At 47.7% G+C, this 144,179-nt stretch overlaps 1 pseudogene; it reads right to left on the bottom strand.

The window, feature by feature from the left end:
• Window positions 1–961: 961 nt before the first annotated feature.
• LOC138464262 (extracellular calcium-sensing receptor-like) lies at window positions 962–74,164 on the bottom strand (annotated as a pseudogene).
• Between the last annotated feature and the right edge of the window lie 70,015 nt (window positions 74,165–144,179).

The raw sequence follows: 144,179 nt of genomic DNA on the forward strand, positions 1-144,179 counted from the left end.
TAGGCCAACACGCTCCTTAGAGATAGCAAACACACGCACAGGCATTTTAATTGCTATTAGAGATAATCATTGTACAACTATTTCTGGACCACTTATAACTTAATGAAAAGTGTAAGCAGGATGAATTTCAGAGACTATAGTAAAACAAGTTTACGTAGCATACCTGCATTCAAAAAGATGAGTTCAATGGTGCAGTGTCATGTGTTTAAAATATATTGCTCTTAACCTTATGGGGAGGAAGGGAAATGGGAAGAAGGCTTGATAATAGGTGCTGTGTAGGTAGCTTGTTTAATATAGCCAAACGTTTAAGATGTCACTACTGGCTCGTTCGAGTCTATGGAAAAAACACAATCTATTCCGCAATGTATCTATATACAAAATGAGTTTGAATGTCTTTCCAATAACTGGGAATAGTTTTGATTGTCTTTCCCAGCCTCGTGTTCAATATCCAGGATCTAATTACAGGCAGCGATCCTGGATCTAATTACAGGCAGCGTATATGTCCTGAGCCCACAGGTTCTTATCAAGGTCCATGTTTGCAGTGGATTTCCCCATAAGAATGTCAGTCTTTTGTACATTTCACATTTCTCTTCTCACAGTCACGTGGTCTATAATAGACACTGGGGTGGCTGCAAGGAATGCAGCATGCATTGATGCAAAGTGAAGAATTACATCTGCACATGCTGCAACGTTTGTCCCAGTGACACTCAAAGAGATTCCCCTAATGGCCTTGGGCTATGATAATAAAGACCTTAACGAGGCAGACATGTCCCTTGGGCAAAGTGGCACTACCAGTTGTAGGTAGTTTATGGGCAAATAAGGACAGCATGTAATTCAAGCCGCAAAGGATTTGAAACTATGGTAATGTGGGAATTGACCATTTGACTACATGTCAAGCATATGACAGATGATAAAGGAAACATTAAAGAACAACCACTAAACGTTTAGGATGGGAGATTGGTCAAAGCTTTCTTGTAAGAGCATCACCCCTTCCCATTAAATATTCTTTGGAGTTTCTTTGAGGTTTCAATAGGATGATGTAACATTTTGGAAGGAAAATGCAGAAAACCAGGGATAAAGCAGAAGACAAGATGGCAAAGATCTCCATGGCCACCATGTACTTTCCTTTGGTGCTGAGGTAGGCAGGTATGAATGAGATCCAGACGCTGAGGAAGGCGAGCATGCTGAAGGTGATGAACTTGGCCTCATTGAAGCAGTCAGGTAGTTTCCTGGCTAGGAAGGCCACTATGAAACTGATGGTGGCCAGAAGCCCAAGATATCCCAGCATGCACCAGAAAGCAAACGGTGAGCCCTCATTACATTCCACTAAGATAATTCCAGGTCGGGTGTAGGTGTTATATTCTGAGTAAGGAGTTGCGAGAACCAACCAGAAAACACAGAGAATGACCTGGATGAGAGTACTGACGGTGATGATTGTATAAGACACTCGAGGGCCAACCCACCTCTTTAAGTCACTGTTGGGTTTCGTGGCATTGAAGGCGAGGACCACCATGATTGTTTTGGCCAAAATGCAAGACACACAAAGGGTAAAAGTGATGCCAAAAGCCGGCTGGCGGAGGAGGCATTTGTCTGCTGTCGGGTATCCAATGAAAGAGAGTGAACAGAGAAAGCACAAGGTAAGAGAAAGAAGCAGCACATAGCTGAGGTTTGAATTACTCGCTTTGACAATGGGAGTGTTGTTGAAATGAGCAAATATTGCCAGGATGGCTGCAGGTATCACGGATGAGAAAATGCTGCTTGCCGCCAACGTGGCTCCAAATGTCTCCTTATATGATAAAAACTCTGTGATCTTTGGGGTGCATTTGTCTTGTTCCTTGTTGGGCCATTGGTCCCAGGGGCATTTAATGCATTCCCTAGAATCTAAGATATTAAAATAAGAGAAGTGCAGTATGGCTATTTTTCTAAACATTGTAATCATTGCCAAGTTCCCCATTGCGCCCATTCACTTACCTGTTTGGTTGGAAATATCCCCCATTAGACATGGGACACACTGGAAGCAGCACATGGGCTTTCCTGGCAAGGTAGCTTTTCTGAATCCAACCGGGCAGCTGGGACTGCAGACAGAGACAGGAACCTAGCGACAGAAGAACATTATACATGAGAGTTTGTGGTATTCATGAATTGGCAATCATTTCAATGTATCACAGCTAATATGGGCAAGACTGTGGAACCCACGTTTGTAAAAGGAATGCACAAAGGGAAATAGTATGGGCAAACAAGGCATATTAGCCGTGTGTTATGTATTTAGTGGCTACTGCAATGGTTTGGTTACTGTCGAACCACTGGAGTTCTATTTTTAGGGGTGCATAGGTCTTTATCGTTCTGGTGTCCTGTGTTCAGCTCAAAGACCAGTACATATCTTTAAATTGAATACCTCACGCAAACAGAAGCATATCCCAGCACGTTGGCTTCCATAAATGTGATTAAAATGTTCCCTATGACCCAATTAGGCAATTCCACTGTCTTTATTGATCAGGAAGTGTAGAGAAAATCAATCTCTAATATGCAAAGTCATGGGTTTTGACTCATGTATAGGTTCTACTCAAATGATTAAGACTGGTCTCGTTGACTGAAGGAATGGTAATACCCAGATTTTATATGCACAATGAATATACATGTTCCGGAGGTCCAGTAGCCCTGATCAAACCGGAGTGGGTCCCGGCCTCTGTCATCCCTGTGCAGGCCTACTCCTCCTTTTAATGCCTGGTCTGCAGGCTCTCTAGCTCTCCTGGTCTCTTTCTAACTGTGGCCACCATCCATAGGCCACCTGGCCAGGTCGCCCACTTCCTCTCTGAATTGGCCGACCTCTCCTCTTCTCTCCTTGCCTCTTCTTCTCAACTTCTCCTCCTCAGAGATCTCAACATCCACATGGATGCTTCTAATCCCTCCGCTGGGGTTTTCCGCTACCTCTGCAACAATCTCTCTCTTTCCATTCTGCTCTCTGGCCCGACACACTCTGCCGGACATACTTTGGATGTTCTCATCACCTCAGATATCCGCCCTTCTAATCCTCTCACCACTCCTCACTCTTGGACTGACCACTTTCTACTCTCCTCTCATCTGAAACTCTCTATCCTTCAGGCAAAGCACTGGCACCTACCTTCTTGTTCATTTCAGCCCATGAAGCATGTGTCAGTGGATGCCTTTTCCTCTACTTTCTCTGTTCCTCTTACTCCTGTCGCTGACTCACACCCTGACACATCCCTTTCTAATCTGCATCTTTCTATTTCCAAAACCCTGGTCATCCTTGCCCCTGTCATGAGAATTCAGCTGAAACCTACCTCCAAGTGCAACTCTTGGTATGATTTCAACCTCGCCATCCTGAAATGCAAGTGTAGGGTGGCTGAGAGGAAGTGGAGGGCTTTGGGCGCATCCTCTGACAAACTGGCCTGCTGCCTGCTCCAAAGGCAATACAGACTCTCTGTCCTGTCCAAGAAGAGAGCATACATTCAAGCCTGCATCTCTGCGGCCTCTAACAACACACCCAAACTCTTTAAAATCTGCAAGGATCTGCCAATCTTGATGCAGTCTCTACTTCGCCTGCTCCCTCCAGCCCATCTGTATGGCTCTGGCCTCTCACCTCTCTGCTAAAACTCAGGACACCCTGTCCTCTATTTCCCCTTCCTTCTCCTCTTCCTCTCTTGCCCCGCCTTTGGCCATCTCTCCCTCTCCTCCTCCTTTCTCCTCTTTCTCTCTGACAACACCTGAAAAGGTTTCTAGAGAGGTCTGATCAATGAAAGTGTCCAAACAGTTGCTCCCCTGCTCCTCCAGAACCATCAAGGACCATATTGACACCCTTGCTCCAGCCTTGGCCGAATTCTGTAATCACTCTTTTGCCACTGGAACTTTCCCCTCTTCACTTAAGCCCTCCCATGTGCACCCCCCCTCAAGAAGCTGCCTGCGGATCCTACCTGCCCGGCAAACTATCGGCCAATCTCCATCACCCCTTTACTGGGCAAACTCTTAGAAAAGCTGGCCATATCCCAGCTTATTCTCCACACTGAATCTGTTGGTTGTCTCCATGACCATTAGTCTGGCTTCAGAGCTGCCAGTGGCATGGAAATTGTTCTCCTGAACACCTGTGAAGATCTGCTCTCTAACCTTGATTCCAGCATTCTTTCTGTCCTCAGCCTCCTTGATCTTTTGTCTGCTTTCTACATGGTGAACCATTCCATCCTGATCAATCAATGCCTTTAGAACCTTTGCATCATGGATCAGGCCCTGGAGTGACTGACCTCCATCATCTTGGACCGCCCCTCCCAGGTCCAACTTGGTCCCTTTCTCTCTGCCACTTCTCTCTCTACCTGTGGTGTTCCCCAGGGCTCTATCCTCTCACCCTGGTTTTTCAACTTCTACTTGGTCCTTATGGTCTACCTGATCTCTAACATCTCCTCTAACTTTCAGTGTTATTCGGGTGACACTCTGATTTCCTTTAGGCTCCCCTCAGCCTCCTCTCCTCTCTCGCTCATTCTGGACTGTCTATCCGCGATTCAGAATTGGTGCACCTCCAACAATCTCTGCCTTAATGCCAGTAAGACAGAGAGCTTTCTCATTGCTACCCCTGCCCCTGCTTTCCCTTTCTCATTATGGCCGCCCGCCTTCGGCCCTCTTCCTTTGCCTTCCTGCAAGTTAAAAAACCTTGGTCTCTTCTTCAAATCCATTCCCTCTTTCTCTCCTCACATCATGGACGTCGCCAATGATATGATATGATATGGCATTTATAACGTGCCTATACACAAGTGTTTCAAGGCGCGATGCGGCAAGGGAGGGGGAACAGAGGGAAGACAGACAACGATCCTACTAGGCCAGGTGTCATTCAGATCATGCAAGTGCATGGGAAGGGGTAGGGGGAAACTGCAGTACATGGGATAAAGAATAGCAATAAATAATGTACAGCCAGCTGGTGGCAAGTGCAAGGGTAAGTGCAGACATCAGGTTTCAAGTGCTGGTAGTGGAACTGCAGGGATACAAAAACAGTCACTAAGTGCAGCAGTTGCCAGGAAGGCAATGCAGGTGCACTTCTGGGTGGGCGGGGGGACCTGGGCGAGATCAGGGGGTGGCCAGGTAACCAGTGCAGTTTCAATAACAGCCAGGAAGTCAGCAGGGGAGCGGAGGAGAAAACACAGAAGCAAAGAGAAAGGTTTTGAGGTGTTACGGAACGAGAGACGGTTCTCCTCATGTTTCAGGGAGACAGGGAGGCTGTTCCAGAGGGAGGCCCCAGCCGAGGAAAGAGATCTACCACCAACTCATTGCTTGGAGAAGCGACTGACCCTGAGGGAGTTGGAAGCGGAGGAGAGAAGACCTCAGGAAGGAAGATATTTAGGAAGAGAGAGCTGAAGGTAATGAGGCCCCAGACCCCAGAAGGCCTTGTGGACAATGCAGAGGGTTTTGAACTTAATCCTCGCAGCCACTGGGAGTCAGTACAGAAATTTTATTCCTGGAGAGATACGATCCCTGGGCTTGAGTCCAAGGACAAGTCTTGCAGTCCTGTTCTGGATGAGTTATAGAGGGCGGAGGGTAAAAGCAGGCAAATTTAGAAAGAGGCTGTTTCAATAGTCCAGCCTAGAGAGAACCAGAGCTCTGGAGACAGTGAGCTTTTGGGGGAAGGAGAGGAAAGGAACAATACCTCTGAGGAGGTGCAGCTGGTAGTGTGACTTCTTAGAGATGTCAGAGATGCGAGGAGAGAAGGAGAGTGTGGAGTTGAAGATGACCCTGAGGTTTTTATTCTCACAGGTGGGAGCATGAGGAGTTCCAAGGGAGGCCGGCCAGAGAGTGACAGGAAAGGGGGTGCTACTACAAGCTGCACCTCCTCAAAGGGACTGTTCCCTTTCTCACTTTCCCCCAGAAACACACTGTCTCCAGAGTCCTGCTTCTGTCTAGGGTGGACTACTGCAACAGCCTCTTTCTCAATCTTCCTCCCTCTACTCTCCGCCCTCTACAACTAATCCAGAAAAGGACTGCAAGTCTTATCCTTGGCCTCAAGCCCAGGGATTGTATCTCTCCAGCTCTGAAATCTCTCCACTGGCTCCCGGTGGCTGCAAGGAACAAGTTCTAGAGCCTTTGCATTGTCCACAGGCTTTCTGGTCAGGGGACACACTAAAACCAACGCTCTCTTCCAAAATACTTTCCAACTTGAGCCATTCGCTCAGCTACCTCCAACTCTTTAAGGATTCGACGCTTCTCCAGGCAAAGAGTGGGGGGTAGATCCTTCTTCTCTACAGGGGCCTCTCTCTTGAATGGCCTCCCTGATCCTTGGGGATTTGGGAATCTCAAAACTGAATTTGTTGTATATATTGCATTTGGAAATTATAGAGTTTGACAATGTTGACTGGATACATCGTTGACTAGAGAGGTGTAAAAAGATTGACCTCAGAACTCAGCCATATCAAAATAGTAACTTTTGTATCTTTTTGGAACATATTCTCAGATAATCAATAAGGGATGCAATGTCTGTCAGTTAAGATTACAGACTAACTTGCCTTAGACATTCCCACAAACAAACCTCCCTTTTAAGGTTGCATGATAACATGTCGTGTGGGTATTACAGACACTGTAGATTCACCTGTTGGTGCACACCTAAATACATATACAAAATTAAGCATAGGTTTTAAATATGTGAGGTGCAGCGGAGGAATAATGACCCTGACACGAGGTCAAAAAACAAACAGTGAGTAAAGAAAGTTCATGCTATGAACCCTCCCGTCCCCTGCACACTATATGCCTATTATCAGCTATAGAGTATATTAAAACTCTAGTTCACAGAATTACAAAAACTGTAAGGATACAAAGGCTCACTGAACCAAAAATGCTTTAATACACCAAATTAGTAAAGCAAGGATCTTTGTATGCATGTATTTTTTGTAATTCTGTGAATTAGAGCTTTAATTATTTATTCAATAGCTAATAATCAGCATATAGTGTGCAGGGGACGGGAGGGTTCATAGTATGAACTTTCTTTAGTCACTATTAGCCTGTAGCCATTCCCAGAGGTAAGTACCTCTGCACTGGCCCTCTTTGGTGTCAAAAAGCATGGCGTGTCAGACGGTAGTGCATGCACCAGTGGGGTGTAATCTGGCCCTATAACAATGCACCTTTTTCACTGTACCAGTGACACAAAACACCATCTGCTGACCTGATGAGGAAGGGCTACACAGATGTCTGCTTGTCTTTGTGATGGCCAGAAAGATCTCTGGTCAGCAGACCTCATGCTGGAGTCGCCAACCCCATAGTGTTATTTTACTAAGACCATGTCATATTGTTCTGAAGCTAGACAAATGGCAGACAGGAGGAGTTGCTGTCTGTCAGGGCTCCTAGTTCAATGGCTCCTATGTTCTTTCTTGAAAAGGGCATAGTGTCAAACACAGACAGTCATACAATCCTGCATTTCTAGGTGGTATCTATATTATTCCCATCAACTGTATTGTTTACTTTTGACTATCACCACTTCTGCTTGCTGCTCCTGTGGTACATGGGCAAGACCAGGACCAAACATTCAGGTGAAAGATTGCTTCCTCCTTCACTCCATTCATGTTAATGGCCGATTGCCACCTGCTTTCCTGCATTCATGATGAGCTGAACAGGGAAGCTTTGGAAAGTTATTGCCGGTTAAGCGATGGTCCAGAGTCATCCAGCTCTCTGATTACTGCCCTTTATCATGTAAAGTCTGTGCCTCAGTGGACTAATGCATCCACTACAGGGGACTGTGTTTGACCTTATGGTCGAGGTCGGAAGATCCACTCAGCTCCCTTCATCTTCTAGAGGTCGATAAAATGAGTACCATTAGGTTGGGTAACAATAAACATCTGTTATTAGCGCCAAGATGCCCCTTCGGGGGTGAACGTGTGCTTTACAAATACGCCTGTTATGTTATGGAAAGTGGGAGCATACTGAGTGCCCAAATGAACTGCACACTGGAGTTGTACGCGACTAAGTGTAGTCCATGTAGCACAGCATGGGACACTCAACAGCAGTTACCGTAGCAAACCATTGAGTATTGAGCATAGTAGAGACAGCAATGATCTGCCCAGAACTATGAGTCACTCCCTGGATCAGAGAAGGTCAGAGAAAAGCAGTGGAAGCACTGGGTGACAGAATCTGCTGAGAGAAAAAGGGGATGTTATACTGCAATACACTGCCATATTGTTAATGCACAGCAAACATAGCACAATGCACACTCCCCCTACTGATGTTCTCCATGCTAATAAAGAGATATCAGGAAGCACAAGATGAGCACAGGGGTAATTTAGGGCCACAATTTGATAATAAAACTCCCAACTCCACAGACATGGGAAGAATGCAAAGCCAGTTGCCCTGTGAAGCCCGGGCAAGGTCCTATAGTAATATAACATATGTTAGCCAGTTGCCCTCTTGGATGTTGTAGCTAAGATTTTCTGCAAATGGCTTGCTTCAAGGCTACATGAGCATGTAACAACCCTATCCACAAGGATCAGACAGGGTTTATTTCTAGAGATACAACCAGATGATGAAACAGACATTCCAAATGGTGCAATTGGCTTATTTTAGGCTGGGAACCAGCTGTTGCTGACCATCACAGTGGACACAGAAAAAGTAGCAGGTGAAGTTATCAATGCAAATGCAGATTTAAAACATGTAAGTGATTCAGACGCTATACTGCAGAGTGACTTGGAATTTGTTAGTTAAGGATCTAGAGACAAACCTTTATGAAATAATGAGAGGTACCCAACAATCCCGCGCACCATCACCAAGTCTTTTTAACACACACAAGAACCTCTTATTGCCTTGTTATATTATAACTGAAAAGTGAAAATTCCACTAAAAGCCAATCATTTGCTCATATATAAACCTGATATGGACTCTGTCAACCCAGCATCTATGGACGATATAAACAGATATGGGTTTCTTCCAGCAATAAAGGCCAAAACTGAAATAATGAGGGGCTATGAATCAACAGCTCAAAAAAACAAGACCCCAAATTAGATGTTCAATAGTCCAGGTTTTGACAATTGTAGTAATGTGTTCAAGGAACACAACAACTTTAATGGAGAAAGTTATAAATGTACCCATCACTGTCTTTTGGAAGATACAGATATTAAAAATGATCATTCAGCCAAAATTCAGCTTTCCCTTTAAAACTGCACCAATGTCATTAAGGGTAGATTTTTTTGCACTGAAATAAACTTGATGTAAAGCAGTTTAGTTTGTCCTTCACTGACCTACATCTATTTATCTGGACTTCTCATGTAGAACAATTCTGCTGCTCGATATTTTATTCAACACTAGAAACTCTAAATCTGCTGGTAGTGTAGGCAATTAAGGAGGTGATATCTTTTCACTTGGCCCCTCTAAGTTTCTATGTTAAACAACTATCTACCAATTTGGAATTGTTTGGAGACCTATTTAAGGATATTCTATCAAAACCACTGAATACTTTGAGACATATTTGACATTATAAATCAAGACCAAATAGAAACATACAAACACCTGATAAACAAATAGAAAATGTTTTGTGTCAATTTAACTGCATATAAACAAAGTGTTGATACAAAGATTATTGCTCAATTCATCAATTCAACTGAGAACAAGAGACTTACCTGGAAAGTCTAAAGAATTATCTGGCTCTCATAAAGTAATAATAAAATAAATTGTGTATACGATTCAATTTGTCTTCATCAATAAATAAACTCTCTGGCCAAAAAAATGGACGATTTGGATTTAATATTGTTTGATTGTTACTCCATACCACCAGTCTAAAAACCTCACTTCATCATACTGTACTTAAAGACTAGGTTCTCATCATGAGTTGGACGGAGCGGGAAAATGCGGTGGTAATGCTAATAGCGCCACATTTACTGTTCCACCCAATCCTGACTATGGCCCTTCATTGATGCGTTCACCTCCAGCTATATGTTGGCAGTGAATGTGCCGGCGGTATGGACATTTTCAGCGCTATTACCATTGGCGGTATTTGCACCTGTGGTAATTGCGCCATACATCCACATTGGGTCCAATGAACCTAATGGGAAATGGGGATTTACTGCCTTACCACTACTCATTATCCAGCGCAAATCGTGATAACACTAACTGCGTTGGGCGGTATCCTGGCACAATTATCGCTGAGATACCTCCCAACTCGTGATGAGGCCCATGTATACTGAAAGTACCAGAAATGCACAACATGTGCACAGCCCTCTGGCACTACTAGTTTCAAGAATTATTTTAGTGGTGGGAGTAACATATCTGCCTGTCAACTGAAGCATTTCAAGGTGTGTCCTTTTATTATTACGTTTTTGGTTTCAAGAACATCATAAGTTTGGTGTTGCGGAAAGAAATGTGGTGGTAACAGAATTACTGCGACTTTTCCCACTCCGTCATGCTACAAATTTGGCCATGAAGTGGGGGATTTACCTCCAGCATCCTGTTGGAGGTAAATCCTCACACTTTCTGCCGGAAAATCAGCAAAATCAGCGCAATTACTGCAGCAGTAATTTCCATGAAATCCCCCATGGAGTCCCATGGACTCCAAATGAATGGGGATAATACCACCACCACTTGTAATCCAGCGGTAAATCTCCCAGACCAAGTGGCAGTAACGGTAATTCCATTGGGCAGTATTCCAGCAGATTTACCACCAGAATATTGCTCAACTCATACTGAGCCCCTTTATCTAAAATTACTTGATTATAAATTCTTTGAAATTGGATTCATGAGCCGTGTCAACAGCAAACTTTTAGTTGACTGAACTACACTAGCAATGGAATGTACTATAATTAATAGTAGGCACAGTGGATCAGAGTTTTTGTCTTTTTACTATCATTCAAAAATATACCAATCTGCGGAAAATGAGATTATGTGCCACTTTCGTGAACCTCATGACAGCATTTTTATTGTGTCCCGAGGGATCTCCTCTGGCTTATCCTGGCAAAAATCAGAGTGCCCCATGGTCTGATCACTGTTATTCAATCATTATATAAGGAAAACAAAGCAGTCATCAGATTGGGGTCGGGAGGAGAGGTTACTGCCCAACTTAATGTCACAAAAGTTGTAAGGACGGTGTGTGTCTTGCCCCCAATGTTATTTTGTACATGTGTATAGAAGAGGTCATAGAACTGCTGCTTGCTCATGGCATAGACCCTCCAGAGTTGGGCTAGAGGAGATATCTAGGTGTCCTCTTTGCGGATGAGGCCATGCCCCTTTCCACAACCCTTCAGGGATTGAGATTGTCACTGTTGTCCTTCATGAGAAAATGGGAGGAACGAAAGTTGACCTTGAACACTGAGAAATCAAAGACACTTGTCTTCAAGCCCAACTTTGGTAAACACCTGAAAGTAGACATTGGGGGTAGGGCGTGATCCTTGAATAGGTAAAGACATACGACTATCTTGGAACACGATTTCATGAGAACGGGCATTGGACAAGTCAGGTGGCAAAGTCTACAGTTACTTTGGAAAAATACAGTGGTGGTACACATGATTTTTTGAATAGACATGGGAGAGTAGCCACATCCCCGACCTTGAATTTGTATAAGAAACAGGCTACAGCGGTGGCCCTCTATTGGGCGGAGCTTTGGGGGTCAGCCGACTTAAAATCGTTGATTGGTGTCAAAAATACATTTCTAAAAAGACTGTCATGGCCAACCCTTTGTCACTTCTTGAAATTGATTTGTGCCCCATTAACATGATAGCCACATCAAAGCCTATTGTGTATTGGCTGCAGCTATGGCAGACCCCGGACCTTCTGAACTTCACGGACGAGGTGACACACTTGTTGAGTCTGGAGGGAGCCGTGAGCTGGCGATGCGTGGCACACGCAAGGAGAGGTCTTTTTGACCGTAATGAACAGGACTCGTGTCTAAGACCCACGTTGATTAACAAAGCAAAGTCCACGCGCATAAGGGACAAACTATGAGAAACATTATTTGGAGAGAGATTGGTGGCCGCATGCAAAAATCTAAAGATGGCACCCGATTATGTATGAATAAAATCTGAGGTTGGGTTTGAAAAATATTTAGATCTGGTAAACCCCTAGGCTCATGCACTGTATGTCAACTTTAGACTGGGTACACTCAAGGAGATTGGGGAATTTGGACATGTGCCCGCTTTATAATATCCGTATAGAGACAGTTACTCACTCTATGTTTCTCTGCCCTAAAACTAAAGGATTGAGAGTCCTATACCTTAAGGTATCCGCGCAGCTGCCGAGGCCTTGGAGTTATGTAAGAGATCCGATGACCCAGCAAAGGTCTATAGAGTGGCGAAATGTATACCTCGGTCTTGGCTCCTGATGCCCAAAGTCTAGTATGGTGCACACTAGTCTACCTTATCAAAGCTGTAGCCTGTTGTCACACGGCTATCACTTAATGGCAAGCTCATTTTGGGGGCTGCAAACTTGTTTCTTCCTCTCCCCCAACAAGTTGATGATTAATTAGTGTTAAACGTGTTTTTAGATGAAATTGAGGCATTGTACTCTATTTAACTCTTGGTTTTGTTTGCCTTTACTTGTTTTTATTTACTGTATGTATTTCATGCAATTAACTTTCAGTGTTTAATGGTGTTCATTTTATGAAGTGTGCTTTTTCTTTGGGTATTTACTTTCATGACTCTGAGCCGAATAAGGGATATATTGATTGATTGATTGTAATAGGAGCAATTGTTTAGATCTCTTTTGAAAGAAGCACAGACATTTTATGACAAATAGATTATTCAACAACTCAAAAGTAGGGTGCTTTTTCATGTACATTTGTCAAGCATGAGTGTGCAGCGCAAGGGCCATCATGGAGCTTAATCTAAATGACCTATGCGTGAAAGCTGCGAGATGCATATACAGGTTGAGTTAGGATTTAAACTCTCATTGGAAACTCAGATGCTCAGACGGTATGTGTAACTGGCCAGGCAGAGTGCTTTACAGAGTTCTACCTTCTACTGAAAATGATTTGCCACCTCAGTGCTTAAAACAAAATGTGCGGTAAATTGGTTGAGGATAGCAGAGTCCTAGTAGTTCTATAAAGAATACATATATTTCTTAGAAAAGCTGGTTCAAGTGAATGGATGGATTTATAGACGACAGTGAGACCTTTGAATTTGACCCTTTCCCTGACTACTAGCCACTGGAGCAAGACACGCACTGTTATGATAATGGCTCTGTGATTTAACGTTATCACTAATTGGTCCGCCATATTTTGAATAATCTGAAGGCTATGTATTGAAGACTTGGGTAGCCTTGAATAGAAACAAACTCCTCTCCTGCTCGCAGTGACATCATTTCTTAGTCATCCATGTTAAATCCCCTCTGCAGTGTGTCTTTAGTGTTACTTGTGGCAATACTTGTAATTTTAACTTTGTATTATCTGCCTTACTATGGTGAAACTGTCAAATTAAATTCTGCTACTAGGACGCCGGCGGTCGGCTAGTCCTGTTTCTTTTTCGTAAGGGGGCGTTACTTTGCCTCACTTTGAACCCGCTCAGTAACATATGTGCCAGACATTTGCGTGTCAGCGCATCGAAGGCACGCTTAAGGCAAGCCCGTCTGTGCCCGTCCATGCTAAGGCCGGGCTGGAGGGGTTTTTGAGTATTTGTTGGCGTGAAATCCTGGATTTGGGACTTCCTGGTACTCAGCTCCCTGCTGGCTGGTATAACTCTTTGGCACCTTGTCTGTCAATTCTATGACAAGACTGGAGTGCTCGCCTCCTTAGTCTTTAATAGAATTAATACTCCCTGCGCAGATAGCAGGGGTAATCTACATTAATACTCAATTATCATTAATGCAATCTTTTGAAGACATCTGACCTAACTCTATTGCTACATAATATATGCTCGTTGCCGGCCCATGTGGCTTATATTAACCAGCTGTTATCTATCTGGCAACCTGATCTGTTATTTTGAACTGAAATATGGTTACAGGAGTCCTCAGCCCCGGCCCTGGTCCAAGCCATAACGGCTGACAATGGAATTATCCATGTTGACCGTCCCACTCTGCAAATGGGAGGCGGGATAGCAGTGATCTTTAAAACCTATTTAAATGTCTCTAGACTGGAGATTACTCACTCCCTGTCAATGGAAGTTCTGTTACCACTCTGTGTTTTCTCCCCCTCTTTTATAGGTCATTTCCTGGTTATCTATCGCCCATCTGGTTCTCATGCTGGGTTCCTTGAGCCCTTTTTGGATATGGTGGCTGATTAACACACCCAATTCACTCATCTTGTGGTGTTGGGAGATCTTAATTTGAAATTTAATAACCACCAAGTTCTGGCTAACGAAGTTCTTTTGACCACTCTGCCGCCATAGCAGTTTTATGGTGCGATAACTATTTAGTAACCTGTCTGCTTAATGTTGTCCAAGTGCAGCAAAAGGCTGTGCCTTTGAAGGGATGGCAACGTTGTTGGCACTCGGTTGACTTTTTGGACCTTGTTTCATTAGTGAAAGGTAAATGTAGTGAGGCTCCAACAACTACCTTACCCGAGTATCAAGCACTGTTTGAAGCTGCAGATAGGGTGGCACCCCCATGGCTCATCCAGCCACAGAGGTTGCCCTCGGAACCCCGGTTATCAGAGAATCTTGGGTCACTACTTCTTGTTCTGAGGCAGGCGGAACGTAAATGGTGGAGAGCATACGATCCTAGCCTCAGACAGTATAATAAATCTTGTGCTGCAGCATATTCGTCAGCGATTGTGGTAGCTAAGAAAACCTTTTTTTCTCAGTAAATTGAGTCATCGCTCTGTCAACCCAAGACTCTCTTCTTTGTGGTAATATCCCTCTCCTCTGCAGCTAAACTGACCCCTTCTGCTAGCCCCACGGAAGATCTTTGTGATTCATTGGCACACTTCTTTGTGACAAAAATTGAAACAATACGTGCCAATATTCCGTTGGCTATGGCTTCGCCCTCCTCTGTGATGGCAACTCAAGCTCCTATGAGCCTGGCAGTACCAGATGGCTGGTCCTCCTTCCCTGTTTTTTCTGAGACTGATGTATTCAGTGCTATCCAGCATATTAAGTCGGGAGCCCATCTGATGCTATCCTCCTGGTTGTGATGAAAGATAGTTCCTCTCAGCTGTTGTGTGAGATAACGGGGGCAGTCAATGCTTCCTGCCAGACAGGCAGTATTCCAACAGAGTTTAAGGCTGCCACCGTGATTACCCTTCTTAAGAAGCCTTTGCTTGATTCTCTGCAGCCTTCTAACTATCGCCCGATTTCACTTCTGCCATTTCTTATGAAACTTCGTGAATCACTGGTTTCTCCTTTGCTTTCCTCATTTATGGAATCCATTGGGCTCTATGTCCCAGCCTAATCCGGCTTTAGACCAGGTCAGGATACGGAGAGCGTCCTGGTTTCAGTTCAGCACAACGTGGCCAAGCTGGTAGATACAGGAGGCGTTGGCACCCAGATTTAACTAGATCTCTTGGCAGCATTTGACACCATTGACCACCCCATCCTGCTTCCCCGCCTGGCGCAGGTTGGAATCTTGGGCCAGGTACTTGCCTGGCTCACTGCGTTCCTCACCGATAGAACGCAAACCCTTTCACTCGCTCCTTTTCTTTTGGGTTCTTCTGTTCTCTGCTGTGGTGTTCCGCATGGCTCCGCTTTGTCTCCCATTCTCTTCAATATTTACATCTGGCCTCTTGTGTGTCTCATCCTCTCCTTCGGCATCAGGTGCTTTTCATATGCCGACGACACCCAGATCTTTATCCAGTTAGATCATGATCAGGCTGAGTTGTTGTCGTGCCTGCATCAATGCCTGACTGCCGTGGTAGCATGGATGAATCACAATTGGCTGAAGTTGAATGGAGACAAGACGGAGGTGTTGGTGGTGGATTCTCCCCCCGATCTTTCACTCTGTGTGTCCTCCTTTTGGCCATCTTCCCTTGGTCCACTTCCAGTCCTGGCGGCTAAGGTGAAGAATCTGGGTGCGGTTGTCTCCACTTCACTCTCTATGGAGGCACAAGTGGCTGCAGTTGGCCACGCGGGACATTTTCATTTCAAAATACTAAAGAAGGTGCTTCCACTTATTCCATCACACCTATGCCCCCTGTTGTTGCAGCCTTGATACTTAGTCGCTTAGACTACTGCAAATCTTTATATCTGGCCCAGCCAAAAGCTGTAGTCCAGCAGCATCAGCGCCTACAGAACATAGCTGCTAGGGTGACCAAGGGCTCACATCTTGCCGGTGTTGCGGTCTTTACATTGGCTGCCAGTTGCCCAGCACATTGTTTTTAAGTCCCTTTGCCTGGTACACCATGCTCTGCATGATCAAGGGGCTGAATACCTTTGCAGCAAGTTTACTCGCTATTTTCCTACGCTGCATTTATGATCTGCCACCGCAGGTTTACTTGTTGTTGCCCTTTTCCGCCGCTCCCGCATTGGAGGCAGAGCTTTCTCAGTTGCCTCAGCTTGGCTTTGGAATAGTTTTCCGTCAATTCTGAAAAACTCTTCAAATCATTTGGTCTTTAGGAAATCGCTAAAAACATACTTGTTCCAGTAAACTGCTATGTAGCTGATTTTCTCCCCTCCACTTTCTCTCCTCCAGCGCCATTATACCTTTTGGTGACCGTGCGCTTAACAAGTTCCAATAACATAACATAACATAACATAACATAACATAACATAACATAACATAACATAACATAACATAACATAACATAACATAACATAACATAAGATAACATCCCCCAGCAGAAAGGATGACTTGTGTATCATCAGCATACATATAGAAGGAGAATTTGTAGGAAAGTGTTAGGTCAGCCAGAGATTTCAGACCCAGATTGAAGACGTCTGGACTTAAGGAGGACCCTTGTGGCACCTCCCTGGAAATTGTACTATGCGCAGATTCATAGGGTTGAAGAGGAATTGACACAGTTCTGTCTGAAAGAAAGGACTTGCACCAATCCCAGACTATTCCTCTGATACAAAACATATGGGCTATGGAGCTGAACCAAAAGTATTGAGTGGTATACCCTGTTGAATGCTGCTGACAGATCTAGTAGAATCAGAGCTCAGACACTGGTGCCATCAGCGATCATCCGTAGGTCATTCGTGGCTGAGGTGACTAAAATCTTGATGACTCAGCGGGGCAAACAAGCGACTTGAAAATCATCAAGAGGATGCGTATCCTTTACAAATCTTTGCAGTTTTGTAGAGACAACAACTTCTATGAGTCTACTGAGGAAGGGGATGTGAGAATTTGGGCAATAAAAAACAGCATTTTTGGTATACAAAGAGTTATTTTTAAACAGTGAAGACTTACAACTCAAGAGACTAGAGGGTAGTGAAAAATAGTTTTTGTCTTGGACCACCTTGCAGCAGCCCTCTTTAAAACACAGTCAACACCTTTATATCATATGTGCAAGGGATCCCTTGTTTTCTCATCCTAATCCGGTTTTGAGCCTAAATGTATCTCATTACTTATTAAATGTAAACATACAACATCTCGTTATTGTATTAAAAATAATCACTATTTTATTTTCATATATTAGAAAAATATAACATCTTGTTCTTTCCTTTAAAAACACACTTCATCAACAATCAATATTATTTGTCTGATTTTCTCAAATTATTTTACAATACCACTTATGATACAGCAACTTCTTATTCTGACAAGCTATCTCTTGGGCAATTTGTCGTGCAATAATTCTTATTGATTTTATTATGCCAATGTTTTTAATCACAAGAACAACTTTTCTGTCAGTCTTTTATAGCTTGCGGTACCGACTGATAGTCTTCAATTTACTTTATCATTGATGATTTTCACTTAGCCATCCATTCTTTCATCATTCATAATACACCCGACATGTTTCATTCCTCAACTCAACTCTCATACTATTAGCCAGTAAATTCTTCAGGGGGAAACACAACACAAAAGAAATTGTTTCCAATTGATGCTTGTCCTCTATATTCGCCTGGAATCTAGGCTTCTTTTTCTGTCTCTTCTAATTCGACTCTGAGTCAGACTCCGGATGATGGTCTGTGAAAAACAAGTTAGAAAGACAGTTCATTTAGTAACCAGTCTTTAAATGTAGTTCAACGTCTACATACTTAGTACACCTTAATTGTTTTTCAGATGGGTTGATTACTCCCTATCACATTCCTATTTCCTATCTTGCATCATTCTCATCATGTTTATGAACCTGTCTCACTATGATATTATCGTGACTCTCTCTTCTGATGCCCCTTATAACTCTGGGGAATCTATTTAATAGCAATCTCTTGCTTATCATATTTACCCCTGGGGCATTTTAGGGTGGATCTCCCCTTCCCACGCTTGTTCGTACCAGTTCTTAGTATTGGGTATGACTTCTATTATTTCAGATCTCTTTTTATTGTCACCTTTATATTCGCCTGTGCAATTGTATGGAGAAACAGGATATCACATGCCATTCTATTCCAATATTTAGAGAATAAGTCAGCTTCCTTTTCTTTTCTGTTATTTTCCCCTTACTTTATTATGCTCTATTCATTAACTCAGCGCTTGGTACGGTTGTTATATTGTAGCTCTTGTTTTTCTCATCCGTTTTGTTATTCTTTTTCTATTGTAGGCCCTTTAATAATTCTTTGATTTTTCTGCAGATTATTTTTTTACTCCCTGTTAAGGTGAGATATTTCAATTTTAGTTCTTCACTCTTATCTTCACTGGGTATGTTCGTCGTTCTCATCCACCTCCTGGTCAGTCTCTTGTAATCAGGAGTTTCTGCTCCTATGTTCTTTTCTCCCTTGTTTTATCTTCAGCGTCCTCAGCGTTTCACTTCTGTGTTATTGCCTTTCGTGAGGGTCCGCATTGGAAAAGCAAGTCTTCACGTCCGTGGCATTCTACTTCCGCATTCGTCGCCTCTGACTACTGCAATCCATCTTTCAGGCCTTCGTCTACACTTCTCGTATTCTCGTGTAACTTCTACCTTTAGTGACGTCATCCCATGATCGTTACAGCTTCCTGGGTCCTTTTCTCTAATGTTATTCACGTTCATCATGTTACCTTGGTTACTTGTTAATACTTACAGTTACTTACTTGTTTTTCTTTTTCGTTTGTTTTGGGTCATCATACATTTTCCAATGTTATAACTGTTTTCAGTATATTTATCCTTTTACAGTCTTAAGTTTTCTTAAGTCTCGGTAGTTTCCTCGAGTTGTCATTCAGGTGATTTTAGACGTAGAAGTTTAAACTGCCACATTCTTTCAATTGCCATTGTTCTTCGTCCTTCGCAAATCCTATTCATTTTAGTTGTTTTAGTTTTTTGTTGTTCTGGTCTTTTTTAATTCCACCCGACAAAGTAGGTCACTCAAACAGAGAAGACACCACCACATTTTTTAGAGATGTATGGACGAGGTTCATTATCAATGAATTTCAGAATCTACCACTGCACTAACATTCTTAAGGATGCTTGGAAGGTAGGGATCAAGCAGCGTGCATGTGGGACAAGTCATCATAATGTAAATCAAATGAGGACATAGATGGGACTGAAGGAATACAGTATCGGAAGATCTATACATATTACTTAATTCTGAATTACATCATTGTCGTCCTTTAAAAGGGACATTTAGACCACGTTTGCATGAATTCAAGATGTTATTTTCCCAAGAATTATTGTGATTACTGATCACAAAAAGATTGTGAGGGAGCCATCTGGCTTGATTGTGTCTCTAGGTTGCAAAGTTCATGCCAAGTTGTTTTCCAATAATAGGCAATTAAACATTCTTAGAGAGTAAAGATGTTTTTCTCTACCAGTAATAGTTTGGATAGGCTCATAGTTTCAGAGGAAATCATGTTCTTCTAATATCGTCCTAACTTCACTTCAGCTGTCTCTTAGATGATTTATTGCTTTCCAATAATGTATTGGTCATCCTATTACTAAGTGGAGCTACAGTATCTACCACCTTTGTCATTTTGGTGTAGAAGGTAGCCACCAGTTTGTCGGTAGAAGACATACCTTCAAAGGAAAACATCTCCAGAAAGCCTTATACTTCCACAGTAAATAGAAGGGACAGCCATTATGGAGTAATGTTACCCTATTTCCTAGCTTCTCTGGAATGAATCAATGCTGTTGGATGTAGTTTACTCACGCACTGAATATAAAAAGGAATTTCTACATTTTCTGACCAAGGGAGGAACTGATGAGGTTCAATGCAGTGGGCTGAAAGCCAGCTAGAAAGTGTCTATAAGACCTTGGGTTGAGGGTATGTGTAATTCAACAAACCAGAAATTAAGGTCTCTCAAAATAACTAGTTTAGAAGAATTAGGTAAAGGACATGCAATATACCCAAAAAATCCAGGTAATAAGTCTTAGGTTCACAGTGTAGGGCTGCATATTAAACAAGGCCTGCTGTCATTTCACATGTAAGTGGTTGATATCTCTAAGGAATAATGGAAATGTAACAGAGTCTTGTACTGATTTATTAGATATGAGGGAATCAGTAAATACATCATTTTTTCTATGTATAGTCAAGATCATGATGATGATGAGAGACTAAACCACAGCAAGATGGGACACCATTTGGTCTGTTGATATAAAATACTGTAATTCTGTGTGAGGTAAAAAATGAAAATAGGAATTACAGCCAACTGTGCAGTCCTTAGACAATGGTCAATCCCTTAGTGCAATGGTCATTGGCCATAGCTATATGCTGGTGTATAATCAGTGGCCTGTTGGCACTGCAAACAGAGACAATACACCTAAGTCTGTTTCACAGGGTATGTTGTGCAGACACCATAGGCAGGGTCAGTGCATAAGGAGAATGAGCATGACCTTGTGAAGTTCTGGCAGGTAATGTTCACCAGCCCCTACAGCCAGCTGTTCTGTATTTGGGAATGGTTGACATGCACTCTGGTTATGGATGCTGCATACCATGAAGCTTGACCACATATCATGGCCTGATATGCCTTTTGACCTTTTGGCTCAATGCATGCAGTAAATTGTAACAGGGCCAGTAAACTGACCATTTTAAGAATGGATGGGGGCCCTCTCAGTCTAGTGTGGAAGGTTCAACAGGATGGAAACCAGAGCTATTCCTACCCCAGATGGGAAGGTGGCAGTTGGGAGGGCCCCAATCCCTGCCCTTCCCTTTCTGCCTGTTAAATGCTAATAGTTCAATTCCTGATCACGCATTCCTCTCTATGAAAATGTTGTCCAGTCTCTTTCTTGTATGTACAGAAGGCCACCTTCATTTCTGGTGGATCGCCCATGACAAGGCATCTGACTGGAGCCACCAGGGACAGGCCTCTTGCCAGTCAATGTCCACAGCACTGGTGACAGAGTGAACCACTAGTGAAGTGGCATCAACCAATGTTATAAGTGCAGCATCAATTGCTTTATGCTGCCACCAGCTATTGACTTGCTTACAAGCAGGGCAGATGTGGGACAGCCCCATGTATAATGATGGCACAACGACACAAACTTGGACATTGTTCAGAGTGGTTTGCTTTCTTGTAGGCTTTGGAGGCTCTCCATGACATAGACTAGGACATTGTGCAGTGGGGGGCACTATTGACAATAGTCGGAGGACCTACAAAGAGAAAAGGAGTGGGTTTATCCCCCTCTTTTTGTATTGAGCAGTCTTTGAACCCTCTTTGGTGGGAAAGCTAGGAACCAATAGCCTCTGGGAACTAGTGGGGCAAGACCAATGGGAGAAGGAGAGGAGGATAAAGCCAAGGACAGGAAACAGGAAGGTTTGGGTTGTTCGGATGATATACTTTATCACCTTTCTGTCCCTCTTACCACTCCCCTCTCTTGGAGTGATCACTTTCTCCTTTTTTCCCATCATACCCTCTCTACCTCACAAGCCAACCCACTTCCATCACTGCCACCCACCTTCTCGGTCATCCGACCCATGAAGCGCGTATCAGTTGAGGCTTTTGCTGCCACTTTCTCACCCTCCCACCTCCTTTGGTGAACTCTCACCCTGACACAGCCCTCTCCAAGCTCCACTCTGCTATATCTGATACTCTTGATATCCTTGCCTCTGTCATGAGGATCCGCCAAGCCCAAAGCCAAGTGCAACTCCTGGTACGACTCAGACCTCTTCACCCTTAAACGCAAGTGCAGGGTGGCCAAGAGGAAATGGCGTGCTTCTTGTAAATCCTCTGACAAACTGGCCTGCCGTCTGCTCCAAAGGCAATACCGGCTCTCTGTCCTCACCAAGAAGAGAGCTCATATCCAAGCCTGCATCTCTGCGGCATCTAACAACTCGGCTAAACCCTTTAAAATCTGCAAGGAACTGGCCAATCCTGCCGCAGTCTCTACCTCTCCTGTCCCTTCTCAGGCCCTCTGCACAGCACTGGTGTCTCACTTCATCTCTAAAACTCAGGACATCCTGTCCTCACTCTCCTCCTCTCCCCTCGCTCCCTATACTCCCTGCTCTTCCTCTGGCCCTTCTGCAGCCACTTCTCCTCTCTCCTTCTCTGCCTTTCCCCTGTTCTCCGCAGATGAGGTTTCTAGACAAGTCCGATCTATGAAAGTCTCGTCAAAACAGGTTCACCCCGTTCCTCCAAAACCATCAAGGACCACATTGACACCCTTGCCCCTGCCCTGGCTGATTTCTGCAACCACTCCTTCGCCACCGGAGTCTTCCCATCCCCCCTGCTTCACTCCCTTGTGCACCCTCTTCTTAAGAAACCCTCTGCCGATCCCTCCTGCCCAGCTAACTATCACCCAATCTCCATTACTCCCTTCCTGGGCAAGCTCCTGGAGAAACTGGCCATCTCACAGTTAAATCTCCACACTGAATCTGTTGGTTGTCTTCATGACCATCAGTCTGGCTTCAGAAGGTAATAGGGGGAGAAGCACAGAAACTGCTCTCTGAACATCCGTGAAGACCTTGTCTCCAACCTTGACTCTCTAACACCCCCATGTCCTCATCTTGCTTGATCTCTCTTCTGCCTTTGACACCGTCAACCATACCATCCTGTTTAATTGTCTCTGTGATAACCTAGGTATCACCGGTCAGGCACAGGCGTGGCTGACTTCCTTCTTCTCTGACCGACCCTCCCAGGTCCAACTTGGATCCTTCCTCTCTGCTATCTTCTTCTCTGCCTGTGGTGTCCCCCAGGTGTCTAACCTCTCTCCCTGGCTTTTCAACCAATACCTGGCACTCCTTGCCCACCGCACTGCCGTTCTCTTCCCCAACTTTCAGTGTTATGCGGATGACACTGAGCTCATTTTCAGGCTACCTTCGACCACCTCTTCTCCATCCCTCATCTCTGACTGTCTGTCTTCTATCCAGGAGTGGTGAGCCATCAATGACCTCTGCCTTAATGCTAGTAAAACGGAGATTCTCCTCATCGGCACACCCACTCCCTCCTTTCCTGTAGTTCTCTGGCCGGCCTCTCTTGGCCTCTTCCTGCTCCCACCTGCAAGGCTAAAAATCTTGGGGTTATCTTCGACTCCACACTCTCTTTCTAGCCTCACATATCTGACATCTCTAAGAAATTACACTACCAGCTGCACCTCTTCAGAGGTATTCTTCCTTTCCTCTCCTTCCCCCAGAAGCTCACTGTCTCCAGAGCTCCGTTTCTCTCTAGGCTGGACTATTGCAAAAGCCTCTTTCTAAATCTGCCTGCTTCTACTCTCGCCCTCTGCAATTCATCCAGGACAGGACTGCAAGACTTGTCCTTGGCCTCAAGCCCAGGGATCGTATCTCTCCAGTACTGAAATCTCTGCACCAGTGGCTGCGAGGATTAAGTTTAAAACCCTCTGCATCGTCCACAAGGCCTTCTGGGGTCTGGGGCCTCAATACCTTCAACTCTCTCTTCCTAGATATCTTCCCTCTCAAGCTCTTCGCTCATCCGCCTCCAACTCCCTCAGGGTCAGTTGCTTCTCCAAGCAACAAGTTGGTGGTAGAGCTCTCTCTTTGGCTGGGGCCTTCCTCTGGAACAGCCTCCCTGCCTCCCTGAAAATTGGGGAGAACCATCTTCGGTTCCGGAAGCACCTGAAAACCCTCCTCTTTGCTTCTGCTTTCTCTCCCCCTCTCCCCTGCTAAAGTCCTGGCTGTTACTGAGACTGATCTAGTTACCTGGCCACCCATCTGATCTCTGGCCCTAGCCCTACCAGATGCACGCCTGCACTTCCTCCGTGGCAACCCCTGCACCTGGGGACTGTTGTCTGTATCCCTACAGTCACCCCACCAGCACTTATGTCTGCACTCAAATAAATTCAATAAACAAACAAACACTCACCCTGCACTTGCCACCTGCTGGCCATTCTTTTATTTATCTTGTTATTCTATTATCCCACACATTGCACTTTCGCTTCCCCCCCTGCACTGTTCCTCTTCTCTCTTCCTTTGCACTTGCACAATCTGAATGACACTTGGCCTAGTACGATCATTGTCTGTCTTCCCTCTGTTCCCCCTCCCTTGCCTCGTCATGCCTTCAAACACTTGTGTATAGGCGCGTTATAAATGCCACATCATATCATATCATATCAGAGGTGGCAGAGAAATTGATAGGAAGGAAGACAGAGTGTGTGGAGGAATGTAAAGGTACATTCGAGAACGGGTGAGAGTTTGGTTGGTGAGAGAAAGTGGTACTCTGTGGTGAATATATGTGCATGTAGTGTGGGTAAGAGTAATAGTGAGAATGTAGGGAGTGGATGAAAAGGTGACTGAGAGAGTTAAAGAAGAGTGACTGGAGTTGTGGGGGCAGGGAATTAGTAGTGGAGCTGAGCGCGTACAGTAGTAGTCTAGTATTAGAGAGAGTAGTAGTAAGGTGAGAGTGCAGATTAATAATGGTGGGTGGTAGGAGAGAGGAAAGAGGAGAGGGTAAGATCAACGGGTAGAAAGAGAACGTTTTGAGAAAATTAAGAGGTATGATCAGGGAGTGAGAGATGTGAGACAGTGGGTGGCAGAGAGGGGTTGAAATTAGGTGGTGAAAGGGAGAGTACAGAGGCAGATTGAGAAGAGGAAAGGAAGAACAAAGAAGGAACAGAGAGAGTACAAATTATGGTGTCTTAACCATCTCTTGGAGAAATCCTGGATAGGAACCCTAGATTGTTCCCAGATAAGCATTTGCCTTTAGGTCATCACACATAGCCAGATAGATTTTTAATGGAAGGGGCTACCGATCACTGGAACCAACCAAGGGGTTCAGGGAAGCCTGGGTTAGGGTGCACTCAGTCACCCCTATGGTAGTCATAGAGGGGAGTCCATTAGATACAATGGAGCCTATGATTGTACTATGTGCACCCAGGAACAGTGCCTGAAAGCATAGCTGCAGTCAATTTTAAAAAGGTAATAGGGGGAGTAGTACTGCATTCAAAGATTGTTAAATTCCATTCTGAGGATGTAGTTTATATGGGTTCCTATCATGTAAGGGGCTATAGAACTTATCCTATGGCTACAACTCATGCTTACAAACATTGCAGACAGGGACACTGTAGTGCCCATACCATGATCAGTGTGACCACAAAGTATGACCACATGGCAGGGTCTTCAAGTACTGCCAGGAATACTGCTGCATCCATGGCACAGCCACAGTCCTAGCCGAGGTACAGGATCTAGAGGACATGGCTCTAGTCAGTGCCCTGTAGGAACTGTTTGTAGCGGTGCATGGATCGCTGGTCTAATATAGATAGTGCTCCCGGTGCATGCCATAGGCACCTAGTACAATCAGAGCATAAATTGCATGCTGTCACATATGCCCTGTGGTTACTATGTTGTGGCATGTCCAAACATTCCTCTTTCATTAATACCTCTGTATCTAATCCCAGATGTTTTTTCAGGCTTGTTTTTTATTGATAACCTTTATTCAGCCTGCCGTAAAAACATGCAGTATAACCATTTGGTCCTGCAGGGAGCTTTGACTAATTATCTGTTATTTAGATAGTTTCTGGTCTGTGCGCTTCAAAGAACTGTCTATCATGACTTTCTGTCAGGTTTGTTTATGATTATCTGCTCTTGGGATGTTAATAATTGGCTACACTGTTTTTATACCACCTTGCAAGAGAATATTTATTTAATTTATTTTTATTTGGGAATGTATTGAGCTTGTGACTAGCTTTAAGAAGAAGCAAAAGTGCAGTACAATAATGGGTTAATAAGAACACAGGTAAGGGGACACAAGTTACAACAGGTCTATGTTACACTGCAGTTTAGCAGCGGGCAGTTATTATTGGTGAGGTGTCATCAGCTGGCAGTTTAGATTGGGGTATCGCTGGTAAATGAAGAAAGTACTCTTTGAAGAGGAGTGTCTTTTGCTTCTTGCATGACAGTGAGTGCAACTCTAGGTTTAATGGGTCTTAGGTTCCACAGCCTGGGGGTGTAGATCAAAAAGGCCTGCTTCTTTTTTTGTTGCGTTGAGAGATGGTTGTCTCTGTGAATAATAATAATAATCCTAATAATAACAGTAACTGGGATGCCGCACATTCGAGATACTGGTATTTGCTTTCAAATGATGACAGAAGCTGAGGGACGCGGTACAGATGAGGATTCCAGCCTCACACTTTAACAGCAAGCACTACTCCAAGCAAGTCCAGGAACAGAGAGGACCCAACCGCTACGATCTTATTGTCCCGATCTCCTAACTGGGGCACTACGAGGATATCAGAAGCTATAACTGTTAGTTATCCCAACTGAAGTAACAAAAGTTTTAACAATCTCACCTTGACAGATCGAATGGTCCGCTAGGGAACAATCAAATGCTGCAGTGAAAGCTCCCCTGTAACTGCCCTGCCCTCTCCGACCCGGAATGGGAGTAACCAGGGGACAGAACAAGGCTGCCAGGGAAACCCTCGAGAGGGAAGAAAACCCTGGTCGAGTCCGGGAGCTGCGTGGATCGGGATGGATGCAGAACTGTCCTCGATTTGTGGCAGTGGATGGCAGGCGGGAAGGGTTCTTCTGGATGCACAAAAGAATATGGATGGAATCTGAATAGTATAGCGGAAGGTTGAATAAAGAGTTCTCTCACCAGAGACGGCGGGACTCGAAAGTTGGATGATGGGTCTTTGGTCTCAGGAGAGAGACGACTCGAAGGCGGGAGCTCTACAATACACAATCAGGTAAGTGCTAAAGTCGAGAGAAGGGAAAGACCCTGATATAAAAGCACTTACTCCTAGCGGGTGCCAAAGAAATGACAAAGCCGGGGCTAGAACATTTGCATAGCCGACGGAGACAAGGGCTTGGCGGGTAGATCCGAACGCTAGAAAAGCCAGATTCGAAGGGGAGAGCTGGTGATGAGATCTGGGAAGTAAGAAAGTACAGAGTTAGTAAAGCAGAGAAGTTTGAAGAACTAGTGGGTAGTAGAAAGTCTAGTAACAAACTCACGGAGCATCAGTAGAAACAGAAGCGACGCAAGGAGCTGCCGGCTCTCGTTCTGGATAAAGGGTAATGAGTAATGAGTGTCTCAGGGAGACGTGAAAAGACTAGACTGCTACCCTCCGCTCGGAGATCACCTTGAGCATTACTCCTGGAAGTCGTAGTACCGCACAAGCGGTTACGAGCCCACAGAGACCACCTCCCACAATGTGTAACAATATCACACAGGGTCCAAGCCAAAGGACTACATGGCCAGAGTCTAAACATGACTTTGTCACGATATACAGTGCAACAAAATTGAAGCATGAGTCAAATCACAGAAAAGGTTGTCAAGAACATGGAAAACAATTCCTAGTCCTGATGAAGGCCGTTGTTAGCAATGGGTTGCTGAACTGCTAGAGGCCGAAACACAGACTTGTCGACTGTTTATGGATGTTTGTGTCTGCTACAGACACCAGATACAACAGATTTACTGATTAGTTCCACACCAATTTTCAAAACCCTTCACAATACACAAGGGGATGTATATTGTCAGTTATTTAACAGTGATGTTCGCCTGCCACTGGCCACTCTGCAGATGCTCTGTCCATTCTTCATCTCCACATTTCCCCTTCTTGTCTGCCGAGCCTGCTCCAGGGTGTGCCTACTCTGCCATCTGTCACTCATTCAGTTCTGCAACTTTTGTCTGGTTTGCTAAGCTTCTTAATTTCACACCCCCATGGCCTGTCTCCTCCACGAATCACTTTAATTTCCATGAGTGTTTTCATACTTTGTGCCTAGATCATGGTGTTTATGTCTAGGCAAAAAGGAAGCTGATGGAACGAAAGACGCTAAACATCACCAACAACCATACACTGCACATACATTGAAATTTATGAGGATGTTTGGTCAGCTCACAATGAGCTAGTAACACTTAATCTTAAGGCACTATAAAAGTTATAAGAGAATGTTACCTTACCCTTAAATTACTAGACACACTACTCTGAACAATGTTTTCCCATCAACAAGCTACCTTGTCCATATCCGTTATATGTCTGTCTTGGATGTTGCCGGATTATGCCTTAAACACTAAAACATAGAATTCTACCTGATCATTAGGTATTTTATATACTTTAAAAATAATTTGTCACATGATTTTAAGAATATACTCTGTTTTGTCATTTTTCCTGAAATAAATAAACAAAATATAGATGGTGTAAGGCTTGAATTACTACATGATTTCCAATGGCATTTTCCCATTGTGAAGTGCTTTTGTAAAGGTATTACCCAAATTGACCTTTTGCACAATTGACCTAATTATAGTGGTCCTAATTGACCTTCTGCACAATTGACCTTTATATTATTTTAGTGATTTTATATATGTATTGGGTTGGTTTTGGATTATAAATAATTTAAGGGGATCGGGTGGGGGGTGTCAGAGGGTTTTGGATTGGACAGGGGTTTGCGGGGGTTTCCCCCCGCCTATATGTCCTAATTGACCTTCTAAATTTTGTCAATTCTCCCGAGGTCAATTCTCCCGATGTCAATTGTGAAAAGGTCAATTAGTAAACAACCTTTGTAAATCAGGTCCTAAGACTCAAAGACTAGAAAAAGAAAGCTGCACCCATGCAACCCTTTGTTTTTATATTTCCTTTGTGGCCATTTATATCTAAATTTACAAAAGGGCACACGGATCATAAGGAACAGTTGATGGAAGAAACCATTGACAAAATGTCACACTCAACACAGGGAGTGTACACTATGACTAAGTGAATGCAGAAGATAACCTGAAAGCACATTGTGCCAAGGAACTGTTACCATACACACATGTGCAGCCTTCTTGGAAAGTGATATTTTATTACAATTCTAACAGTCATATTACACAATCAAGGTAATGAATTTCTCAAATATCAAAGTTGACAATGGTGCCGACACAGCCTTGTTAAAGGTGCCCTCATCTACCTGTGTGCTCCCAGCATCCCACCTCAATGCGCTGGTATTGATGACCAGGGTCTTTCCTGGGGTGGCACTGGAGTCATAGCTGCCCACCTTCAATTGCCGGATCGTGCCATCTGGACTCCGCTGCCAGTTTATAATGTCGTACCGGGCCGGGGGGTTGCCATTTTTATCAAAAAACACGTTTGTGTGTTCTTTTTCCAAGCGCACCTTCTTGACGTAGTGAAGAAGCTGGACAAAAAGGGATGGAAAGGGAGGTTGCCGTGAGATCACAATATCATTTATTTTTTTACTTTTAAGGTAAACATTTTGTATTGCACATTTTTCATTCTTAGCATCACATTAGTGAACACAACGTCACTGTGGCCAGGATGAGTACAACTTTTTGGCTAATGAATATGTGCTTAAACTATGCATTCATTTATGTTAATTGGTTTACTGGTGGTAGAAAGTCCTGTTTGAATGACTTAATTTAAAGTCTTCTGTGTCTCTCACTCTTGATGGAGTTCTTTTTACTAGATATTTGAGGATTCTCGACAGTGCTACAAGTGCAGGATGCTCAAGAAAGACATAGTGTGGCAAGTTCAAACCCTGCAAAATGTGTGCCTTGAGCAGTGGCGTGGAATTCCTATAGAATTATGTTCAGAACAGGGGCACTTCTCACTTCTTGCCATTCAACTATTCTATCGGACAACATTTTGCAGGTAATGCGCTACAACCAGCATTCTACATAGCTCATTTGCCTCCAAAGTTATTCCCAACAGAAACCCATGTTTGCAACTCACCTAGACTTTACGGTGCACTCTGCCACACCTTCCACATGACTCATGTGTTTATAAGAATGTTTGCATTTATGAAGCTACGGCATGCTGTAGAAAGAAGGGTGAACAGACCGAGCGAGATGGAGACGAATACCATGGTGAGGGGAAGAGTGGATGAATGGGAGACCTGCTGTCAGGCAGTGGTGTAGCACAAAATGTGGGCCCCCTGTGAGCCATGCTGAGGTGGCCCACCCCAAGGTCAGCAACAAAGCCCTGGCTGTGCCACACTCCAGGCGGCCTGGACCACCATACATGCGCAATATGCATGATGTTGATGCCCTGCAGGGGAACACCTTGCAATGCCCAAGGAGCTAGATATAAATATGTGTTTTAATGAAACATTAAATATGTCACCTAGAGTAGAAACAAAGGGGCTGTGCCTGGTTCCAGGCACTCAAAGGTACCAGCCAACTCTGTTTGTGGCTAGTAATATTACGCACAGTAATGATATTATATGAAAACATGTTCATGATGGCTCTGGAAGTATATGCCAATATCCCCATGTGCGAACCTTATCTTGTTGGCGTTGTCCTTAATGCCAGTAAACATCTCCTGCCACAGGAAGAGAACATGATATTGCTGGTTGCACAAACGCATGCCCAATTCCACCACCACCATGCAATAATACTCTTCAAGATGACTTTGCCCTTAATGCTAGTAAAGCATGCAATGCTACAGTAAGGAAACATTTCCTTGTTTGGCTGCACAAATGCCTCCTCCTACCATGTAAGAACACAAATCAATGTACTTTTGCCCCTTATGTGAGTAAAAAATTCCATGCCACAGAAAATGTGCAGCCTGCCTGCTTTCGTGCACTACATCCCCCAACCCTTAACACCCATCCATCTAATGACATTCATCAAGTTGACTTTGCCCAACAATGCCAGTAAAACATGTAAGAAACATAATGTTCCAATAGCTCTTGCTTGGGCCCCAACCTTACATCCACACATTCATACCCATTCACCCACTAGTCACTCAAACAGTGAAATAAATACCCCAGGAAATCCTTGCAAAGCAGCTTAATACAAATCCATTTGTCAGGCCAGTAGATTATAGGCAACCGTGTGGCTCATTGTTTCAGGAGGCATATAAAGATAACACACGTGACTTTAAATAATGCATTTGGAATGCCTTAAGTGGACTACAATCAAACATGGGATATCCAGCACAACATGAGAGTTTACAAGCATTCCTCCCTTCTCCCATCAAGAATAGTTGAAACCGTATTACTGCTGAGCTCTGCTAGCAGAGTCCCGGTGTGAGATCGTACGTAGTATTTCTGCATCTGCTTTCACCTCCTAACAAGGAAAGCATTCTTGTGTGCCTCTGGACATGTATGTGCTTGAAATGATGGTATGACCTATTAGTGTGACAGACAAACATGTGTCACAGTATCCGTGATGCTCAATGGCAACCCCAAGTCATATAGTGCAGACAACATGAGTGAATAACCAGAGGCTAGTGACTGTATCCAAACAAGCAGTTCACACAGAAAAAGATGCAGATAAAATACTTGGTTTAACGTTGTTGAATGATTGTATCATTGTATCATTGTAATAGTGGCAGATACCTACTCGCCAGTCGAATGGCAAACCTAGTGTCTCTAAGGTTTGCAAAACAATTATAGATCTACTGTGAATGACGCTCAAAATGAGCTGTTGGAGTGAAATTCCACTGGATGATAAGTCCCGTCAATTTTTCTGAAAAATTATGCAAATAATCTCTAGTTAAATCTATTACTTGTAAATTCTCCTCAACTTTGAATGCGATGACAACATAGTTTTTTAATACTCAATTGGTCAAGAATCCAAACAATAATTAATATGCTGATGCAGTTCTGGAGAACTCACAATGTTACCTCCATCAGAGACATTCTTACTTTTCAAAAGAAGGGATTGGCCAAGCAGAGGAATGCCACTCCACATGTACAAGTTTTAAACCATGTCTTCTCTAAATGGGGAGCATAGCAAACGGGGGGTTTTGAAGTCAACAGGTGGAACTTGCACACAGAAACATGGGCTTGATTGATGAGTTTGAATACATACTTGTCAATGCCAACTACTTGGAAACAGGTGCCATGTCCTGGGCTGCCAATGTCATATTTCAGTTCTACAAAAGCAGCTGTTTTTTACAGTATACCAGCACATTAACATTTAAATTGTGGTGGAGGTATGTTCACAGCGAGTTTGAAGTCTTCTGAATGCAAACTACCATGAAAAGTCAATAGGATGAATGGCACATAGGAGCAAACCAAATGTATCATTAAAATGTTTTTTAGACAAGTGTGTGCATGTGAATGAGTGTAATCACTTTTTCATGCACATTCAAAATGTAACATAACATGCACATTGCACATATTAGCAGCTGACTAACGAGCGCACAAGCTCAAGAGTATTATTTCTGAACCAGTGTTCTGTTGAAAAATCAGATTCCAACAAAAACGTGGCTGTAAGAAGAGTTCACTCAGACCTTTAAGAACTATTGATATTCAATTTGATCAGAGGCTGAAGATTGACCTTTTTTTATACTTATCAAATTCCTGGAGCAAAGTACATGTGCCTTGTCCTTTTGCCTTCCTCTTGCACTGATATGTTTTGTGACTGACAGCTGCACTGATCCGGTTTAGCCTAATATATATGCCCCCTTACTGGGCATAATTTGCAATGCGTGTTTTTCGATTGCATTTGATAGCCCGATGACGCCAGGGGGCCGATTCATGGAACAAACGTGCGCCGAAAATCTACGCGCAAGTAGGCGCAAGCAGGCGCAAGCGGAAAAAAACAGGCGCACGCGCACGCGTGCGATTCATGGAAGTCCCTGCGCGTGTTCACCGTGCGATGTGCGCCAAACCCGTGCATGGCGCACAAGTCACTGCAACATCGCGAAAGGCGTGCGCGACGGTGCGCGACGCGCACAGTGAAAGCGCACAACCTCAGCGCACACAGCAGAAAGTGGGCGGGACATGGGGCGTAACGCGCGGAATGTGGAACAACACGCGAAAATAAGGGCGTAACTGGGGATGGACTGCACGGAAGCAGAGGTAACGCCCACACGCACACGAACCACACGTATTCATGGAATGGAATAGGGCAAACCCACGCACAGCCAAAGCCGCGCACAAGCTGAAACACGTCCGCCACACGAAGGCAGGCGGTAGAGTCCCAGCGCATCAAAAAAGTGGCGCCGCGGGAAGTAAAATACGCGATTGAGCGGGGTACTTGTATTCCGGGGGTGCGCGGGAAGTTACACACGCGAATGAGCGGGCTACGTGTATTCCGGGGGTGCGCGGGAAGTGACACACGCGATTGAGCGGGGTACGTGCATTCCGGGGGTGCGCGGGAAGTTACACACGCGAATGAGCGGGGTACGTGTATTCCGGGGGTGCGCGGGAAGTTACACACGCGAATGAGCGGGGTACGTGTATTCCGGGGGTGCGCGGGACGTTCCACACGCGATTTGGCCGGGTACGTGGATATCAGGGGTGCGCGGGAAGTTCCACACGCGATTGAGCGGGGTACGTGTATTTCGGGGGTGCGCGGGAAGTTCCACACGCGATTCGGCCTGGTACGTGGATATCAGGGGTGCGCGGGAAGTTCCACACGCGATTGAGCGGGGTACGTGTATTTCGGGGGTGCGCGGGAAGTTCCACACGCGATTCGGCCTGGTACGTGGATATCAGGGGTGCGCGGGAAGTTCCACACGCGATTGAGCGGGGTACGTGTATTTCGGGGGTGCGCGGGAAGTGACACACGCGATTGAGCGGGGTACGTGTATTTCGGGGGTGCGCGGGAAGTTCCACACGCGATTCGGCCTGGTACGTGGATATCAGGGGTGCGCGGGAAGTTCCACACGCGATTTGGCCGGGTACGTGGATTTCAGGGGTGCGCGGGAAGTTCCACACGCGATAGAGCGGGGTACGTGTATTTCGGGGGTGTGCGGGAAGTTCCACACGCGATTCGGCCTGGTACGTGGATATCAGGGGTGCGCGGGAAGTTCCACACGCGATTGAGCGGGGTACGTGTATTTCGGGGGTGCGCGGGAAGTTCCACACGCGATTCGGCCTGGTACGTGGATATCAGGGGTGCGCGGGAAGTTCCACACGCGATTGAGCGGGGTACGTGTATTTCGGGGGTGCGCGGGAAGTTCCACACGCGATTCGGCCTGGTACGTGGATATCAGGGGTGCGCGGGAAGTTCCACACGCGATTGAGCGGGGTACGTGTATTTCGGGGGTGCGCGGGAAGTTCCACACGCGATTCGGCCTGGTACGTGGATATCAGGGGTGCGCGGGAAGTTCCACACGCGATCGAGCGGGGTACGTGTATTTCGGGGGTGCGCGGGGAGCAGCACACGTGAATTGCACGTGTGGGTCCTCCCAGGTGTACCCTCTACACCCTCCACGGCCCCTGCAGGTGGCTCACACCACAGGGGCCTACCCAGCACATGTCCTGCAGGCACCCCATCCACCATGGCCATGCCCACCAGCCAACCCACATATCAACTAGCACTACTGCCCACCAACGCATGTCCCCCTGCACCCCCACCCCCCAGCAGTGCAGGGGCAGCCTCAAACAGGCCCCCACTCATGTCCCCCTGCACCCCCACCCCCTAGCATCCAGGGGCAACCTCCACCAGGCCCCCACTCATGTCTCCCACCCCCCAGCACTGTGGGGCACCTGCCAGCAGGCCCCCACCCATGTCTCCCACCACCCCCACCCCCCCAGCATCCAGGGGCACCCTCCACCAGGCCCCCACACATGTCTCCCAGCACCCCCACCCCCTAGCATCCAGGGGCACCCTCCACCAGGCCCCCACTCATGTCTCCCACCACCCCCACCCCCCAGCCACCAGGGGCACCCTCCACCAGGCCCCCACTCATGTCTCCCACCACCCCCACCCCCCCAGCATCCAGGGGCACCCTCCACCAGGCCCCCACACATGTCTCCCAGCACCCCCACCCCCTAGCATCCAGGGGCACCCTCCACCAGGCCCCCACTCATGTCCCCCTGCACCCCCACCCCCTAGCATCCAGGGGCACCCTCCACCAGGCCCCCACTCATGTCTCCCACCCCCCAGCACTGTGGGGCACCTGCCAGCAGGCCCCCACTCATGTCTCCCACCACCCCCACCCCCCAGCAGTGCAGGGCACCCTCCACCAGGCCCCCACTCATGTCTCCCACCCCCCAGCACTGTGGGGCACCTGCCAGCAGGCCCCCACCCATGTCTCCCACCACCCCCACCCCCCCAGCATCCAGGGGCACCCTCCACCAGGCCCCCACACATGTCTCCCAGCACCCCCACCCCCCAGCATCCAGGGGCACCCTCCACCAGGCCCCCACTCATGTCTCCCATCCCCCCCACTCCCCAGCAGTGCAGGGCACCCTCCACCAGGCCCCCCACTCATGTCTCCCACCACCCCCACCCCCCCAGCAGTGCAGGGCACCCTCCACCAGGCCCCCACTCATGTCTCCCACCCCCCAGCACTGTGGGGCACCTGCCAGCAGGCCCCCACCCATGTCTCCCACCACCCCCACCCCCCCAGCATCCAGGGGCACCCTCCACCAGGCCCCCACACATGTCTCCCAGCACCCCCACCCCCCAGCATCCAGGGGCACCCTCCACCAGGCCCCCACTCATGTCTCCCATCCCCCCCACTCCCCAGCAGTGCACGGCACCCTCCACCAGGCCCCCACTCATGTCTCCCACCACCCCCACCCCCCCAGCATCCAGGGGCACCCTCCACCAGGCCCCCACACATGTCTCCCAGCACCCCCACCCCCCAGCATCCAGGGGCACCCTCCACCAGGCCCCCACTCATGTCTCCCATCCCCCCCACTCCCCAGCAGTGCAGGGCACCCTCCACCAGGCCCCCACTCATGTCTCCCACCACCCCCACCCCCCCAGCAGTGCAGGGCACCCTCCACCAGGCCCCCACTCATGTCTCCCACCCCCCAGCACTGTGGGGCACCTGCCAGCAGGCCCCCACCCATGTCCAACTCATGTTCCCCACCCAACATGTCATCACAGTCCAGATCCCTGGTCTCTATGGTCAGCCCCCAAATGCAAAACACCCACCCGAGTATTGCATCCACCCACTCATATTCTGCAATTACATCACAGAACACCAATTGCAAGTTCCAAAACAAACACATGTCCCTCACATACACCCAATGGGTGTCAGTGAATCTCAAAACACATTACATGAAATGCATGAAAACAATGAGACACCACACATTGAAGTGCAAAAAATAAATAATGTATTAAAGGAAAGATGAATAGAAACAAAAATGAAGAAACTGAAATGTGAATGCAAAAAAATGATAAGAAGCATGTCCGTCCAAAAAAAAGAAAAAATCAAAGAATATAGAAATCCAAAGTAATGTACTACAAAGTCAATGTCCACCAAACAAAATCCAATGTGAAAAAAAACATAAGCCATTGATCCATGGATAATTTTTAAAAAAAAGGTATGTACAAGTCCACAACTATGTACAAAGCAAGAAGCCAGGGTCCATCATCCCAACAAAATAAAGGAAACCTAACTAACTACACTAACTAATAAAAAAAACTATATACAAAAATGTGGCCAATGTCCAAAAGGTCCAAATGAAATAAAAACAAAAATGAAACTTAACACTACCTACATAACTATGTACAAGGGCAGCGGGCTAGTTCCACGGCTCACTTCTGGATGTGCCGGGCCAGGGCATCATCGAACTCCTCCTCTATGTCCCGGAGGCGGTCCTCCTCCATGGCCCCGAGGGTCCGCAGGGCCGTCGACGTGTCCACCTCCAAAGCCCTGCGGATTGCCTCGAGGCACTCGACCCGCCTCAGGGCCCTCTGCATGGAGTTCTCCGCCCTGACCATTGAGAGCCGTGCCTCTTCCGCCCGCTGCCGCTCCGCATCTATGGCGTGGCCCAACCGCTGCCACACGGAAGACACTTTTTGTCCTGGGTCCTCCTGCCCTCCGGCCGATGCCTGCCCCTCCGATGTCGAAGGCCCCGAGCCTTCATGGCTCCCACCATGGATCTGCTGCTGCTGTGCCTCTGCCCCTGCACTGCCTCCTGCTGCCTGCACATCCTCCGCCGGCTGGGGTGCAGTCGTTGACGTGGCCACCCCTGCTGGACGTCCGACTCCCGACTGTGGCAGGGATGCCTCCTCCACCAGCCTGGCCGCACCGTCAGAGGCAGCTCCACAGGGCACCCAGGTGACTGATGGGTGGGAAGATGGCACAGAGGACGACTGGCGCTTAGGGGGTCCAGCTGAGGAGGGGGTTGTGGCAAGCCCCATCAGACGGAGGAATCCGGCCTGGGTGACCTGTCCCAGCAGGCTGACGTGGTCAACGAGCCATTCGAGATGACCTGCAGTCTCTTCATGAAAAGACTGCAGGTCGCCTCGCATGGCCCGTTGACGCAACGCCACTCCAGCCAGGACAGGCTCAACCCGGGCCTGGATAGCCACGTCCGCAGGCAGGGGAAGGCCAGTTGACGTCAGCTCATCCCCTGCCTGAAAACTGGTCTGGACATGGGCATCCCTGCTGGTGCAAGATGATGCAGGGACAGGATCAGGGACAGGATTGCACACAGGCACCTCCGCGGCGGCCTGTGCTGCCTCCTGTCCCTGGTCCTGCACTGCACCACTAGCACCAGTGGGATCCCCACCCCCAGACCCCGTCTCCGGTGCTTGCACGGCCTCCTCCTCCACCAAACCCCCCACCAACCTGGATGACTCTGTGCCATCTTCCCCCGTTGGGCCCTGTGGGGTCCCAGCTGCCCCTTCTGCTGCCGAGGAGTCCAACTGCAACCTCCGCCTCTTGGACCTCCCCCCGGCAGCTGCGGCCTGGGACGCGGCACCGGACTCCTCACTCCCCGACGAGATCACAACCTGGGAGGGGAGCCGGGCCTTGCGTCTCCGGCTGGCGGTGGGATCCCCGCCGATGTGCTCCACAGCACCTTCTCCGCCCTCTTCATCAGTTGACGCTGCAGACAGGGAGAAACAAAACACAGGCATCAGGGCACTGTACAATGTACACATACACACATGACAGTTGTACATGAGTGGCATTGGCAAACCTCTGACATGTCATCACAATCCCCAACACACATGTCATTACAACTTGCACACACGAGCCATACCACAGCCATGTTGCAACTGCCAACACCATCCATACACATACAACAGCATCAGCAGGCAAAGGTGAGCCAGACATCACATGCAACACAGGAAGTGCACCACACATGTACACACACCACCACACTTGCATGCATGTGTACACCTCTGCTAAGTGTCGCAGTGTTCAGACGGGCATCCATGTCACATCTGCCAATCAGGCTTCCACATACCGCTGTCACATGCATCCATGTTGCATCACTGTTGCACCCTTGTCAAATACACACACATGCACATGTACACAGCGCTGATACAATCAGCTGAAAACAACATACATGCGTGACATCACGGACATGTCTACTCACATACACATTCATACAGACTTGTGTGCCCACACAACTGCATTTGGCATGCAAGCCCACACACACAGGCACCATCCATGTCTCACACATTACAGCCCTCGCATGTGTCAGCCCCACGGCCCTGTACACCCGCACCCATACTCGACCCCATACAAACAGATGTGCAACCTGCACACTACTGAACAATCACCACACGCACTGCTCACAATCAGGATGCATGTACACTCACCGCTCGACTCCAGACGGGTCTGCCTCTCAAGGACCTGGACGTGGAGCGCTGGGGATATGTGTTCCAGGACCCTCATCTGTTCTTCCGACAAGTGGCCCCGGCGCCCCTTGGCATCCGCTGCGTTCAAGAGGCGCCGGGCCTTGGTCAGGGTCCTGGACCTGAAGTCCACCCAGCGCTTCTTGACATGTTGGAAGTCGCGGACTGCCACCCCCTCCGCATTGATGGCAGTCACGATGTCAGTCCAGATCCGAGTCCGTCCTTCCTTGTCGGCGCGGCAACCTCCGAAGAGGGCATCATACTGGCCCAGGACTTGCTCCACCAGGACACCAACTTCGGTGGCACTGAAGCTGGTGCCCCTCTGCCTCTCTGGCCGGGGGTTGTCAGTGGTCACAGATGGAGTTGGCCCCGACATGACAACCCCAGAGGCAGGAGTGGGTGGGCAACTGGGTCCTGGGGCTGGGCTGTGGAGCGATGGAATCCCAGTCGGGAGTCTTTGGTTCCAGCAGGGGTGGTCACACCAACAGCACCCCTGGCTGATGTGCAGGCAGCAAATGGCAGGGCACGTGGGCAGCAGGCAGTCAGGCAGCAGCAGATGGCAGGTGGGAGCGTGCTCGGGGCTCTGGGGGGCAGTAGTTCGGCCTTCTGGGCAGGAGCGTGGTCTTCCGTGTGCTTACGCGTGGCCAGCTTGATACGGAGTGATTAGGCACGTGAAAATTCTGCACGTCAGCGTGTAATTCGAGGAAAGGCCCTTAGCGCGTAAGCGCGTCTGCACGCATACGCATTTTCATTGGACCAAAGGCCCTCAGCGCGTGAGCGCGTCTGTGACGTGACGTGCGAGGGAGTATCCCTCATTGCACGTGATGACAGTACACACGTGGATCCCAACCAATCGCGTGTGAAAGTTCACGGGACCCCGAAACACACGTACCCCGGCCAATCGCGTGTGGAACTTCCCGCGCACCCCGAAACACACGTACCCAGGCCAATCGCGTGTGGAACTACCCGCGCACCCCGAAACACACGTACCCAGGCCAATCGCGTGTGGAACTTCCCGCGCACCCCGAAACACACGTACCCAGGCCAATCGCGTGTGGAACTACCCGCGCACCCCGAAACACACGTACCCAGGCCAATCGCGTGTGGAACTTCCCGCGCACCCCGAAACACACGTACCCAGGCCAATCGCATGTACGCTCGCTGCCCTCCGATCACACGCGATGACACCAGAATACGGGAAACCAACGAGTCCGCCCACACGGAGGCGTCCCGCGCCCGCGCACAGCATAAAAGTGCGCGCAAACAACAAACGCGTATATACAGCGACGATGAATGCCCCATTTGTTGCTGCAGTGATTGTGGGACACCGCAGGAGGAGGAGAATAGCCAGGGCACGCATTTTTGCACCACGGACAGGCCTTTTTGGGATGCCTGACGACCAGGTCTACGGCAGGTATAGGTTTCCACCCCATATCATCCTAGACCTGGTCAGGGAGTGGGAAGATGACCTCACATCCCCCACCCTTTGCTCCCAAGCATTGAGCCCCTTGGAGAAGCTGCTCAATGTCTTGCATTTCTTGGCCACTGGGTCGTTTCAGCGGACCACTGCCATAGTGGGGGGGGTCTCACAGGCCACGCAGTCACGCTGCCTACACCAGGTACTGGCAATCATGACAGCGTGCCCCTCAGTCCGCAGGCACATATACATGCCCAGAACACCCGCAGAAAGGCAGGCCGTTGTCCTGGATTTTTTCAGGGTGGCACACTTCCCCAAAGTGCTCGGTGCCATAGATTGCACCCATGTGGCCCTACGTCCACCTAGGGCCACTGAGCACATCTACCGAAACCGCAAGCACTGGCATTCCATCAATGTACAGGTGGTATGCGATGCAAAGGGAATCATCACCTCTGTGTATGCAAACTACCCTGGCTCCACCCATGACAGTTTCATATACAGAATGTCCGCCCTGAGCCGGGCCCTGGAAGCTGGGCAGCATGGCGACACATGGCTCCTAGGTGAGTACAAATGCCCTTGCACATGCATGCAAGTCACACACAGACAAATATACCAACCCCAATAATCTGAACAATTATCACCTCCCCAGGGGACAGTGCCTACCCTCTGAGCAACCACATGATGACGCCAATCCGGAACCCCACCACACCACCCCAGGTAAGATACAACGCTGCCCATATTGCAACCAGGGGCATAGTGGAGCGCACATTCGGAGTGCTCAAGTCACGTTTCCGCTCCCTTGACCGCTCTGGTGGGCAACTACTCTATGCACCAGCAGTTGTGTGCAGGATCATTGTGGCAGCATGTGTCCTGCAACACGGCAGGGCGTCCCGGTGGACATGGTGGTGCCCCCACATCCCCAACCACAGGCACAGGCGCTGCCCATGGGAGGGGACAGGGCACGTGGCGAGGTAGCCCGGACCCAGCTTGTGGCCACATTTTTCACCTAAACTCCCACCCCTGCGGAGTGCACACAGGCCTGGCACATACCAGGTGACAATCGATGATGACAAAGTGACAGTCAACTGTCACAACCCTACCACCCTGAGATAGTTGCCATGGAAGTGCCACATTGTCTGCATCCCTAGCTACTTAAACACAAGCTATCCTGTGCAACCAAAATGCACACATATGACATGTGACATGACATGAGCCATACACAAGTATTACAAGGCACAATGAGGCAGGGGGGGGAACAAGGGAACACAGAGAATGGTACTACTAGGCCAGGTGTCATTGTGATTGTGCAAGTGCAGGGGTAGGGGGAAGGGAAAAGTGCAAGGGGGGGGGGGTCCAGTACAGGGGAAGTAGGCCAAACAATTATACATAGGTCGCCTGGTGGCAACTGCTAAGGTAAGTGCAGACGAGTGCTGGGAAGGGAGGGCTGTAGGGATAGAGAGACAGTACTGCAGTGCAGGGGTTGCCAGGGTGGCAGTGCAAGTGGACAGTGGCTGGGCCAGGGACCGAGGTTGGTGAGAGTGGCCCAGTTGCAGCTCCTGTGCAGTTCCAGTGAAGAATTCTGCAAGGGAGAGGCAGAGAGTAAGCAGAAGCAAAGAGGAAGGTCTTGAGGTGCTTCCTGAACTGGAGATGGTTCCCCTCAAGGTCAAGTCAGGAAGTCGGTTTGAGGGGGAGGGCCCTGCTGCGGAGAGAAACCTACCCCCAGCTAGTTGCTCTGAGAAGCGGATGACCTGGACATGCAAGGTGTGCATCACACACACCTGCAAAACAGGCCATGGCCATCACTGTCATGACAGTCAAACCCTCCCAAACATCAACATGACATGGCAAGCAATACCCATACACCGACCCAGTAACGATAAGGTACACATTTCCATGTCCTAAATGTACAGTGGCATCGGACAATGATGCCTGACCCGGAATCCGATGAAATGACAGACCAACAAAATGTCCCACCAAAAATAAGTCGATTCCTAATGCATTACAACAGTCGTAGACGTAACATCACAATGAATGCCTGGCTATATGCACATGATGCATTGCAAAATGAACACTGCAGCTCATGTGTGCAATGTCCTACTCCTGCATCACACTGCTCAGCGCACAGCACAGTGAACAGCCATTGCGTGTGATGCACACCCTGAGCATCACATCTAAGTGACAGACTACATCAAACATCAAATTAGGCATGTACTCGAACCATAATCGGTCACAGAACATGTGCTGGCGGGACACAGTGGCCACCAGAAGGCAAACAGTGTACACGTGGATATGCAAGGGTGGGAGTACATGGAGTGCATCCGAGTGCAAGTGTGTGGTTCTGCAAGGACATGCACTCCACATATGCATGTGCACTCAAGTGACCATCAGTGTTCCCTACACATCACATGTGAACATCCACCATGTGTACACCCCAGCATGTCAAACCACTACTATCCCCTTGCACCTGAAAGGAAAACACAACACATCAACAGGCATTGATCAGCAGAACACAACATGTACATAGGACAACAACATTACAATGTCAGAGTTCCCATCACACTGCAGGGCAACGCAACTATCAACAACAACCCCCCCCCCCTCGCAAATGACCATGACCCACTGAACAACTGCACCTGGGTCATGGAGCCTCCAACCCTCATTCCCACCTGGCCACAGGATCACCTTTACCCTTCGTGTCCATCTCCCACCTTGTGTGTAAAGAGATGCCTGAACCCTCAGAATCCACACTCATTTCCAAAATCACATAATCCAAGGCATGAAAAGGAACCCAAACACCCTCCAGTAGATGACTTGACATAGCAGTACGTCTCAAAGGCCAAGTACTACCACAATGATGCAACAACCAAGGTAGCACAGCAAAACAATGTCACGACTGGATGTGAGACATGTGTGGTACATGACATAGGATGATGCACCATGAATGGATGTGTACTGTCACAGATCCCCTGTACAGGCGCTGGAGTCTCATGAAACAACCACCCACACCATGTCCCGGGTGCCTGCAGGGTCAAACTCACACAGGCCCCTGAGATCCTGGTGGGGAAAGAGGTTCAGGGATATGCAGTCTGGACAGGTGTAGACACACTGGATGACTGGAATGCGTGGCAGGTGAGGGGAGCAGGAATGACACATGAAACCAGGGAATGCACGAAAATGTACAACCTGCATGAACACATGCACAATCCTAACAAACTTGGACATCATTGTCATGGCCTTCTGTAGTCCAGGCTCAGGAGTGGTACGAACCAACCACCCCCTCTAGGGTTTTGGCGCCTGCAAGTTCGGGGCTTACACAGGCATCCGCAACCCCAGTGGGGAAAGAGGGTCAGGGAACATTGCTTGGATAGGCATGGGAAGCAGGAACACCGGGTAGAGGGTACATGTTTCGAAATTGCATAGGATCAAGGGTGATTAGGGTAAAAAACATACCAAATAGGACCACACATACATCCATGCATCAGTACACTCCCCAGCAAGCCTATGCAGGGCAGTTTGTAAGAAAATACAACAAGACACTTAGCTCTGGTTTTGAGTGCTGGCCTCCTGCCTGCGCACTCTCAGGTCCGGTTACAGGAGCACTGCAATGCTGCAAAGAGAGACACAGTCAGCAACCAGTACATGCCAATTACACAAAAACACAACACAAAACATGCCCCATAACAACATACACCTCTACAAACAGAAAATCTGTGCTCCATGCTTCGTACCCATATATAACATCAACCCTGTGACGGGTCATTCACAGTCAATGCAGTAAGTCAGCCGCTGGTGGGTGCGTGGCAAATGGAACACCAATGTGTCACAATTCACACAACATGCAATGTTCCCTGGGTAAGCAGACAGACCCATATGGCAAGCCATGACTACAGATCAAGTTGCGTACCACCATGACCAAAACAAAGTTGCCAGTGCATTTATCATGAAGTACGTGGAATAGACATGCACTGCACCCGAGTATGTCCCTTGCTGTATGTCCCTGTGAGCTGCCCCTTTCCATGTCTTGGAAGGCTACATGGTTGATACAAGTGCCTCAATGAACCTTGGTGTACCGCAGGGTATGTGCCACTGCCCCCGCATGTGTCCCAGACAACCCTACTATCAACAGCCATCAGTCCACAAACACATCTGAGCTGCATTCTGTGCTTCAACACCAATATTTGTCTAAGCTCACCCTCAGTGCTGTGACTAAGCCTGCACGTGCAACTCGCCTGGTGCAAGCTTTGCTGCCTCGTGGCCCCCCTGTGATGCTCACCTTGCCTGGAGTTGCTTGGAACATGTCAGCAGTTCTAGGATGTGGGTCTGCAATCACTGTGGCTCTGCTTGTGCACACATGTGCATGTGGGCACCAACAAACGGGTCAGGAATTAGGTCGTCCAATGGGCCATGTCTGCTTGCAAAGGTGCTCTGATGCCTCATCCCCCTGCAGAAAGTGCATGAAACACATGATTAATGCATCAAAGTGATCTGTGTGTGTCTCATCAGGCATCTCATTACTTGACCATGTCAGAGAGTCACATCACAAATCACACCATCAGTCCGTCTTTCACCTCCAAAGTGTGGAACACTATCTACTGCATGATTTGCAACAAGCACGTGTACAGGAAAGATATGAAACATAATACACAATGCATAGCAATCAATGTCCACATTAATCATGACACGCCCCATCTAGCAAAAGCTGAACAGTGGACAATTACACCTAAATCATCCCCACTAGGGGTGTCAACACAAGTCAAAAAGCACCAGACATGCCACAGATATGACAGTCCAAAGCCCTTGTGTAAAAATCTGTTACACCGAACCATCCTTGCGAGCCCATGGATAAGGGAGGCAGGAGTGGCATATGTGAGTCAAGGAACCCAAGCAGCAAACACATACACAAGACAACCATGAAGGGCCCAGCTGGAACAGACAGTGGATGCCTTCAAAAACCACAAGACACCGCACTGTCACATGTAAGCACAATAGACTACAAATTTTAAACTAACTCAACTATTAACTAATTACACTAACTAAGGAAAACCTACATTACCTATTTAAACTAACTATCAAACAGAAACTTAACTAACTAAACTAAAAGAAAAATCAAAAATGGCCACATACGACCCGGGGGGGAGGGGAGGCACCCAGGAGGGGGGAGGTACAGGGTGCTGCTCAACATCCACATGCGATGATGCTGAGCCAAAAAAAAAATACCTCCATGGGCTCAACGCCTTCACAGCACGACCTATGTGGGAGATAGATGGTCGTCCGAGTCTGGCTCATCCTGGAAAGGAGGACGTGGCACAGTAGCCTGGCCACGCCTAGCCGCAGCTTGCCCCTCGTCGGCAGCAAGTCTGCCGGACAGGTGAGCCTGGTTCTGTGTGGCGATGTTACATAGGTCTGCATGCAGGACCTCACGTGATACACGTGCTTCCTCTTGCAAGGTAGCACGTGTAACACAGAGTTCCTCCTGCAAGGCCTGGCTGGACAACCGCTGCACCTCCCGGCAAGCCTGTAGCTCAGCCGAGATGGTGCGCTCAAGCTGTGCAAACCTCTCCTCTGCCTGCTGCCTCTGGGACATCATAAGGACACCCAGAGTGGATCTGAGGGAGGCATACTCCTCCCTCAGGGCATCCATGTGCGCCTCTGCGTGAGCAGCAATTGCTTGACGCAGAGACGACATTTCAGCCTGGCGTGCCCTGTCTGAGGCCGCCATGCCCAGCCTGAGTGAGCGGGCCGTGGACCGTGCCGCCTGCTGCTGGAGTAGCACCTGCCTAGCAGGGGGGAGCACAGATCGGGCCACACGCTCCATGCTGTCAGCGATGTTCTCCATTGCTGCCCCCTGCCGTTCTGAATTGGCAGTCATGTCTTGCTCCCACTCAGTATACAGCGGTTGCGCGCGGCGACCGCGTTGCCGGGCTTGACCCCTGCGGGACCCAAGGACCGGGGGTCCTCGCTGTGTTGGCACCGCCTGCGGCTGCACGACTACATGCCCCCGTCGACGTGATGTCCCAGGCACATCAGTGACTGGTGTGGAGGGTGACCCTGCGTCCCGATCCACCACGGGCGGAGGAACCAAGACTGTCTGATCCCTCAGTGCAGGGGTCGCAGACAGAGGAGTGTCCACATCAGAATCACTCACCCCTGACACATGGACTTGATGGTCATCCAACTCAACATGGACGTCAGAGTCGTCATCAAGGCTGGACTCATAGACAGCCAGAGACAGGATGGACTGCAGCACTTGGGGGTTTTCGTGGCCTACCACCCCACGACCCCCACTAGTGCCGGGTTGATGTGGTCTTACCAACCCTGTGTCTGGCATGACAACACCATCCTCTGCATCCATTGCGTCATCACCTGAAAAATAGAGAGGAAAGGGTCAGTACACATGTCAGAAGCACACAACACACACACACACACCGACAGCAAAGGCATCTGGCAGACATGTGACACACAACATATGACCTTGCATGCATGCTGGGTCTACTTAGAATAGCTTCTGTGATCAGACCTGTTGAAAGGTGGCAGTTTGCATGGAAGTGGGTCTATGCAGTGCAGAAAATGTGTACGCCACTCACTACCTACATGTACAAGCACTCCATGGTGTGTGCCAGGAAATGTGAAGGCAGTGCAATGTCAAAATCAGACATCACGTGCATTGTGTATTCAATGTGTACCATGTCTAGAAGGCAAGCACCCCTCCACCCCAGTACCAAAGCAGGGATGCCTAGCATGGTATCAAAAGGCTGACCATACACCTGTGTATTGACAAGCAGTGTTGACTGGCATCAACAGCTTAATGTGATTTCAATTACAACACTGCAAATGATGCTGGGACAGTGGGCAGGACACATGATGGAAGATCCGGAGGCCGGCCACGTGTGTAGAAGACACGACAGGAGTTGGACAGAGTCATTGGCCATTGAACAGGCTGAGGCCTGTGAGCCACACAGATTGTCAGAGCCTAAACATGTGTGCAACGCAGGACTGAGCCACAGTTGACATGGGGAGGCCGATAATATGGCAGGCAATGTATGTAACCAAGGACTCATATTACAGTGATCATCCAGTCAAGGACACATTGGGACATGTGTGCAATGCACATGGAGCATGAATGGGCACTCATGTCCCTGCGGGACATCTGACCCATGCACAGTACAAGTGGGATGCCCTGCATCGAGTACTAAGGCTGTACCACACGGCATATGTCTGGCAGTTTCTAAGCTGGAAGTTAGCATCTACACAGGACACATGAACATGAAACTACACATTGGCAAGAATGTAGCAGACCAGTGCAAAGGTGGAACTGGGGTGCAGAGTGGCGGAGGAGGGGCAAGGGAGCATGGCCACATGGAGTCCCGCATGCAGGCAGAGGAGACATGCATGACGGTGGCATTGCATTACTTACACATCAGAACCATGTACAGGTCACATGTAGCAGCAATCATGCACAACACATCCCACATGTGAAACACACACGTCCTCAACAACTACGCATCAACACTCACTGGACTGGGCATCAAAGTCCAGCATCTCTCCCACACCTTCGACCAATTCTGGTGGTATGAACTCCGCAACGAGAGCCTCATGCGGAGTGAGTTCTTCCTCCTCTGGTGCAGGCCCACCGCCAGTCACCAGAGTCAAGTTGTAATTTGAGGCACGCTTGGCCTTAGTGCTGCGCTTGATGTCATTCCAGCGCTTTTTGCACTCCTGCGCCGTGCGCACCTCATGGCCGAATGAACTGACATGTTCCGCCACATGCTTCCAGTGGGTGTCACGTTGGGCAGCCGTAGTCTGACTATTGGCACCCACTAGCATGTCACGGCTGTGTCCCCGCACGTAGTCCACGAGGAAGTCCAGTTCCTGCTTACAGAAAGGCTTCTTCCTCGACGTGCAGGAGGTCGTGGCTGTGTGTGGGGTCCCAGCCTGTGCTGCAGATGCAACCTTCCTCCTCTTGGACTGTGGCGCAGACCCTGGCTGGCTAATGCCGCCCTGACCAGTATGGCCAGTGGGTTGGGTGGATTGAGCCGAGGGAGTGGCAGGTGGAGGGATGACCAAAGGCCTGACTTGTGTCAGTGGCAGCTGGGTGCCCACTAATGGACCCTGCGCAGCAACATCAGCTGTGGCAGGGTCATTGACCGCAACGGTCCTGGTTGGCAGACTCACAACCGGGGTGCTGTTGGGTGCATCTGCCCCTGCACTTGCCAACACCCGGCTGTTCGGGGCAGCAGATGACATGACTGCCCCAGGGACACGTGTCTTGGTCTGAGCAGCCCGGCCTGCCCCAATGGTTTCCCCCCTGGCCTGTTGGAGATCTACCAAGGGCTCTTCAAGTGCCAACGCAGCCTGCGCTGGCAGACCCTGAGCCTGGGTGGCGGTGTCCACAACTGCACCTGCAGCTACCGCTACCCTTGGGCCCGTGGCAGTCGATGGAACGGACTGCCGGGTCATACGGGTGCCAGTGCCAGATGCAGGAGCTGCATCCCCCTGAACCACAGGGGGTGGTGGCATGGCTGCACCGACACATGGCACAACATTGTGCTCAAGTGGCGCACCCCTGCCTCTTCCCCCTCTGTGGCTGCCCTGGACACCCTGGAGTCCCCCTACTCCCTGGTCACCACGGCCACGTCCCCGACCACGCCCGCCACGAGGAGGACGCCCAGCTGAGGCGCCCCTCACCTTTGGTAGCCTCCCTACCATGGCACAGATGTTATAGTGCTGGCACAGATGGAGTGGTGCCAATGGGAGGTGTACAGCACAATTGACCTGGGCAATTGGGGTGAAGGGGGTGGGAAGCAAGATGTTAACAGCCCCCCTGCACCTGCAAGGCTGTATGTGACCCCGGTGATGTGTTGACGGGTCACGCAACGCTCAGGCACCCCAAAACTGCAGTAAAACCGTGCACGCAACCCTGCAGCCTACGTGCGTGGATTAAACCTCCCGCAGTACGCGGTGGCACCCAGTAACACGTATAACGCGTACGCGTGGGACACGCAGGCTACGATGACATCGAAAATGGGTGCGATACACAGGGGCACCCGCAGTGGGAAAAGGAGCGTTTGCGACTCACCGTCTGACTAGCGCGATGCAGAAAAACACGCGTAGCCAATACCCCCGCCAAAAGAAGAGATACGTCCTTGAGAGCTGTGAAGTAGATGGCGCGCGAAACAACTGGAAGCAGCAACACACGTCGGTCTCCACGAAAGGCACGTACAGCGAACTGCTGGGCCCGCTCACCTTTAACCCGTGCTGAGGGAAAACGCACGCGCGCGTCAAGTCACATGCGGACGTGCACTTTTTCACGTTTGATTACGCGCATTACACGCGGACGTGCAGTTTTTCACGCGCGCACGCTTATGCATGGGCCCTTTCCTCCTATTACACGCGGACGTGCAGTTTTTCACGCGCGCTTACGCGCATTACACGCAGCGTGCAGATTTTTCACGTGCCTAATCACTCCGTATGAAGCTGGCCACGCGAAAACGCACGGAAGACCACGCTCCTGCCCAGAAGGACACTTCACTGGCCCCCAGTGCCCCAAGCAGCCTCCCACATGCCATCTGCTGCTGCCTGCCTGCCTGCCTGCTGCCACCGTGCCCTGCCATTTGGTGCCTGCACATCAGCCATCTGCAGGGGTCCAGTTGCTGTGTCCACCCCTGCTGGTACAGAAGAGTCCCGACTCAAATGACATCGCTCCACAGCCCAGCCCCAGGACCCAGTTGGTCACCCACTCCTGCCCCTGGGGTTGCCATGTGGAGCACATCCACATCTGACACCAGTTGCAACCCCCGGCCAGAGGGGCAGAGGGGCAGAGGGGCACCAGCTTCACTGCCACCGAAGTTGGTGTCCTGGTGGAGCAAGTCCTGGGGCAGTATGATGCCCTCTTCGGATCGTCCCGCGCCAAGAGGGAAGGACGGGAGAGGACGCGGAGGGGGTGGCAACCCGCACCATCCAGAAGGTCAAGAAGCGCTGGGAGGACTTGAGGTCAAGGACCCTCATGAAGGCCCGGCGCCTTGTGGAGGGGGGCCGGGGCCGCATGAGTTCCATCCAGTTGAGGGTCCTGGAAAGCATACACCCAGCGCTCCACGCCCAGGTCCTTGAGAGGGAGACCCGTCTGGAGTTGAGCGGTAAGTGGCCAAGCATTGCTGTGTGAGACAGGGCATGTTGCAGTGTGCTGGTTGTCTGATACCTGCCTGTATGTGTGACATAGGCCATGTACGCATGTATGTGTGCAGGGACATCATGGTAATGCATGTGCGACCTGTAATGTGTGAACCGCATGGTTGTTGCATGTGTTTGAATGTGACATGGGGAGCCCTGTGCAGATTGCACACATGACAGCATGGAAGTCTCTGTTCCTGGACATGGGTGGGGGCCTGGTGGAGGCTGCCCCTGGTGGCTGGGGGGTGGGGGTGGTGGGAGACATGTGTGGGTGCCAGGTGGAGGGTGCCCCTGGATGCTAGGGGGTGGGGGTGCAGGGGGACATATTTGTGGGGGCCTGGTGGAGGGTGCCCCTGGTGGCTGGGGGGGTGGGGGTGCTTGGAGACATGGGTGGGGGCCTGGTGGAGGCTGCCCCTGGTGGCTGGGGGGTGGGGGTGGTGGGAGACATGGGTGGGGGCCTGGTGGAGGCTGCCCCTGGTGGCTGGGGGGCTGGGGGTGCTGGGAGACATGAGTCGGACATGTGTGGGGGCCTGGTGGAGGCTGCCCCTGGTGGCTGGGGGGTGGTGGTGCTGGGAGACATGGGTGGGGGCCTGGTGGAGGCTGCCCCTGGTGGCTGGGGGGTGGGGGTGGTGGGAGACATGGGTGGGGGCCTGGTGGAGGCTGCCCCTGGTGGCTGGGGGGGTGGGGGTGCTGGGAGACATGAGTCGGACATGGGTGGGGGCCTGGTGGAGGCTGCCCCTGGTGGCTGGGGGGTGGGGGTGGTGGGAGACATGGGTGGGGGCCTGGTGGAGGCTGCCCCTGGTGGCTGGGGGGGTGGGGGTGCTGGGAGACATGAGTCGGACATGTGTGGGGGCCTGGTGGAGGCTGCCCCTGGTGGCTGGGGGGGTGGTGCTGGGAGACATGTGTGGGGGCCTGGTGGAGGCTGCCCCTGGTGGCTGGGGGGTGGTGGTGCTGGGAGACATGGGTGGGGGCCTGGTGGAGGCTGCCCCTGGTGGCTGGGGGGGTGGGGGTGCTGGGAGACATGAGTCGGACATGTGTGGGGGCCTGGTGGAGGCTGCCCCTGGTGGCTGGGGGGTGGGGGTGCTGGGAGACATGGGTGGGGGCCTGGTGGAGGCTGCCCCTGGTGGCTGGGGGGTGGGGGTGCTGGGAGACATGAGTCGGACATGGGTGGGGGCCTGGTGGAGGCTGCCCCTGGTGGCTGGGGGGTGGTGGTGCTGGGAGACATGGGTGGGGGCCTGGTGGAGGATGCCCCTGGTGGCTGGGGGGTGGTGGTGCTGGGAGACATGGGTGGGGGCCTGGTGGAGGCTGCCCCTGGTGGCTGGGGGGTGGGGGTGCTGGGAGACATGGGTGGGGGCCTGGTGGAGGCTGCCCCTGGTGGCTGGGGGGGTGGGGGTGCTGGGAGACATGAGTCGGACATGGGTGGGGGCCTGGTGGAGGCTGCCCCTGGTGGCTGGGGGGTGGGTGTGCTGGGAGACATGGGTGGGGGCCTGGTGGAGGCTGCCCCTGGTGGCTGGGGGGGTGGGGGTGCTGGGAGACATGAGTCGGACATGGGTGGGGGCCTGGTGGAGGCTGCCCCTGGTGGCTGGGGGGTGGGTGTGCTGGGAGACATGGGTGGGGGCCTGGTGGAGGGTGCCCCTGGTGGCTGGGGGGGTGGGGGTGCTGGGAGACATGAGTCGGACATGGGTGGGGGCCTGGTGGAGGCTGCCCCTGGTGGCTGGGGGGTGGTGGTGCTGGGAGACATGGGTGGGGGCCTGGTGGAGGATGCCCCTGGTGGCTGGGGGGTGGTGGTGCTGGGAGACATGGGTGGGGGCCTGGTGGAGGCTGCCCCTGGTGGCTGGGGGGTGGGGGTGGTGGGAGACATGGGTGGGGGCCTGGTGGAGGCTGCCCCTGGTGGCTGGGGGGGTGGGGGTGCTGGGAGACATGAGTCGGACATGGGTGGGGGCCTGGTGGAGGCTGCCCCTGGTGGCTGGGGGGTGGGTGTGCTGGGAGACATGGGTGGGGGCCTGGTGGAGGGTGCCCCTGGTGGCTAGGGGGGTGGGGGTGCTGGGAGACATGAGTCAGACATGGGTGGGGGCCTGGTGGAGGCTGCCCCTGGTGGCTGGGGGGTGGTGGTGCTGTGAGATGTGTGGGGGCCTGGTGGAGGCTGGCCCTGGTGGCTGGGGGGTGGGGGTGCTGGGAGACATGAGTCGGACATGGGTGGGGGCCTGGTGGAGGCTGCCCCTGGTGACTGGAGGGGTGGGGGTGGTGGGAGACATGGTTGGGGGCCTGCTGGGGGGTGGGGGTGCAAGGGGACATGGTTGGGGGCCTGCTGGCAGGTGCCCCACAGTGCTGGGGGGTGGGGGTGGTGGGAGACATGGGTGGGGGCCTGGTGGAGGCTGCCCCTGCACTGCTGGGGGGTGGGGGTGCTGGGAGACATGGGTGGGGGCCTGGTGGAGGCTGCCCCTGGTGACTGGGGGTGGTGGGAGACATGGGTGGGGGCCTGGTGGAGGCTGCCCCTGGTGGCTGGGGGGTGGGGGTGGTGGGAGACATGGGTGGGGGCCTGGTGTAGGCTGCCCCTGCACTGCTGGGGGGTGGGGGTGCTGGGAGACATGGGTTGGACATGGGTGGGAGCCTGCTGGCAGGTGCCCCACAGTGCTGGGGGGTGGGGGTGGTGGGAGACATGGGTGGGGGCCTGGTGGAGGCTGCCCCTGCACTGCTGGGGGGTGGGGGTGCAGGGGGACATGAGTGGGGGCCTGCTGGGGGGTGGGGGTGCAAGGGGACATGTGGCTTGGCTGGGGGGCATGCCCATGGTGGATGGGCTGCCTGCGGGACATGACCAGGGGTGCAGGGTAGTCCCCTGTGGTGTGGGCTGCCTGCAGAGGTCGTGGAGGGGGTAGAGGGGAGACCTGGGAGGACCCACACTGGCAATTCACCTCTTCAACTTCCCGCACACCTACGTAATACACTGCCCCACTCGCACAGGCCCAATCGCGTGTAGGATTTCTCGCGCACCCCTGAAATCCACGTACCCAGGCCAATCGCGTGTAGAATTTCTCGCACACCCCTGAAATCCACGTACCCAGCCCAATCGCGTGTAGATTTTCTCGCGCACCCCTGAAATCCACGTACCCAGGCCAATCGCGTGTAGAATTTCTCGTGCACCCCTGAAATCCACGTACCCAGGCCAATCGCGTGTAGAATTTCTCGCGCACCCCTGAAATCCACGTACCCAGGCCAATCGCGTGTAGATTTTCTCGCGCACCCCTGAAATCCACGTACCCAGGCCACTCGCGTGTAGAATTTCTCGCGCACCCCTGAAATCCACGTACCCAGCCCAATCGCGTGTAGATTTTCTCGCGCACCCCTGAAATCCACGTACCCAGGCCAATCGCGTGTAGAATTTCTCGCGCACCCCTGAAATCCACGTACCCAGGCCAATCGCGTGTAGAATTTCTCGCGCACCCCTGAAATCCACGTACCCAGGCCAATCGCGTGTAGATTTTCTCGCGCACCCCTGAAATCCACGTACCCAGGCCAATCGCGTGTAGAATTTCTCGCGCACCCCTGAAATCCACGTACCCAGCCCAATCGCGTGTAGATTTTCTCGCGCACCCCTGAAATCCACGTACCCAGGCCAATCGCGTGTAGAATTTCTCGCGCACCCCTGAAATCCACGTACCCAGGCCAATCGCGTGTAGATTTTCTCGCGCACCCCTGTAATACACGTACCCAGGCCTATCGCGTGTGGGGACACCCGCACACCCCTGAAATACACGCTCCCCGCACTGCGTTTGCTGCTGCCCTTTGCGCTGGATTGGGGATTTTGATGGCTTTTCCCTGCGCAAGGGGCGTTCTTGGGGGCGTAACTGACGCTGCTGCAGGGTCGCTGCGCCACTCTGCGCCACGGCTGGTTGTGGATGTTGGAATCCATGAATACGCTGTGCACCTGAATGTGTTTCGGCGCACGCGGCTGGCGCAGACTACCGCACGCGCACACTGTGCGCCAGCCGCGTGCGCCACTTGTGCGCCGAATTCTATGAATTGGCCCCCAGGTGTTTTGAAACCGTCTGGTCATTACTTAATCAACTCGTGAAAGTGAATGCTGCACGTGGATGGATGGACCCTATAATTGTGCAGGTGATGTATTGGCTCATCCCCACCCTCTCTTTCCTACCAGGAGCACCCCATAATGCAATGCTTTGGTATATGTCCCATTCTCTCTTGTCTTACGTTCCCACTAAAATCCTGTAGGTAGTACTTACTTGCCATGGCTGGAAGTCTAAAATATTTGCACAGTTCTCTTGAGGAATACGCCCTCCTTCTTGAGTGCAAGCCCTCAAGTCCTTTAATGCCAAGGCGGTTGCATAAACTGCATTGTAGATATTGTAAGTGAGTCTAAATTCCATCATATCGTCACTGAAAAAGTTTGGTGCTGTTATCCTTAATCTTGAGGAGGTCACCTTGATCTGACCATTGGCACCCAAAAGCTTCTTCCCAGAACCTTCTCACAAAAGTATCTCCTGGAGATGTTGACGGGCGGATGCTGAGGATATGCTTCCGGAAGCCTTCCATCTCTCCACTGTGGATTGCAAAGCCGATGGTGCCGTCAAGGATATCCGAGTATTTCTTGATGGAAAGGAGAGAATAGGTGGACCAGGCCTCACTTGCAATCCAGATCTTTCCTGTGACATTCTGCCTCGCCGCCTCATCCAGCAGCGGCACCAGGTAAACATTCGACGAGAAGACGACAATGGCTTTGGCCGTTGAGCTTTTTATCACTTTGACGACATGAAAGGAGTTCTTGTCGGCGTGGTTTTGGAGAATGTTCTCCGCAAAGGCCACGCAAGCGCCAGCCTTGATCAGCTCATGCTTTACTATGTGGCTGGCCTGTTGTCCATAGTCATCATCTGTGGCCAGAATTCCCACCCAGGTCCATCCAAAGTGCATCACTAACTGGGCCAGACCACGTGACTGGACGTCATCGCTGGGGATGGTGCGGAAAAAGGAAGGAAACTGATTTCGGTCACTCAGGAGTGGACTTGTAGAAAAGTAGCTGATCTTTTGCAAGAAAAAAGAAAGGGTTGTTAATATTAGACATTTTCAAATGAAACTATATACTGTGATGCGCATTGCCTGTAGGGTCTGACTCTGCAGGCACCTTTTCTATAGGGTCGGAATCCCCATTCTTTGATGTTGTCTTGTAAAATGGCATAAGATGTTTACTCAGGGGTCAAGTCCTAAAAATTGGGGGGACTCCTCAACAAACGCAATGGGATGTGACGTCACCAGAAATTAGGATATCAAGGTGAAATATGAACATTTCATTCAATTAGATTTGCATAACCACTCAAATTGAACAGGACACATGGCATTTGCCTTTCATAAAATCAGCACCCACACAAAAACTGGGTCTTCATGTTTTATACTCCAACAACCGATACAAATGGTTTCCCTGGGACTTGCAGTACCAAAATGGAACATTTCACCTTTAGTTGTTGGTTATTTTTCATCAGGTTATATAGTGTAGTGGTGAGGTGTTCGCTTACAAATCTGCTACTGCAGTTTGATCCCTGAGGTCAGCTTTAATTCATAAATTCAAAGAGGACATTCAATATTTCTTATTTTAGCTGGTGGGGACTGAGTCCACCCTCTGAATAAAGTGGGTGGACTCCATCCCCCTACGTGTAGCCTCGATTTGAGCCCTGGTTTACCTACTTCTTACAGTAGCGGGTGTTTGTGATTTCGAAAGAGAGTTTTCTAAATGGTAACACAGCAGTGGCAGACATGATTAAAATGAGCAATCAGAATTTCGGAGGTAAACAGCAATGGGTGAATAGAGGTGACTATTTAAAAAAAAACAGGGAAAAGGGCCATGAATCAAGCAGACAACCAGGTACACCATCAGTCAATGGAGGAAATGTAATCTGGTGTTTGGGAGACCACCATCAATTTCTTTATTTGCATGTGTTTAGGTCAGTAGTTAAATGTCAATAGGGAACAATGTTGTCACATCGCCAGGCTTTTTTTCACAGAAAACTTTGGGCCGAAAATAAAAACTCATCAATATGGGGGGGGGGCCATGGGGGTTGGGTAAGGGGAAGTTAGGGGTAGGGGGGTGTGGGGAATAGGGACTCGATACTAGCGAAGGGGCAGTTGGGGAGATGAGCCCCCCTAAATAGTAAAAAACAAAAAATCTTAAATTTTTTTTAGGTGAAAATATTCGACCAAAAACGCTGTGAAAAAATACCTGTAGATGTAAGAACATAGAACCGCCAAAAGATAACCCGTTATATGGTGTTTCCTATGGTGTTTGCTTTGGGAGATCTTTGTAATGAGAAAGAATAAAGAATAAAGATAACCCCTGCTATCTGCGCAGAGAGTATTAATTCTTTTGCAGACTAGTAGGTGAGCATTATGCTTCAACTTCTTTTATTACCACCCTTCAGCAGTTTCAACAAACTATAACACATCAACAACTTTTGAAATGTCCAAAATGACTTTACAGTGACTTTTCTCTTTAAGAACTACAACTCCCATAGTCTCTGTAGTCCTCCACTCTCTAGCTCAGCTATGAATACATCCTGTCCCTGAGATCCTCCTCTCTTTTACGTGCTCTGACTGTCACTTAGAATCCATAACTTTGACTCACTAACAGTGCAAAATCTTCATCCACTCAAACTGGCTGCCGATAACTTCTCCGGCTGCTTGCTCGCGTCCTAGCTACTGGCCACCTCACTCAACTATTCTCCTGCTCTTCTCTTAGGAAGGATACAAATCAGAACATAAGGGTGGCATCTATGCATTGTTATCATATGATTATGTATTACATTCTACAGTAGATATGATCATGCATTGTTTGCTTGGGAGAGAAATTAATGCTTGCCTCCTAGTCTTTAATAGAATTAATACTCCCTGCGCAGTTAGCAGGGGTAATCTTTATTCTATGGCAAGACTCAAGGCGAGCATTATGCTTGTTCAAAGCTTTCCCAATACTGTAACTGCTATATTCTCAGATGGCTTAAAGTAAAATTCCTTGAAGGTGCGATCATTAGCCCAATCTGCTGATAACATCATCTCTTGTAATGGTGCTCCGCCATAAACGCTTTGGTGGTCATAGCTCCTCTTACTGAGTGAGCTCTAAACTTTTTCAAGTCAATCCCTCCTACTTGCAGTATTTCTCTGACCCATCTGGCAATGGTCGCTGTCTTTACTGCGTGAAAAGGTTTCCTACGCGCTATTAGCAATTGGTTGTTACTCGCTGCTCTGTTCTCCGCTGTCCTACCCTTGTCCTCCTTGATGCAGCTTGCTAGGCACCATTTAATATTATTTGGGAAGTATGGGTAGTGGACTGAAGAAGTTCCTGTCTTAGTCCTCCTTACTATGGAGACATTTACTCCATCAGGTCCAAAGGTCTTCCTATTAATCTGCAACACTCTGATATGTGATACCCTCTTACAGGATATGAGACAAAGCTTCCTTGACAGCTGCTTAAGGGATAAATATGTGTCCGTTGGCCAGCTCTCCACTAATGGATGAACTGCGGTAACGTTCCATAGAGTATTGTACTTAGGCTCTGGTGGTCCTTTAAACATAGCTCCTCTAATGAGCCTGACTACCGCCAGGTTTTCCCCTGCTGGGGACCCTTCGATCGGTACGTGTCCTGCGGAGATCGCTGACCTGTACACTCCTATGGTGCGGAAAGCTTTTCCGTCGTGTAGGAGTTGTGCTAGAAAGTTCAGCATATGTAATATACGCAAAGTGTGGCAGTGGAATCAAAACTCAAGTTATATTGGAGGCCGGCAAAGGGTCAGGGAGAAGGGCCCCCAAAAAAAACACATAAAAAAGAAAATAATTGAAAAACATGAATATTTTATTTAAATATCATTATTTGTTTAAAACATACATATTGCATCATTTCTCTATTTCTGGTCAGCAGCCTAAGACTATGCAGTATTGTATAGGGTCTTTTACCGAACACAAGTTGGCGACTCTCTGCGCTCGGTTACGGCTTGTTCCGTGCTAGTAAGCCTGCAATTTTGCAAAAAACGTATGACGTAGGACGTCAGGATCCGCCCACTTGGATATTGAAATTCCTCCCGCAGATGTTTCACAGGAGATCCGTTGAGGTGCCATGGCAGAGTTTGTATGCAGGTCTACGGGTCAATACATTCAAGGTGAGTTGGGCTGTTAGGGATGTTTATTTAGCGCTTGTAAGGTGCTTAGTTACACGCCGTGAGCTGGGGCACCGGTTTTCCAGCGCCTTTTTCAGCTATATGCCGAGTCTTAAGTGCGGCTGCAGCGGCAATAGTAAACCTGAGCTTGCTGGTAGCCACTTTCGGCTTGGACCAGCATGGGCCGCTTTAGCCTTAGCTACACGCTGAGGCTTTTGACATTATTTCTGATAGTGCTTCAGAGCCAGCGTATTAGCTCTTTAAATAATCGGGAAACCGCTGCTGTTTTTCCATTCCATGCTTCTTAATGCCGCCATTCTCGTGGTTGCTGCAGTATTTTCACTGCTTCAGCCATTTGTTGAAATGCTTTGAAACACTAGGGATTACAACTCAATTATAATCGGGTTGACCGTTATAACACAAGTATGACTTGCTATGCAATCCCAAACATCGGCGGCTGACACTGTTAATTTATCTATTGTGTTACAGCTATTTGCGTGTTAACTACATCATGCTGAACACCTCTCCGCCCTGGTAGGACACTCTTTTGCAGATGCTGAATTGTTAATTGTCGTTTGTGACACAATATCAAGAGTGAATTCTATTGTTTTCTGTCTGCTTTCATTCAGGTGAGCACTATTCCATGATTTAATTGTTATATTGGGAAGGACTGTAGTTCGTGGTTTCACCCCTGTTTTTTGGTGTGGTTTCTAGTCATTGACTACCCCTCGTGTACTATAAGATGTGCCTGTTTTTGTTTTCTGCAGTTCTACTTGGTAGAGAACTTGCCCCGTTGGTCCATATTTACTTCCCAGGGTCTACATTCGGGAAAAGGTGACCAGCCTACAGGTTGATATAATGGTAATGCGATAATTTAATTTTCAAACCTTTCTCCCTTCCACAAGTATGGAGGGCTTTTTTGCCGGACAGTTTCAGATGGAGGCGGGCATCCCGTTCGTTATTCGTAAATTTTTTCATTTATTGAATTAGTGTCTTAATTTAGTTTTAGTTTTGTTGTATAATTATTTATGGTTTTGCTTGACTGTGTTTTTTTGTCTCTTTTTTTGTTTCCTTTTGTCTGATGTTCTAGGCAAAACTATGGACTTAGCTTGCACAAATCTTTACAGCAGAATGCATTATTGCCCTATATATGCATTGTATATATTAAAATTCCTAGTGGCAAATATCCGGATGGGAGTGCGCCGTCCTGAAGAAGATGGGCATCAACCGTGAAGCAGCTTAGATGCTCTGTACCATCGAAACTACTTCCTGTATTCATGTCAGACCTAGTGTATATAGTAGGTCATGACAGCTTAGTAGTTGACGTACGGCACCCCTTTTAGTTCCAACGTTAAAAGAAACCATCATTGCCTTGTCTATGTATTTGTGGTTGTACTTACATTGATAAATGTGGCCGTAGCCTCTGACCATGAGTCGGTTGAACCGGCTTGATGTTCAGACAGCTTGGCTACATTAAGCCAGTACTGACTGAATTATCAGTCTCGTTTTTATATAAGCACTTTGTCTGATTATGCACTTTATTCTTTAACAAAATGCTGCTATTTAGATATGAGCTCAAAATATGATGTAATGTGTATGTGTTAAATATAATATTCATGTTTTTCAATTATTTTCTTTTTTATGTGGTTTGATCTGTGATTCTGAATTTGGGGGCTCTTCTCCCTGACCCTTTGCCGGCCTCCTCCATAACTTGAGTTTTGATTCCGCTGACACACTTTGAGTATATATTACATTTGTTACTTCCTCTTTGTCAACGAAGTAGAGGTTTACCCATCCCCATGTGGCAAAGTTCAGTATAGCCACTACAGGCGCTGAAATGGGATGAAGACTTCTCCCTTTACACCAATTGGTCCACTTGGCCCAAGCCGTGTCATAGCTCCTCCTAGTGGATGGAGCCCAGGATTCTGCGATGAGCTCCGCAGCTTGCATCAAAATGCCTGGCAGTTCCCAGCATCTCCTGACATCCTGCACACGATGAGTGGGAGTGTCCCCCTCCCTCTCAGAGGATGATACAACCCAGCTGGGTTCGGGAGTAGTTGTTCCCCTTCGGGGAGGACTCTCGGTAGGTCTATTGTAAGCTCCATCAGCGCTGGGAACCATACTTGTGGCCTCCACAACGGTGCTACCAAAATTAGCTCCGCTCTCTCCCTCCGACATTTCGCTAGAACTCTGCTCAACATCGTGAAGGGGGGAAACGCATAATGGATTCCGTTCAACCAGTCTTGTAGGAAGGCGTCTGGGTCTAATCTCCAGTTGAAGTAATTGGCTGTCTGTGCATTGAGGCGAGATGCAAACAAATCCGTGCAAACTAGACCCCTTCTCCGATCTAGCATATGAAAAATGGTCGGATCTAGTGTCCAGTCGCTGGAGTCCGTGAGGTAACGAGAGTTCCAGTCGGCTATCACTTTCAATGATCCGGGCCGGTACTCCGCTGTCACTGACGTCCCTGTTTGAAGGTAAAAATGCCAAAAATTCTTCGCTAATTCGCCCAGCATCCTGGATCTTGTTCCTCCTAGGTGATTTATGTATCATACTGCTGATATGTTGTCCATATTCAACAGAACGCATGACTTCACCTTGTCCTTCGTGAACGCTTTGATTCTGAAGGAGCCTGCTAGCAACTCGAGGCAGTTTATGTGCAGGCATAGCTCTTCCTCACTACTTGTCCCCTGTCTGCAACTCTCCACATCTTGCTACCCAGCCTAGATGGCTGGCATCTGATTCTATGATCAGATCTGGTCAGTCCCCGAAAACGGCACACCCATTCCAGCATCCATATTCTGCAACCACCATTCCAGTTCTGTGATGAACTCTGGATCTAGTGGTATCAGCTGATGATACTTTAATCCCTGTTGCAAATGTCTAATTTTAAATCTCTGTAATGCTCGATAGTGCAAGGGGCCTGGAAATATGGCTTGAATGGAAGCTGCAAGCAGCCCTACAATCCTTTCAATGCCTTTCTCTCGTATTGCTGCTGCCACTGGTTTCATCAGTTTGGTGAAAGCCCAGGGTGCTGATGCAAGCCTGAAGGGCATCATCCTGAATTGCCAAAGCTGTTTGTTCCAGCGAAAAGCTAGGAATGTTCTGTATTGCTTCTGCACTGGAATCGTCAGATAAGCATCCTTCAGATCCAATCTCGTCAACCAGTCTCCCTCTCTCAGGCAATCTCTGAGCTGATGGATTCCTCCCATCTTTTAGTGATGGTATACAATCCATACGTTCAATTCTTTCAAATTTATCAGAGGTCAGACTTTTTCCTTTCTGTGAACAGCAAACATGTTACTTATAAAGCTGGGTGTCTCTGAGCATCTCTCTATGGCTCTTTTCTGTGCTAGTTGGGACTGCTCGTAGTCTAGGCATCCCTGCTCTGAGGCTGCTAGGCGCTGCTGGTGGGGAGTGCACGTTTGCACTGGTGGCTGTATAAATTCTATCTGCAGACCTCTTATGGTTTGCAAGATCCAGGGATCGCTGAAAAGCACGCGCCAGTTTTCCCAGAACATACTGGTTCTCCTTCAACTGGAGGGTAGGCCATTGATCTTACCTGGTGTAAATCCTTGTCCTTGCCAAAGCCTCTCCCTCTGTGTCCCCTGGGGGTACGGCCTCTGGCTGGGAAGAACGCATCTTGCTGCATGTTCTTCCAGTATTGTGCTCTGTGATTGGGGGGTCTTCTCCCTCCTTGTTGCCGACCTGTCGTATGGCCCCTGAACCGGTCCCAGCAAAAACTCTATTCGGGAATATTTTCCTGATGGAGGCCTGTGCTTTCTCCAAGGATGTGTAGGTGCCGACAAACCGCCCCATCTCCTTCCTGAAAGTTTCTCTGAAAAGTAGGCCCTGAGTTGCTTCTCCGACTTCCTAGGATGCTAGATCGCTAAGCTTTGAGCAAGAGACCTCTTCTTCTCTCCGCGCCCTTTGCGCCCCTCCTGCTAAGGCCTCTGGATCTACTTCCTCTCCTGTATCTCTCGCTCTCTCAGCAAGGTCCATGATCTTTGCGAGAGGGCCAGCCAAGTCTGCAATTTCTCTTGGCAACTCTTCCAAGATCTGTCGATACCTTTATGGGGGTCCTTGCTGGTTTTGGATACAAAGGTCAACATTTTAGGGTCCAATTCGGGGGTCTCTGCCACTTTTCTGGGAAGATCCGGTCGTGGGCATTATGCTCGAAGGCACTGTCTCACTTCCTTGTCTAAGGCTTTTCTCAGCCTCAACATCATGTATTGTATTGCTCTGGGTGAGGGCTGCCAGTCTGAGGACCTTGGGTTTCGGATGCTAACCGAATCGAACATGTCCTCCTGTTCCTCCTTGAGGTGTTTCTCCTTGCAGGCTCTCTAACCCCCGCTGGGATTAGCCCACTCTTCGTTAACTGGCTCGTCTGTCTCTTGTGGGGAGAGGTCTCCCTCTGTTGGCTCCTCTTCCGAGCCTAGGTATTCTTCTCCCTCATTGTCTTCCCCGGGAGTGGGGGCCGTGAGGTCTGGCACCGCTTGATGCTGCAAATAGGCTTTTTTCTGTTTTTGGGCTGGTTCAACATAGCTTCCAGTGTTTCCAGCCTTTCTTGTAGGGGTCGCACCCCTTGAGCCACTGCATCTACTAGAACTCCCCAGCACCTCTTTGAAGCTGGCAGCTAGGTCTAATGGCTACTCCTCTTCGCTCCATTCCAATTCTGACATTATTTGGAGTGTGCTGTGTGCCTGTTTACCTGAATCAGGTGTCTTTGCACGGCCACTTCGCTAGGCAGATGATCCTTATGCAAATGTTTTATAGTTCAATCTATAGTATCTCTTTATTAATATTCATTTTTTTTTCTTGTGGCTGCACCAGAGTTGTGTTGTATTCTTGTGCCTGTGGTGGCTTCTAGATCAAATTTGCCTCCTGATGAGGCTCGTGCTAAGTGTCTTGTGAAGACACCTTAAAGAGCCTTGCACCGTCGCTGAGGCTTAGAATCTCGTGAGAAGCAGAACTCTTGCTCTCTGCATCCACCGTTCAGCGCGGTGCGTAAATCAATCAAACTCCCATGCCAACGCTATTATTCTTAGCGAGGGAGTGAAACACTGATGGGCCGAATTCTTTCTTCCTCCTCGACGCAGCTGAAATGCGACACGGAGGACGCGCAGTGAGCTCCGGCCATGCCTCCCCAAAGGTGGGGGCCGGAGCACTGCGACATTCTCTGACTCTTACAGTTGGCTCCGGCCACGCCTCACCAAAGGTGGGGGCTAGAGTACTGCAATGTTTCCTCCTTTCCTAGGAGAGCTCCAGCAGCTCGGTGGGGAACCCGGGACCCCTGAGGTGTTGGTCATGCGACACAGGGTCAACTGCTCCGCGGGCTGTGTGGGATACCCAATTCGGTCCGGGAATATGCTGCGCTGTGCCAAATAAATAAATACTGCACCCGAAATGTTCGGTATGCTACCGTTAGTTACGACAAATATATACTATAGTACTTAGATAGAGCATGTCAGACGTACTACGCTGGCTATATACAATATACTATATTATTCCGCTAAAGCTCTTCACAGTCATACGTTGGCTATATACCATGCATAGCTCCCCTCTGTGAGCCCCATACCCCTCTTCCCCTTCTTTTCCTCTTTCTTCTACCCTTCTCTTTGTTCTTTATCTTCCCCTTCTATTCTAAATCTCCCTTCTTCCTATTATTCACCTTACTCACTACTCTCTCTCTCCCTTCTTTCTCCACCCCCCTCTCCTCTTCTTTCTCATATGTAAATTGTTCTACATGCTGATTTTCTGGTTTGATTCATGTTTACCGTAATAGCTTCTACTGTTGCATGTTTAATGTATATTTTGTTGTTCATTATAAAGCGCCTTGGATTAAGCCGCTATATAAAACAATAAATACAAATACCAATTAACTAACCTGCTTTAAAACATGTTAGAACTATCCTACTCCAAGTATACAGAAAGGTAAACTAAACGTGACTTATCTGCTTGAAGAGCAGTAAAAGAAGAGTAGGAGCTCAGGGACAGGATTTATTCATAGCTTAGCTAGAGAGCGGAGGACTACAGAGACTATGGGAGTTGTAGTTCTTAAAGAGAAAAGTCACTGTAAAGTCACTTTGGACATTTTAAAAGTTGCTGATTTGTTACAGTTTGTTGAGTGGTAATACAATAAGTTGAAGCATAATGCTTGCCTCCAGTCTTGTCATAGAATTGCTGTCCCTGCCATTCTACGAATAGGCCTTTTGAGCAGGTTATTGTGCAGCGTGTGGATTGTGGACTACAAAAGGGCTCTCGTAGAGAACCGTTTGACTCTATGGATCTCTCATTATACTACCAGATGATGGGCATTAGCTAGAAGACGGAATAACGGCACCTCCTTTTTTAACCCTCTGTAAAAGGCGGCGCATTGGATTCTTAGTGTCTTACCTGCGGGTATCTGTACAGACCCAGGATACGTGCAAGAAGAATTGACCTTGTGGATAATGAATCTCCTATAATAGCGGCTGGCGGCAGGCGTCGCTGGCACCGGTAGTTTGGAATCGGCTCTGCTTGTCCTGAAAGGATCCATAGAGTCCCCTTGATCGACCGCTGGAGCATCGTACAGGAATCATAGATCTGGAACCCCAGGGTGATATTGGGTAAAAGGCTGGGGTTGTTATTAATCTCCTCAATCCCGAACACCATGGCCTGGACCCACTGGTAATTGGGGAACGCAAACCTGAAATGTGAAAAGAGGCCTCATAATCAGACACATCCAGCACTAACACAAAATATTTACCAGCATTTCATCTTTGTTTAAGAGTTAGGCGATTTATCAGAAGAAGGTTAATTGTTGTCATCGTTCTTAACTACACTAGTTTATCCTCATTTCCAGAAACATAGTTATCTTTTTCTCACTATATAGAATATGGAACAGTTCATTTCTGCTCAGGCAGGAACGTCATTTGGGTTTCACCAGGGGTCAAACCTGCAACCCCTCAGGTCTCCCATGGTACCTCTGTGGTCTCACTTGCTACCCTTAAAGAAATCAATTTAAAAACATGTATTTTTAAATGGAAGCTCCTGGGCTGAGGCCAGCGCCCTGTGGCTCTTTGTTTCTGGGGTGGCTGGCTTTCTTGTTCAGGCCTGTTAAAAAGACCAGGAGGTTCCACAAGTGTAATACTTTGATCAGTGACCCTAAATAAGAAAGAATAGGGATAACATATCATGTGTCTTTCTGGAATTCTATACAATAAATTGCTAGACTCATTAAAGGTTTATTTCAGGCACACTTCGGGAGTGAGTCACTGATTTAGTCTGTTCTTAAAACACCTCAAATTGACAATGCTGACAAAAACCTCCAAAAGGTATCCATTTTGTTTTTCGCAAGTTGCAGTTATAGCATGTTTCTTTTCTGCCATTGTCTCTGTTACGAGAATCACAAGTCATTCCATCTCGATGTCCTCGGTCACCTGACAAAATCCATGTGCCTAAAAGCTTGGTATACAGTGTAGAAATGTTTGACCATATGGCCCTTGATTTCATTGTACAGTAATCGATGCTTTGTTGTAATGTGTCTATCTTTCCCCCTAGACTTCTATTCAGGATGGTTGTTTGCATGTATGAGGTAACAAGTACCCATAGTACCTGATGCTGTGTGAGTGCACTGCGTTACTCTAAATTCTTTAATACAGTTATGAACCCTCCCAATAATATGTATTTTTCCAACCTCTGAATCCTGCAAAGTAGATCCACTCAGGATTGACATGTGGCCAACTTTGTAACAGACATGCAGATGTACTGGCTTGCTGATAAATCTCGGTTACCAGTTTAATGGTGTCTACTATTTGCTTTCTGACTCTGAAAACATTCAGACATGTAATTGCTCATTTTACTATAGCCGGTAGGATAGCTATAGCTGGTAAGATAGCTCAGTGGGTTGAACACTTGCTGATGTGACGTGTGTGTGTGATCTGCAGGTTGCAGTTTCGAATCCCAGCAATGCTAACTCAGCCTTTCATCCTTCTGAGGTTGATAAATGAGTACCAACACATGTTGGGTGATATTGTATGTATGTTTGTTTGATATGAAACGTTTAAGCGTAAGTGCTATATAATAACAAATCATTATCGCTTGGCGTTGGACGTCTGCTTGCATTCACAGTAATTTGGTAAATGGGCCTATACGCGCTGATATCAATGATACATATAGTGATCCATTCTTCTATGAAATGTATATCACTTTACGGTGATATCGTAACCATATTTCTAGTAGTGTACTTAGAAACAATTCTATGTGATACCACTTTCTGTTTTGTCAAGGGGTGAAAGGTCGTGTTCCATCGCTTCCTGTGATGTCACTTCGGGGTGGGGCCAAATTACATCACTTCCTGTGAGGTCATCGGAGGTCAGGGGTCGTGGGATGTCACTTCTACTCCTTGGCATTTTGGTGAAATGTCGTTGCTGATTTCTAACGCATGAGCAAAGTTCCACTGTTTCACGTGTGCTGTGAGACAGATATGATAAAATACACTCTATCAACATAGTATATCCATGAACATTGCCCGAATACACTGCACAGGTTTCAGATTGCATAAAGGATCTTCATGTGGGTCATGCGTTTGCTTAGTCTAGCGAAGACAGAGGGCTTTGCCTCTCTGTTATGCCACTTTGTTTTCAAGTGCCCTGTTGAATGAATACCCTTCATATTATAGCCATACAGCCTTCGCATTGCTACAGTTCATCAGATATTAAGAGTACTCTGAGTACAGTTCATAGTGTTTACCTGAAAGTTAACGTTTTATCAAATAAATATGATTCTCAGCTGCGAGATTCGACTGAACTCAAAGGGCCATCCTGGTTGGAGTTGCGTTTCAAGGATGGGCCTTTTTTTAAACTATTTTTGATTAAAATGAAAGCATACAAATTCTGTTAAATCACCCTTCCTAACTTCTGAGACCTCCCATTTTAAGATCATCCGCCAATAAAGCATTGTGCACTGGTAGCAAATGCTTTACAAAAAAATAAAATAAGAGCCAATCTCTCACAACTGAGTCCTTCTCTTTATATTTCTCACTTTACTCTACTCTACTCTATCCTACTCTACTCTGCTCTACTCTACTCTACTCAAAGCTTCTAAATGATTGTACTTCTTTTTAGATCTGATTCACAAGATCATAATATATATGGATTCTTGCTCATGTCCCAGTAACCTCCTCAACGGCCTCTATTTCTTCGACTCCACTCCTCTGTGGTCATGTATTTCCTGCGTTCCCTACCTCAGTGGTCTATCATCCTACTTCATTTCTGTGCATCAGTGGTCCCCTATGTCCCCCATTTCTTAGGTCGGGGGTCTCTTCTCGCTCTTAGATATCTCAATAGCGTCGTATTTGCCGTGCTCCAGATATCAACAGTTCTGTATTCTCATTTTGCATAGCTGAATAAAATTTAAAGGCACACCACATTTAAAGGTATGCCAGAGAAGGAGGCAGATAGTGGTGCCCCCCACACCTTGGCAGCTGAAAGCATCCCTCTTCCATCTGCCCTCAAGGGGGACATTTTGTTTAAATGCGTTTTTAAATAATTTCTAATTCATGCATCAAGTAGATTTTTTGATATGTTTTATTGTATGCGGGAACCTGCCACCTCTTGCAAGATCTTCGATATCATTTTAATGGTATTGATTTACTTTATAAAAGAATTAATACTCAGGCCACCAAAAACGTGGCCAGGTCTGAAACCTGACTGGAAGTTGTCGAGAATTACATTTTCTTCCAGATATCTCTGCAGCTGCGTGGTGATGATGTTTTCCAAAATGTTTGTGGGCCAATGCAGCCCAGCCATTAGATCACATGCTGTATGGCAGGAGATCACCCTGTGTTACCACCAACCCGGTGGAATTCTCTCAACTAGTTACAAACCCAATATTACTGAACAGGGCAAAGGTAATTACTTGAAAGAGGTAAGCACTGATCAAACTCTACAGAACTTATAATGATGCCTTGTATGGGACCACTTGTTTATATCATTTTAATGTGTTAGGAAGAATCTTTCATCTTTTTCCAAATCTTCACACGCCAACCATGGTGACAGTTCAGGTATTTTACTGCCTGTACTATGACAAAGCCGTTTTTCAAGGAATCTCATCTTGGCTACCCCTGGGCTATGCTACAGCACGTAACAAACTCCTGTTGTGAGCAGACCAAAGTTCCCTCTGAGAGCTACACTGGGTCACAGCTGTTGCCAAGATCAAGATGAAAGACCCGTGCCTGGTACCTCAGGCCTCCAGAGACAAGGTCCATTAGTCAAAGTGGACACACGTGTTTATGCATGCCCCATTGTGAGATTCCTGTTCTTCCCCAGCAAAAGATTTTGATTGTGTCTTGTGCCGCTTTTGGGGCAGCTCCTTAACTGCAGATGCAGACAAACTCCATAATTTCCATCTACGTGCCATGCCATGCAGCAGATAGATACTGAGAGTGAGAGTCCCCCAAAAAGACACTTAAACTCTGCAATGAGAGGCAATAATGGACACACCCCAGCAGGGAATGAGACCAAGACCAAGTGCGGGTGAGATATAAAAGCCTTTATCTAAATCAATATAGGGCATGCAAAGGACTCTGCAAACTCCGCGAGTGCTCTGTCTGACAATAGCAAAGACAGTCATATTTATTACAAAAATACGTCATGAATTAGATAAGCTATAGGGGGCACATAATCGTGGGGATTGTGTGATGGAGACTAGCTACTATGTACAATGTAGGTGCGGTGGTCCATGATTGGTGGAGATCCACATGGTGGCATCGCTGGGTGCTTGGGTCAGCTGGGCTCATCGGGGTGGAGTATAAGATCACGAGCTGTCCATGGGGATACATTGGTGCTGCACTAACATTTTGCCCTTGCGGCCACGCATACACATTCATCACTAATTTCTGTGTCAATTTAACCTATAAATCCTACAACTCATTAATCTAATACCATAAAAGAAACAGAGAGAAACAGTATATAACTCTGGGAATTCTTAATACGTCATCATAGAATCGCTGGTACACAGGGCCCAGTGTCATGAGTCCAGGTTTGTTATCAGGGGGCACAGGTTAGGGTACCTTTATCATTCTACCTTGTTAGATGTAGTAAGAGGCAGCTTTACGGTATGTTAGTACAAAGGTGAAGAACTGCCTCCGTGGTCTGGCGAGGGTGGGGTGAACTGGGGTACCAGTGGGTCAGAAGGGCACATAGCTGTCACCTTAACAGGCGGCGGGCTGTGGGGCCGTGTTGCTCATAATTCTTTGTGACCGGAGCGTGGCGGTACATGGTGATTTTATAGTGGCATCAGGTGTCAGGAGGCCTGGGGGGAGGTAAATACTTGATACAGACTCAGCAGGAATGCGGGAGGTGTAGCTGTATTTGTCAGTAAACCAGGGCCCTTCAAGCTGCAGCCGGGCCTTGGAGGGAGGAGGGTGGGAGTTGAAGTCGTGGCTCGCTAGGAGGAGGGGGAGATGGCCTTGTAGTTTCTCGCGGGTCTACATTTATCAAGTAGCATGCACATCATTATAGAGACGGAAAAATGAGGTATGTCAGTACACTTACAGGTTTACATATATCCATTCATCTATGGGTATATCGTACAAGCTTATACACACTATTTAGTTTACACTTCTTCGTGGTTCATGAATACTGTATTTACAGAATCAAATAAAAAGCTTTTTTTTAACATCACCTCATTCGCAGTTCTTCATTTTGCTGCGGGGACACATGGAGAAAGCTAGCATACAACGTGAGGTAAAATGTGGTTGGTGTATACGTACAAATTACAATGTTACCCTTAGAATTGGACTGAGGTACATTCTTAAGGGTGAAAACACTTGCTTCAAACGACATCTCATATGCCAACAGGTGGGATGTGTTACTTTAAATGGCTGGTATATGATACACTTAAAATTGTATCATGTATATGGGTTTTGTATATTGCCTTTTAAATATTGCGTAGTAGTGATGATCTTTGGTCGGTGACAATAGGGCCGAATACACATATGTTGGACAACTTTACATGTGAATATCTGGGATAGGCAAGGGTCGTTCCCTTTTGATATGGACAATCAACATTATGAGTTTTGAGCTTCCTTGACAGCATGGATAAGACTGGGTGGCACACGGGTTCAACATTCAGATCTTACACTTCAAACGGGGAACAGGGTAGGTGATTAGGCACAACATATATCATGAGTGTGGGGGTCTACAGGGGGTCAAGACATGTTTATAGAGACAGCTTTGTTCTTTCCCAGGCCTCAACTTAAACTCTGGTCACCGTCAGGGCAATGATGTACTGCGGAAGGTAAATGATACAATGTTTGTTCGGTTACTTGATCGCGCCTAGTTGCTCGTGAGAACAGGCCTTCAGTGGAGCCGCCATGGGGAGGAGGCTGGGGGGAGTGCGGGCTTGCTGTGCGCGATCAAGTGGGGGAGAGCTGTTGCTCTGCAGGCTGCTTGTTCCTCGGAGGCCTGAATTAGTGTACTCAAAATGGAGCCAAAGTGTATTACAAAATGGAGTTTGTACCATGCTACAATGTGAGCCATGCAGTCTCACGCATCGGCCCGCAGCCACCCTGCATCCCGGGTCCAGGCGCATGGGTGGCTGTGGACGAGTCATAAGCCTCACGTAGGAGAGGAGTGCAGGGGAGGGGGGTCCTAAAGACCTTTCCTCCCATACATTTCAATTGGGGTCATGTTCGTGATGAAGCAGATCTGCAAAAATGGCGATAAATGTGTTTACTGCATTTTTTCTGATCTGCTTCAACTTTGCTAATTTGTATAGCGGAATAGGAGAGGGAGAAAGACATTAAGTGAGTTTCTTCATTAAAAGCTCCACCATACAATTAATTACTTTTGTGACATAGTTTGAGCCAGGCATGGTAGACTTTATTTCTACCCCTCCTTGGTCCCTCTCCTTGCGCCTTCCTAGGAGGCAAACAACCTCGGTGTCATCTTCAACTTCACTCTCTCCTACTCTCCTGACATAACAGACCTCCCTAAGAAGTCCCACTACCAACTGCACCTCCTCAGAGGTATTCATCCTTTTCTAACTTTCCCCCAGAAGCGCGCCATCTCCAGAGGCCTGGTTCTCTCTAGGCTGGACTACTGCAACAGTCTCTTTCTCAATCTACCTGCCTCTACTCTTCACCTTCTGCAACTAATCCAGAACAAGACTGCAAGACTTGTCCTTACCCTCTAGGCCAGGGATCGTATCTAGCCAGTCCTGAAATCATTCCACTGGCTCCCGGTGGCGGCAAGGATCAAGTTCAAGACCTTCTGCATTGCCTACAAAGCTTTCTGGGGCAAGGGACCACATTACATTTAACTCTCTCTTCCTAAGCACTTTCCTTCTCAAGCCCTTCACTCATCCACCTCCGACTCTCTGCGGGTCAGGCGCTTCTCCAGGCAGAGAGTGGGGGGTAGATCTCTCTCCTCAGCAGGACCCCCCCTCTGGAACATCCTCCCAGCCTCTCTCAAACTTGAGCAGGACCACCTAAGGTTCCAGAAGCAACTCAAAACCTTCTGTTTTGATTCTGCTTTCTCTCTCTCTCCCCTGCTGATGTACCTGTCTGTGGCGCTAACTGGTTATCTGGCCACCCTCTGAACCTTTATGGGCACCACGCTCCTACCCGACCGGTAACCCATTGCACTGACTCCGGGGATTACTGTACACTTAGGGACTGTATCTTCAACCCTACGGTCCCCTGCCTTCTTGCACTTACACAGAGCCGCCCACCCCGGCAGCACTTACTTGAGCTTTGCCTATTGCACTTATCCCCTCCCTCCACATGAACCTCTTCTCTCCCTTCCCCTTGCACTTGCATGATCTGAATGACACAAGGCCTAGTAAGATTGTTTGTTTTGTCCTCTCGCTTTGTCCTCCCTTCCTTGTCTTGTCGTGGTGTTGGAGAAGAGTTGGCATCATCGCCAGCCCCTCACCATTCCTGCAATGAAGAGAGCACGTGTAAACTAAGGGGGTACACATCCCCACCCCTCCATGACAGATCTGCACGACCTAACATTAGTTACCATGCGAATAACTCAGCAAATGTCGATGCCAAGAAACTCCACTTTGAATTACACTAGATGGCAACTTTTTGTGGGCCCAAAAAATCATCCCTCCGTGACCATAGCTCTCCCTTCCCCAGCACCTCGTACGAATACCTGAGCCACCGCCACCCACTGCCAGCTCCGTGCGAGCCTTGTTCTCACAGAAGTCTAGTAATTTACTGTTGGTTGCAATTGTTTAGTAACGCTTTTTTGCAGAATGTGCTCGCTGTCGAGCGTGAGACCAGAGCAGGCCCCAGTGCCGGTGCCCATCCATCTCCACTGATTGGCCCATGCCTTCTCGACCCCCACCTCTCCAGGTCACGGTCCATTGGTCCCCCGCCCTTCATTCCCTTTGATACAGACACACTCCTGACCCCCTCTTGCAGACCATCCCCGAACACCCACCATATACCTAATCCTGTACAGCAGGATGTCTCCCCAAACCTAATACACGTCTGTATGTCTATTCATATCATGAGGCATCAGCGATCATAAAGAATAGATCAAACCACAACGGGAAAGACACCATGGAAAGGGCCCTGTTACCAATGAAAGCCACAGTATTTAGAGGTTGGAACGCCAATATATCTGCTTATGTTCTCTAAGTGCCCCAATTCATGTAATGGTGTGCCAGTTCCTGTTGTTTAGTTTAGATTAGTTAATAATGTATCTCATCTGAACTGACCTTCACCACAGAGATGAGTCCAGCTGACCCACGTGCCATCAGATTGACTGAGAAGCAGCAGCCAATCGCAGCCTGGCATCACCTATAGAGCAGGCTGTGCCACACATGCATGCCAATCCACTTTGTCCTTTTGTGCTGTATAGTATTGCATCACTAGTGATGACATTTCACCTTATAACGTGCTGCCTGTGTATTGTTTGGCTGAGCGCTCTCGGGCAGCAGAGTTCTTTGCTTGCTAATTTGATCTTATATAAAATGTGTTATCCTTGCAATATATCTCCTGTTCTCATTCCCCGACGGGGTGTGTCTATTACTTTGGACTAATGGATATGACGTGTATTAGGGCGCCCGCCTTCAGTGGCTAGAAACACTTGTTTACAGGCGCATTATAAATGACTTATCATATATCATACCACTGCTTGCATCTACAGGAAGAATGAGAAGCTTCTCAGGTTAGCATGATAGGGGATATGAAAATGTAGATGTACTTCACATCATCTAAAGCGATTCCTTAACTTTGAACTCTGAGTTTTACTCAATTGAAAAAAACGTGGATGTTTTGTTATTGCACACACCGTTTAACAAATTATTTTTTGTTAGTGTACAACTGCAATCTGGTTTGTTTAAACAGTACATTGGCCCCAAGATGAACTATTAAATGTTATAAAAAAAATCCTAATGTAAGATACCATGACACATAAAATTAAAAATACAAGACTACTTCTAGCTACAAATATTAACTTACTTACGTCTGGCATGTGGCCGGCACTGGTTGCTCCCTGAAGGTGATTTCTTGTTGCACCGCAGCAAAGTGGACCCAGAAGATGCCACCAATCAGGATATCCCCATCTCTAGAGAAGCCGCTTGCCTTGATTTTCTGGAGTTGGCACCCGGGCATCAATCCCTGGGCAACAGTATCGGGCAATAAACAGCAGAAGAGCAGGTACTGGACAGCTATCGCGCAGTAGAAGGGTTTGATATAATTCTGTAAAGCCATCATTTGGATGGATGTGGGAATTATTTGAAGATCAGTAATGATCCATATGCCTGTCACTAAAAGAGGGTTTCCTAAATGGCTATGCTTCTGGGTTCAGCAAAGAAATGACCCTGGTTAAGTATGGCTAGTTGTTTTTTATTTTTGTTGTAAAAATTGTATTACAATTAAATCAAATTAAAAAAGAAAAAAGTATGGCTATGCCCCTGCCCCTTGTGCCTCCCAAAGATAGCACTTTACTCTATCCTCATCAACATTATCACACTGTATTTGTAATAGCGCAGCTTTCCTACTATGCAGAAATGACAAAGAAATGTGATAACGATGTATGCAAAATAAATACAAAAAATAAACACATGAGCCCCCTGAATTTTGCCAATACTTAATCGAATGTTCCATGTCATTGTCCTAATGTGTTGGGGTTTTATTTTGATTGGAATGAAGCCCGCCAAGTCCTGTGTCTACATTTATGGAACAGTGGGAATGATACAACAGCTGACCGGAACCCACTTTTCTCTAGATCCGGTGGGTCTGCATTTGGTCTACTTTCATGAGGCCTTGATTGGTCTAGGAAAGATTCGAAGGCTAAGCGCCTGACTCGGGGACATTGACATGCGCCGATCTCACAGGAGTCTGTGTGGAGAGCTTCCCCGTCCAGTCATAGCCCAGAAACACATCATTGTGAGTCTGAGAAATAAGTAGTCGAAGCAGACATACAAGTGCTGGAGTGACCAGGCTAGATTGATTGTGCATATAAGTCAAACTGGCATATTCCTTAGCTGAGGTGCTGTATACTGGGAGCGCCATCCATGTACATCTCAGACAACCTCTTCCTTAACATATCTCATGTTTTGCCATGGAATCCTGCGGTTCACGTGCCTCGGACCTTTTTATAGAAGCGCAAGTCCCCAGGAGGAGTAGAGGATCGGGCCTTGGAGATAATGTGACTGATTCGGGAAGGAGTGCTCAATGCAAAGAGGAGAATCTTGGCAGCTCAGGGAATAAAGGAGCAGAGTGGCAGCATCAGGTGCTGGTGCCTGAGTGGCCGCCCTGTGGACTTTGAGTTGTGCTCGCATGGTGGCATGGTTCTGGGTCCACATGGTTAGTACACTGTTTGAACACCGGTTATTTCCCTCAATCGGAAACCTTTGGTGTTGCCAGCTACAGTCTGAATTCCTTGCATTTTACATTTGAGGTGCTTTCCATATCCCTGTTACCCCATTCACTTTCCCTAGGGTTGTGATTGGCGCTGTGATATGATATGATATTTTATACATATCGCGCTCGTACACAAGTGTTTCAGAGCGCGACAAGGCAAGGGAGGGCAACAGGGGATAACAAAACACCGATCTTACTAGGCCCAGTGACATTGAGAATGCGCACGTGCAAGTGAGCAGTATCAATAGTTACACAAAGGACAGCAATTACTATGATTCAAACAAACACTGAATCAAGGTTTCTGAGTAAAAGAATATATATTTATTTACACATCAGTCATTAAACATTTCACTATTATCAAGTAGTAGAAAAATCATGTTACCATGGGAGTTGCTAGGTCTGGAAAAGACCCGGGGATAAGCTGATGTCGGAACGGTTGGGGTTGGGGGCTAGCTAGTCTTTTGGCTGTAGCTCCTGAGATTCTATCCGGGGCTACAACCAAAAGACCAGGGCCTATAGCCCCCTTAGCCCCCCCCCCTAGCAACGCTCCCGCATGTTACCAATACACTACACCGCACCCAATAGATTCTGGACAAGTTAGGCTCAAAATGAAGTGTGAGCAAAATGGTCATTCCAGCAATTTAAAAGGGAGGAGAAGACAAGGTTATTTTAAATCAACACTAACAAGTGATAGGCAGGGCAACCTAGAAAAGGCTTACTACAACTAGGATTCAAATCAATAGGCCTGGGCCAATGTTAATGGTACAGATTCTATGCAGAGGATCACACAGTTCAGAGTAGTTTGCGGTTAAGTCTTTGCCAAGAGTTCAAAACGAAGTTGGTCGGAGGAAAGATTATTTAAAGGAGAAGAAAAGGACAAGCCTTCAGAGAGGCGAAAGATTTCAAACACTTTCACCACGGTCGGACGGAACGAACGATCGGATTTGCACAGTACCTTAAATGAAGAAGAATCCTGTAGCTGAGGCGATTGTTCCTGGCAGTTCCTGCAGGCTCACGGTTCCTGAAGCAACTGTCGTGGTGACAAGAAGGAGGAAGACTGGAGGGTCCCTGCACTGCCCAGGGAAGAAACCAGCAGCAGAGCATAGCGTCGAATAAAAGGTGTGCTCCTTAAAAGCACAAATGGACCATTTCTCTCACTGGCTATCCGGTTTCCTGTATCACAGCAAATTCAACCAGGCTGAAGAGGAGGTCCAGGGGCTTTGTGAGATGGTTGGTCCCACCAGACTCAAGGGGAGAAGACTCCTTGCGGATCTCCTCTGTCGTCGAAGTTGCAGGCGATTCGGACCTGCAGCAGGGCTTCACTGTGTGTCAGTAGTTGCAGCAGTCATCTTCCTTCAGCTTCTCGTTGGCTCTCTCGATCCAGTGGCAACGTTGCCTTCCAAGTCCCAGAGACCTGCTTTTAAGCAGTTTTCCCCCATTCACACAACCTGGCTGTCAATCACACAGCACGGTGGCTGTCCTGGCAGAATAGTCACCTAATCAATCAAACTAGATTGTGACTTGGGTCTCCAAGGAGACCCTGTGCAGGGGGCCTCAAACCCCTCCCTCACATCCTGTCCACCCAGACATTCAGGCGCCTAAGGAGGGCTTCTGTGTAGAAGCCGGCTAAAGGATGGCGTACAAAGGAACCACACCTGGTTTGGGACGCAGAGTAAAACACGAGAAAGACCTTTACAAAAAGAAATGGTGAATAAACCCAACCGGAACCAAATAAAAATAAAAGGGGTCCAGTGGGTTAGAGTTTGAGGCTACCACCATAGCCTCTAACGTTACCGAGGCTATTTTCATAGCTTGCGGTAAAATAAAAATGATAGATACCACTGCCACCAGCCAAATCTTAGAGAAAGGGGAACGAAATAATGTTCCATGAGAATCAGAGAAAAAAAGGGATAACTGTTAACCCTTCCAGTACTCTATTGGAAGATAGGTTATACTTGGTCTGTAAATTTAAAAAGACTAATAAAAGTCAATGGGCCTCATTACGAGTCCGGCGTTAACCGAGGCGGTAAAACCGCCTGGTTAACGCCGGACTCGTATTACCATTCCGCCTCCGTGATTCCCGGAATTACCGGGGCATCACAACCCCGGCTTTCCGGGAATCACGGAGGCGGAATGGTGTAAATCCCCATTCCCATTGAGTCCTATGGGACTCAATGGGAATCGGGATCATGGAAACACCGGCAGCATCTTGTAATGCTGCCGGTGTTTCCTCGTCCGCCTGCAGGCGGGCGGTGTTAAACCCGCCAGGACAGACCTGGCGGGAACATCACCTCCCGCCTGCAGGGGTCGTGATCAGGCGGTCCGGAAACAACGGTGGCGGCGGGTTTACCGCCACCGCTATTTCCGGACCGCCACGGTCGTAATGAGGCAACTTTATAGGTTCTGGGAGACAATAGTCAGTCACAGAAAATGGAGTTTAAAGTGGGAAGTCTAAAAAGACAACCCTGTGTCACTGCACTAAAGGTGCTGTGTGACCCATAGTAAAAAGATGATGCCAATGGAGTGGGTGAGAATCCATAGTCCATGAGCGCAAAAAAATGTACGACACATAGCAAAAACACATGTAAGAGTGGGGAAAAAAGGCTCACACTCTTACCAGGTGAAAAAGTGAAACCCTGAAAAACCAGCAAAGCTGCTGAGGGACTCAATAGGTAAGGGAAATTAGCCATTCTGGAGAATTCTCCCTAACACATAGATAATAAGTAAGTAAATAAATAAATGAATACATAAATAAATAAATAATAAGGCAAAAAAATAAAATAAAAATAAAAACACAGTGGTAGTGCAGCCAGCAAGTGGCAAGTTCTGGGTTTAAGGCAGCAAGAGCAGAAAGAAAAGAAAGGGGGTGGGGGACTGTATGGGTACAGATACAGACCCCAGTGCAGGGGGTGGCCTGGAGGCAGTGTGGGTGGGTGGCAGGGTGAGCATGTACCTGGGCCCGGAAGACAGAGGATAGGCCAGGTGCACGGTGCCGAGAGAGAATAAGATTAGCATGGGAGAGGGGCGGGGGGCGAAGGCAGAAGCAAAGAGGAAGGTCTTGAGGTGCCTCCGGAACCAGAGATGGTTCTCCTCTAGAGAGGGATATAAACATGGTAAGCAATGATTTGGCTGCTGGTGATTTTCACCCTCACTTTCTGCTGTGTGTGGTCAGGCAAACCTTTTCATAAATTTTTAGTAAACTTCCGTTCATTTCGAAGTGAGATCATTTCCTGTAATCTGAGATTCAAGATGGTTGTCACCAGTGGCTTTTTGTGGAGAAATTGCACACCGTTCCAAAATGTTCAAACATGTAGTATGAACAGCAGGTACAGCATAGAAAGTCCTTGGTGGTTGTTTTCTCTGGACATCCCTCATGCCCCCACCTCATGAAGTGTGTTTTTAAAAAAAATCAATGTGCCCTTTTGGAGGCGTATGTGAACGTTTTCATCACAGACGGGTACATTCTTAAAAAAGAAAATTACAGTCCCTCTACTTTTGGGAAACCTAATGAAGCATTCACAGTTCTTGATACGTACTAATGCTCTTGACCCTCTCGAAACACTTTATCAAAGTCACAAAGATACCCTGCTCTTGCTGTCGACTACAACATAAAGATCCGTCTTCCTGGGTATGTGCCACTGCTATTCCAGTGGGCCAGAATTCACCAGACCACAGTTGTTTTCACCACCCGACCAAAATAAAAACACCATTGTTGATGTGTGGGCCATATTCATTACCACTGGTGGACTCGTGTCTTAAGTCAGAGGATACAGCCACATCACAACCTCCCATCATACTTTGAGAATTCTTCCGTGGGGGACACAGGTAATAGAGAAAATAAATACCAAATCCCACATCAACCACCGTCCAAGTATGTTCAACCTCATAGGTTAACCAAGATTCCATCAGCCACCATAGGACCCTATTTTGTAAGCTTTGTCTGAGGTCAAGGTGTACATTTGCAGAAGGTGCACATTTTGGGGAAGTGCTTTTGGAAAGTGCTGTTGGCTGAAGGTGTTTGGTGTGGACCGCCGCTCATTTTCCTAAAGAAAATACCTTCTTGATATAATTACCTGCAAGCTCCACCCCCTTCCCAACATTTCATAACTCCAGCCGGCACACACATTTGCACACGCGCGTTTTGGGGAAGTGCTTTTGGAAAGTGCTGTTGGCTGAAGGTGTTTGGTGTGGACCGCCGCTCATTTTCCTAAAGAAAATACCTCCTTGATATAATTACCTGCAAGCTCTGCCCCCCTTCCCAACATTTCATAAATCCAGCAGGCACGCACATTTTGCACGCGCGCGTTTTGGGGAAGTGCTTTTGGAAAGTCCTGTCGCCTGAAGGTGTTTTTTGTGGACCGCTGCTCATTTTCCTAAAGAAAATACCTTCTTTATATAATTACCTGCAAGCTCCACCCCCTCCCTCCCAGAATCCCATAAAACCAGCAGGCACGCACATTTTGCGCGCACGCATTTTGGGGAAGTGCTTTTGGAAAGTGCTGTCGGCTGAAGGTGTTTGGTGTGGACCGCTGCTCATTCTTCTAAAGAAAATATCTTCTTGGTATGGACATTCAACATGCACTCTAATAGACTCTTTTTATAATCTTCCACCTTTTTAACACTCTGAAGTACCATATACTTATGTATTTTTATTTTTTTTCCCTGTTTTAGATATAATTACCTTCAAGCTCTGCCCCCTTCCCAGAATCCCATAAATCCAGCAGGCGTGCACATTTTGGTGAAGTGCTTTTGGAAATAATCCAGCAGGCGTGCACATTTTGGGGAAGTGCTTTTGGAAAGTGTTGGCAGTGGGCCGCAGAAGCGTGAGCCTATTTATTTACCTACCTTATATTTGTCCCAGAGCATTTTCGTGTCTATATTATTTTGTAACTTTTGCTGTTGGACCTTTGTGAGCGAGACGTAGTGGAAACCTGTGTGTAATTTGGCTTTCACTTTAAATACACTGTTGCATGCTGAGGCCGTACTCTCTCACAACTGATATGCCTACTGTAGACTCTGCAGAGACCCTCAAGCCACAGAATCTATCAAACATCTTTTGATGGTTTGTCCTGCTATTGACCAAGAAAGAAAGGCTTCCTCGGTCCTGTGTACAAAATATCTTACGTCGTTGACGAAAACATCTGGTGGAACCGCCTCATTACAGGAGCCCAAACAAGATGGTTAATAGCAGCTACCAAACTTATAACCATCGCTCTGGAGAAGACTTTGCAAACAACATAAAAGAGAACCTTTGAAAAAGTACATCTCCGAGAAACTTACAAATACACAGAAATGTCACTTTTCTCTCTTCTAGACCCAAAAAGTTTTTGTAAAAATCTAAATTGATTAAATACAAAAAACAAAAAAGATATGCCTACAACAAAAGAAATCGCTGCTCACACTGCTGACTCGCTGTTATCTCCAAAAACTACGACTCACACTATCCATCTTTCACGCAGCAGTAATACTGCCTTGAATACTCATTCACTCGCCCTCACATCTGACATACGGAAATTTGGTGCTCTCGATCATAAATCTAGCGAAGCAACGAGTGTGCAATGGCCGCCTTTGCTTTCAAACGTGGCCCTGGATAAGCCCCAGGAAAATGGCTTGGACGACGGGAGAATTGATCTGACTTACACGCCGTCCGACTCACTAGTTCAAGAGGGGGTTTTATTACTTTCTCCCTTGCACTCAGAGGTCTCATCTTCTCCGAATCTGGAGAAATCTGCAATTCATATTCAAGGCCCAATTGTGGTGCCTCTCCCTAATAATAACAACTCTAATTGGGTGTCAGGAGCTATGAATGAAGATATTCCCACGTCAAAGGAACCTGACTGCGCTATTGTAAAAACACCCTGGGCCGCATTTCAATATCGGCGGTAGCCTTGCCACTAAAACTGGCAGGCTGCCGCCAAACTTGTGAATTTTTCCCGTGCCCAGGAATGGGGAAATATTCTTCCCCATTCCCATTGAGGCCTATAGGGCTCAATGGGAGCGGGGATTGCGGATGCAACAGCACCATTCGTGAATGGTGCAGGTGCATTCAACTTGCTCTGCTCGCGGGTGCCAGTCCGCCCGCCTGGTAAGACTTTGTGGGCTGAAATGCACCCACGAACAGAACTCGTAGTTTGCCGGTCCATTAAAAGCGGTTGCGGCAGCTTACCGGAACTGTTGTTACCGGACCGGCAAACTTGTAATGAGGCCCCATGTAAAATGGCCGATGAAACACACGAGGCGTCACAATCCATCGTTTTACATAACCCTCTTTCAAATATGCAGACAAGAGCTTTATCTCAATCCCTGGTTCTGTTTTCGCCATCAGCGCAGAGTTCATCTGTATTGTCTGTTTCCTTTACCCAGCCAATGCCTAGGCGCAAATTAGCGTCTCCTGCCGTTATGCCCATAACGACTGCCATGTGTTACTCAGTAGGGCTGGATACGTCCTTATGATCTATGAGTATGGCCCTTTTCTCTCTTACGAAGCTCTAGGAAACAATGGATAATAATCTTAATGTACAACATAAGCTATTATCGCAACTAATGCATGAAAAAAATAATGGTGATATTATTTGCACTAGCTGTCATAGACCTGTCCAGCTGGAGGAGGTACGGTCAAAGGAAGTATGCTCTAATTTACCTGCTGACATCCGAGTTGGGGAAGTGTCATTAACAACTTTCTCCCCTCCTCAACAATCTAACTCTTTAAAACTGAATAGAGGAAGTAAAATAATAAAGTCAAAAAGTGCCACTGGAAAAAACGTCAAAACTTTCATCACACACGATTAATAACACCAGGGCTTTAGTCTGCCGATTAGTCTGTTTAAAGAAAAGAAAGGAAAAAGTTAAAAACACCCAAGAAGCTGTTCCAAGAAAAAACTGTATTGTAATCAAAATTGAAGTCAAGTCCTCTCAGGTGCAGGGATCCACTGATCCGCCACCAATATTAAACTATAATATATTTAAAAATAAAGTGAAAGCATCTGCTGTTAATCATGCAATTAAAAAAACTAAACATATGGAAATGTGTGCTGGAGAGAACACTACTGGCTCGCACCAATTTATCCAAAACCTTACTCTAACAAAAACAGTAGGCCTCATTCCGCTACTAGCGCCATGACTAGCACCATTACAGGTACCGTGTCAGCCCTGGTTCAATGGGGACTTACCGGTCTAGTCCGAACTTTGCGGGACCGGTAAGTCCCCATTGAAAATGTCAATCCCTATTCCCATTCGAGCCCCCATAGGGCTCAATGGGAATGGGGAGGGTGCTAATAACGGTACCGTAAATTACGGTACCGTTATTAGCTCCGAAGTCCCTTTGTGGGCCCCGTCCTTAACACCTGCTAAAACCAGGCATTAAGGAAGGACCCGCAAAGGGACCTCGGAATAGGGCACAAAGGGATTACCGGCACCGGTGTCATTACCGGTGCCCGGTATCCCTTTGCGCCCGGGTCGTAATGAGGCCCAGTGACATGATTAGCCCGTTTAGCTATCACCAAGAAATATCGTAAGGCGGCCCAGCAGAAGATCTCACAGCCTCTCCGGGGGCGTCAACAGGCTAATTCCTTGATATATGATCCGCTGGACGCTCTAGTCCAACTAATCAAACTGCAACTTGAGACACAATCTTTGCAACCACTAAATGTGGTTTAAAGAGGAAATATGTCTGATATTACTACACTATCTTCGCCTCATATGGTGGCATATTTACTTGCACAACAGGAAAAGAAAATAGAACGTGTTAGTGGCATTGGTCCTAAATCTGACAAATTCATGATGCTTGAAGATAGGCGGGGGCAGATGCGCAACCCCTCCAACTCTTTTTCTCACAACTAAAACATCATGAGACGTCTCTTAGTAGAGACAGTCAAATAATAGCGCAGGAACCAATTGCATTAAATAACAAAACACAGCAGTCTTTGTCCTTGCAACTGTTAAGCAAGGATTTAAAACACAAACTCAGGCTGACACACACAAACTCTAATTTGTTTCATCTCATTTTGCAATGCCGCTAGCATCCATTCCCAATGTATGATCTCCACAGGCAATCTATTATGAACACACTCGGTGATATACCTGCTTTAGAAGAACTTTGTTCCAATGACAGTGACCAAATCGAATTTTTACACGATCACAATTTATCAGTCGTCAAATTATGGATGAAATCAGGCATGTTAAGAAATGCATTGTGGCAAGCTCATGGGGAGCTTTATAATTTGGGCTTTCTTTTGATTAACCAATCGTCATTTGATCACCAACACATACCCAATTTTGGCAAACAAAATATCCCCACACAGGACTACCATCAAAACATAAACCAGATAGCTGTTAAGGATAACCAAAGAAAATGCTAACACTGGTCCACTCTTAATCTTAAGCAAAAGAACCATCCAGAATCCATATTAACAACCCATGACATCTTTCCCTGCTCTTTGGCCTCTTGGAATACAAGAGGATTTAAACAATTTACCAACATTACATCTAACTCTTTACAAGATCATGATATTATAGCTCTACAAGAGATTTGGCTCTCTACTCCCCCTGTGTGGGATCAACATGTTGTCTCTCTGATCCCTGCCACTGTCCCGATTCGAGACCGACCAATGGCAAGCCTTATGGTCACCACAAAAACATCCTCGAATCTCAAATTAGAAGCTTGGGCATCCCCCAACCGTTTTTTACAGTTGGTGAAAACTAAATCTAGTGGGCAATCCACCGCTCTAATAAATGCTTATTGTAATCATGCTGGCATTATGGACGATGACTTTATCAGGGACCTGGAGTCTTTGTTAGATTTAGTAGCTGCTGACCGTGACTGTGAAGATACCATCCTGGCTGGTGATCTCAACATCACGTGCATTAAACAAACTTCAAAGCCACTTTCTTCTGTTGCCACATATTGTAACACATTCATGAAAGAGTGCCAGCTTTACATGTTAAATGTGTGTGTTCGTGGTGACATCCCACCGGCTGATACCTGGAATAGAGGATGCCAAGTGGCGCTAATTGATTTTGTCTATAAACACAGTACACAGTTCCATCTCATATCCCACTTTCAGGTGAACCTCCAAACCGCTAGTGATCATGAAATCCTTTCACTATCATGGACGCGGTCTAATCGGAGAAGAATTCCATTACCCTCTGTCGCTTCTTGCATGACACTAAATAATGGCAAGAACAGATTTCATTGGACATCTGACTCATTGGATGATTTCAACAGGAGACTGAAACAATCATCTAATACTCGGCATCCTCTCTCCAACTCAGATGCTCACTCATATGTTAGTGTTATGCAGATTTTTAAAACCAGAAAGCAGACGACCTCTAAAATCAATTAAATTAATTTACATAACTATGATCCTCAGGTGGCTGAGAAGAAAGCTGCGTTTCCAGTAGAGAATATAACAATTCTCTCGCTCTCTAGACCCCGTAAAATGGTTGCCTAAGATCCCTCAAATGTAAATTTAAAAATTGGATAAAAGCAAGGCAAGCACTAATCTACCAACGAGATGCTGAACATATTTCAGAGACACTAGCCTCTAAAAGCTCTGCCAGGATATGGGGCTTGCTGAATAAAGCGCATGGTGCCTCACAGCCAATGTCACAAATAAATGCGGTTCCCGATGAAGTGCAGCATACATTTTATAAGACACTTTACGCCACAACCCCATTATCAGGTAATATCATAGATCACTCTGGTATCAGTCAACACCAGTTACAGTTTGGTATTGAAGATGTATATCATATCTCCCCTGGCCCCGATGGCCTGTCTAACCAAATGCTTAAACAACATCCTATCGCATGGGCCAACATTCTTATGGTGATTTTCATGCAGGCCATTAGAACCCACCAGCTTCCATCTTCATGGAGAAAGTCCATTGTGATAACAATTTATAAGAAAGGTGACCGGTCCAATCCCAGCAACTATAGGCCGATCACCTTACTGGATGTTCCTGGCACAGTGAGTAGGAGCACAAATATTTTGCTAGAGGACTTTTCAGTACCACACCACATGTATGACCAGTCCCCTGGAGACTGTGGGCTGCCCTGGGAAGGTGGGGAAAGGGAGGCCACCCCAGCGGAGGTTCCCCTGGCAGGGTGAACATTGAGAGACATCAGAGATGAGCAGAGAGAAGGACAATGTTGAGTGGCATATGCTCACAGCCCATCAGACATCATGGATTTGATCAGGAAGAGGGCCAAGTGGTCCCGGACAGAGGGTGTAACTGGAGGGTTGAGTAGGTGTGCAGATGTCCATTGTCAGTGAGTGTAGAACATAGTGCATGTGTAGGCTGCAGGATTACAAGTATGTGTCAGACCACCATGACATGGTACACCCATGGTAGTCATGCGAATGCATGCAGAACTGCCAGACAATCAACACATGGCCACGACGCAACATACACATGTCCTTGACCACACCCATCACCACTCACCAGACATTGCCTCATAATTTGGGAGGTCCCCCATGCCCTGGATCAGCTCTGCATCAATCCTCTGACTAGTGATGTCCTCATGTGGAGTGAATACTTCTTCCTCCACTGCTGCTCCACCTCCAGTCACCAGAGTGGAGGAGTGGTTGGCACCCAGCTTATCTTTGGCCTGGTGCCAGAGGTCATTCCAGTGTTTCACTGCCTCTGAAGTTGGCGTCTCTCACTGCCCAAGGCGTTGATGCGATCAGTGACAAACTGCCAGTGGGCTGGGCATGCGTATAAGTGCTACCTGCCCGAACAAGCATGTCAGCCTCGTGTTCACAAATGTAGTGCAAGAGGATCTGGATCTCTGCATCACTGAAGCTCCTCTTCCTCACTGTATGAGTCCCCTGTGCTGTGCATCGGGACTGAGCCTGTTTGCCTACTGCCCGCTTACCCTTCCTGCAGGGTTATGCAGCCCCTGTGTGGCTGGGACCACATGGGTCAATAGGGGCTGGAGCACTGGTGGCCGGGGCTGAGGCCTCAGCCACTGATGCTGTGAGTGGAGGTGGCCCTGCAGGCATGTGTGCCTGTGTGCTGGTGGCAGGTCCCTACAGCACATGCTTCTTGGCCTTTGTAACATGGACATGTGCCCCTTTGTCTCCCTGGGTCGGGCCCGGGACCACTACAGGCAGGGCAGGAGGATCCTGACTGCAGCTGCCCCAGCAGCTACCGGACCCTGGCTTGTCAGGCTAGCAAATGGAATTGCTGGCCCTGGTTCGCTGGCGCTTGTGGTAGGTCCCTGCAGCACACGCCTCTTGGCCTTGGTAACATGGACATTTGCCCCTTGGTCTCCCTGGGCCGGGCTGGGACCACTACAGGCATGGCAGGAGGACCATGAGCCTGGGTGGCTGGCGCTGCAGCTGCCCCTGCAGCTACCAGACCCAGTTGAGAGGGTGGCATGTCCCTCCCTGCATGGACCTGGGAACCCCCGGATTCCTCGTTCACCTCTGCCAGCTCCAGCACCTCGGGCCCTTGGCTACCTCTGCCTGTGCCAGCACCTTGGCCCCCTCGGCTACCTCTGCCAGCTCCAGCAACTCGGCCCCCTCGGCTACCTTTGCCTCCCTTCCCACTTTTTCCCCTCCCAGTCATGGCACAGATGGAATGGTGCAATGGGCGGTGCAGCAGACAATTGACCTGGGCAATTGGAGTGAGTGGGCAGGGTATGTGATGTTAAATGTACATGCGTGCCACAACAAGACTCATTGTGACCCCTGGTGGAAAATGGACGGGTTGCCAAATGCTCAGGCACGCCAAAAACAAAAACCAACATGTACGTGACCCCTTGGTAGCCCACGTGTGATAAAAAACATCCTGCAGTACGCTGTGGCACCCGGCAACACAATAAATGCATATGCGAGGAACACATAGGCTACTATGAGCCCAAAAATGGGATATGCGACACACAGGGGAAACCAAAGAATGGAAAATGAGTGTGCGACTCACTATCTGCCTCATAGAAAGAAGAAATACACATGCACGAGTGTGCGTAGGCAACTTCCCTGACCAAACAAGAAGTACACACTGCCACAGTAGTGATCTATTTGCGTGCGGACCCACAAAGAAGTAAAGATTGAGTGTCCGTCCCCACAAAAAGCACATACAGTGCACTGCTGTCCTATGCAGACCTTTAACCTGATACTGAACGGCAACGCCCAACGTCCAGCGCGTGTCACGTAACTCATGCGCTTAGGGCCTTTCCTCCAATTACACGCTAACATGCTGTTTCCACACGTGTCACTCTGTTTCCGGCTGGCCACACGAATGAACACAGAATACCCACGCTCCTGCCTACAAGGCCATTTACCTGCCTCCAACTGCACCACGCTGCCTCCTAGAGCCATCTGCTGCTGCCAGCCCACTCTGTGTGCCTGCTACCCACGTGTCCTGCATTTTGGTGCCTGCTCTGAAGCCATTGCCAGTGATCCTGTTGTTTTGGCCACCTCTGCTGATCCTGAAGACTCCTGACTGCCGTACCACTGCTCCACGGCCCAGGCCCAGGACCACCTTGCCCACCCACACCTGCCTCGGGGGTTGCCATGTCTGACACCACACCATCTGAGATAAGTGGCAACCTCCCTGCAGCGAGGCAGAGGGCTGTCAGCCTCAGTGCCAAAGAAGTTGACATCCTGGTGGAGCAGTCCTGGGGCATTATGATGCCCTATTCCATGGACCATCGAAAGTTGGCAAGGAAGGACAGAGGAAGATCTGGGTGGACATTGTGGGTGCCATCAACACGGAGGGGGGCTCAGTGCCTCCTAAAGCCTAGGGCTGTACGAGAGGGGCGCCGGGGCCGGTTGACCACCAATGAGAAGAGGGTCCTGGAGCGCATCGACCCAGCGCTGCACACCCAGGTCTTGGAGTTGGAGCTCCGTTTGCAGTCAACTGGTAAGTGTCCATTTGTTCTTGTGCACCATAGTGCATGTGCATGTAGACGTGTAGTTGGTGGGTGCACCCTGCTCTTATGTTTGGCATGCCTACTATACAGTTGTCCATGTGCATGTCTCAGGCACAGCTGCATGTGAGTTCATTGATGCATGTGCAACATCAATGGTGTCTGTGTGGAAATGGCTGATGCACGCATGTATGTCACAATGTGCACATGTATGCATCCCTGTGTGTGGATTGTGTCATGCCAGAGGTGTGACACATGTGCATTTGGCAACATCATGGACATGCATGGTGTACATGTGTATGAGAAGTGAGTCTGTGAGTGGCGAACACTCCAGGATGTCTGTGACTATTCGCTTTTGCATGTGTGATTGCCTCATGCTGCCAATTTCACTGCAAGTGCTCTCTTATGTGATGGATCCATGGCCTGCTTCATGACTGTCAGGTGTTGTGTGTGAGTGAGATATGTATGTGCCATGATGCGTGTGAGGTGCATGTATAATAGGGAGGTGCTGGCAGTGCCTCGTCCAAGGATGTGAATGTCTGGTGTGAATGAAGGACATGATTTTGCATGTGTGTGAATGGCACTTCCCTGTATGTAGTGGACAGTGATGATGGTTGTGACATTTGACAGTGGCAATTATGTACTTTTGCATTGTGCCAAACTCACACATGTCCAGTACCCTGATGTATGTGTTCTATGTTTCAATATCCACAGTAACAATGGAAGAAGAGGGCGGAGAAGGCGCTGTAGAGCCCGGCAGCAGGGATGCCTCCACCGGGCGTAGACGCATTGCACAGTCATCCTCCCAGGCACTGTCATCTTCTGGGAATGAGGATACTGGTGCCACGTCTGGGTCAACGACCATAGCTGAACAGGGTAGGCCCAAGAGGGTGAAGTTGGTCGTGGGCTCCTCAGCAGTGGGAGGGACGGATGAGGCCACCGAGGGAAACGGATGAGGCCACCGAGGGAAAATCCGATGCGGAAGACAGTGGGGAGTCATCCGGGTTGCTGGTGGTGGAGGAGGAGGAGACCACATCAGACCAGCCTATGGGGCACAGCGGGGTGATGACGTAGGCGTGACTGCTGCAGTCCAGGGTCAGGGGCTGGAGGCAGTGCAGGTTGCCATGGATGGGCCTATGCCTAATCCTGTCCCTGGTACTGCGACTGCAGCAGTATGCACCAGCGGGCATGCCCCAAGCTGTACCCATCCGTAGGTGGCGGATGTACCCACGGAAACAGATCTTCCTCTACCTGCGGATGAGGCAATTCCTGACAGGGTGGAACCATTGCTAGCTGGTATTGTGAGGCGTACAGCCAGCATTGGTGATGATGTGCAGGCTTCCAATCGGTGGCTTGCGCATCATCACAATGAGGTATGTCGCCTCACTAACTGGCCAGCTCTGTTCCTGGTCACAAATTTCCAACGTGTGCTGACCACTGCTGCGACCCCCTCCTCCTCTTCCTCCTCTGTGCGCCAGTCGTCCTCCCTGCCGTCTTCCGGCCCAGATACCACCAGGGCCCCCTGTGAACCTGTCCCAACCCCGGCAGCCAGTCTGGTGGAGATCACATCCCTGCCACAGTCGGGAGTCGAAGGAGGATCAGCAGAGGTGGTCACTGCAGCAACAGGCAATGGAGGAAGTGCAGGCACCTGCACGACAGGGCAGGGCACGTGCACGACAGCCCCGGGGTTTGTCATCATCCCAGAGGCTGTACCGGAGGCGCAGGCACCAGGCTTTTCGGCGTCAGCAGGCTCGACGTAGGAGGCGACAGGACTCAGAGCCTTCAACATCCGAGTGGCAGGTATCGACCATCAGGCAGGAGAGAAATGTGGACCTTACCACAAGGATGTCTTCCGTGTTGCAGCGAATATGCCAGCAGATCGGAGCAGAACGGCAGTAGGCACAGGAGGCACGACGCACCATCGCCAGGGCAGAGAACACCCTGTATCAAGCAGAGAGGCAGGCAAAATTCCTCGAGGAGTCTCGCAGGAGTTTGAGAGGAGCATAATGGAGTCCCTGCAGGCCCTCGAGGGGCGAGCACAGGCCCGCCTCAGGGAGATTAACACAGAGTTCGATGATGCCCTGGCCGAATCTCTTGGGGGAAATGTGAGTTGTAGGACTAGCATGCTGCCTTTGTATATAGTTTTTAGAAGTAGGTTTCATTTGTTTATTCCATTTTTTTTGGAGTTCATGGACTTTGGTCCACATCTTGTATATAGTAATTTCTTCATAGAGTTCTTTGGATGTTCGTTGGTGTTTTGGGATCATGGACCCTGGATCTTTGTATATAGTTGGATTTTTGTTATTTTTTACTTATTTTTTCACCATGGAGGAATGGTTTTCATTTGATTTATGTTAGCATTTTGAGAGACGTCAATGGATATGGACCACATTTTTGAGTTTTTCTTTTTTACATCCAATTGTTTTTTGTTTTCACTTTCATTTTAATTTGAATTTGATTCATGTTGATTTTACTGGTTGTATTTTACTTTTATACATGTTCATTAACATATTTTCATATGTTGAAATCCAAGTGGTGCCTGCTCTCAATGGTTTGGTGCATGTTTCACTCTTCCTTGACTCTGTTACGTGTCCCTGCTTTTGAGCGCTGTTGTTCCTGTGTGTGCAAACATGCATGCATGTGTGATTTGGTGATTCCCATGCCATGGGGCATGTACTGGGGAGCAGGACCAATGGATACCTATCCACATGCTGCACCCCCACGGTTGGGGAGCACCGTGGGGGTGCAGCATGAGGCGGCATTTAAGTGGACATATGCTACATGATTGCATATTAGGCCAATTTGTTGGAGGGGTAGGGGACATGAGTCGGGGCCTGCCTGCAGGTTGCCGTCACTGGTGGGGATGGGGGACATGAGTCGGGCCCTGCCTGCAGGTTGCCATCACTGGTGGGGGTCGAGGGACATGAGTCGGGACCTGCTTGCAGGTTGCGGTCACTGGTGGGGGTTAGGGGACATGAGTCTGGGCCTGCCTGTAGGTTTCCGTCACTGGTGGGGGTGGGGGACATGAGTCGGGCCCTGCCTGCAGGTTGCCGTCACTGGTGGGAGTCAGGAGAAATGAGTCGGAGCCTGCCTGCAGGTTGCCATCACTGGTGGAGATGGGGGACATGAGTCGCGCCCTGCCTGCAGGTTGCCGTCACTGGTGGGGGTAGGAGGACATGAGTTAGGGCCTGCCTGCAGGTTGCCATCACTGGTGGGGGTCGGGGGTCATAAGTCAGGGCCTGCCTGCAGCATGCCGTCACTGGTGGGGGTCATGATTCGGGCCCTGCCTGCGGGGTATGGTCACGGGTGTTGGGGGGCCCTTGTGGTGTGGGCTGCTTGCAGGGTTTGGTCACAGGTGTTGGGGGGGCCCTTGTGGTGTGGGTTGCGTATGGGGTATGGTCAAGGGTGTTGGGGGGCCCTTGTAGTGTGGGCTGCCTGCGGGGTATGGTCATGGGTGTTGGGGGCCCTTGTGGTGTGGGCTGCCTGCGGCATATGGTCACGGGTGTTGGGGGCCCTTGTGGTGTGGGCTGCATGCGTGGTGTGTTCACGGCTGATGGCTGCATGTGCGGGCCTTTCCACGAGATTTGTCTGGTGCGAACGAGGTATGCGATTACGCTGGGGTGCGGACAGGGAATGCGCTGGATTCTATGAATCAGGCCCTAAGTATAGCCAAATTGGCCAGGTGTTTTCTTGTGGAATTACCAGATCTACTTTTATTAGTTGGATACATGGATTTGGATTTTCCCACGGTGTTAGTCTTGCTTTTAGATCTTGTTTAGCTGCAATTAGTAACTTGCTTGATAGCTAGTTGAGATTTGATAACTAAGTTTGCATTGTTCATATTTCGTGCCTGATATAAAAGCACACCAGGTGCAGGTCAATGTAATATCGTGGAATGCCACAGGTTTTGCATCCTTTTCTGAGGAACCCTAACGATCAGACATTTTTAAAACATTTGACTTAATTCTCTTCCAAGAAACTTGGTTAACCTGTGTAGTGGGTATGGATGGGTTTTCGATTTATCAACAGTTGGCTTTGGGGTCAGGAGTAGGCAGACCAATGGGGGGCCTTTTGATGGCCTCAGTCAATGAAGTGTTTAATACCTCCTCTATTTTTTCAAGCGGTAGTCAGGGCATCCTTATGGTGAGACTGTCAAGAAGAAGTGCTAAAGAGTGCTCGAGTTGGATAGTCTATCTGTTAGGAATTCTCGAAATTTCTAGTCATCAGTGGGAATGAATGGGGTATCTCATCACCAGAAACAGGATTCTGTTATCCAGGAGTGGCTCTGGACCGATAATTTTTCCAAGGTCTATGACCCTGAGGTTGCATTATGTTCAGCTGTGGATACAATGCCCAGCTGGTCTCTTGAATTCAGTATCCTGGACCTTGAATTGCTGATTAAGAAATCTTCAGCATCAAGAGCATCTGGCCGGAGTGGCTTGAGTAATTCAATTCTTAAATTGGATCCACTCACCTGGGCGAAGGTTTTAAAACCGCTTTTTGATAACATCATTTTTCAGAAGAGAATCCCAAACTCTTGGAAACAATCCATAGTTATACCTATCTACAAAAAGGGCGATAGGTTATTGGCTTCAAACTACCGCCCAATTTCCCTGCTAGATGGGCATCATTTTAGGGGAATTAGAAGCCTGGGCTAAAACTTAAGGGAATTATCCCAAAGCAGCAATCAGGCTTTAGAAAAGGCCTATCTACTTCACTGAGTGGGCTAGTTTTGAACTGCCTTGCTGCAAAGTCGTTAATGAAGGGAGGTCTGGTCCTTTTTGGAGCGTGGATTGATTTATCCCAGGCATTTGATACAGTTGATAGGAACCTACTATGGAAAAAACTTGATGCCTGGGGAATCCCCCCAGTTTACTTTCTATCCTGAGAGAGTTGCTTTCCAACAATTCTATATGGGTCAGATTTGGTAGATCGGGCTTTCTTTCAAACTCAATCAGGATAGCTAGAGGGGTACGACAAGGATGTCTTTTAGCCCCTCTGCTTTTCATTCTCTTTATGGCGGATCTAGCTATTTGGCTGCAGGATATTGGCTTAATATCTCCATCTATTGGCAATGCGAAAGTAAATTGGTTAGCCTATGCGGATGAGGTAGTAGTCCTGGATTACTCTCAAGTTGGGCTGCAACGTCTGTTGTATGCATTAGAATCCTATGCGAGGGCTAAGAACTTAACCATTAATCCCACAAAGTCCAGGATCTTATTATTGAAGAGACCAAATAAAATAGTGACGACCTATGCCTGGAACTTGGATCATTCATTAGTAGAGGTTGCCTCAGAATTAACTTATTTGGGAGCCACATTAAAATCTTTTCCAACAAAGAATAGCTTGCTGTTATCCATTGATCTGAAGCTAGTGAAATTAGGTGCACAGATGAAGAAAATTCAGATGAAGTAAAATGAGGGGATATTTACCCGTGGGTGGCTCTTCAGCAAGGTTACAGCGATCCTAGGTATGGCGGTTTCTCGTAGACTGGCTGGTCTTAATTGACAAAAGTTATGTCTATCGTGATCGATTTGGGTGTTTGCCTTTCACCAATGGTGTTTTGTTAGCTTTGGTTGACAGCTTCCCTGCTGCTTTCTTTCCCACAGTCATTTGATGCTTTTCTGCCTTCACTGTTAACGAGGCGGCATCGGCGGGCAAAGCCATATTCAGCGTGTACGTGGATATGCTGTGTGTATGGAAATCAAGCGTTTCTCGCTCACTGTTGGAAAAAAACTGTCTAGGGAGTGATGACGAGCTGGTCGGCTGATCAGCTGATCAGCTGCTCAGCTGAACAGCCGAACAGCACTCGCTCATGCACTCCCTCCTTGCGTGCACTTTGCGTGAAGGTGGCAATTTAAACTTTCAAAGAAAGTGGGCATGGCTTAGATGCCGCTAGAAGGAAAAGTGAAAATATATGGTTGATATTGTGTATTTGTCCAAGCGTGTGTAGTCTCCTACCAGTAAATCCCCAAAGTAACATTCAGGAAACGTGTATATCCACGGTAGCTGACACGTGGAATCACCGTAGATAGTAGAGCACAGAGGGGATCCAGCATGAACAGCACTCGTTCATGCACTCCCTTGTTGCATGTGCGCGTTGCGCGCAAAATTGGCAATTTAAAATTTCAATCAAAGTGGGCATGGCTTAGATGCCGCAGTAAATCTCCAAAGTAGTGTTCAGGAAATGTGTTTATCCCAGGTAGCTGTCACATGGAATCCCTGCAGATAATAGAGCACAGAGGGGTCCCAGCAGGAACAGCACTTGCTCGTACACTCCCTTGTCTCTTATTACAAACTCGTCTGCTGTATTTCCCAATAAGAAGTCCCCTTACAATATTGATCCAATCGGCAGCTTTATGTCAGGCTCCAATGCTTCCTCCCTCCTTTCCTCCTCACCTTGGTCTTCTGTTGAGCTGTCTGGCGTTTCTGTCTTCTTTCTCCTTCTATCCTTCTTCTTTTCTTCTCCTTTCTTGACTTTCTTTTTCTCATGCAGAAAAGGGCGCTCTCCTCTGGAGGCCACATTGCCAGGGTCTGGGAAACACCTGGCAGCGAGGATTCCCTGGAAGCGTGCCCCTCAACTAAAAGGGAAAAATCCTCCTGGCTGAAAAAACCCTGTGTGGATCCTGGAGGTTGATGGAGGTGGAATCCGGTGAACAGATGAGAACTCAATTGGAGAAGAAGAGTAGGATTTACAAGTGTTCTAGCAGCAAGTAGGATCTGTGGTAAGTAGAAAGCAGTGGGGATACGTTGGAAGCCTAAGGACTTCATAGCATGGAAATGTCCGGGAAGGATCCGGAGCAGTTGAAACGGATCGGTTCATGCAGAAGGAAATAACGGAATGGAGAGTTCCAAACCCAAGCGTGCAGGGGAATTGACTGACAGGGATTCCGGTACGAGACCCGGAAGGGAAGAGCAAAAGGAAAGAGAGAGATAGGAAAGGTGAAGGTGCTGGGGCAAGACCTGGAATGGAGAGCCCAGCAACAGGGAAAGAGCTAACAGGAGAGAGACGGAAATAGAGAGAGAGAGAGAGAGAGAGGAGAGAGAGAGAGAGAGAAAGAGAGAGAGAGCCCGAAGGAATGGGCAAAAACAAGCAGAAGGCAGGAAGGGAGCAAAAGGAGGATTGCACAGCGATTGGGTAAGCCTTGTAAGCGGAACCACAGAACATACAAAGAGAAACCTGGAAAAGGGAGTGCTGGCTCCAAGGATGAAAGCGTACTAGCGTCTCACTGTCGAAGGTTGCAAGACGCCGGTTGCAACAAACCTACACAGGATATAGCAGCAGCGGCCATCTTAGAATAAACTAGACCGCTAACTCAAGGACGTGATGAGAGCGTGCCCGCCCTCTAATGGAATCTCCAGTGGTTCCATACTTTAAATGGGGAAGGCATGACAGTATGCCCCCTCTTTCTTAAGGGCCCCCCTGGTTTACCCATGTGCAGTCTGTGGAACCTTCTGATGAGCAAGGGAGCTTGCACATATCTCCTTGGTTCCCTTTCCAATGTACCAGGTATTGCAGTACTCCTCTTCGGTACCTAGAATCTATGAGACGAGACACTTCGTATTCAGCCGGTTCCGAAGGTGGAGTAAACTTAACCCTGGAATCTTCCAGTTGTAGGGACCAGGCTGGTACACCTTAAGAAGCAAAGTATGGAACACAGGGTGAATCCTCTTTAAGTAGGCAGGAAGAAGGAGACGAAAGGCTACTGGATTGACTTTGGCGGTTATAGGGAAGGGCCCTATAAACTGTGGAGAGAACTTCCCCCGATGCACCCACTGAGGTAGGTACTTGGTAGACAACCAGACACAAGTTCCTACTTTCCAAGGTGGAGCAGGAAGTCTACCCTTGTCAGCCCACTTCTTGTATTCTCTCCTGCTGTGTTCCGAAGTCTCTTGAGCTTGTTTATTTGTTTCCTTGAGGGTGTCCAGTAGATGGTCTAAGGAAGGTTTCTTGGTAGAGGTAACAGTGTAGAGGGGAATATGTCTTGGCTGGTAGCCATAGGTGCAAAAACAAAGGATTTATCCTTCTAGCTGTATGGAGATTGTTGTTGTAGGCAACTCTGGTAGGGAGACTAAGTCATACCAATTGTCTTGTCTTTGGCTACAGAAACACCAGAGATATTGCTCTAGAGTGTAATTCAGTTTTTCGGTCTGCTCATTGCTCTGGGGATGGTACCCAGAGGACAGAACACGTTGAATGCCCATCTGCCGACAAAGAGAAGCCCAGAACATTGATGTAAACTGCGAGACTCTGCCTGACACCATGGTTGCAGGAATCCCATGTAGCCGAACTATATCTCTCAGCTATACAGTTGCTGTCTCTGGTGCAGTGGGGAGTCCTCGTAGGGGTGAGAAGTGGGCCAGTTTGCTTAAGGTGTCCACTGTCACCATGGTGGCTGTGTAACCACTGGACAAAGGAAGGTCCACAACAAAATCGGTGGAAATGCGGGTCCAAGGTTGTGAAGGCACGTCTTCCTGCTGCAATAACCCAATGGGTTTGGAGGACTGATGTTTATTGGCTGCACAAACAGGGCAAGAGGATACATAGGATTTGACATCCTTATCCATGGTAGGCCACCAGAAGAGACAAGATAGGAGTTCCTTAGTTGCTTTCTGGCCCTTGTGACCCGCTATAGGCAAATCGTGTCACCTTGATATGGCTAAGGCTTGCAGCCCTGTGGTCGGTAGGTCAAGAGCATGTTTCTTGAAGTACAGTACCTTCTGTTCTTCCAGTGGTTCACTTGGGAGCGTGGCAGAGAATCCCGAGAAAGCCCCTTCTGAACGTCTTGTAAAAAGGTATTGGCTACAGCTAGGAACTCATTCACAACAAGCAGTAATTCATGACCTCGATAGGCACTGAAATCCTCACCAAGGCTGCGTGAAAGCGCATCAGCGAGTATATTGTCTTTCCCCAGGATGTATGTTATGCCAAAGTCAAATTGATAAAAGAAATATGCCCAACGGGCATGTCGAGCATTTCTGAACTCCATTTGTTGGAAGATGAGTAGGTTGCTGTGGTCGGTGCGCACAGTGAAGCAGTGTAGTGCTCCTTGAAGAAGGTGATGCCACTCCTCACACGCCTGTCGGCTAGCCAAAAATTATTTTTCAATAACATAATAATTCCATTTACTGGGTGTAAGGGTGCGGGAATGGTAGGCTATGGGATTTTCAAGTCCATCTTTACCCTTCTGAAGAAGTGCGGCACCTACCGCTCCTTTGGAAGCATCTGCCTCAACGATAAAGTGTTGAGTCGGGTCTGGCTGGCTCATTATCGGGGCAATAGTGAAGGCCTGTTTAAGGGACTAAAAGGCTTGCTCTGCTTCAGGGTTCCAATGGAAAGGCCCACCTTTCTTTAGAAGAGCAGTGATGGGAAGCACCCTTTGGGAGAATCGTGCAATAAAGCGCTGATAGAAGTTCGACAACCCCAAGAAATGTTGAATATCCCTAACGCTCTTAGAGGACAGCCATTGGATTATAGTCTTGATCTTCACAGGATCCATCTTAATTCCTTCATTAGATAGGATGAACCCCAGATACGATACCAAAGGACACCTCGAATGGGCACTTCTCTGGCTTCGCATACAGGTGGTTTTGTTGGAGTCATGATAGCATCTCACGCACGTGACGATTGTGTTCAGAGAGGGAGCGAGAAAACACTAATATGTCATCCAGGTATATGACAACAGTAGAAAAAAAAAGATCCGAGAATGTCTTGTCCATAAAACACTGTAAAACAGCAGTTGCATTTATTAGCCCAAATGGCATCACCCGGTATTCAAAATGCGCCAGGGGTGTTCCAAATGCTGTCTTCCACTCGTCGGCAGGTCTGATGTGCAGCAAGTGGTAAGCTCCTCAAAGGTCCAGTTTGGTGAAGATCGTAGAACCCTGCACCGCCTCCAAGACTTCCTTGATCAAAGGCATGGGGTATCTGTCCTTTATCATCAGCTGGTTAAGGCCCCTGTAATCTATACAGGGCCTAAGTTTGAGGCATCCCTTCTTGGGGATGAAAAATAACTAGGCTCCTGCTGGTGATTTTGACTCCTGGATGAGTCTGTTTTGTAGGTTAGTGTCCAAGTATTCCTTGAGAGGCCTTTCTCTCAGGTGTCGACAAAGGGTACTTCCTTCCAAACGCTATAACTGCGTCTGGTAGGGTCTCGATGGAGCAGTCCTCTTCCATGTGAGGAGGGAGGAGATGGGGCTTTGTGTCCTCAAAGACTCCTAAGTATTCCTTGTAGTGTGCTCGTATGGGAAGTGTGGAGTCTTGATGCACTACACAATCTTGTAGGTAATGTTGGGAGTGAAACAGTATGGTGTTAGCAGACCAGTCAATTGCCGGACTATGGCACTGAAGCCAAGGAATCCCCAGGATGACGGGGAAGTGCGCCGCTTTAATCAGATCTAAGACTATGGGCCTCAGTACACGGAATGCGGTAAGGGTTTACCATTACCGGTAAGGGAACTGGTACTGGTAAACCCTTACTGCCTTACTATGAGGTCCCTTTGCGGGACCCGACCTCAGCGGCTGGTTTTAACAGCCGTTAAGGAACGGGCCCGCAAAGGGACCTGGGGGCAATTACGGTACCGCAATTTGCGGTACCCTAATTGCCGCCTTCCCCATTCCCATTGAGCCGTATGAGGGCTCAAATGGGAATGGGGAAGGGCCTTGGTGAATGGGGAATTACTGCTCCGCCGTCCGTGTAATGAGGCCCTAAGGCTTCCTGATGTTGAAACATTGTCAACTAAAGGGGGTTAGTCTCTTGCACTATGGGGCTAGAAGACAGAGGCGTCCCATCTACCTCGTCTACGGCTATGGATCGCTCCTTAGCTCTTATGGGTAGGCTGTTTTCATTGGCTCAGGTTATATCAAACAAGTTCCCAGCAACACTGCAGTCAAGCATAGCCAAGACTTCCCAGGATGATGAGGAACCATAGGATAACACCTCCTTAAACACCATCAAACAGTTGTCTTCTGGAGCATCTACACACAGAGTGTTGTTACAGCGACTTGATGCTTCTACCCCTGACCTGTCCCTTATCAGTTTCAGGGTATGTCGTTTCCCTGATGACGAGGTGGGACTTCAGGGCAATTCCTCAACATATGCTTTGATGGTCGGCAGTACATGCAAAATCCTGGTCTTTTTGTCACTTGAGTTCCTCAGTGGTCAGCGGGCCCCTTGCAGCACTGATTTGCATCGGCTGATCTCCTGAAGTACAGGCTGGTCTCTCGCCTACTTGCAATGGGTTAAGCAAAGGCAAGGAAGATGGTCAATCCCATCTCCTTTCTTGTCGCCTTTCTCCCAGACGAAACTCGATTTGCAGAGAGAGCGTGACCAGGTCCTGGAAGGACTGGGTTTGGGCGGTCCTTGTCCTTACCAGTTCATCTTTAATCTTGTCATGGAGTCCAGGATGAAAGAGTGTTTGCTGTGCTGAATAAGGCCACTCAGCGTTCTCTGCCAGTCTCATAAAGGTGGAGACGTAAGACTGGACATCTTGCATACCCTGCTGGAGATCAAACATGGATTCATACGTGGAAAACGGCACATCTGGCCTTTCAAAACGAGTGCAAAACATTTGAGTAAACTGGGCATAGTCGTTGATAGACGGATCTGCCTGCGTAATCAATGGAGTAGCCCAGGCAAGTGCATTGCCTACCAAGTTGGATACTGAGAAACCCACCCGAGCTCGTTCAGATTCATAGGCTCGGGAGCGGAAGGCGTAGTACATGGAACAGGTATCTAGGAACTCCTTGAGGGTCTTTGGGTTCCCATCATATTTCCCAAAGGGCAGGGGCAAGAGGGACAAGTCGCCTCTACCGTCATCATCCCGGGTGGCAATCTGTTGTCTCAAGGCAACGTTTTCAGATCTGAGTGTCTGGACTTCGGTGGTGAGTCCTTGGATAGCTGCTACCAGCTTGTGGTATTGTTTGAGGGATGCCATGGTGGATATTGGGTATTGCAAGCTGTCAGACTCTGACACTTCCACCCTCCCTTCCTCCTCACCTTGGTCTTCTGCCAACCCACCCACACTACTCAGCACTATCTACCCCAACCCACCCACCCTTCCGCTGCTCTCTCTATCCCAACCCACCCACCTTACCCCCACTCTTTCTGCCCCCTACATGCACTCTCTCTACCCCCACCCACCAACACTATCCCCACCCACCCTACTCCACTCTCTCTATCCAAACCTACCCACCCTTGCAATCCCTACCCCTACCCACCCACCCTACCTCCACTGTCTCTACCCCTGCCCACTCACCCTACCTCTACACTCTCTACCCCACACAACCTCCCTACCTACACTCTCTCTACCACTACCAATGCACTCTACTGGCACTATCTCTACCATCACACACCCACCCTACCTCCACTCTCTCTACCCCGCCCATCCAACCCCTACTCTCTCTGCCCTCACTCATCCACCTTACCTCCAATTTCTACCCCATCCACCCACCATACCCCACCCACATTTTCCCACTCACTACCCCAACAAGCCTACCCCAACTCTCTCTACCTGCACTCACTCACCCTACCCACCTTACCCCCAATCTCACTCCCCTCACCAACCCACTCTACCTCCACTCTGTCTACACTAACCCACCTACCCCTCACTCTCTCTACCCCTACCCACCCACTCTACCTCTGCTCTCTCTACCATACCCCCACTCTTTCTACTCCCACCTATCTACTCTAACTCCACTCTCTCTACCCACCCTTTCCTCATTCTCTCTAACTACACCCACCCACTCTTTACCAACACCTACTCACCCTACCTTAACTCTCTCTACCACCACCCATCCACTCTACCCCCACTCCCTCTGTTCCTTCTCACCGACCCCACACTCTCTTCACTCCCAATAGACTCTCTCTACCCCCATGCACTCATCCTACCTCTACTCTCTCTACCATATCTCCACTTTCTCTACCCCCACCCACCCAACTCTCTATACAACACCCCCATTCTCTACCCCTTCTCATCCTTTCTGTTAGCTCAACATCAATGGAACCCTCTCTCATTCATTTCCCCCTTGGTATTTTCTCTTCCTTCTCATTCTCTTGCACACCCCTTATTGCATCCTCGTTGGAAACTCTGTTACTCTCCTCCTTGCAGCCTGATGTTAAACACCAAAATTATTGACTTCCTAATTGGCTTGTTATCCCAGTAGCAGTAGTCACTTTACTGTATAATGTTCATTTTTTATTGTACTATGCACACTTCTGATGAAATATGTGATCATAATTATTCAATTATTTTTATGAAGTAAAATACACTTTAAAATTGTTTTACTATTCTTTTATTAAATGACTAGTGGAAAAGCCTGTTTAAAAGGGCTAATGTGCGTAAAGGAAGACATTCTCAGAGTGTAAATACATATGAAGTCAAATAAAATTTAAAAACTACATGAAGAATATTATTGATATAATAACATGCCAATAAATATAACAGCGAATAATTACATAATGCATAAGTACAATCAAATGAATTTCTATTTATGCTTTTTTCTTGAATGTATATATTTTCTTAGTGTGCCTTTTCTGACGCTAATTGTATGTTATCATTGTTGAAATACACATTTTGTTCACCTGGAAGCTGAACTTGAAGTCTTATTGTTGTATGCGTAAGGCAACAGCTTCCTCTAGTGGTGATATTGTTGAAATACACATTTTGTTTACCTGGAAGATGAATTTGAAGTCTAACTGTTGTATGCGTAAGACAACAGCTCTCTCTTGACCTCATACGCAGACAAAGGAAAACATGAAAATATCTGGTAAAAATTAAGACGGCCTGTCTGATGTGACACGAGTACAGCTTTTGATATTTGTGTGATCTGCCTTTCATATTTCTGTGAAAAAAGGTGCTGTTATGTGCTTTGGTCAAAAGCAGCAAACATTCTTGGTTGGACAGGTGGGATGCATCATCCCCCTCACCTCCCTAGGTGATAGTTGAAATTGCAATAGTTGTGTGTAGGTGCTCATAAAGGGTAGGCATTTAAATGAAGCTTCATTTATGAGAACCTCACCCACACTGCAACCCCTCTGGGTCTGTGCCAAGAAGAAGATTTATTGAGATAATGAGTTACTGGTTTTGGGCACCCACCATTCCTTCGGTGAGCGTTGGCAGCAAGGAGGGAGAGCTGCAATGCTGCAAAGAGCGATAGTGGGCTGGGGTGCCTAAACACGCAGATTCGACAATGTGGGCACTGGGTGGGACTGATTACGAGGTACGTTGTACTGCCAAGGGATGTGAGTGAGCCAACTAGCTTGGCATCTGGGTAGTGTTTGGATTATTTAAATTGGGTATGACACCAAAAACCTAACCATCTCTTAAGGGTACTTCCAAGCTAGATGAGTTTCATACAGACTTGCACCCCCTCTCCTCTACTACTATAATTACCGCCCCTTCATTTGAGGTCTCTTACTTTTAATACTATGCTTAACCTCAATTCCTCTTCATTACTGTGTAACCTATATGTTAATACTTTAACCTTAACACTTGCATGCATCTTGGAGGGACCTCCCAAGATTTATTTTGCACTGCGTCCTTTACCTCCCTTTTTTGCATTTATACTGGTCTGAATATAGAAAGAACTGTTACCTTTAAACTGTACTCTCTCCTATGTGTTTTGCCCCTCATCATCCCTCGTCTTGGGGCATTTTGTTTTTCGGCTAGCACCTATATAAATTACCAATACATACAAAAATAAATACTGACATTCAGCCATCTTCTAAGATCTCTGTGAACAGAGGCACAGGGCCTGATTTACAAAAACCTTTTTCAGTGGGATAATACCATCGAACAATGCTTTAGAAATCAGGCCCACAGTTTGGTAAAGTGATCTTTGGCCAATGATAAAGATGGACATAAAGATGGACATTTGTACATCAAAGATGGACTTGACTCAATCTGTGAAGTAAGTGAACCAAAATTAGATTCAGAAAATAAAAGTCAAATTCTAAGGAGCTCTCCCAGAGGCAGCAGAATTTCTGATTGCGTGCAAAATCCTTATATGGGAGTACCATCCACTCATGGAAATTCCACTTGATTTTAGCAAATGTTGTCCGCTGGATCCTGGTGACAGCAAATCCATTTTGTGCCACCTATTGAGGCAATAATGCTGTTCAGTGCCCGCCAGGTACTGGGGTGCTGGGCGTAACAAAGTGATGCATTTACAAACTGTTAGCAGGCAATTACCACAAGGTACAACCTTCTTCAAAAGGCATTATCACCATTAGAAACTGGTTATGTCCATGTGTGAGTACAATTTGGGGGAGAGAAAGCAAGTCAAATGGAAGCAGGGAATTGAAGAGAATGTCCCTGGAATTACCCTCTTCACCCCCATAAGCATGACAGCCAGAAGAGCCAGAAATACAAGATGCCCGTCACTGTTTGGCCAGCCCCCAGGGGGGCCAGTCACATCCACATATGCCAACAGATATTCTCTCAGACAACCATTCAAAGCTTATCCAGCTGATGGCGTCCTGGATACAAGTGCCTCCTTAAACATGGATGAGGTGCCTCACTGGACCTGATCGAATAATGAGAAATATCTACCTGTGCTGACGTCATTAGAGACACCACAACATAGCAACGTTAGCCAAGAAGCAAACTTGCATATTGCACAACGTTACACGGACACACACATGCACACACAAACAACATGTTTACACAGTTCTGTAGATAGAGGACAGATACATATACATACTGTCAAAAGCCTTTATTATTTTCTCTCATTAGCCAAATACAGAAATGCAGAAACGCAAGGAAACAAGAGATGCAGAGCAAGCTTGCAGATGCTTATTACAACTAACCATAGGTAACTAAAGGATCAAAGAAGAACCACAAATAATACTAACCTATAAGAAGAATAGCACAATATAGAAATATAGCAATTATAATGTAACTATAATAGAATTACATGAATTTACAGGCCACAGAACGAGAGGCAAAGAAAAAGCAGAAATAGGTTGCATGAAGCACCAGTCCAGGGATCACAGACAAGGTCAGAGACAAGCAGAACATTCATAAGCCCCAGAGAAAAGGAGCCACCTGCAAAATAGCAGAATAAAGCCTCGCTAATTGCAGACCAGAAAGCTCAATTTTGTGGTCTTCACCCACGTGGTGCAGCCAGGCCGAACAATGGCCATTTACTCTTGGTGGGAAGAGGAGCAGTTCCTAGCAAAACACACACAAAGTGATACATGTGGTGTTTTACAATGTTGTAACCCTGTAGGCACTCTCTAAGGCAGAAGTGGTTATACTGATGGTAACAATGGGGATACATAGTCTTTCTCATCACCTTGAGGCCTGGGGATTTCAGCTCTAGCCAATCAGGGAACACAAACCCAGGGGCGGATTGCAAAAACAAGGGGCAATGGTAATCCTGCGACCCTGCAACAATGTAATAGTTTCTGAGGAAGGTTCAGGAAATCCAGCTGACATGCAAGGGCCAGTCAGATAACCTCTACATGCCGGCTATAGGTAATACCACCCCAACCACCCAATCATGCATGCTGTTAGTTTTTTGAGGAAGAGCCCTGGTTTGGGATGTCAGACCGCAACAAAAACCCCTAAAATGGGTTCAAGAGCTGTGATTACTAGAGAATTCTGTTTTCCTGTATAATACTGTCTGTTGTGGAAAATCCCTCTTATGGATAATTACTGTATAATCCCTGTCTGTTATGGAAAATAAAGGACAGTTCTAACTTGCCCTTGGCTGAGACCTCAGTTTGTATGCCGGGGGAGAGTTTGTTGGGCCCTGGGTACTCTGAACGGTGAATGCATGGTGTGAAATCCGGTCCTCTTTGGAATACCTATACAAAGTAGTAGCAGAGGATGTTTCACTATGCCTGTTCGGCATAGAGCTGCCTCTTCCGTCGCAGTGCCTGAAGGACTGTGAGGCACCCCACAGATCCTGAGAGCACATGAGAAGTACATCCCATGCAGAGGCCGTCAGGATGAGTCTTGGAAATATCCTGCTCGTTGTGTGTGAGGAGCCCAGCAGTCCAGAAGGGTGGTGTGTCATTTTTGGTGAGAGCCGGTGGCCATAAGTTGATCACAGAGTGTAAATATTGTCTCAGCCACACAGCAATTGAGGGGGTGGTAAAGAAATGTTGGATGTGGGGTGGTGATGAGTATTGTTGAAGAATTGTTGAGTATTGTGAAGTATAGTAGGGAAAGGAGCGGAAGTAGATGTAATTTGTTAGTGGTGAGGGAACCTTCGATCTTTAAGGTAAAATCTTCAGGCGGGTAGCCTAGACCATTAACTTAAAGGTGCGGATGACATAAGCTATGTAAATATTGGATTTCCTGTGGATTAGGCATTTTAGCTCAGGTCATGGATGATGGTATCCCTGTATATAAGGGTTAGCAAATGAAGCTAGCTTAAATTGCGGAAGGTATTCTTCTGGTTAAGTCTCGCTGAGGAGTTTTATCCACAAGGCGACGCTGTAGGCACAGATTGAACCTGTGAATGTTGGTATTCCCTGTTGGGAGTCAGGACGATGTCCATGAGTATGTGGGGTGGGTTTTTGAAAATATCTGTGTATGGATACCATATCATTGTGAGCTCTGTTAGTGATTTCTATCATTATCTTATTTAGTAACAAGTTGACGCCATCAGGGAGGTTTGGCATAGGATGAGGAGAGCACAAGGAGGTGCATAATTAGGTCTTGGCAATTAAATAAATTGACGGAGTAAGCGATTCTGTAGGGGTGTGGGGAATGCGCAAGCGCGAGATTGGTCGGTGTGCCTGAGGAGGCAGAAAGTTGCAGAAGGGTGCTACACGGAATACGCCTGGTAAGTTGGTTAGGTGCCAGAGAGGCTTGTGATATTACAAAATTACAATTGTTGTTTCGAAATTTGACATTGTGCATGATAAGGTATATTTTGCTAAATAACTGTGGAGTTGTTGAAAACCTCGACTCGAGGTAAAGTAAATATAAAAAAGCAATGCATTGTGGTAAAGATGTAGGGGACATGCACCTACAGAACCTGTAAGGCCCTTCCGTCATTTAAGGACAAGACTGGTAAATATAACGCGGAATGGATGAAAAGCACAGAAGGTCAATTGAAATCCAAATATGTGCAGCAACCGTTACACACACATTTGTAAGAGGTGCATGAGGGGTAAAAGCTGAGCAATCGTATGGCAATATTTTAGTTCTGGAAAATGTTTCAGGATGACAGGGGGATGTGTCGAAGCATCAATGGATGCTGAGCCAACAGGAGACCCAAGGCGAAAAGCCCTCGGCCCCCGATCCCCCTCTTCCTCCTGACCATGATAGCAAAGGGTCTGCCACAGGAACACAGGGACTGTACCCAATACTGGAGTTAATAGCCGAGGATATATCATATATCAAAGAGGAGGGGCAGAACAAGCAGGAGGTGGAAAAGGGGTGCAAAGCGAGACCCGAGACCCAGACAAGCATGAGGGAAGGGCTGTAGAATATAGCATCGAGTGGGTAGGAGGACAAATACTTCTAAAATTAGATGGGAAGACAGTGATGTAAACAGAAGGGGTGTGTAAGTATGTAGCTGGGTGTAAAGAGAGCAGGGAAGCAAGAGAGCGGCCAGAGATAATTCAAAAGGTGGAGAGATAAGAAAAAGAGGAACAGGAGGAGCATGAGAAAGTGAGAAGGGAGAAGCTAAAGGCAGAAGCGAAAGATAGGGAGCAGCGAGTGATGAGGAGAAAGAGCAAGCTTGAAGACATAGAGAGGAGAAGCTAGGAAGACGAGAAGGAAAGGCAAGTTTTAGTAAAGAGGGAAAGGAGGAAGTGGTAAATAGAGTGGCTCCCAATAGAGCACAAATGCAAGGAGGAGGAGGAACGTGCAGTGAGAGGAATAAGATTGGGATCAACCACTGTTGACGATAACAAAGGAAGGGATAGGCAAGTGGAGCAAGAGCGCAGCAAGAAATATGATAAGGCAGCTGTGTTGCCAGACAAAACCAACAAAGGGTTCTCTGTGACGGGGGACAACGAGAATTTCATTGACCTAGAAGGGGAAACACAAGAAGCAAATGTACTGAGGAGACTGATTTGCATGACAATTTCGACAGTGACTCAGGAGGCACAGAGTCAGAAGATGACTTGGTAGGGAGTGAGGATGAGGGAGTAGGACAACTTGATAATTGATCTACAGGGAAACACATCGATCAGAGATCCATGTGGGGAGCAGACAAAGATACAGGGGGAGTGCAGGGTGACATGGATGAGAGACTGCGTCAATCCAGGGCTACATTGAACAGCATGGAAGATATAACCCCATATGCCAGAGGCTTAGAGACCTTCCAGCATGAAGGAGGGGAGAAATGGCAAGGGCATTCACATCCATCTAAGACACCAGGAGACTGGATGTGGGGCAGGGCTATCACAGTTTCCCTTACTGGAAAAGGGAGGGGACGGCCTCAATACATGCATGGAAACATATTAACAAGGTGAATTTGTGGTGTATGTTACCCTCATTGACCACGGGTTTTGGGAAATGGATAAACAAAATGGATGACAGCAGGAAAGAAATGTGCAGTAGTGGGCATTAAAAGTTTACTAGTGGCGGTCCTCAGAGAGGCATCCTATGATGTATGGAAAAGGGCGGCATACCCAGGAGTAACAACTGAGAACATGGCGCACAACAGTTTGACGTTTGCTAACTGCTGAGCAGCCGTATGCGAAGCTCTACAGATGCAGTACTCAGACACCAAAGATATCAGTACAATCATGGCACGTAGGATGGGGGAAGATGAAGAACCCCTACAATATATTCAGACTATTCAAGAGTTATGGCAACTAGAAATGTGAGAACCCTGGGATAAAACAGTGGCATTATTCTATCATATATTATGCCACGGGTTACCAGAGTAGGTAACACAAGATGTTGGTGGGGATGGAAGCAAAACCTTGATCAGAAATATCACTTGCGAGGGTATCGAGGGTACTGAGGATATGGACAACCAATGCAGCATGGCCCTGAAGTGTTCTCTGGAGGGTATCAGAGACAAATAAGAGAACAACCCCAGTACTGGGTTTGTGGACAGATAGGACATATCTCTAGGGTATGTAGAAGTAGACGGGGGATGCCACAGAAAGGGGGATGCAATACCAGCCAGCATATCCAAGGGAACAGAATGAGTTATATGCCCAGGACCAGAGACAACAAGGACATCCACCAAGCGCATATGTGCAGACACTCTGGCACATGACACGGACACCATAAAGGCAGGCACCAGTGCAATAGTATTCACAGACACCACAGATACTGCAGATGAAGAATAACTTGCAGCTATCATACACGGCATACCCAAATGACAGGATACTGGCACGCAAAGACTCCATGGAAGCAATTTCCATTAGGAAACTAGGGGGGTCACTGTAGTGGGGGCCAACCCAGGGAATGTCATTATACCCTCAATAGGACAACCCACAGATGGACCTGATGTGTTCCATCCTATCGATTACACTCAACCCAGTGGACTAACCACACATAGGGGTGATGATAGGTGATAAAATGTTCTCCTTTCTTGTAGACACAGGGGCGACTAGATCCTGCATCCGGAAAACAAAGTATAGAATATCAGGTGATGCCACAAATTCTCAAGGATTCTCTGGGGTGGCAGAATTGGTTCCATTTACAGATGATATTGCACTGTAGGAGAGCATGACCTAACTCTAGCCATACTATATTTATGACAGACACCAGTAAACATAATGGGGAGAGACATTATGAGCAAACTTAAAATTACCATCTCATTTACTGGCAAGGGGATAGTGTGTTCCACACCTGGGATACACCTTCTAATCATGAGGGAAATGATTCAAGTTTATTGTGGATGAATGGTACAGAGGGGGGTGCCAGTAGATGATGAGCTATTTCGATATGACACTGAAATAATAATAGCATGGCTCCCAGGGATTCAGGGGAAAACATGGTGCATTCCAAATGACTACTTGTTCAGGCCAGAAATACTATTAAATGAAAAGTAAGGGACGATAGTGCCACTAGAATTAGGGGCAGTAATAGTGGGGGACGACTGGATAGCAGTACATGGGACAGATGGCACAGGATGACCATGGTGATCAGTGATCGCCATTGCAGAAGTTCACAGATTGACTACCGTCACAGATGAAGAACTGTTCAAAGACAACCGATCAGATCACGAGGTAGAGTTTAAAATTAACATCACATACTGGGTGAAAATATCTTACAGAGAGGTACCACAGAGAATGGCGATGATGCTAAAAGCACTGCAAACATTTCTCAAGGAAGATTTGGTCCCCAGCATTTTATGGACCACACGTCTCTATGATGTTGGGCTTCTGATATTGATAGGAGCAGTAAAAATAAAGCTGAAGCCAGGAGCCATTTTACCACGATCTAAGCAATATCTCCTGTCGAGGGAGGCAGACAAGGGTATTTATGGGACAATCACAGCACTAGTGAAGCAGGGCATCTTAGTACCATCAGAATAACTGTGCAACACAAGGCGGTGTAACCTGTCAAAAAGGCAACAGGGGGTCATGACATTTTATACAGGACTTGCGCCCTCTGAACCATATGGTAGAAGCAGAATTTCCTCTAGTTCCGAATCCAGCAACAATTTTGTGTAGCATTCCCACGGAAGCTACCTACTTCACGGCTGTAGATTTGAAGAATGCGTTCTTCTCTTTACCATTACACGAGACTCACAAGACGTAACTTTGTTTCTATATAGAAATAAGAAGTGAAAGAGTGCAAGAGTACTGCAAATCACCTTCTATATTCAACAGAGTATTACAAATGGACTTAGGAAATGTAAAATTAGAGAGCATGGTTATACAGCAAGTAGACGACATATTGATTTGCAGTAAGACAGAGACACAGTGTAGCGATGACTCTATGCACATGGTGACAATACTAGCAGACACAGGGTACAAGGTAGACAAGGCCAAATTACAATATTGCCAGAAATAAGTGTTATACATTGGACAACTGATATCCCAAGATGCTGAAAAGTGATACCAGAAAGAGCAGAAGCAATATGGAAGACAGCAAAACCCACAACCATTAGACAGATGCAGCAGCTTCTAGGACTATGCAACTACTGCAGGACATTGGTATTTGACTTAAGCACTAGGCCCTAATTGAGTGCACTGAAGGAAGCACAAAGAGGGCAGGGCGCATTACAATGGACCACAGAGATAACTGAGTCATTTGACGAGCTGAAAGAAGCAATATGCACAGCTCCAGTGTTGGGGTTACCAGACTATTAAAGTTAATTTGTCTTATTCTCACACTCAAAATATAGTGGTTATGACTGCAGTACTGACACAAAAGACAAGTATGGGGCACAAGCCCCTAGCATACTATTGTGCGAAGCTAAACTCAGTAATGAGAGGACAGTATGCATGTGAACAGGTATTGGCTGTTGCCGCATTAGCAGTAGACAAATCGGCGAGTATTACCATGGGCTGCAGCACCACTCTTTATGTGGAGCATGCTCTCTTCACAATACTGGAGAGACCGAAAAGGTCATTGACAACACAGAGAGCTCCAGGGTACGAGGTGTTACTGTCAAACCCAGCTCTCAAGATGCAGACTTGTCAACCCAGCAACTTTCATCGCTGACCCCGTAAAGCAGGGCGACTATGTGCACAACTGCACAGCCAACATAGAAGAATTCAGTGACACTAGAAAAGTACAGGAGAATGCACTTGAGGGGGGAGACATGCTTTATATTGAGGGGTCATCAACAATTGACCACACGGCTGGGGAAAGACATGCTGGGAATGTAGTGGGACATGCATGTAGTGAGATTGAGTGAGGACAGGATGAGCGAGGTGGTGACAAGTGCACGTCTACCATCACATTTATCAGCACAAACAGCAGAATTAGTAGCTTCCATATTAGCATTGGAGCACAGCAAAGGAACATTTTGTGAATGTTTATTCGGATTCAGCATACGTGACATCCACAGTGCATTGTGGGCTGTCACATTGGCGAGGAAGGGCTTTAGATGTGCTGATGGGTCACCAGTGCCGCACGCACACCTATTGGACAGACTGATAGAGGCAATACAGTACCCACTGCGAAAGGCAGTGGGAAGTGCCAAGCACACACAAGGGGGGATTACCCCATCTTTAGGGGTAACAAGGCAGCAGATGCAGAAGCAAAATGCACTGCATACTTTAGGGACATTTTAGAAAAAGATGCTCTGTTCCCAGCATGAAAATATGCACAAACAATTATACTAAAGGAAGGATATAACACATTACCAATGACACAGATTATGGAATTGCAGGGAGCTGCACCCAGGGAAGAAAAAGAGTTATGGATTAAGAGGGAAGGTACAGTATCTCCGACAGACGCTTTATGGCGAGAAAATAACACAGGAAAAGTGGTAATGCCATTTTCATTATTGTCACTGCACTGACAGAATTATACCATCATACCCATATAGGGAAGGATGTGCTTGCTGCTCTTATTGGAGAGTACTAGTTCTGTTCCACTTTGGTGAAACACATGGCTGAATTTGCTGCAGGTGATACATTAAGGGTATTGAGAGGATACATACCTCGCCCAATGGGTCCATTCCATCACTGGCCCGTCGACTATGTAGGCATGATCCAAGTATGCCAAGGGTACCGCTACATGATAGTGGATCAAAGCCGGTCCTTGTTCCCATGCTGATGCCAATAGAACAGCAATATTACTAGTTTGGGAAATCTTTCCATGATGGGGCGCGTGTGAGGTCCTGCAGTCTGAAAATGGTCCTCACTTAGCCAATGAAATGTTCCAACACATCACAATCTTGTTAGGAATAGAACACACATCCTCTTGTGTCTAACACCCACAAGCAATTTGGAGATGCCTGCTCAAAGAAGGCATCACCAAAATTAAATAGACCCTCAATAAGAGTTGGCTTCACTGTCTTCCATCAGCATTATTCAGGTTGTGCAATTAACCAGGGTCTGACCACCATTTAATCCCACATGAGGCGGTGATAGGATGGCACATGCAACTTCCCCTGGCTCCTCCCATTAGGGCACTGAAATATGCAGACACAATGCCTGATATATTGGGTCAGGAAATATATGTATGCACTGCTTCCTTGTTGGCTAGTGCCTCTTTTATTTCTCGTAAACTGCATGGACAACGGGAGAGGTCTGATGCAAGAGAAGAGAACAACAACACTGAGGCAAATGAGGACCTTTTAAAGCAGGCACCATTGTATCTGTGGACACAGTTCTGCTAAAGAAGTTTACCAGAAAGTGGGACAGGCATGTTTTTCAGGACCTTACACTGTTGAGCCTTAAACTGTCTATCACAAATAGAGGAAGAAAATAATTGACTCGAAGAATCACAACTCAGCAGAGGATACCCTTGGATTATTCGTTACAGAGAAAAGCGATAGGGAAAGAATTTCCTATGCATCCAGAGTTTGGAAACATTGCTTATTATTTTTCTTTTCGCACACTGACAGCATTCATCGTGGACGTCCGACTGTTATTATTGCATTGTTAGTATTGCATTGTTTCATGTTTCCCCTTGATTATCATCCAGAAACTTTACAAGGCCAATTTCTCCAATTTATCAGGAGATCCGTGTTCTCATAGCTTATTTGGCCACAAGTATACCCATATCTAGAGATAGGAAACCCATCTGTTCTGGACATGTCTGCATTGGAACGGTTGAGTGATTCATTCACTTTAGTATTTTCACAGTTATTATTCCCAGCCAACCAGCTAGTCAGAGTGCCAGACTTTAGTGATAATTTCTTCTTTTTCTTTTTTTTTAAACTTCTTTTTATTAGTTTTACAGCATGTATAACAATTCCCTCCTCACCCTCCCTTCCCTCTCCCTCCCACCCCTGGTTTTAACATCTTTATTTGACAATGACATACGCAAAACAAATATAATGCACATATCGCATAATATACGTTGTTCTTGAGTTCTGAGTGGAGACCAATTCATCTGGTGCATGTCTTTCTGGACCAATCAGTATGGATGGGTCACTCCATCATTCTCATAACTAGTAGTACACCTTCCCACATGGACTTGTCAAACAATTTGGGTCCAGAGCTTAGTGATTCATTGTCGGAAAAGTCTGAGGTTGGATTTAAATAGTTCCTAAAGGTGTCCCATATGTCCTTTGGTTGGCAGGCAGCCGTTATATTTCTGACATATGTCTCCTCCATCTCCTGTACAGTTAGAGGGAAGCTGCTCCACTTGAGGACAGCTGCCAAAACTGTGTAAATTCGGTTTTTAAACCAATTCGAATTTTAAATTGCTGTTTTATTTTAGAATTGTAATCTCTGTGAAACGTGTGAATGTGCTTGTGTGAATGAAGTAACCCGAACGACTGCTACTGTGATTCACTACCAGTTTCATTCCGGCAGTACAGAGGTGAACCTCTTGGGCTTAGACGACCTGACAGTCCTCTTTCTTTGCCCTTGAACTTAGCCCCCTGCCTCGCTCTCATCCCGAATTCGGCACTTATGTGCTGGATCGGTCGCCCGTGCAGCGGGCGGGCGCAGCGGGCTTGCCGCCACCGTGACGAAGGCGCGCTTAAAGTAAGCCCGTCTGTGCCCGTCCGTGCCGGGATGGGCCGGAAGGGGCAACTAGATAAAAGCTTTCTGCTTACTCTGGCCCCCCCTTACACTAGGTGGCCAATCGGTTTGATCCACCTTACACCTACTACAGCCCCCCCTCCCACCATAAGGGCCCACAATACTGAGACCACGATGGACGCTCCCATCCTATGCCTATTAAACCCCAGGTCCCTCCCGGCTCATACTGGTGAGATCTGGGATTTGTTAACTAATAGGCAACCAGACTTCTTATGTCTGACTGAAACTTGGCTCACACCGAGCTCGGAGCCTGCTATAGTCCAAGCCCTCCCCCCTAACTATCGTATCATCCACCATGACCGTCCACCCCCCAAACGCGGTGGAGGCATCACAATCATCTTTAGAGATACGTATACAATCGCTCAGATACCATGTTCACATACATTAAGTATGGAAGCTCTCCTCTGTCAATGTGTGTTGTCACCCTCCCGCATCACCCACCTTCTGCTCATATACCGCCCTCCGGGGCCTATAGGAGTTTTTGGGAAAGGCTTAGCTGATCTCATAGCTGTTCTTAACCTGCTCTATACCTGTCATGATGCCCGCTCCCGGGGAGCCGGTTCAAGCCTGCGTCCCCGAAAGCGGACATCCAGCCCCCAAGGAAGGACCCAGCAACCCCATATAGGGGCCCTTTGGACAGTGTCCTGGTGCCTATGGTGCCAGGCTCAGAAAAGACATCAGTCCTGGCGCCATAGACGCCAGGCTCAATATGGGAGTGCTTGGGTGCACTTACCTGATGCAGACCATGCTGCAGGATCCCGGCCTCCTTGAGGCCTGAAAGGAACTACTTTGCCTGTGGGAATAATTTACCATCCGGGCGTGGTCGGGGAAGGATACATACCTGATTGGAGGAAGGATACATACCTGGAACATCTTCCAAGGCTATTTAAACCCCATCCGAACAGCCACACGTGCTTCGCGTTGTTCTGCATCTAGCAGCTGGACGCTCACTGTGTCTGCTCCTGCATCCTGACTTCTGCCACGCCTGCCAGCATCCTGGATCACCTGCAAAGGAAGAGAAGAAGAGAACAGAAGAAGGAAAAGTCCTTACCTGCTAAATCCGCATCCCGGAGACATCTCGCCGACAATCCTGAAAGGGAAGACTTTTATTTAAAAGCTCATCGCGTTGATCTCTGCAGTGCCGCATTCCACTCACCTTTACAGGGCGCCTCCATGTTCAGCAGCGATCATCCGGATTCGCAGTCACGCCCCAGCGCCTAGGGAGAAAAAGACCAGAACAAAAGGTGAGAGAGAGAAGGGAATAAGGAAAGCTGAATCTCCATGTTAAGACTTACCTGTTGATTCATTCCCTCTTCATTTCGGGTCTGCGCCGCATCCTGGCATTTCCGGACCCCGGCCCCTAAGGGGAAAAAGAGACATCAGCGTTAATGAGCGAATGAAACGACATTACCAAAAACAAACTCATTAAAGACTTACCTGATTTCTACAAGGATTTCACCTCTCATCTCGGGTCGGTGCCTGTTCCCCGGCATTCCGTACCCCGGCCCCTATGGGGAAAAAGACACTAGCATTAGTACATTAATGCATGGACACAAGGGGAACCTCTTATCAAAAAACTTACCTGGAAGCCAAACAAGTTTGGTTCTCACTAATCCGAAAATCCAGTGAAGTAACTGGATACCAACGCGCCCCTGCATCAGAAGCAGGATGGAGAGCTCGTCCTTCCAGACCCTAAGGTGAGACGCTACGAGGAATCACAGAAGGGTTTCGAGGAGGGTGAGAGGGGAAAGTGGGAGGCCGATTGCATTACCCCACAGACAGTTGATCCCCTATTTTCGCCTACAGAAGGATACTTCTGCGAGCCAGACAAGCCAGATTTGGGGGGCCCGGTCCAGTCCGTCTTCCGAACCCTGCGCATCACTTTAGAAGAGGTCACAGCAGCGCGAACCAGGCCAGCGCCTCCATGGGAGTCAGGTGAGCGTTACAATACCAATCTTGTGATATTAGGTGATTTTAACTTGCATTCCAACCTACCCGGACCGGACAAATTCAATTCTCTTTTGGATAGCCTTTCTGACTTACATCTCTGCCAATTGATCCAAGCCCCCACTCACTTGCACGGAAACACTCTTGACCTGGTATTTGCTAAAGACTCCCTGCTTGGCCCCGGCCCGATTGAGCCAGTGACTTGGTTTGATCACCATTTAATCTCATGTTCTTTTACACCAGTCATCCCCCTCTGTAAAGTTCCCCCTCCTAAGACGTTACTCCGCTCCTGGCGCTCAGTTGATCCTAAGGCCCTCAGTGCCCTTATAGCCACGAACTGTGCTTCCCTGAGACCTCTATCTCTTACTATACTCGCGCAGTCGTGGGTGTCTGCTGCTGACTGCTATGCTCCACTCAAACTGACTCAAGGCCGTAGACTCCTTTCTCAGCCCTGGTTCTCTGATCAGCTTAAAAGCGCCCATCTGCAACTCAGACAAGCTGAACGTAAATGGCGGATTAATTATAGTCCACTGCTTAGAGACTTGTTTAAGCTCAGTCTCTCTACTTATTTAGCCAGTGTCAAACTGGCTAAAGCCCCTTTCTTTGCTCAAAGAATTGAAAATGCTTTATGTAAGCCAAAAACTCTGTTTTCTATCATTCATTCACTTGCTTCTTCTGAACCTCTTACCTCTATGGTTAAGCCATCACAAAAGTTATGTAATGACCTTGCTTCTTTCTTTACAACTAAAATCGATGTGATTCGATCGAACATTGCTAAATCTTCGGCCTTACTGTCTCCACGCACCACTAGCTTTGTTCCACCTCCTCTCACTGATCCCTCTGCAAGTTGGTCCACCCTCCCTCTGTTTACTGAGGCAGAAGTCCTAGCGGCTATTTTAAAGATCAAATCTTCCTCCCCTGAGGACGCTATTTCCGCAATTATCATGATGACGATTGCCCCCGATATGTTAGCTGATATTACGGTGGCTATAAATAACTCCTGCCAATCAGGACTGGTACCCCCAGAGCTTAAATCTGCAAGGGTTATTTCTCTCCTTAAGAAGCCCTCACTTGATCCTACTATCCCGGCTAACTTTCGACCCATTTCCCTGCTCCCGTTCCTGTCTAAACTCTTAGAATCTCTGGTCACGCCCCTTCTGTCATCCTTCTTGGAATCCTCAAAGATCTTCAATCATGCCCAGGCAAGTTTTAGGCCAGGGAGAGGGACGGAGAGTGTGCTTGTCTCAGTGCAAGACGATATGTCTAGACTTGTTGATGCGGGTGGAGTTGGAGCTCTGATTTTGTTGGATCTGTCCACTGCATTTGACACGGTGGACCATCCTATCCTTCTCTCACGTCTGGCACAGATCGGGATCTCTGGGCTGGTTCTTGCTTGGTTCACTTCCTTTCTTTCTGACCGCACTCAGACCCTCGCTATGCCCCCTTTTCTTTCTTTCCCCTGTGCTCTCACCTGCGGTGTCCCTCAGGGATCTTCTCTCTCCCCGATTCTGTTTAATATTTATATCTGGGCGCTGGTCTGCCTCATTCGCTCGCATGGACTTAACTGTTATTCCTACGCTGATGATACTCAACTACTGATCCACTTGGATCAGGATCAAACTTAGGTCTCAGCGTGTCTTCATGACTGCCTAAAGGCAGTCGGGGCCTGGATGGACCAAAATTGGCTCAAGCTCAATGGCGACTAAACGGAAGTGATGTTGGTGGGTTGCCCTTCCAACCCCTCAATATGGACTCCTGCGTTTTGGCCTGCGACACTGGGTCCTTTGCCTGGTCCAGGTGACAAAGGGAAGAATGTGGGGGTTATTCTCTCTGCCTCTCTATCTATGTCAAATCAGGTCACAGCTTTTTGTCAGTCCGCCCACCACCAGATCAGGGTTCTAAAAAGAGTCCTTCCCATGATTCCAGAAGTCATGCGTCCCCCCGTGGTGGCTGCACTAGTCCTCCCACGGCTGGACTATTGTAACTCCCTATACCTTTCTCAACCGGTAGGCCTTCTCCAGCGACTTCAACGTATGCAAAACCTGGCAGCCAGATTAGCCACTGGCTCTCCCTATGGTGCCCATATCTCGCCAGTGATCCGCCGACTCCACTGGCTCCCAGTGGCTCAGCGAGTTAAGTTCAAGTCACTGTGCATTGTCCATCGAGCAATCCATGGCTTTGGAGCTGAATTTCTCCAATCTAAAATCCTCTGATATATCCCGGAACGCGATCTCCGTTCCTCGGCCACCAACCTACTTGTCGTGCCTAGGTATAACCGGGAAAGACTCGGCGGCAGAGCCTTCTCCATCGCGGTGGCCAAGCTTTGGAACATCCTCCCACTGCCACTCAAATCTATCTCCAACCATCTGGCTTTTAGGAAAGCTCTGAAGACCATTTTGTTCTAGTTCCCTGGCTTCTTACTGTCTTTCTCAGCCAAGCAGCCCCTTCATTAGCGCCATGATGCCTTTGGGCTGTTGGGTGTCCGAACCCACGTTTGAGCTATCATGCTGCAACATTTGGTGCTGTGGGCTTAGAAAATCCAAGATGGCCAAAAAGCCCACAAGTGCGCCAGAATCCAGGAGAACCACGCAGTTTGTGCGCACACCAAAATGGTTAACTAACTTGCCACCCACCAGTGTAAAGAAAGATCTTTGTTAACAAAATCCACTGTTACTGAGGTCAAAAAGTTGCTGAAATCATGACTCATTGGACCACTTTAAAGATTCAACCCTTTTGTGGGGTTCCACATAACCATCTTACTGTAAGGAGCCCCATCAAAACAATGTTAAGCAAGGATTATTCACTACCATGTAAGAACCATTCCTGTTTGGAATGCATTAATCCAAGAAAGATCCCAAAATTGCATGCAGTACCAACAAAATCCTCAAGGCGGCGTAGCGGTCTAAACTCTGACAGGAGAACTGAGTGCAGTTGCTGACAAAGGGATTTCACTCAGCTGACTTCAAAGGCTGCATTTTAATTAAAAATTAGCCACCTGCTGTTCCCAGAGGCCTGAAGCCTGGGAAACCCTCTCACCTCCAGAGATTCACACCAGGAGTTAGAATCTCACATGACCCCTTGATTGATAGAAGGCAGACTGGCTGGGAGCCTCCTGGAGACCACATAATAGGCTCTTGCAATTGAATAGGATATGTTGATTTTGACTGTTTCCTGTCAACAAAGGCCTGCCTGCCAGAAGACACATGTGACTGACCCACCCAAGTCTTGGAGGCGGACTCCAACACTCTGAGAACTGAATTGAAAGCAAAATATATATTTTACAGAAACACTGATAACTCTTTGTAATCAAATGACAGAAATGTATAACTTTGAGAGCCTTAATTTAAAAAATGTACCTTCAATTCAAGCCCAAACTCCAATTTGTGTGATGTTCTGGGGCAAAACCCCGCTATTTATGTACACTACAGACTCTGTGTTTAAGCTAGAGACATGTTAATTTACTGGAGTATGTATGGACAGGCCGTGTACATGTGTACAAATCTGGAGAAAAATCTGATGTTGCAAAACCACTAAAAAGCACAAAATATTGCCATTTCTGAATGCAAGCCCCCAGGAAGAGCAGAGTTTGAACAGGGGCTACCATCAGTAAATGCATGATGGGTGCATGTAATTTCAATTCAATGGAGAATTGGGCCAATGGGCAGTTGGGAGAGGGGCTAGCTAGTGATGCTGCACACACACCCACTTTCAAAACACATAAAAGCAGACAGTCAGGACAGATAGTGACATTCAATTCCATTTGCTGAAACGCGCTCTGCCGGATCACACAACATCCAGAAGATACCAGATTCAACACTTAGACTTTAAAACTCCAAAGAACTTGACTCAGAACTCAAAGCAAGGGCCTAAACCCACAAACTGAGAACTCTTCTCAGTGGGCCTCAGCATCCAGCAAACCTAACAGCGATAGCAGCATCCAGGAGCCGTGCAGATCAGCGCGGGGTCCAGAGAAAGCTGTGCAGAAAGATCCAGAAGCAGTGCTGTACCCAGAGAAAGCAGAGCAGTATCCAGAACCAGAGGCAGAGCAGAGCTGACCCAGACCGCTGTTCGCAGAACCAGAGAGCTGACCCAGACGCTGTGCGCAGAGACCGTCCGTGGCGAGTGAAGAAAACCTGACCAGATCCGTGGCGAGGCCCATTCTATTTCTAAATATATTGTGAGTACCTAGCAGAACTGTGCAGAACCAATCTCTTAGTTAAAATAATATAATTCAATCTATTTTAATCTAACCAGAACTGTCTCCTAGCTGTCATCTGTCATTTGAAAAGCTGTCACCTGTCATTTCTAGTTGCTAGCTGTAACTTGTCACTTTGAACTTTTAAAATTTCAAATCTGAAAAACGACCTTTACCATATCTTTACCATATCGCTCATATCTCCGTGACCGTTTGTCTTAGAGACTTCCTCTGAAAGCTGGGAATCTTGGCTTTTCAACGAACCTAGAACCGCATTCCTACTCCCTATACTTTTGCCGCAATCGCGAAAAACGCACTTGCGAATTTGCCGCGATTTGCAAATTTCTCCACGTGTGAAAACAGCAGCTTCCTTGCATTCATTTGCCAAAAATTCGTTTAACCTGCCAATCATTCCTAGAACATTGCTAAAGTAAGCCTGAACTAATTTAAACCAACTAATCCTCAACCTGAACCTCCAGAGGGAATTAGAATCATTTTAGCACATTTTTCAATATATCGCTATCACATATTAAAGCATTTTGGGCCTGTGTTTCAGACTTCTGTAGTCTAAGCTTGCTGGGGTGAACTGAATTACATTTGATTGCATTTCTGAGAACTGTGTGCTTTCCTTCCATTTCCTTGCATTGCATAAAGGGGGGAGGGGATTGCCAGAGAAAAGTGATTACATTGTTTTGTTGAAATCATATTGAGTATTTTCTGTATTGCATTTTCATTCAACATTACATCCATCTGAACTTATATAAAGCATTCTCTACCACCTTATTCTTCTGTTCCTATTCACAAGTGTGCTAGTGCCAGACTATCCATTATTGATTACTGCTCAGAATGACGACCTTGGTAGATATGAAAATAGCCAGAGAGCACTTCTTACATAAGTTATTTGTGAGAGGTGAGTGGACTCATCAGGACCAAACGGTTTGGTTGCAGGCAATCGCGAAACAGGTCACTGAAACAGGGTCAGATATATGGGGAGATCAGGGTCCCCTACATGTGGCCCTGAGTGAACTATATTTGGCCCCGAAGGCCAAGGATGAGCACCACAAGATTGCCAGGGTAGCGGCATATTTATATTTACATATGGGAGCCATGCAGGACAAATGTGCTGAAGGCCAAGATCTGGCGAGTAGGCAACTGCTGGCATTACAGAAGGCCCAATCTGATCTGGACTCTTCTGAGCAGAGGCTGCTCAGGAGCCAGGAGTCAGAAAATGACAGCAGGCGGTACATCACTAAAATAAAGGAGGATATGGATGTGCTGCAACAGGAAAAGGCGGACCAGGATACCAGATTTCTGGCCTTGCAGAAGGAGTACCAAGAAGGTTTGGACTCCCTACTGCAGAGCCAGAAAAAGCTGGAGCAACAGTTAGACTTCAATAGGGCATGTGCTGAGCAGGTAGTCACCCTGTAAAGCCACCTAGATAGGGAGAAGGCAGAGAGCAATAAACTGATTTTGAAAGACCTGGATACCCAGGCAGAGTTTGACCAGGAGCGCCAGAAAACTGGTGCCTTCCAAAGGCAAAGGGACGACCTGGCGGCACAGATGCAGGCTCTTAGTCAGGAAAGGGATACCTTAGGCCAGGAAGTCTGCCACTTAAAAAGGAAAATGGAAGAAAATCACCTGGCCCTCCAGAGACTGGGTGACCTCCAAAAAGAACACCCGAACTTGTTAGAGCGCACCAGGAAGGTGGAGGATGCTCTGGCAAGAAAGGAGCAGGCCAATAGGGACACAGCTCAGGAGGTAACCCTCCTGCAGCAAAAACTGGCCCAGTGCTCCAGGACCAATCAGGAGGCACAGAGAGAGAATGAGGCTCTCTGCCAGCACAATGATAGACTCCAACAACAGATGCAGGAGAGACTGATAGAGTTTAGTAAGGCCTTAACTGAGGAACTGAAGGCGCAGGCTCTTGCATTGCAACAGGGAGCAGGGGCGGATAGAGATGAGGTTCGCTGGGAAAGAGAAACTCCTGAGCATAACCCCAGGAGCCCTAGTACCAGAGGCCTTTATCTCTCTCAGTCCCTGGACTATGCCACCCCCATGTCCCCTGGCGCACATGAGCATAGGGCCACAGGGATGGCAGATTACTATCCAGCCAGAAGCATGGGGTTCATAGGCCAGTACCACCCAGGAATGGGGGGGCGGGCATCCGGGTATGGGCACCCAAGCACAGTGCAATTTAATGTGGAACCCCAGGAGAGTAGGCCCATTAAGGGCATCCTGAAAACCTCTGCCCAGTTAGGTCAGTGGGGGGGTACCCATCAAATCCTGGCAGCAAGGAGGGATCTGAAGACTCCTCTGAGCGGTACAGGACACAGGAGACCAGGTCCCCACATTCTGCCAGCCATTCCCAGGCTCGCAGAATCCGGGAAAACCTGGAAGAACAGACGGGAACCTCTGGGAGCAGTGCCTCTGAGTCAGAAGATGAATGGACCAGGGTTACCCGGACCAAAAGGGCCAATAAGACAAAAAGGGCCTTGCTTAAGGACCCCTTAAAGCAAATTAAGGCAATCAGGAGCGTCATCACGCCTTATCATAAGAACGCCAAGTATTCTGTTTGGGAGCACTTAGAGTTGTTTGAGCAAATGATGGAGACTTTCCATTTGAAGGACAGCCAAAGCTGTATTCAATATGTAAAGTGGACCTTCTCCCCGGAATACTCCAGTTTCTTTGCGGGGCTGGAGGACCAAAATCATTTAAGATGGTCCACCTATAAGGCGGCCATCTTGAAACATTTTTCTACTCATAGAAATCCTCAAGAGGCTCGCAAGGCAGCCTACAATTTACCATGTGGGGAGGATCAGGCCCCACAAGAGTTTGTGCAGGAGTTAAAGCGTGGTTTTGCACAGACCACAAGAAGGGTGCGCACGGATAGCAGAGAATTTATTAATACGTTTTTCCATGCCTTGCCCAAATACATAATGACCCAGCTCGTGAGGGATTTTCACGAGAAAAGATCTTTAGACTGGGTCATTGAACAGGCGACCCGGATCTATGAGGTGCAGAAGCCAATAGAAAATAAAAATAATGCGCCCAAAAACCCCAAAGCCAACAACACCCCTGCTGCTGCCAAGGTGGCAGAGGTAAAGGTCACCCCCGTTTTAGATTTGGAGATGGGGGGGCCTAAAAACCTACCTGCACCTAATAATGCTAGGCCCAGAAGGCCCTCGGGCCAGTCACAGACAGGGAGCCAGGGAGGCAGCCCCACAAATGGGGTCCCTCGCTCTCCTGATTATGTAAGCCCCCGTTACAAGGGAAACAGACCCATCCTGGGTTATGTGTGGACTCCTCCAGCCCAAGGGGGGGATCCAGCCAAGCACCTAACCCAGAGAACTTCCCTCCCAACTTCTCACAGGAGGGCAGAAACTCACCAAACCCTGGGAAGAACTTCTTCCCCAGGTATCCACCCAACTTCCAGCCCCAAAATCCTCCACCCTTCTTTCCCCAATTCCCTGAGCCCAGACAACCGAATCCGGGAGAGGGGAGGCCAAGGGTGGAGGGGTATCCAAATCTTCCCAACCAGGGGTACTACCAAAGAAGGGATAGCTACCCTTCCCGGGATCAGCCCAGGGGAGAAAACAGGGCCCCGTATCAGCCTGAGCGGGTTTCCCAGTTAGAGCGCCAGGTTCAAAACATGGCGCGGGATCTGGGTCACATACTGAGGGCTCAGCAGAACCCTCAGATCGGCATGCCAGCGCAGAACGCACCCAACTCTGGACCTGGTGCTCCAGAACAATGACAGGGGCAGCACCCCGATAACTCACCGGTTCCCAGGGAGGAAGCACAAAGGGAAGGGGGGTGTAAAGCCTGGGAGGAAGCTTCCTTCCTCACTTGTAAACAGCCCCTGGAAACCCAGGAACCGGAAACAAAATCTCTTGCCCCTGAAAGTCTGCCTCCTAAGGAGCAGAGGGGGGGTAGGAGAAACAAAAGACCCAAACAGACTCAGTTTGAGGAGGAGGTACAGATCTTCCAATTTGAGGGAGAGGGATCCTCAGAAGATCCTGGGAAAAGGATCTTCTCCTTCAGAGATGGGGGAACTCCTCCCAAGGAAAAATGGGCCCCAAGGGATTCCAATCCAGACTGGGGAGATATGGAGACTGAGCTACCGCCGCCCATCATCTCATCCCAGAACCCACAATACCAAAATCCCCTGGTTCAAACCCATCCTGATGACTGCCTCCAGAAAGGGCGGGGCGGCCCAGAACCGGAACCAGGGGAACCCACAATGGCTCTGATCTCCAGTTGCCAACTTTTTCTTTCAGATTCCCAAAGCTCTCCACAGAAGTCTGCCCAAATTTCTTCTCTTGAAATGTCCAAAACCAGAAAGTTAGCCCACCAGTTGTCCAAAAATGTGCATTATCTGTGCCCCCTTGAGGAGAAGGAGGGAAGATACTATGCCCCGGTACAAGTACAGGGTCAGGGTACAATTTTAGCGCTGGTGGACACGGGATCTCAAGCTACCCTTCTGTCCAGAAGGGCCTTTGATGAACTGAATGAAGGAAGGGGAGGGAATTACCAAATTCCTCTCACCTCACTTCCTGGACAACTCCAGAACTTTGACGGGAAGGAAATTCCCGTCGAGGGGACGGCAGATTTGGACATTAAAATTGGGAGACACAAGTTGAAACACCCGGTCATAGTTGTGACTCCAGAGGGCACCCCTTGCTTACTGGGGAATGACCTCCTGAGGAGGTTGTCACCCTTAATAGATTGCATAAACAAGGTCCTCTGGTCCCAGACTAGCCGACCAATAAAATTAAAACAGAGTGTCAACCATGTTAGTTTAAACGGCACCTGCCACATGGTTGAACAAAAATCTGACCAAGTAGAATTTCACTTCCAGAACAACCAAATTCCAGACGTGACAGTAATAGCAGTAGGACAACAGACTGGTGATGGGGGGGTCCTCTCTATTTCTGAAAATCAACCTTCCTTCCAGCCTAAAGTGGTATTCCACGCTGGAAGGAAACACTCTGAAATTCTTTACTAATCCACAATCAGAAACTCCCACTCCTATAATCCAGAAAGATGTGAAATCAGCTCAGAGCCTGGCTGATATTCAGCAAATTGGAGAGCAGTTGTTCATCCCTGTCCAGTTAAATGATGGGAAGGACTCTGTTCTCGCTCGAGTGTGTGTGAACAACGGTAAGAGCTTCATCAGCGAAGCCATGTTCCGCCAACTCCCAAAAGATCCTGCCATTCCCACCTTCAAACTGATAGAAAAATGGGAAATGGACCTGGAAGCACCTAATTCCAAACATCTCCTGCCAAGCAGGTGTATGCTCAAAATCTCCATTGGCAACAAGAGCATAGTCCACAATTGTTGGGTCGTGCGAGACGTCCCTGCCGCCTTTTACTTAGGCAGTGACATTCTCAATCGCTTTGCCATTAGTTTGGACCTAATAACCCTCAAAGCTTGGTCCCGATTAGCGGATAATCCCATGGGCTTTGATGATCCAGAAAAAGCATTTAGGTCAGCTCAATTGCTACCTTATGCAGTTGAAATTCAGATCAAAGAGGAAGTCACCATCCCAGAAAGGACCCGACAATTCTCCCTGGAAGTGAAAGCTAAAAGAGGACAATATTTGCAAAACCCTGATGCTTACATACATCTAAACGCTTCTCTCCAACAGCAAGGGTTGGGGGTAAACCCAACTCCATTAGTCAACATAGAACATGACACCATTCTAATAGAGGTGGATAACAGCGACTTGAAGAGTATTACTCTAGCCGCAGGCACCATTATTGGAATGGCGGTTGATGACCGACATTTTTCCATTGATTTAGGTAATGAACTGTTAGGGCCAATCCCCAAGGACTGCTTTGACAGTGACAGTGATGACAATACGACACCAGACAGGATTTTTACCCGGCATGGGGGGAACTTCCTGGTGTACACTTCTTGCCCTTATGGTAAGGAAGATGTGACTTGTGACTTCAGGAGGGATGAGGTGATTTTCCAGGTCCATGAGGGCTGCCTTTCCCACCTGAAGCCTCCAGTCCAAATCAGCACTCTGACCAGGGACTTCTCCACCCAGCTGGAGGAGGCCGCGGAGATAGCCAAACCAGAAGTCTTTCTAGGCTTCAGGCAGATGGTGGAAGAGAGAGTCAACCTAGCTGATGCCTGTGTGACTCTGGAACTAAAGCAAAAGTTGAAACAAGTTTTCTTGGATTTCCAAGATCTCTTTGCAGTAGACTCATATGACTGTGGTCGCACTGACATCCACACAACAACAATCCCCACGGACCCTGGCATGACTCCAGTGTTTGTGAAGCAATAGCGTTTGCCTCTCGCATCCATGGAGTCCCTTACTGAAATAATTAAGAACCTTGAGTCCAGGGGAATAATCCGTCCCGTCCACAGCACCTTCAATAATCCGGTGCTGGGAATATTGAAGCCAAACGGCCAGTGGAGACTCTGTGCCGACCTCAGGGAGCTCAACAAATGGGTCCATACTTCCCGGTGGCCTCTTCCCTACATTGACCAAGGGCTGGCCCAGATTCAGGGGTCACAGGTATTCACTGCAATAGACCTGACCAATGGATACTGGACCGTGCCGGTCAGTAGGGAGGACCAATACAAGCTGGCTTTTACCTTTGGGGGCCAGCAGTATACATGGACCCGGACTCCCTTCGGATACCTCAACTCCGGCAATGAATTCAACATTTTCCTGCATAAGGCCATGCCCGACCTGGGTGCGAGGGGTAACCTGGCTTATGTAGATGATGTCCTCATCAAAAGTTCATCTGTGGAGGTACACATAGCGGAGATCCGTTATGTTCTGACCCAGTTGAGGGCCACCGGAGCAAAACTTTCCTTTCAGAAAGCACAGTGGTGTAGAACCCGTGTTAATTTCTTGGGGCATGAGATTACTCCTCAGGGTCTCTGTCCCCAGGAAAAGAAAGTGGAAGCACTTCAAAAACTGAAAGACCCCACAACTCTGCGGGAACTAAGGAGCCTCCTTGGACTGACTAATTACAGCAGAAAGTTAATTGAGGGCTACGCAGAGATCACCAGACCCCTGATTCATCTCTTGAAGGGGGGGTCAAGTGGGAATGGGGTCCAGAACAAGCCGAGGCGGTAAAACAACTCAAGAGAAGCCTCTCACAAGCGCCTTGCCTAGCTTACCCTGTCAGAAACAAGGAGTTCTTCCTGGAGACAGGGTTCTCTAATACGTGCTTGACAGCAGTATTATACCAAAAGCATGACAAGGTCAATAAAGTAATCTCCTATGCGAGCAAAACTTTATCCTCTGTGGAGGAAAAATTCAACGATTGTGAGAAGGCACTCCTGGCAACGGTGTGGGCATTGAAGAATTACCGCCCGTTTATCCAGGGGGAACACATCATAGTGGAGACTCCACACCAGCCTCTGCAATATCTCCAAAGTGATAGAATCCGGGCCGGAAATGTGAGTAATTCCCGAATTACTTCCTGGATTCTGTCAATGCAAGGCTTTCCTGTGGAGGTCAGATATGGCCAAAACAAAAAGAGTCCCCTCGCGCAAGGTCTGGCTGACTTGCATGATTGTGCCAGAGAAAACTGTCTCGAGGACGAAAGTCTAAAAATAAAGGACAACATGGAGGCATACCTTAATTCCCCCCACAAAGTCTTTGAAGAGGACAAGTGTGAGGGAATGCCCACTGTCTATGTGGATGGATGCTCTTACCATGTTGACACCAACGGGGAGAAAGAACTGGTGGCCGGCGTAGGGAATGCATGGGTGAAGGAGTTCCCAGAACCCTCCGCTGGATACAAAATTGGTCCCCGAAGTAGTCAGGTGGCAGAATTGATGGCTGTGCATCAGGCCATCCTCACTGCTGTCCAGCATCAACTCCACGAACTGGTCATAATCACAGATTCGGATTATGTACGGAACGGGTTCGTGGAGCACCTGGTTAATTGGAAAGCCAGAGGCATGTTATGTGCTAACAACAAACCCTTGAAACATGGGAAGTTGATCCAAAACATTGATGATCTGGTCACCTCGAATGAGATGACCATCTATTGGAAAAAGATCAAGGGTCATTCCAAAGTAGAGGGACCAGACAAAACTGGAAATGACTTAGCTGATCAGCTGGCCAAAACCGGGGCCATCCAAGGGGATCTAATTGAGATTGAGTCCCTGTTGGGGGAAATCCAGGTCACTGCTATCACTAGGTCCCAGACAAATGCTCACAACGACCTTTCAATTGCACAATGGAGTAAGGAGACCTCTGATGCTGATTTGATTACCGCTCAGAAGGGGGATCCAATAATTGGTCAATTTTACCAGCACCTTGAGGACCCTGAGAACTTTCCCCTGACGGATACCGATTACATTGGGAAAGAGGACCTAAGGGTGTTGATGAAATGTCCAAAAATGTTCCGGATCCAAGACGGTTTGCTGGTAAGGAAATCCAAAGCTGGCCACGATCAGTGGGTGGTTCCTACCTCATTCCGAAGCCTGATGTTAAGTCACGCCCATGATGCGGCCACCGCCGGTCATAGGGGGTTTCACACAACATTGGAAATCTTAAGAGAGGTTGCATACTGGCCACACATGGGGCACGACCTCAACCAATACTTGAAGGGGTGTCTTGTGTGTGCACAATTTCAGCCATCATCCCTCACGCACCGTGCGCCTCTCCAAAAGAGGGGGATGACACTGCCATGGTCAGATTTACAAATCGACTTTGTAGGCCCCGTGATTCGCTCTGCTAGGGGGAATAAGTACATGTTGACTGTGACATGCTTGTTTACCAAGTGGGTGGAATGTCTCCCAGCCCCAAATTGCAAGGCAGAAACTGCAGCTGCCCTGATGATTAACCACATCTTTTCCCGTTTCGGTCTACCTCAAAGGATTCAGTCAGACAGGGGTAGCCACTTCACCAGTGAAGTAATGACAAAGATGTGGGAGATACTGGGGGTCAAAAGGAAGTTGCATATTGCTTACCGGCCAGCTTCTTCTGGGGCAGTAGAGAGATATAACCGAACCATTGTGAGCATCTTAAAAAAGTTTGTGGCAGATTCTGGGCCAAGTTGGGATATCCGATTACTTCTGGTCCTAATGGCCATCAGATCTACCCCTTCATCTGCAACCAAAATGTCACCATTTGAGTTGATGACTGGGCGCAAGATGGTGCTTCCTCAGCATTTGCTCTACAGGACCCAAGAGCAGACACTGATAAATGCCTCCACAACTCATGAGCATGTGGAGAATTTAAGGAAACACCTTCAACATGCTTTTGCTTATGCTCAGCGGAATCTAGAAAGATCAGCTGATAGCATGAAGACCCACTATGACCTGAAGACTTCCAGGAAGGAATATCAGGTGGGGGACCGGGTCTATCTATACAATTTCCAAAGGAACCAGGCCAAACAGCGAACATTTTTGCCTACATGGAAGGGACCCTTTGAGATTATAGACAAAATCTCCCCTGTGGCCTGCAAGATCCGCATCCCCAAAGGCGGTTTGGCAGAGGGGGAAGACAAGTGGGTCCACATAAACCAGTTGAAGTGTTGCCATCCCAGGCACACTCTGCAACAACTGGAGGAATCCACTGGAATCCTAGAGGGTACTGTCTCAGATTAATTCAGTTCTAACTTAAAATATCCTACATATCGCCTATCAAATTCTGAGTTTCTCAATGTGGGTGTTTTCGTTTTTGAATGCAAAAAGAAATGTGCATGTCCATATGTTTTGACTATAAATTTATATGCCACCCCACTATATCAATGGTGGGGGAAAAATGTCTATGAATAGGTATTGCCGCTCTTCCTTTGTCGTCCTAGGAGAAGGAAAACCTCGAGACTGGCCAAGGAGGACGATCCGGAGACCGGGAGCAGAGACGCGGGGGTCCCAGGGTACCGCCCAATATTCCCATCAGGACCGGCGAGGAGAACCGATCGATCAGTACTGGATGGAGGAAAAGATGCTGAACTGTGCCATTTGCAGAATTGGAAGAAGATTATGCGGACAGACCAGTGCGTGGGTCAAAACCCTTGGACACCCGACTCCCCATCGACTCAAATTCAAAGGGCAGTCACGTGGGGGGATCTGTTGGGTGTCCTGACCCACGTTTGAGCTATCATGCTGCAACATTTGGTGCTGTGGGCTTAGAAAATCCAAGATGGGCAAAAAGCCCACAAGTGCGCCAGAATCCAGGAGAACCACGCAGTTTGTGCGCACACCAAAATGGTTAACTAACTTGCCACCCACCAGTGTAAAGAAAGATCTTTGTTAACAAAATCCACTGTTACTGAGGTCAAAAAGTTGCTGAAATCATGACTCATTGGACCACTTTAAAGATTCAACCCTTTTGTGGGGTTCCACATAACCATCTTACTGTAAGGAGCCCCATCAAAACAATGTTAAGCAAGGATTATTCACTACCATGTAAGAACCATTCCTGTTTGGAATGCATTAATCCAAGAAAGATCCCAAAATTGCATGCAGTACCAACAAAATCCTCAAGGCGGTCTAAACTCTGACAGGAGAACTGAGTGCAGTTGCTGACAAAGGGATTTGACTCAGCTGACTTCAAAGGCTGCATTTTAATTAAAAATTAGCCACCTGCTGTTCCCAGAGGCCTGAAGCCTCGGAAACCCTCTCACCTCCAGAGATTCACACCAGGAGTTAGAATCTCACATGACCCCTTGATTGATAGAAGGCAGACTGGCGGGAGCCTCCTGGAGACCACACAATAGGCTCTTGCAATTGAATAGGATATGTTGATTTTGACTGTTTCCTGTCAACAAAGGCCTGCCTGCCAGAAGACACATGTGACTGACCCACCCAAGTCTTGGAGGCGGACTCCAACACTCTGAGAACTGAATTGAAAGCAAAATATATATTTTACAGAAACACTGACAAAACCAATATAACTCTTTGTAATCAAATGACAGAAATGTATAACTTTGAGAGCCTTAATTTAAAAAAGGTACCTTCAATTCAAGCCCAAACTCCAATTTGTGTGATGTTCTGGGGCAAAACCCCGCTATTTATGTATACTAGAGACTCTGTGTTTAAGCTAGAGACATATTAATTTACTGGAGTATGTATGGACAGGCCGTGTACATGTGTACAAATCTGGAGAAAAATCTGATGTTGCAAAACCACTAAAAAGCACAAAATATTGCCATTTCTGAATGCAAGCCCCCAGGAAGAGCAGAGTTTGAACAGGGGCTACCATCAGTAAATGCCTGATGGGTGCATGTAATTTCAAATCACTGTGTATCTATGAAGTGTGCATTTTGATCAAATATAGATTTTGTGGGCAAACTGACCAGGGGAGGATCCTCTGACCCATAAAACCTACAGCATCACTCTGACTCACAGTTCCTTCCCCAATCATGGGAGAGGGGAGAATTGGGCCAATGGGCAGTTGAGAGAGGGGCTGGCTAGTGATGCTGCACACACACACACTTTCAAAACACATAAAAGCAGACAGTCAGGACAGATAGGGACATTCAATTCCATTTGCTGCAACGCGCTCTGCCGGATCACACAACATCCAGAAGATACCAGATTCAACACTTAGACTTTAAAACTCCAAAGAACTTGATTCAGAACTCAAAGCAAGGGCCTAAACCCACAAACTGAGAACTCTTCTGAGTGGGCCTCAGCATCCAGCAAACCTAACAGCGATAGCAGCATCCAGGAGCCGTGCAGATCAGCGCGGGGTCCAGAGAAAGCTGTGCAGAAAGATCCAGAAGCAGTGCTGTACCCAGAGAAAGCAGAGCAGTATCCAGAACCAGAGGCAGAGCAGAGCTGACCCAGACCACTGTTTGCAGAACCAGAGAGCTGCCCCAGACGCTGTGCGCAGAGACCGTCCGTGGCGAGTGAAGAAAACCTGACCAGATCCGTGGCGAGGCCCATTCTATTTCTAAATATATTGTGAGTACCTAGCAGAACTGTGCAGAACCAATCTCTTAGTTAAAATAATATAATTCAATCTATTTTAATCTAACCAGAACTTTCTCCTAGCTGTCATCTGTCATTTGAAAAGCTGTCACCTGTCATTTCTAGTTGCTAGCTGTAACTTGTCACTTTGAACTTTTAAAATTTAAAATCTGAAAAACGACCTTTACCATATCGCTCATATCTCCGTGACCGTTTGTCTTAGAGACTTGCAGTAACTTTCCTCTGAAGGCTGGGAATCTTGGCTTTTCAACGAACCTAGAACCGCATTCCTAATCCCTATACTTTTGCCGCAATCGCGAACAACGCACTCGCGAATTTGCAGCGATTTGCAAATTTCTCCACGTGTGAAAACAGCAGCTTCCTTGCTTTCATTTGCCAAAAATTCGTTTAACCTGCCAATCATTCCTAGAACATTGCTAAAGTAAGCCTGAACTAATTTAAACCAACTAATCCTCAACCTGAACCTCCAGAGGGAATTAGAATCATTTTAGCACATTTTCCAATATATCGCTATCACATATAAAAGCATTTTGGGCCTGTGTTTCAAACTTCTGTAGTCTAAGCTTGCTGGGGTGAACTGAATTACATTTGATTGCATTTCTGAGAACTGTGTGCCTTCCTTCCATTTCCTTGCATTGCATAAAGGGGGGAGGGGATTGCCAGAGAAAAGTGATTACATTGTTTTGTTGAAATCATATTGAGTATTTTCTGTATTGCATTTTCATTCAACATTACATCCATCTGAACTTATATAAAGCATTCTCTACCACCTTATTCTTCTGTTCCTATTCACAAGTGTGCTAGTGCCAGACTATCCATTATTGATTACTGCTCAGATTAAGTGTGATATCCAAGTATTAATTTATCATAAAGTGTGATATATATATATATATATATTCATATATATATATATATATATATATATATATATAGTTTATATTCTCCAATAAACCTTTTAACTTGCCAAACAGAACTACTTCTTGGCTCAGTGGGGTCAGGGGGATTCCAAGAGAGGGGTGTTATATAGGGGTAGTCATCCAGAACGCATGAACTGGACATAAAGATATATCAATAAGGGTTTCCATTCAGTATCCCAGACTAGGCATTGACTTAGCTGTAGTGTTGAATTGAATCCTCTTACAGGGTGACCGTGCGCTCTACAAATTCAAGTAACATAACATAACATATATGAGGTCCCTCAGCCAAGCCTGTCGAGTAGGGGGTGTTTTGGATTTCCAGGCTCTATGGATATTTCTCTTGGCGACCATTCCTGCCATCGCAAAGAGTTGTCGTATTTTGATCAGGACCTTTCCTATATGCCCAACAAGTACTTCAGAGGGATGGCTGGGATCTGGAGGCCAATGATGTCACTCACCCTTTCGGCCACCTCCGTCCAGAATTGCTTGATTAGAGGGCAGTACCAGTATATATGAAAGGAGTCTGCCGCTGGGGTCTGACATTTGGGACATTTTGGGTTTAATGTGGGATCAAATTTAGCCAGTTTGCTCAGTGTAATATGTAAGTGATTTAATATCTTGAATTGAATCAGTCTAAAATTCAAGTACATCGAGACGGATTTAGTATACTGGCAGGATCTTGCCCATTTGGCATCTTCCACGGGTATACCCAGGTCTTTTTCACACTTGGCTTTCATGGTATTTTTAGATGGGGTGTGTCGTGGGCGGCTCTTTAGAGGGTGGAGATACCCCTCGTAAATCCCTCCGGTGACATGATCTCGGTTAGGAATGGATGTTCAGGGGGGATTTCTGGGAAGGAAGGTCACTTCTTTTTACATGCTGCATTCATCCTGTGGTATTGTAGTGGTATTGTCAATCCCGTTCCTACTTTTGCCTGAGTGATTTCTAGGGTTGTGAACTTCCCCTCCAGGTATAGGTCTCCCAGCCAAATTTCTTTCTGTGGGTCCAATTTCGCTGTAGGGCAGTGTCTAAGGTGGGCTCAAAGTCTGCGTAGTGCCACAACAGAGTATGGGACCAGAATGGTTTCTGGCAACCTATCCTGTCAAATAGTCTGGACCAGGCTCATAATGTAGAGGCTACTGTGTCAAGTTCCCCCCTATCGAGTGTAGCTTTGGCAAATGGCATTGCCCTTAGATTCAGTGGGGCAGCCGAAAACTTTTTAGCTTGTATGTGTGCATGTGTTTCTGCAGTTGCCACCCAGTACTTTGCAAAGTGTGCTTGGGCTGCATGAAAATACAGTGGAAAATCTGGAAAAGCAGCCAGACTGCCGGTTTCACACCTCTCACACATCTTGGGCCATTGGATTTGTGGTGTTCCCGAGCTCCATACAAATCTAGTTGCCATACTCTGTAGTTTTTGAAAAAACAGTTTGCCAGGTCATATCGGGATATTACAAAATAAGTATAGTAATTTCGGTACAACCACCATTTTCAGTAATGCAATACACCCGTACAGTGATATTGGGAGTTTGTCCCATACCCTAAATTTGTGTTCTAGAAGTTCTAAGTAGGGGTCATAGTTATTTGCTATTAGGGTCTGTTTGTCTGTAGATAGTATGGTTCCTAAGTATCAGGCGTAGGTGGGTGACCATTTAATTGTGTAGTGGCCGATGATTGTACTGTTGAGCGTGTTAGAGTGATTATCTTGGATTTTGCTTGGTTGATTCGGTACCCAGAGTACTTGGTGAAAGTTTGAATTTCCCGCATCACTGGTGGCAGGTGAATTTCAGGGTTTATAATGTATATCATTGTGTCATCTGCATACAGTGAGACAAATTGGGGGGTCCCCTTATACGAATTCCCCTCCATTCATGTTTGTGTCTCAATTTAGCTGCCATACCCCCTATAGTAAGTTCAAAAATGAGGGGGGATAGCGGGCATCCCTGTCTAGTTCCTCTTCCAAGAGTGAAGCTTGCTGATAGGGAGTTGTTGGTCCTGACGGCTTCCCTCGGGTCGGTATATAGGACTTAGATGTACCTGATGAACACTGGGCCAAAATCCATTTTCCTCAGGACTGCGTACATATACCTCCAGGACATCGAGTCAAATGCTTTTTCGGCATCCAGGGTGAACGCTATGGTCTGTGCTTTTGGGTCCATTTGTGAGGCAATGGAGAAGAACCTCCTTAGGTTTAGTGCAGTGGATCGAGTGGGTATGAATCCAGATTGGTCGGGATGGACTAATTTGTTATTTCTTCATGTATTTTACTAACCGGTTAGCAATTGCTTAAGCGTATACATTTGCGTCTGAATTAATTAATGATAGGGGTCGGTAGGATGCAGGATCTTGAGGTGGTTTTTGTGGCTTAAGGAGAACTGTGATTATTGCTTCTCTCATGGTGCTTGGCATTGACCCTTTTGTCAGTGCCTCTTCCCATACCTCCAGTAGCTTCGGGACAAGTTCTGCCTTGTTTTGTATAGATCTATTGGAATCCCATCTGAGCCTGGGGTCATACCTGCTTGCAAGTCCATGATAGTATGTTCTATCTCCTCGTGGTTAGGGGAAGATCTAGTGGAAATGTATCCATTTCATCCAGGCTGGGCAGTGGGAATGAGTTCATGTATTCCCGTAGTTCTTCTGGGGTCACTATGTCTGCGTTGGCATCATATAGAAGTCTGGGAATATGTTGTTAATTTCTTCTGGTTTGTGTCGTACCGTCCCATTAGTGTCTATTATGCTGGTCATGTGTCTCATCCCTTGTTCTGTTTTTATTAGGTTGGCCATGGTCCGGCTAGCTTTATTTCCTTCGTCGTATTTCCTAGCTTGCACCGGCTGAGTCACGTAAAAGAGATTGCATTCTGCCAGTGATTTGAAGTTCGTAAGTTGTTCGGATATTTCCTGGAGGAGGATGTCGCTATTACTTGGTGCCTGTGCCGCTTCCAGTTCCTTCAACTTGTTTTCGGTATTATCCAGCTCTTGTCTTATTTCTTTTAATGTTCCATGTGCCCGTGACATCAACATCCCCCGCAGCCATACTTTAAAGGTTTCCCAGACAGTAGTATTGGATTCAACGGAGCCCGTATTCCTTTCAAAGAAGTCCACTATCTCTGGCCTATGCGTCTCTACCATGTTGTCATCTCTAAGTAACGCTGGTGGCATTCTCCAGATACAGTGATTGGCTTCTAAGTTGTGCGGGATCAGTTCCAGGAGGACCGGGGAATGGTCGGACATTGTTCGCGTGAGAATCCTGCATTCGTTAACTTCTGCAATAATACTCGATGAGCAAAACCAATAGTCTATACGTGAACATGACCCATGTGCGCTTGAGTAGAAGGTGTATTCCTTCTCTTGTGGGTGCAACTCCCTCCGTACATCTGCTATGGGAAGCATAGACATGGCTTGGAATATGTTTGCAGCAGCTTTGGATTGGTTTCTGTTACCCTCTGAAGTGCGGTCTAGGCTGGGATCAAGGATCATGTTTAAATCGCCGCCCCATATCACGTTGGCTTGGCTGATCAGCGATATCAGTTGTAAGATCTTCATGTAGAAGCTTGTGGAGTCTGTGTAAGGACCGTAGGTGTTTATTATGATCATTTATACATTGTAGAGTTTGCCCCATATTATCACGTAGCGGCCCTCGTCGTCTATTTCAGCTCTGGTTAGTTGGAAGTTCACACGCTTATGTATCACTGTAAGCACGCCCCTTGATTGGGTCGAGTAATTGGGGGCTATTTTCATGGGGCCCCATGCCTGGGCAACAGTATCTGTGATTTTCTTGGTGGCGTGAGTCTCCTGTAGTCTCCCTTGTCTCAAACTATGTCTGGAGATGTTCCCAACTGGGCAAGCGGCCCTTCCCCTCCCCCTCACGCCTCCCTCACCATCCCACCAACTAGACAGTGTAACCCAATGGAACAATGTCAACATGTGCAGTGGCGGGTGGCCCTGTGAGAACGTCCCTTTCTTAAGACAGACAGACCGTCCCGGAGGCTGCCGAGCCACCGTGTGATGGAACTGAGACTTTCTGTAACTTGGATACCTTTTCAGGGTCTCATGCTTCTTCAAATATTGAGGCTGTTGGATTGCGTGTTTTTCTCCGGAGGCAGCTGAATATTTCATTCAATGTAGCTCATAGCCTCTGCAGGAGTGTCAAAAAATTGTGATTTGCCACAGTACTGCAGCTGGAGTCTGGCCGGGAATAGCATGGCATACGGTATGGCACGGGCTCTGAGCGCTCTTTTCACCTGGTCGAATGATCGGCGGGCTAATTGGACTTCACTTAAAAAATCAGGGTATATATGTATTCTGGCAGAGTCATAGGACAGGTCGCTTTCTCCCTAGACAGCCTCAGGATCAAGTCCCTATCCCGGTAGTTGAGCAAACGGGCAATTTCAGTCTGGGGTGGAGCTCCTGGTTTAGGGGGGAGCAAGGGACCTATGGGCTCTTTCAATTATGAATTTCTGGGAGAATTAGGCCTCTGAGAGCACAGTGCGGATCACTTCCTCCAGAAACACTTCCAAGGTGACGTTAAGGTTTTTTTTCTGCCAGGCCAACCACCCTGATATTGTTTTGGTGCGATCTTGATTCTAAGTCCTCGCATTTTCTCTGAACTGACTTCAAGTTCTTCCTGATGTCCTCTATGTCTTTACCCTGTTTAGCCGAGGTATCTTCCAGTTCGCCTATTCTAGTTTCCGCCTCCGACAGCCTAGTGTTTACTTGATGCAGATCAGATTTAATTGAGGAGATGGTGCTGCCTATTTCGTCCAGTTTTTTTATTTAACACTGCAAATCCAGCCTGGAGGGCCCTCATGTAAAGATCTGAGGCATTGCCAAAAGGGGGTTGATCATTGGAAGTATTCAGTTGGTGTGTGTCACCAGCCCGTGACTCCGTGTTTGCATTTTTGAAGGCATCCATGGGGCCTTTTCTGCCGCTCGTATTGCTTCTGGACGTATCTATGCGGATGAATCAGTGTATCTGGCATGCTCTTCTGGGCACAGTGTTGATAATGAATTCAGGCGCGTATTATGCTGTACATCGCTGTTCCGACAAGCGGGTTAGATCGGCTGAAGCCCCGCAGGGGATTTCAAATTATGGGAGATCTGGGGGACCTCCAGGTGGAGCCCGCGCAATTATGCAGTGTTAGGAGAGGTGGCCCCTTGAGGTTAGGGTATATGTGGTCAGCTCCGGGTGCTTTGGGGGCACATCCCCTTCATACACATATGCGGCGTCACCCATCCAGGGCCAAGGGAATAGACAATCTTGTTTTAACCAGTGGATGGCAGTGTTGAGGCCCCTTCTACTTGAGCCTTAGATCCGCGTCCAGGGCCTTGTCTACAGTGTTCAACTGTTATGTGTGGGAATTACTTCCCCATCAGAGCCCTATTTTCCAAAGTGCCGGTCACTTCAATATTAGCAGACAGTTGTTACCGAGAAACAGGCTTCAAGTGTCATCCTTGTTCCCATCGTTAATGATCTGGCATGCGCTGTGTAAACGTAACGTTATGCTGCACTTGTGGGTCTATATCCACTAGGTGCCATTCAATGTGTCACTGTGTTCGGGGGATTGAAGGCAGTGATCCCCATGCAGCAGGTGAGCACACCCTGGCTGAGCTTGCTCGCCACCCCGTCACCTCGGCCCAACAGCCCTCGGCCCACACCTTGCATACAAGTAGGTCCACCAGGCCACAGTTAGTTTCCCGTCCTTCTCCCAGCCCGGGGGAGGGGGGCCCGCAACATGTACCTCTGTCATGGGGTGAGGGCCTCTCTCGTGGGTTAGCCCTCGATCCGGCTGCCCGTGCCACTCACGAACATGGTGGGAGCCAGGAAGGGGGACGCATTTGTTCACAGCTTCTCGCAGAGCGCGACATGCCGCAGTCGCCTGCCATATTCCGTACTCCGAGAGCCTGTTACCTCACACCGAAGCACCGCCTCCACGATCCAGAGTGTGTGGGCAGGCGGGGGTGAGCCGCCAGTGCGATGTCTGAATACTGCAGTGCAGCCAGTAGCGGATGGGGTCCGCGGCCTGTGTTCGCGTTGCTGGGCTCTCCGAGATGTTCAGCAAACCCCCTTGATTTACGCTGTCTCAGCTCAGCAGGGGACCCAAAGGCAGCTCCACGTACAGCAAAGTTGTCATGAGCTGAATCCAAGCAAATGTTGCCTTCAGCAGGTCTCGTTCCGCAGGATGGGATCAGACAGATTTTCGTATGTGGTGCAGCTACACGGCTAGGAAGTCATGTTCGTCGGCCTCCCACAGCGGCCCAATTTCTTCTTTTTCTTATTTACCCTTTTCTGTGTGCATTAAGATCTTGCTTTTATGGCTACACGTGCCATATCTGTGGAGCTCAGAAGTTGACTAGCATTAAGATTGTCGACTAAGGTGCTGTTAACAATTTTCGGTTGGGCAGCTCTTTGTCGGCGTTGTTTTGCCAGGGTTCGCTTTTGTTTGCGATTAGGGTATGTAATTGGTGATTCAGAACCCCACTAGCATCCAGAAGTTGAAAAAGCAGAAGTGTGACTAGATTGAACAGGACTGGGAAGAGCCAGGATACCAGCGGCCCCCCACAGCATACCTGAAAATCATCTGTGTTCCCATTGTCAGAGAAGACCCTTGCTGTCCGTTCGTTCAAAAAGTATTCTATCCATTTGGCTGCTCCTGGTGAGAAGCTGGCAGAATGCACCAGCCGATTGACCAGCAGGGAATGATCCACCAGATTGAATGTTGCTGAGAGATCGATCAACATAAGGAGGGCAATTGATCCCTTGTCTATAATATCCAGCATGTTAGCATTGAGATCAGTTAGCACAAGTTCATTGCTATGGGCCCTGCGAAAGCCAGACTGTCTCTGCCCTATGATCTGTAATTTTTCAAAATGTTCCAGCACCTGCCTATATGCTACCCGATCCAAGATTATTAGCAGGAAGTGGGAGTTCGAAATAGGTCTATAGTTGGTCGGGATCTCTGGATCCAGCGTCTTTTTTTTAATAGTGGTGAAATCCATGTTTGCTTAAGGCATGATGGCACAGAGCATTCCTAAAGGGAGGTGTTCATCAACTTTGTGAGAAAAGGAGACAGTTGAGTGGCACATAATTTGACCACTTTAGAGGGGCAGATATCTCCTTTACAAGAAGTGGGCTTGAGGCGATTCAGTACACTGGTTAAATCACTCTTAGTGATTGGCGCAAAATCGCAGAGCGGGCGTTGTTTATTTTGTCCTTGTGGGGGGAATTTGACTGAGGGTTGATCGACTGTAAATTCTTTTTTATGTAATTATCCACCTCGATTTTCTTCACTTTATTATTAAGGGCATCCTGAATGGCTGTACACCATTTTTTGTCTTTGACTGTCATAGATGCCTGAGAGCATGGGGACTCTCGTTCTCTGAGTTTGAGATGTGCGCAACTGAGACACTGGGTAATGAATCCAGACAATAAGAAAGTAGCCAGAAATTCATATTGACGAACGATGGAACGAAAGGGCTGATATCCAACCTCCATAAAATACTAGAAGATGCCACCCCGAGAACTCCATGGGCGTACATGCAACGATGGGAGCAAATTTCTCGAATGTAGTTACTTTCCTGGTGGCTACTTTCTCTGAGTATTTTAAACTCTTCTTTGTAGTCTGATTTTGCTTGTATTATCCTTAGTTTGTATTCCTCTTTCTTCACGTTCAAATAGCTGCTTTATGTTCTTTTGCTGTCAAGCAAACACTAAGTCAAAAGATCACGAGAGAAGCATGGGGCAAACTGAGGTGCAAAATTCTGAAACTGGCGAGAGCATCGCAACTACAGGAAGCCTGGTACAAAATCCTGTATGGGTTCCACTAAACACTGGCCCAGCTGCATATCATGTACCTGAACACAACATCAGCAGAATGCTGGAGAGGCTGCGGGGGCAGGGGCACGACGGAGCACATATGGTGGAAATGCCCCAAGATAGAGCCCTTCTGGAGAGAAGTACAACAAGCCCTACATCAGGCATTTGGGAAGGAGGGGGAAAGGCCCCCCCAGAACGCATCCTACTGACCTTTAAGGAACAGGGTGAGATGAGCGAGTCTAGGCACTGAGAAAAGGCAAGAGTGGTCTCAACCCTAGGCGCAATGATCATCATAGCCCAGAGGTGGAAAAACAACAAGATTCCTACCATTCAAAGGCTGGTTACGCAAAGTATGGAGACAGTGGCCCTAGAATGGGCCACTTACACAACAAACAATAATTTGCAGCGCTTTGGAAGGGACTGGGGAGAGATTATGAAGTTCTTGAGGGAAGACTTCAGAGTAAAGTGGTGCCCCCAGTGCCTCAAACTGATAGATATGGACTAACCCTGCAAACTCATACTCCAAAGAACTGGAGGAACCCTCAACTGCACCAGGGGGGGAGGGCAGAAGGCGGGATATAGAGGTGGGAATTGTTACTGATGTTGTAAAACTAATAAAAAGAAGTTTTAAAAATAAAAAAGGCAGAGCACGAAAACACACTTAGAGCAAGGCTGAACGTACGAGGAGACAGCTACACCAAACCGGCAGTTCAAACAGAGAAAGGATGTGAGACCTGGAAGGACGATGAAGGGGGAATCGCCCTTACACTTTCCAACTCAGAACCGCAAAGCCTCAGAAAGGGAAATCATAAGATCGGGCGCTACAGCTGCCGTGCAAAGCAGCAGATGTCAATGGAGAACAGGAGCCTCCGCTTTGACAATGCAGGCGGCGAGCCAAGTTGGCTGCCATGCTACTATCCTTCACTCCAAAGAACAAAGAAGCCCACAGGTTCAGCACAGCTGGTCAGTCGGAGGAAGCTGATAGTAAACCAAACAGTTTTGAGCTGAAGGTTGCAAGTGACAACATTTTTTAAAGCAAGAAATCTGAAAGACAAAGAACTTGTTTATGTGTTGATCTTTAGAGAAAGTCCAATCGAGGGCCAGGTACAGAGTGGTCCGCCTCCACGTTCACGTTCAAGTCTCTGACCGGGACCTATTCTTTGAAACTACAAGAACCAGAAGCACTAGGAAGGGGTGGCATGATGCGTCTGAGTGGTCCTATAAGGGTTACGTCAAATACCTCATATAATCGAAAGTCTCTGACCTGTTGTCAAAGGAAATCAAGGGTAAGGGAGGCTCTCTTTCCAATAAAGTTTTGAACTGTAATTAGTGGCAAGTGTGTACCTGACAGAGGAATGCCAAGAGAAAGTTAGGAGAAAGAAAACCTTGGTTTTTGATAAAAATGTGCAATACATGAACTGTGTTAGAAATGCATGAACTTTGTTAAAGAAAGGCCATAGTGAACCCGATGCAGGGAGGCCCAAACTGCAAGGAGGTTCCAAGCCTGGCAGAAGGAGATCCTAGGTCGAAGAGCAATCAGCCAAGGTGCAAGATCACTGGGATAACTTTTGCTTATCTGCTTATTTCTTTGAATCAGCCAGACTTTTGCAAGAAGGAGACTTAAACTCTGAAGGTTTTTGATATTGTTGAACTGAACTAGGAACCTCATGCTGACGAGGCCAAGGAGTGTGCTGTGTTCGATCCTGCCTTGTCCCGTGCTTCAAATGTGGGGAAGGGAGACCCAGCCATACCATCCTGACTCTTCATTTTGTGAACACTTCTTTCCTTTCTGGTGAACATCATCCCACACTCCTATTGTAATTTGGCAGTAAGGAATTGACAATAGTTTTTATTCAGTATAGGCCCTTTTTATTTGACAAGACACCACTAGGACTACCTTATTAATATTTGATGGTTGTAGATTGCTCCCATTTTAGATTTAGGTTTAGATTAGGCGTTTATCTCACCCATTATGAAGTTCAATAAACACTCTTGAACTTGGATCACTTGTGTCAGTCTTTACTGTTGCCACCATGAGTTCCTTACAGTATCAACAGAAAATTAATTTCTACAGTCCTTATGTCAAACTTACACTTAAAAGACGGATTGCATTACCTATTGTTATCAGGGCCGGTGTAAGGATTATTCCCACTCTAGGTGAACTGTCAGATTGGCTCCCTCCTCGCCCCCCCCCCCCCCACCACTGCAGGTCCTAACCATTCTCAAACAACAGCCCCCATTGTGTTACTCCTTTAGTTTTGCCCCATACACCCTGTATAGAAGTGGTTATAGCCCTGCCCCTCAAACTGAATGTAGTGGAGATAGACCCCCTCCACCTCAAACCAAATGATGATAAACTATTGGGTTGATCACTGAATTTAAATGTTATAGCAATTAGAAATGAAGTATTTTACAGAGAAGCGCTTTTAAGGACTATCTATTTTATGAGGTCAGAATGTATTGAATGATAGAAGCTTCGTTAAGTAGTATATTTTAAGTATATTTTACAAAAAACTAGACTCAAAACGGACCAGGCATCAAAATATGAACAGAAATAGGGTGATCCACCATTTTGTGATAGGTCAGGCATGGTCAGGCAAATCCTAAAATGGTGAATACAAAATCATCCAGGGGACAATGGTGGGGAGAATGAGTGAGTAAAACTGGTCTAGACTAGGTCTGAGTGGCAGATAAGCAGGGAGAGCGGTTGTACATTGATCATGCCATTATAGGCAACGAATTCCAGGCAGGAAAGGGGCTCTACTTTTGATCAGGCCATCACCTCACCTCCCTAGAGTGTATATAAAGGAGGGTGAGCCTAGTGATTTTAGCAGAGTCCCAGAGATGTCATTGATGCTGTATCCTGTGTATCCTGTGTCTTGCCTGCTGGAAGAAATAAACTTGCTGAAAAAGATTCTGCCCCAGTCTGCTGATGTGCTCCAGAGTGTTTTCTTTACCCCAGAGATGCCAATGCCCAGGAGAGAAGGTGATGGGACCCTTATCAAAACATGGCGAGCCAGCCAGGAGTCCTGAGCTGATGTCTCCAGGACTATGAACTGAACCTGGAAGATAAGGTAAAACATGCTATGGGGCCTGGAAGCGGGGAAAAGAGAGAGAGATGAGATGATGATGTTGGGGCACACTGCAGTTGCTCACCCACCACTAAAAGGAAGGATCTTGCAGGCCTGATAGCATGATAGAAGGGCCTTGGGAACCTGGGGATTGAAGAGGAATATGTTTTTCTTGGCAGTCTTTCAAGAAGAATTATTTCAAAGATTATTTTGGAAATCTTCTTAATAAAAATTTGAATTGGGGATTTTTTGCGGGTCTTCAAGAAAATGTATTTAATTAAATATTAAAAAATTCACTTTTGGGAGACACATTTTAGGAAAAATATTCTGAAATGTTTTAGAAAAAAACTGTCACTTTGGGAGACCACTCCACTCTTAGAAGAACATTATTTTTGAGCACAACTTTCAGAAACAATTTTACTACTCATGGGGAACCCCTCTTATTTTGGAGTTATCTGTTGACAGCCTTTGAAGAAACAATTTTGAGGGGGTAACGAGAAGGTGGGGTAAACGTGACTATGAGTATT

The sequence above is a fragment of the Ambystoma mexicanum genome, chromosome 1p (assembly GCF_040938575.1).
Source record: "Ambystoma mexicanum isolate Mex_15411 chromosome 1p, UKY_AmexF1_1, whole genome shotgun sequence".
Classification (NCBI taxonomy): Eukaryota; Metazoa; Chordata; class Amphibia; order Caudata; family Ambystomatidae; genus Ambystoma; species Ambystoma mexicanum.